At 36.8% G+C, this 144179-nt stretch overlaps 3 protein-coding genes across 24 annotated transcripts; 2 read left to right on the forward strand and 1 right to left on the reverse strand.

Moving 5' to 3' along the window:
• Positions 1-19152: 19152 nt before the first annotated feature.
• On the forward strand, positions 19153-48730 carry POLI (DNA polymerase iota). Of its 4 annotated transcripts, none has more exons than XM_003914393.5 (10): positions 19153-19394; positions 21078-21203; positions 23668-23832; positions 28224-28376; positions 31158-31394; positions 33331-33509; positions 34462-34553; positions 37811-37941; positions 42339-42544; positions 44152-48730. In XM_003914393.5, exons 1-10 carry the CDS (start codon positions 19289-19291, stop codon positions 44968-44970), a joined length of 2214 nt encoding a protein of 737 aa, XP_003914442.1. In that variant the 5' UTR covers positions 19153-19288; the 3' UTR covers positions 44971-48730. The 4 variants fall into 4 exon arrangements, with proteins under 4 accessions (XP_003914442.1, XP_009191025.1, XP_009191024.1 ...); XM_009192761.4 differs by having other exon boundaries at positions 19313-19760; positions 44152-45225; XM_009192760.3 differs by having other exon boundaries at positions 19313-19432; positions 44152-45225.
• A 7505-nt stretch (positions 48731-56235) lies between these two features.
• STARD6 (StAR related lipid transfer domain containing 6) lies at positions 56236-94677 on the reverse strand. 11 transcript variants are annotated; one of them, XM_017951768.3, is made up of 9 exons: positions 94269-94358; positions 93533-93555; positions 92539-92622; positions 90665-90758; positions 90231-90313; positions 69089-69215; positions 63772-63889; positions 61355-61448; positions 56236-56757 (listed from the first exon to the last, which is right to left on the reverse strand). In XM_017951768.3, exons 4-9 carry the CDS (start codon positions 90752-90754, stop codon positions 56574-56576), a joined length of 696 nt encoding a protein of 231 aa, XP_017807257.1. In that variant the 5' UTR covers positions 90755-90758; positions 92539-92622; positions 93533-93555; positions 94269-94358; the 3' UTR covers positions 56236-56573. The 11 variants fall into 11 exon arrangements, with proteins under 11 accessions (XP_017807257.1, XP_017807258.1, XP_031514699.1 ...); XM_017951769.3 differs by lacking the exon at positions 94269-94358 and adding an exon at positions 94021-94224; XM_031658839.1 differs by lacking the exon at positions 93533-93555 and having other exon boundaries at positions 90231-90280; positions 94269-94354.
• Positions 94375-118883, forward strand: C19H18orf54 (chromosome 19 C18orf54 homolog). 9 transcript variants are annotated; one of them, XM_009192762.3, is made up of 10 exons: positions 94375-94443; positions 95155-95345; positions 96209-96335; positions 97016-97344; positions 98135-98923; positions 99239-99389; positions 102214-102316; positions 109106-109237; positions 110940-111010; positions 115037-118883. In XM_009192762.3, the coding sequence occupies exons 4-10, from the start codon at positions 97062-97064 to the stop codon at positions 115107-115109; spliced, it is 1602 nt and encodes a 533-aa protein (XP_009191026.2). In that variant the 5' UTR covers positions 94375-94443; positions 95155-95345; positions 96209-96335; positions 97016-97061; the 3' UTR covers positions 115110-118883. The 9 variants fall into 9 exon arrangements, with proteins under 9 accessions (XP_009191026.2, XP_021785820.2, XP_009191027.2 ...); XM_021930128.2 differs by having other exon boundaries at positions 95155-95248; XM_017951765.3 differs by having other exon boundaries at positions 94410-94556.
• Positions 118884-144179: the final 25296 nt, after the last annotated feature.

Raw genomic sequence — 144179 nt, forward strand, 5'->3', positions numbered from 1 at the left:
CCCATCTCTACTAAAAATACAAAATTAGCCGGGTGTGGCGGCGGTTGCCTGTAGTCCTAGCTACAGGGGAGGCTGAGGCAGGACAATCGCTTGAACCCGGGAGCCGGAGGTTGCAGTGAGCAGAGATCGCACTACTGTGCTCCATCCTGGGTGATAGAGCAAGACTCCACCTCAAAAAAAAAAAAAAGCAAAAAAACCAAAAAAACAAAAACCAAAAAACCAACAAAAACAAAATTACCTATCTGGTAAAGAGCAGAACTGGAACATAAACTCAGATCCTGTCATTCCAGCAAATTTCTATATAGGCCACAAAAACACACACAACAGGAAGTATAACTGCTTGGAATCATTAGTTATATGCATGAATTACTTCTAAAGGAAGTGATACTTCCTTTAACTACTGAAACTACACTACACTTAAACTCAAAGTTAATAATAGAAATAAAAGTAATAAAATAACCAGTGCTTTATTGTAATATGAATGGGAGGCTAATTACAATGGTTTGGAAAATAACAGCTGAGCTCTGAGGGGTAGGTTTGAGGCTACAGTGTGGAGCACAGTTATGATTCAGTTATGGCTCCCCTCTTACCAGAAATGTACAGAAAATGTACAGATGTGTTTGGAGAAGCAAAGCTATGAGGAAAGAGGAAAAATTGGGAAACCCTTATTACATAGCTAGGTGAAAGTTAATGAGAAAACTAATGGCATAAAAACACTTGAAAAGCAATAGTATATGAGAAACATATCATGTACCATGTTGGATAAAAGTAAGACTAGGAAAGGATATCAACTTGATGGTTAGATTGCAGTAAAAACAAAGTTTGTGCCGACAGATTTACAGCTTTAAAAAGTGATAGGACACAAGAAGCACACACTGAAATACTAAGGAATAAAGGACATGATGTGCAAAATGAAATAGTTAAGAAAAAATAAGTAATTGTGTTTGTGTGTGCTTCTGTGTGTGTGTCTCAAAATGTTAAAGAGTGATAAATCTGGGTAAAGGATACATGATAGTTCTTCCCATTATTCTTAACATTTTTCTGTAGGTCTGAATCATTTCAAAATCAAATGTAAAAGATAAAAGCAGTGATAGGAGCACAGCCATTAAGCCATTCAGCAATGTCACAAGACTTTTAATAGAGTTGAGAAGAATTTCATGTAGTATTTCATACACAGATCAGTGGACTTGAATTCTGGTTCACATTTGTACTCTAAGTAGCTATGCAGTCTTTGACTATTCTTGGAAAAATTGGTTTTGGACTAGATCAGTGATTTAAAAACTCTTCTGTGGATTCTGGAAAAGTATTTTGGGCCCAAAACAGCAAAGCAGGAAGTATGCCAGGCGTGCCTTCTATCCCTGTCCCCGTTTAACCAGAGAAGCATTCCTTTTTTTTTTTAACTTACTTTTTTTTTTTTTTTTTTGACGCTCTCATTGGTTCAAAACTTTTTTTTTTTTTTTTAATCCCAAAGCCAGTGAACTAGATGACCTTTAAGGCTGATTTCAAGCATGAATTCACAGGCTTCAGTTGTCTGGGGGGGAACTGTGGTATATTAGACCCAAGGGCCAAATCCCCTAGCCATTGTCTCCTGTAGAAACTCTGAGCTAATAGTGGTTTTTAAATTGTTTAAATGGTGAGAAAGAAAAGAATACCTCGTGATTTGTGAAAATTCTATGAAATTCAAATTTTAGTGTCCATATGTTTGATTGAAACACACCCATTTGTTTACGTTTTGTCTCTATGGCTGCTTTCACTTACTACAGCAGAGTAGAATAGTTGTGATAAACATCAGAGACCTTATGCCCAAAAGGCGTAGATATTTAGTATCTGGCCCTTATAGAAAATGGTTGCCAATCTCTTTTGTAGAAGTAATAGCCATTAAAACCAATAACCATTATAAATTATCAATTTTAGGACACTCAGTGATTTCTGTGCCAAATATTTAGACCAAAAAGAAAATTATCCTTTTTTCTTTTTGAGACAATGTCTCACTCTGTCTCCCAGGCTGGTGTGCAGTGGCATGATCATGGCTCGACCCCTAGGCCCAAGTGATCCTCCCATCTCAGCTTCTCCAGTAGCTGGGACCACTTGTGTGTGCCATCACACTCAGCTAATTTTTGTATTCTTTTGTAGAGATAGGTTTTTGCCATGTTGCCCAGGCTGGTCTTGAACTCCTGGGCTTAAGGGATCCTCCCGCCTCGGTCTCCCAAAGTGCTGGAATTACAGGTGTGAGCCACCACACTTGGCCATGATAATCCATTGATTTTAGCAAAAGAAACTTCTTTCTTTATTTCCTCAATTTCAAGGCATGCCTCATTAATACTGCTGAATCTATGTTATTGAAAGAGGAGTATATATGCTTACCTCACCGTTTGCAATACTATGGTGACAGTGAATTCAAAGACCTACCACGTGGAATTCTAACATACCCAGCTTGGTGTGTCAGTTTTTCAATATACAGATCTTTTCTCCAAGAACTAACGAATCGTAAGTGAAAATACACCTTAAAACTTTATAAGACCCGTGGAAAATGCGAGAGGTGTGTTATGGTTGAAGTCAAGCTGTGGGCTTAGCTACAGACTATAGTGTAACCAGAAGCCTCTGAGGATAGGTGTTCACAGGTGTTAAAGGGAAAATAAAAAATAATATTCTTTTTTTTTTTTTCTTTCTGAGTCGGAGTTTCACTCTTGTTGCCCAGGCTGGAGTGCAATGGCGTGATCTCTGCTCACAGCAACCTCTGCCTCCCAGTTTTAAGTGACTCTCCTGCCTCCACCTCCTGAGTAGCTGGGATTATAGGCATGCACCACCAGACCTGGCTAATTTTGTATTTTTAGTGGAAACAGGGTTTCTCTATGTTGGTCAGGCTGGTCTCGAACTCCTGACCTCAGGTGAAGAATATTCTTATAAAGAATATATCAGTGATAGAACACTTACAAATACCAGATCTCAATAAATTCTGTTGGACAACAAATTCTTTAAGAAACACAAGGGCTGGGTGCAATGGCTCACACCTGTAATCCCAACACTTTGGAAGGCTGAGGCAGGCAGATCACTGAGGCCAGGGGTTTGAGACCAGCCTGGCCAACATGGTGAAACCCCCGTCTCTACTAAAAATACAAAAATTAGCCAGGCTTGGTGGCATATACCTGTAATTCCAGCTGCTCAGGAGGCTGAGGCAGGGCAGGAGAATCATTTGAGCCTGGGAGGCGGAGGTTGCAGTAAGCCAAAATCACACCACTGCATTCCAGCCTATGTGACACAGCAAGATCCTGTCTCAAAACAAAAAACAAAAAACAAAACAAAACAAAAAGAAAAAGAAAAAGAAAAAGAAGCTCAAGGCATTGGAGAAGACTTTCTATGGCTAAAATATTTGTAAATCTGAGAGTGAGTCTATTTATTTTAAAAGCAATATTAAATTCATGTGCCATTTTCATAAAATTATTCCAGCAAAAACATTAATTGCAACAGCAAGCCTTTCCCATTGTTCCCTCAGTGAACCCCCAAAATTCAAAATATAATCTTCATTTTCATTTGTCATACACTAACATGTGCCATACATCTTACAGGCAATTACTGAATATGTCTTTGATGCAGTAAGACAGGTTCTGCCTAATTCTCTGACTCCACAGGGTTCAATGATAAACTCTGAAAATGAAAAAAACTCAAAATCTTTTCATGAAGCCTTCCCCCAATTTGTATTCAAGCAGTAACAGGTTTAGTTATTAGCCGTAGGTCTCCCCTGCTACCAACAATTCTATGGTTACTGTAGGAAACTATCAGTGAAGCCCATATAAGAAGCTGTGAAACCAGGCTTAGAAAAGACTGAAAAATGAGTGTTGTCAGCTTCACGCCTGCAGCAGCGTGTGAGGGCAAAGGTCTGAGAGAGAAATCTTCAGTTACCTTTTGCAGTAGTCCGATTTCCAGTCCATGCATTTGTTTATTTATGAATGCCTTTCCCTCATGCAAGAGCTCAAAGTGTACCCGATGGACTTAAGTCAACAGTAAGTAGCGGCGATGACAGACACTGAGCCCCAGCTGAATCGAAATTTTGGTACAAGAAACATAATGAGAAGGAAATAATCTAGAATTTTCTGAACACTTAGTGACTAGGTCAGTGCCTCCCTTCGACTTTGATGTGCATGTCAATCATCTGGGGATTGTTTTAACAAGCATATTCTGATCCAGCAGGTCTGGGAAAAGACCTGAGATTCTGCAGATTTTTTTTTTTTTTTACAAGGTTTTAGCAACTGCTACCTGCTGGTTCCCAGGCCACACTTTATCACAAATCCAGATCCTTTATATTTAATACTTAACAATAAATTTGAGAGATAGATATTATCATCTTTTAAAACAGACATTAAAAGAGAGGTTAAAGAATTCATAATGGGGACACATGAGGGTTATCTAATAACAAAGTTCATATTCTTTCCAGTACCCTAATAACACGTCACAGGAGTGACTGATGCTTTATTGTATGTTACTGTTTTGAAATTTGAGACCAATGCCTCAAATATGTCTGATCACCAGTGACATTTGTCTAAAATTCAGATCTTCAAGGCCCTGCACAATCTATTTCATCATAATTTCTCAATGAGGTCCCTAAGATAACTTACTTTTAATGATAACTGGTGATTCTTGGGACCAGGAATGTTTGGGAAACTGATCACCTAGGTCACACTTTAGTTTTGAAAACTCCAGTAGGGAACATTGGTGTTCTGTGTTTATCAGAGAGCTTTGAAGGAACATTGTCTGCTCAGGCAAAGAGGATATCAGAACCACTTTAATGCACATCAGCTCCACTGAGAAGGGCTGCAGGGTCAGATGGTGTGAAACTTCTGATGTAAGGGATAGGTTTAAACCTGTATCTTATAACAGGGTGCTAAAGTATAGGATCTAATTATGTCACTTTTAATTGTAAGGTGAAAGCAACAATAGCCACAAAGTTTAATTGCCCTCTTTATCAGGTAAATGATCTTTGTCACTCAATCCAATTACAGATACGTATTAGAATAAAAGATTAACTAGAAAATATTTCCCATATCTGAAGTCCATAATTAAATATTTCATTAGAAACTTTCAATGAGATCAGAGTGAGGGTAATTATTTATTTCTGCTTTGAAAGGATACTTTTCAGCCAAGGAGATTACCCATAAATTTTTCACTACAGTTCTGATTGGTAAATATAGGGCCAAGGGAAGTAGACTTTTTTTTTCTTTTCTTTTTTTTTTGAAATGGAGTCTTGTTTTGTCACCCAGGCTGGAGTGCAGTGGTGTGATCTCGGCTCACTGCAACCTCCGCCTCCCGGGTTCAAGCAATTCTCCTGCCTCAGCCTCCTGAGTAGCTGGGACTACAGGTGCGCACCACCACACCTGGCTAATTTTTGTATTTTTAGTAGAGATAGGGTTTCACTATGTTGGTCAGGCTGGTCTCGAACTCTTGATCTCATGATCCACCAGCCTTGGCCTCCTAAAGTACTGGGATTACAGGTGTGAGCTACCGCCCAGGCCAAAGTAGACTTTTGAAAGTAAACATTAAGAGTTACTTCTTTCAGATCATTGATATTTTTTCTTGCTTAAACAAAATACATTTAGAGTACTACAGTTACACATTTTTCAAATGCGTTCTAGGATCTTGATACAATTAAGTCAGTGTACTTACAAAATATATAATTTTTAGCTTAATATATTCTGTTGTTAACAGAACCTAATAATTCAAATAATTACTAGAAGACTTTGGGTTTTCTTGACTTTCTATATTTTGAAGAAAATATAATTACCTATGACTATGTTCAAATGAAATATCATATTTTTTCTTAAAATTAACAAGGTATTTCAAGTAAGTCAGAAGACTTCTATATTGGAATCTTATTATGCCACAATTCACTAAGGGTAGAATTTGTTGCAGTGTAGGTCAACCAGTAAATAGACATATAGAGACAGTCCAGTCTGAGTTTGAAGCCTAGATCAGGCCAGTTATTTAACTTCTTTGAGCCTCCATTTCCTCATCTCTAAGGAAATGGGACATTTCATTGCTGGATTCTGTATTAGACTAGAGACAGTTTAATGGCATGCGGTAGATGATTAATGAATGGTCATTATTATGAAATAGTGTATAATTGCTGAGCTGCCAAAAGGGCCTCCTTTTAATGATTGTAATTTACAGGGTAATCTCAAAGAATGAATCTCCCATAATCAGTTTAGCAAAATTCCTAAATATTTACTTCCCCCATTGGATCACAGTAAAGTCACATGATACCTACGTTTAACATATTTAAATTCAACTATATGCATTTGATTAGGAAAAAAATAGAAGGAAAAAAATCCCTCAGTTTTAATTTATCTGGGAAAATCAGCCTAATATTCCTCTCAATGAGCAAATACTCTGACATAAATATGAGAAACGTGAACCTTTTTTTCAATGGCCTCTCAAAGTATCAACATCTCAGTGTACAGAGCATAATTCTAGTATTTAAAAATAGACACTTTCGTGCAACATACTACTAAAGCACAAGCCAACTGCACTTTATCTGCTGCTCAAGTGAAGAAACAACGTTCTGCCTCAAAGTTGGAGGAAAAACTCAATTAGAACATTGAGAAATACTATGCCTCTCTCTGAAGTAACAACTTCCTGAGGAATTTTCCAATGTATTTTAAAAATATTTTTATTTTGAAATAATTTTAGACTACAGAAGTTGCAAAATAGTTGTCCAAGTAGTTCAGAAAGTTGTTATCTACTCTCTACCCAGTTTCCCCTAAGGCTAACAACTTATATAACCATAGTATAATTATCAAAACTAGGAGATAAACATTGGAACAAAACTATTAACCTAAATAATGGACCTTATTCACATTTTGCCAGTTTTTCCCCTAATGTCCTTTTTCTGTCCTGGAATCTGATCCAGGATCTCACTTTTGATTTATTTATTATATTTACTTAGTCTCCTCCAAACTGGGACAATTTCTTACTCTTTGTCTTTCATGACTTTGATCTGTGGTTCCATGAAGGTAAAGAAATGTAAATCAAGTCAATAGTTTTTTCTTTAGTGTCTTAAGTATCAATTTTTCAGGCAATTCTTTATAAATCCAAAACCAGGATATTTTCTATAGTGGATTATTAATTAATTTGTCATTACACAAGTGAATGTAGCAAATGGCATTACCGAATTGAATTTAACTGCCCAAGTGACCAAAAAGAACAAACTTCGCCTATTCTTGCATAGTTGCTACCTTATAATAGGAACCATTTCAGACACTGGCAGAAGACTCCATGGCTAACATTCCATTTTTCTTATCCTCAGATGGATAGGAGATTCCTCGGCCTTCACATAATTTGTGAATTCTGACATCAGGTACTCATTACCATTTCTTTCTTTCTTTTTTTTTGACACAGAGTCTCACTCTGTCACCCAGGCTGGAATGCAGTGGCGCAAGTTTGACTCACTGCAACTCCGTCTCCTGGGTTCAAGCAATTCTCATGCCTCAGCCTCCTGAGTAGCTAGGATTATAAGCGTGTGCCACCATGCCTGGCTAATTTTTGTGTTTTTAGTAGAGATGGGGTTTCACCATGTTGGCCAGGCTAGTCTCGTACTCCTGGCCTCAAGTGATCTGCCCACCTTGGTCTCCCACAGTGCTAGGATTACAGACGTGAGCCACCGTGCCCGGCCTACCATTGATTTCTTAATAATTTTTCTGGCATTTATTTAAAAAAAAAAAAAAGCCAAAGCTTATAGACAAGTAACAATCATCTTATGTAGAAAGTTTTTAAAGAAGTGATTATTTCAACAGCAGTAATTGTCTGTTTGCTACCAATCTGTTCAAAAATATTCTTCAATTATAAACACTACATAGACATTAACTCTAATGATAGCATTGTTTAAAGATTTTAAAGCACGGTGACAGAAATGAAAAAGAATAATTGAGACCTAAGAGGTTTAAAAAAGTTTTAAGCAATTCAAAGGATAGTAGTTATCAAATATGTCTATATTAGTAACATTAAAAGGCAGGGTTTATATTACACTTTTGAGTACCCGTAGCAACATATAAGTATTTCTCTAGATAAATTTTTTTTTTTTTTTTTTTTTTGACAAGGTCTCACTCTATTGCCGAGGCTGGAGTGTAATGGTGCAATCTTGGCTCACTGTAGTCTTGACCTTCCCTAGCTCAGCTGAACCTCCCACCTCAGGACACCATCACCTCGACTGCCCACTCCCCATCCTACCTGCCTACCTGCTCATGCTTGAGAATACAAGCATGATCCAGGGCCACAGCATTTGGCCTCTAGAGAGACTTCCTATTTTAGTTTTTTCTTCTCTTATTTGTGAAGACTTGAAAAAACTATTGTGGTTTATTTAGATTCTGGTTTGTGATTTTTTTAAATAAACTTTTTATTTTGGAATAAATTTATGTTTACAGAATAGTTGCAAATATAATAAAGTGAGTTTTCATAAACCCCTCACCAGTTTCACCTGTTGTTAACATTTTACATCACCATGCTGTCGCTTTGGTCAAAACTAAGAAACTAACATTGCTGGATGCAGTGGTTCATGCCTATAATTCCAGGACTTGAGGTCAGGAGTTTGAGATCAGCCTGGCCAACTAACAAGGCCACATCTTTACAAAAATTATTTTAAAAAACAAAATTTAAGTAGAAACCAAAATTAACATATTTCTATAAACGTCAGATTTTATTTGTATTTCATCAGTTTTTTCCATTAATGTCCTCTTCCTGTTTCAGAATTTAATCCAAATGTCACATTGCTTTTAGTTGTCATGTTTCCCTAATGTCTTTCAATATGGGACAGTTCCTCAGCCACATCTTGTCTTTCACAACCTTGACACTTTTGATGAACATTGGTTTTGTAGAACGCCTCTCAATTTGGATGTTTTCTTATGATTTGATTGAGGTTATGCATTTTGGGCAAGAATTCCACAGAAGCAACACTGTGCCCTTCTGATTACCTTTTATAAGGGATATATCCATGTGGTTATTTGGTTAAGTTAGTGACTGCAGATTTCCCCACTATAAATTTACTATTCCTCTCCTTTTTTTTTTTTTTGAGACAGAGTCTTGCTCTATCACTCAGGTTGGAGTACAGTGGTGCGATCTCTGCTCCCTGCAACCTCCACCTCCCGGGTTCAAGTAATTCTTCTGCCTCAGCCTCCCAAGCAGTTGGGACTACACGTGCGCACCACTGTGCCCAGCTAATTTATTGTGTTTTTAGTACAGATGGGTTTTTGCCATGTTGACCAGGCAGGTTTCAAACTCCTGGCCTCAAGTGATCTACCTGCCTTGGCCTCCCAAAGTGGTGGGATCACAGGCGTGAGCCACTGCGGCTGGTCCTATTCCTCTCCTTTTGATTTTTTTGTTTTGAGATGGAGTTTTGCCCTTGTTGCCCAGGCTGGAGTGCAATGGCGCAATCTCGGCTCACTGCAACCTCCGCCTCCTGAGTTCAAGCGATTCTCCTGCCTCAGCCTCCCGAGTAGCTGGGATTACAGGCGTGTGCCACTACCCTGGCTAATTTTGTATTTTTAGTACAGACGGGGTTTCTCCATGTTGGTCAGGCTGGTCTTGAACTCCTGACCTCAGGTGATCCACCCGCCTTGGCCTCCCAAAGTGTTGGGATTACAGGCGTGAGCCACTGCACCCGGCATATTCTTCTCCTTCTATACTCTATTCTTCAGCAGCCAGTCACTATGTCTAGCCCACCAGCAAAAAAGGGGAGATTAGGAAAGGGGGAGATTAGCCTTCCCACAGGAGGGCTTATCTACATACGGTGTTTGGAATTTTTTGGTAAGGAAAATTTGTTTATAACAGACTTTAAAATCTGACATCTTCCAGGTGTCCAATTTTTCCACCAACGTTGAAATAATATTTGTTGGCCAGGTGGGATGGCTCACACCTGCAATCCCAGCACTTTGGGATGCCGAGGTGGGCAGATCACAAGGTCAGGAGTTCGAGACCAGCCAGGCCAGCATGGTGAAACTGGGTCTCTACTAAAAAAATACAAAAAATTAGCTGGGCATGGTAGTATGCGCCTGTAATCCGAGCTACTCGGGAGGCTGAGGTGGGAGAATTGCTTGTACCCAGGAGGCGGAGGTTGCAGTGAGCAGAGATCGTGCCACTGCACTCTGGCCTGGGCAACAGAGCGAGACTCCATCTCAAAAAAAAAAAAAAAACCAAGAAAGAAATAATATTTATTTACTGCAAGTATATTTTTGGTGGATTCTAATAAAGTACAAGGCATACAAATTTTCCACCCTAATACGTTGTAATAGAAGAGAGAGACATTAAAAACAAGTAAGCTGTAAATAAACAAGATAATTACATATTGGGATAACTGTTATAAATGAAACTCAGTAAGATATGAGAGAATGTGGTAACTCTGGGGGAGGCCGTCTGAGTCAGTGCAGTTTGGAAAGGTCAGTATGAGGTGTTGACATTTGAACAGAGAACTCAAAAAAGAGAACAAACCAGTTCTGTGAAAAACGTTCCAAACTTCAGGATGATTTGGAGGCAGAAAATTGTCCTGTGATGGTTAATTCATGTGTCAACTTGACTGGGTCATGGTGGACCCAGATATTTGGTTAAACATTATTCTGGGAGTATCTTCGAGGTGTTTGTAGATGAGATTAATATTTGAATCAGCAGACGGAGTAAAACAGTTTTCCCTCCCCACTGTGGATGGGCGTCATCCAATCCATTGAAAACCTGAACAGAACAAAAAGGTTGAGTAAGGGAGAATTTGCACCTTGTATCTGACTGTCTGAGCTGGGACATCAGTCTTCGCCTGACGATTTAGGCTTGGGCTGGAACTTACATCATCAGCTTTCCTGGTTCTCAGGCCTTCTGGTTCAGACTAAAACTATACCACTGGCTCTCCTGGCCTCTGGGTATCCAACCCATAACTAATATATGCACCCAGAATAGAAAAGGGTCTAGAGGCCGGGCGTGGTGACTCACGCCTGCAATCCTAGCACTTTGGGAGGCTGAGGCAGGCGGATCACCCGAGGTCAGGAGTTCGAGACCAGCCTGGCCAACATGGCAAAACCCTGTCTGTACTAAAAATACAAAAATTAGCCAAGCATAGTGGTGCATGCCTGTAATCCCAGCTACTCGGGAGGCTGAGGTAGGAGAATCACATGAACTCAGGTGGCAGAGGTTGCAGTGAACCGAGATGGTGCCACTGCACTCTAGCTAGGCTACAGAGCAAGACTCCGTCAAGAAAGAAAGAAAGAAAGAAAGAAGGAAAGAAGGAAAGAAAGAAGGAAAGAAGGAAGGAAAGAAGGAAGGAAAGAAGGAAGGAAAGAAGGAAGGAAAGAAAGAAAGAAAGAAAAAGAAAGAAAGAAGGAAAGAAGGAAGGAAGGAAGGAAGGAAGGAAGGAAGGAAGGAAGGAAAGAAAGAAAGAAAGAAAGAAAGAAAGAAAGAAAGAAAGAAAGAAAGAAAGAAAGAAAGAAAGAAGGAAAGAAAGAAGGAAAGAAAGAAGGAAGGAAAGAAAGAAAGAAAGAAAGAAAGAAAGAAAGAAAGAAAGAAAGAAAGAAAGAAAGAAAGAAAGAAAGAAAAGGGGCTAGAGCAGCCCAAGTGTGAGGAAAGGGTTTGATTTTTACCCTAGGTATTGTAGGAAGCCTTTGAAGGATTCTTTTGCAGGAAAAGGCAATTAGATATTACATTTTTAAAAGATTATTCTGGCTGTCCTAAGGCTCACAGATTGTAAGAAGCAGATATTAGGAGCCCAGCACAGTAGGCCAAGCCAGAGATAACTGTATGTATATAGATTGGGGGCAGGTGTGGGGGTAGTGTCAGTACAGACAAAGAGAAGTAGAGAGATTTGAGAGAACATTTGGAGGTAGACCCGACAGGCCTCATGTGTCATAATGCGCTTATAAATAAAGTCTGCAAGTTTTAGTCATTGAGAGAAAGGGAACTACTTGATGTCATATAGAAAGTGCAAGCAGATTAACATAGATCAGGCACACTGTGTTTAATTTATAGACATCTAACTTTAATGTAATTTTTTAAGTACCTCATTTTTTGTTTGTTTTTGAAAAACAGAATCTCCCTCTGTTGCCTAGTTTGGAGTGTAGTGGCATGATCATAGCTCACTGTAGTCTGAACCTCCTAGGCTTAAGCAATCCTCCCACCTCAGACTCTGAGGAGCTGGGACTATAGGCACACACCATCATGCTTGGCTAATTTTTAAAGTTTTGTAGAGATGGGATCTTGCTATGTTGCCTAGGCTGGCCTTGAACTCCCGCACTCAAGCAATCCTCCTTTCTTGCCCTCCCAAAATGCTGGGATTACAGGTGTGAGCCACTGCATCCAGCCAGTACCTCTTTTTTTTTATTATTATTATTGAAAAACTAATATATGATTATGATGGAGAATTTAGAAAATATAACATTATAGAATTTTAGGAGATTCCATCTGTCTTAGGGAAGGGTGGGATCAAACTCATAAAGAAGGACACAAAGATACATGTACAAGAATGTTCACTGCAGCATTACCAGTAACAGCAAAAAATCACAAATAAGTGTCCATGATTATGGAATTGGTAAAACAATGTAGCCATTAAAAAGAATGCAGTAAACTTTTGTGCACTGAAAGGAAATGATGTTCAAGGTATACTAGGCAAAAAAGTCTAATGCAAATAGTATATATAGTGTGATCACACTCATGTGAATTAGAATATTTTTCATTGTATCTTCCCTATATTAAGTATATTGTAAATAAAAGTATGAAATGTATCAAATTTTGTTAGCAATGGTCACCTCAAGGTGGAGTAGGGATTAGGAAGGATTTTAACTTTATGCCTTATACCTTTTTGTTTTAGTAGGATTTCTTAAACAATGGATAAAAAGAAAAAAAAAATTTTAAGTAGACACAAAAGCAGTAATTTTAGGATTAATAAGTACTTCAATGACGTATTTGAAGCAACAGTAAGAAAAAGTCCTATAAATAAAAGCATTACTTTTCTTTATAGTTTATATTAATCTCAAACCAGAAAAATGGAGATTATTAGGTTGAATTTATTAGCATTTCCAAGATGAAGTTGAGACTGTCTTTATTCATGTTCTTCAAATTAACATTAAAAACAAATAAATGGATTGAAGGTTTTCTGTGTCATTTATTTAGGCAATGCCTCTTATAGTGGTTTTTGTGGTTTGGTAAATAAATACACAAATTTATTTGTGGAAAATACAAAAAATTAGTGGGGCATGGTGGTGCACACCTGTAATCCCAGCTACTTGGGAGGCTGAGGCAGGAGAATTGCTTGAACCCAAGAGGTGAAGGTTGCAGTGAGCCGAGATCGTGCCACTGCACTCCAGCCTGGGCGACAGAGTGAGACTCTGTCTCGGAAAAAAAGAATAAAAAAACCTGCAACTTTCTTTTTGTCATGCTTTGTGAAAAAATGATTAAAGCATGGTTTTCTGAGCATCAAGATTATAGATTATTACAGACTATTTCCATTGTTTTCTTACGGCCTATGTTTTGCAAATTCTATATAATAATAATGAATTACTTTTGCAATCAGATAAAGAGGTACTTTACAAAATAAAGTTAAATATCTATAAATTTAAAACAGTATACCTGATCTCTACTGATCTGCTTGCACTTTCTACATGACACCATGTAGTTTCTTTCTTTCAATGGCTGAACCTTGCAGACTTTATTTACAAACTAGGACCAAATGACTTGTATTGTGATCACATTGGTCTGCATCTCTCTCCATCCAAAATGACAAGGCTAGGTCCATTGAGCACACCCTGGCAAACAACATTTAAAATATCATTACTGAAATGACTATGCAGGCTTTTCACCAGACTTCTATAGCACCACAAAGAAAAGTCAGAGCAAGAAGCTGACTGTTAGAAAAACCAGCCTCTTAAACCTTCTTTTAGCCCCAATCACATGGTGTGCAGCAGATACTCTTAGGTCACACAGAGTAAACCTGAAACTGCAAACTGCAGTTATGGTGTGCAATGTGATGGTGGAAAAAAAAAAAAAGGTTTCTTTGTGACAATTGAAATGTTTATGCTAAAGGTTTGAGACCCGTAGATGAAAGGTAAGTAAATACCGCAGGACATGTACATTGTACTACAGCCAGCATAGCATAATTATAGTTTGCTTTTAACCTTTTGAAGCCTGTTTTCTGGTTTCAGTCTCTTCGCCTTTCAAATTATTTCTGACTCATTAGCCTTTCACCCTAAGGGCAATTCATAAGCTCCATAAAAGTGTGGATAGTTTTTTCTCTTTCTTTTGTTTTTTTTTTTAGACAGAGTCTCTGTCACTCAGGCTGGAGTATAATGGCAGGATCTCTGCTCATTGCCAACTTCCATCTCCCAGGTTCAAGTGATTCTCCTGCCTCAGCCTCCTGAGTAGCTGGGATTAAGGGCCATGCTCAGCTAATTTTTAGATTTGTAGTAGAGACAGGGTTTCATTGTGTTGGCCAGGTTGGTCTTGAACTCCTGATCATACCACGTTGGCCTCCCAAAGTGCTGGGATTATAAGTGTGAGCCACCACGCCAAGCCGTGGATATTTTTCTTAAATTTCTTTTCTAGCAAATGCGTTCCATTTGTTTTTTAGTATCAGAATGTAAATTCCCACAGTGAAAAGCAACTAAATAATACTTATTTTCTTCTTTTATACACTCTTTTCTTTCCTTTTCTTTTGTGTGTGTGTGTGTGTGTGTGTTTGTTTTTCTTTTTTTTCTTTTTTTTTTTTTTTGAGACAGAGTCTCACTCTATTGCCCAGGCTTGAGTGCAGTGGTACAATCACAGCTCATTGAAGCCTCAACCTCCCAGGGTCAAGCATTCCTCCCACCTCAGCCTCCCTAGTAGCTGGGATTACAGCCATGTCCCACCAGGCCTGGTTACTTTTTTTTTTTTTTTATTACTTTTTTTTAGAGACGAAGTTTCACTATGCTCATCTCAAACTCCTGGGCTCAAGCCATCCTCCTGCCTTGGCCTCACAAAGTGTTGGGATTACAGGCATGAGTCACCAAACCTGGTCCTATTTATAATTAAAAGCACATAACTGAAGACCAGTTCTTCATTACAACTGGAGACCCTAATCTGAAGAGGCTAGTTGGGAGCAAGATGGGGTAGACACTACTGGTATCCCAACCACGGACGAATTGACACTTTGGGATGAATAATTCTTTGTCATAAAGGGTTGTCTTTGCACTGTAGGATGTTCAGCAATATCCCTGTCCTCTACCCATTAGATGCCAGTAGCACAGAGCTCCAACACCAGAGATGTGACCACCAAAAATATCTCCAGACACTGCCAAATATCCACTAGAGAACAAAATCATCTTGCTTGAGAACGATTGCATTAGGCCAAAGACCTCACAAAATCAAGTCCTTTGTGCCTTTGTCAATTCAAATTGCTCCTTTGACTCCATGGTCAATCTCTACCCACTTAGCCACCCACCAACATAAAATACAGACACTCACAAACACCCTCACATTCTTCATATGAAAGACCTTGAACATTGTCTAGAGTTCTTCCTCTGAGCCATATGTGGCCAATTTGGCTAACAGGAGAGAAGTAACCACTAATGCCTATTTCTTACCCTCCACTGACATGGGAGTTCATGCTTATCCTTTTAAATGTACTTAAGTTCACAATGTGCTGACTTTCTTTCTTGGTTTCTTTTTGAAGATGGAGTCTCACTCTGTTGCCCAGGCTGGAGTGCAGTTGCATAATAATATATGAATGAAGCTTCAAACTCCTGGCTTCAAGCAATCCTCCTTCCTCAGCCTCCTGAGTAGCTGGGATTACAGATGTGAGCCACTGTGCTGGCATGTCTTGACTTCTGAAGCTCTAAAATGCCTCCAGCTTCTTTATCCACTAGCCATGCTCTGCAAACCCATGCTCCTCCATGAATTTTGTTTGACCGTATTATTATTTAATTAATTATGTCTATTCTGCCTTCAAATTGTTTTCCTCATTTGGCACTTAAATATACAGTTATGACCCAAGCTCAAGATAGCTATTTCCTGAAGTTATTCTAGATTAGATCCTCTTAACTGGGAGTAGCGATTTATAGAATTAAACCCCAAAATCCTTTTTCCCAAAACATTCCACAACAAAGAGACACATGTTAGCTTATGTAAATTTTATTTTTGTGCCTCTTAATACGTTTGGGGGATGTTTATTCTCCCCACTGCAAGTTGTCTGGTGTTTGAAGCAGTGAGGAAAATGGTCAGACCTAATTGATTTCCTCTATAGAGAAAACATTGTTAATGAATTATTCGCTGTGGAAAATTCTGAAAAGTGAATCTGCCATTGCTAGATTCATAGCCTTGAGCAAGCATGTAAATCTCTCCTAGGCTGTTTCATCTTTGATAAAATGAAGATGCTGACACCTACCCTCTAGTGCTACTGTATTGAATGAAATGACCTGTTTCAAGCTTTTAGCCCTGTGCTTGACATACAGGTGTTTTATGAGTGTCCTTTTTAGTGCTACTTCTCTTCCTTGTTTCCAGCACTTGCTAAATAATTTCTGGGGTCCAGGGCAAAATGAAAATGTGGGGCTTCCTTGTTCAAAAATTAAGAATTTCAAGACAACAGCAGAATATGAAATCAAGTGTTGTGCCCTGTGTGACTGCCTACGTTACACACTCATAAAGCCAGCCCTGCTTGCTCCCCTAGGATTTCCAAGGGTCTACTTTTCTATCCTTCCACGAAATTAAAAGCCACTATTCAAATTAAACAACGGACAGGGAAATACATGCAATAACTAAAGAGGGCTTGATTATGTGCATTGTTTTTTTTTTTTTTTAACACTGTCTCACTTAAGCAACATGTTGAATGCTAGTGAATCTAGGGCTCTTCTAGAGAGACTGTTTTCATCTGCCATAGTATTTTAGTATTTATATCATTTTCTATCTGGAAGAATGAAAAGAAAAACAAACTTCGGTTGTCTATTAGTAATCAGACCCTTGAATGTTGTCCAAGAAGCACTTAGTGGAAAAAGAGACACTTAATTCAAAATCTCTCTATCTAGGCTGGGCTGCGGTGGCTCATGCCTGTAGTCCTAATACTTTCGGACGCCGAGGTGGGTAGATCACTTGAGGTCAGGAGTTCGAGACCAGCCTGGCCAACATGGCTAAACCCTGTCTCTACTGAAAATACAAACATTAGCTGGGTGTGGTGACACACACCTGTAATCCCAGCTACTCAGGTGGCTGAGGCAGGAGAATCGTTTGAACGCAGGAGGCAGAGGGTGCAGTGAGCCCAGATAGCACCACTGCACTCCAGCCTGGGAGACAGACTGAGATTCTGTCTCTAAATAAATAAATAAATAAAATGAAAAACCACCAAACAACTATCTAGATTTACCAAACGGCATTCACAAAGATAGCAGCATAGCTCTCTGAATAGCTAATTTATAACCTAGATATGAGACTGAAAGAACTGGTCTAGATGTTTAAGAATTAAATATGCAAAGAGGAACATTTCATTTCCAAACCACTGAGACCCAGCTCTGCTTGTTATTCCTTTTTCTTTATGGATGCATCAACATATCCTTTAAAGCGGGGGTCCCCAATCCCCAGGCCATGGACCAGAACCAGTCCCTCACCTGTTAAGAACCATGCCGCACAGCAGGAGGTGAGTAGCGGCCCGGGAGTGCAGCATCATCTGTATTTACAGCCACTCTCCATTGCCGGCATGACTGCCTGAGTGCGGCTTCTTGTTAGATCAGCAGCGGCATTAGATTCTCACAGGAGACCAAATACTGTTGTGAACTCGCATGTGAGGGATCTAGGTTGCATGATTCTTATGAGAATCGAATGCCTGATGATCTATCAGTCTCCCATCACCCCAGATGGGGCAGTCTAGTTGCAGGAAAACACGCTCAGGGCTCCCACTGATTCTACTTCGTTATTAAAATGTAATAATAATAGAAATAAAGTGCACAATAAATGTAATGCACTTGAATCATCCAAAACCATCCCCCTCCCTTCCATCTGTGAAAAAATTGTCTTCTATGAAACCGCCCCTGGTGCCAAAAAGGTTGGGAATGGCTGCTTTAAAGGGTTTCTCAAGGTTCTAAAATTTTATTTGATAAGAAGTAGAATCATACAAAAAACAAAATATGTGTGAATATGGGTATTTATACAGATATAGTATATATACTTACATACAGGCAGGGAGGAATTTCCAAATTTCATCTACTGTAAAATATACACACACCACACCAACACATGTGCACACATGGCATCCTAATAGAAGGCAAGGAGAATTGACATTTACTGAGCACTTCCTATGTGCCACATGTTTTATATATATTAGAATATTACAGTATATGGTAGCTTTTATCCATTGATTCAGTCTCAATACTTTTTTTTTTTTTTTAAAAACAGTAGAGCAACTGAGGCTCACAGCAGTTATGTAACCTGCCCAAAGTCACATAGCATGATGGAGAGTCTGGATTGGAGATTTTGTCTGACTGCAACACTCATGTATCAAATCCTATTCAGTTTTGATGTTAAAAATTCTGCGGTTGAATTCGTCACAGTGTATTTAAATAAAACAACAACAAACAAAACACAGCAAACCTTAACATAGTTGCTAATCATATGAGTCTTACAAGGCCACCTCTCTCTTACTATCATTTATACTCTTTCCCATCCCATCACATTAATCATCAGGTCTAGGGATTTGCAATTTTGCTAACAGCCGAACAGAACAAAGATAAAAAGTTAAAATTTGTGATGTTGGCCTCACTCCAAAGCCTTCAAGAAATAAAAAAAAAGTTAGGCCAGGGGCAGTGGCTCATGCCTGTGATCCCAGCACTTTGGGAGGCCTAGGCGGGTGGATCAGGAGTTCGAGATCAGCCTGACCAACATGGCAAAACCTCGTCTCTATTAAATACAAAAAATTAGCTGCGCGTGACGGCGCATGTCTGTTAATCTCAGCTACCTGGGAGGCTGAGGCTGGAGAATCGCTTGAATCCGGGGGGCAGAGGTTGCAGTGAACCGTTATTGCGTCATTACACTCCAGCCTGGACAACAAGAGCGAAACTCCGTCTCAAAAAAATAAAAATAAAACAAATAGTCACTTGTGCTTTCAATCTCTCCGCTTCCGGCCTCCACCCAGCGGGAAAAGCTCCTGCACGTGGACCTCTACGATTCCCTGGCATGCGCGTCACTCTGGGCAACAGGCTGGTCGACCACGACTGCGCAGGCGCGACGTACGGCGCGGCAGGAGACTGTCACCCCCGGTTTCCCTGGAGACCAGGCGGAAGCGGCCGGAAGTAGCACTGCGGTTGGCAGCGGCGGGATGGAGAAGGGGGTGGAGCCGGAGGAGGAAGGCGGCGGCGACGAGGGCGACACCGAGGCCTGGCCCATGGAACTGGCGGACGTGGGGGCGGCAGCCAGCTCGCAGGGTGCGCCGCAGCTAGAGGAGCCGGCGGCCTCCTTGGGTGTAAATAAGAAGGGTGGGGCTGGCGGACGCTCTGGGCGGCGGCCACTGGGGCGCGACCGTCCCCGCCCCGCTCGGCCCCTCTAAGAGAGGGCTGCCTCCTTCTGCCTGGTGTTACGCGGCGGGTACCTCTAGAGGAATGGCTTCACCCAGTAGGAGTAGGGTGGGGCGTGTCCACACTACAAATGCGTGTCGAGGGTGCATCTGCATCGTCCTCTGTGAGGGGCCAGGTGGGGCGGGAATCCCTCAGGCAGCCAGACGACAACTGCAGAGGCTTCTGGGCCTTTTAAGTTTGGAGAAGTTGAGGACCTTGTCGCTCATTTGGCAGAAGGTGGGACCCGGTTCTCAGTCTTGGCAGGAAGGGATGGCTTAGAACCTAGGCGGAGTCAGGTCCGCTGTGGTCACGTCTCCGGTGACCCACTTTCCGCTCTGGTCTTTACCTTGCACCGCCCACCTCAGGGCCTGGATGCGAAGGCACCGGTTCTCATTTCCTGCTGGTTTTCTTTCATTCATTAATTTAGAGACAAGGTCTCCTAGCAGCCTCAAACCCCTGGGCTCAAGTGATCCTCTGCCTCAGCCTCTCCCTCCCGAGTAGCTGGGACAACAGGCACGTGCCACCACACCTGGCTAATTTTCAAATTTTTTTTAGATCAGGTGTTGCTGTGTTGTCCAGGCTGGTTTCAAACTCCAGCCACAAGCGATCCTTCCACCTCAGCTTCGAAAGTGTTGGGATTACTCGTGTCTGGCCTTTTTAAGTTTTGAAACAGCTTTAGGTTTACTTGAAAGTTGCGGAGCTAGATCCCCCTAGTGTTGACATAAACTCAGTACATTTGTCAAAACTAGGAAATTAACATTGGTATAACACTGTTAACCGATCTACACGCTTTATTCAGATTTTACCAGTTTTTCTGCTAATGTTCATTTTCTGTTCCAGGATCCCAACAAGAATATTGTATTGTATTTTGCCTGTCTTGTTTTTAGCCAGTGTTGAGAGAAGGAGTCGCCTCTGTCATTCCCTCCCCCGCACATGACCTAACGACTTTTTAAAATCAAAGAACTATTCAGTCTTTCAATTTAGTGAATATTTATTGATGGTCTGTTATGTCCTAGACACTGTTTTAGGCACTGGCGATTTAGCATTAAACCAGGTAATCCTGCTGTCATGGGAGCTAAAAATAGCCCACACTGGTACCCACTGGTTGTCTTTTGCCATTTTGTATTTCAGTTTTTGTTGTTGTTGTTTTAAATGTAAGGGCATGCTGCTTAGAATGATTTTCAAGTTGTGTGAAAACCAATGTCATTTCAACTTTTCTGCCCCTTCTGGTTTACACTAAAAGCTACTATAAACTTCCAGGTGATAGTATCAGCTCTTGCATCATCCATTATTTATCACATTTTTTCCCCTCAAACTTTTTACTATCCTGAGAAAAATGCAGTGCACAAAGAAACAGTAATTAAGAGGACTGAAAACCCTACTCTAAGTAGAGTTTCATGTCTTTGTAATTTCAATGCTTTCACACATAATCCAGGAAAAAACTAACATCGCTCTGCATTCTTCCTTCACAGGTACCATGTTTTAAGGAACTGTGAGTTGCTCAGAGATAATAAGCATCCTGAATTTCTTTTTATTTCTTTGCATATTGTGCAGGAGTTCGTGATCAAATGTTGCCCACACGAAATTCTTCATCCAGAGTCATAGTACATGTGGATCTGGATTGCTTTTATGCACAAGTAGAAATGATCTCAAATCCAGAGCTAAAAGACAAACCTTTAGGTAATTGTACATTTATAATATTTTTATTGCATAGTGATTAGATTAGCAACTCATGCTCATTATATACTGATTTATTAACCTTATTAAGAAAGATTTTGGAAGCAGTTCTTACAGTGCTTTATAGCTGGTCATTTTTGCTTCACTACCAAGTGTAAATTTTACAAGCCTCATTTAATAAGTGGTGAATCTGAGAATAGTGTAGTTGGCAGAACAAATGAAGAGAAAGCAGAATAAATTTTACTTTTCTCTGCTGGTTAGTAGCTTAGTTTGCTGGGCAGATTTCTTTTTCTCAGTATTTGAAATTTTACAGGCTTTCCTCTCAAAAAACAACCTCTTATTACATTTTAGTGGAAGTGTTCATCTGTCCTTCCCTTTCTGAAATTAACTCTTAAATTGTGTAACGTCTAACAAACTAGTTGGATTTTGAACATAAACCTTAGTTTTACTAAGACAGCAAACTTTCCATAAAAACATAAGCAGCTTTTTAAATAAAAGCCAAAATAAATTTTATATTGGATATTGTTGATATACTGGCTTGTTTTATCATTTTTATTATTCATATTTTAAATTGAGAAAGATAAAGAGATTTTCATGCATGCAGGAAAGATTCTTCCTTTAGTATAAGCATAAAGAACAGTTTTGCTTCACTTGCTGCTACCCTCTTGTGCCCACTTTGGCTTAATAAATCCCAATCCAGCATAGCTGCTTTACTGAAGAACAAAGGGGTGACTAGTTTTTGCTATGCCAAGGTGAGTCTAGGATCTTAAAACCTTCCTAAAGGTTGCCAAGAAGTTAGAATCATGGGCCTTAAGTTTTTTCTCCTGAAGGCATTTCTAAGTAGTAGCACTGTGATATAAGATGTTCTGTGGATAATGCTTAATAAAAAAAAGTGTAATTAAGTACGAATGAATGATTATTGGGAAGTGAGGGATGTGAATGCTCCGCGTTTTTTGGGGAAAACTAAAGTAGTCTTTCATTTTTTGTTGTTGTTGTTGAGATGGGTTCTCACTCCAGCCCAAACTGGAATGCAGTCGTGCGATCTTGGCTCACTGCAGCCTTTGCCTCTGGGTCTCAGGTGATTGTCCTATCTCAGTCTTCCAAGTAGCTGGGACTAGAGGTGTGCGCCACCACACTCGGTTAATTTTTTCGTGTTTTCAGTAGAGACGGGGTTTTACCATGTTGCCCTGGGTGGTCTCGTACTCCTGAACTGAGGCAATCCACCTGCCTTGGCCTCCCAAAGCGCTGGGACTACAGGCGAGAGTCACCGTTCCCGACCAGTAGTCTTTCATTTATACTCAACAAATATATGACAAACTCAGGCTGGTGACATGCAGTGATGAGGCCATATAATGTAATGCTCTATTAAAAAACTCCTTTTTTAGTTAAGAAATCTACCAATCTGATTTTTTTAAATAGTTCACTGTGGAGTCTAAAATTACTACTACCTTTGGTTCCATGATTATATTTTGGGCATTACCTGATATATGAAAAAACTTTATATAAAAATAACATTTCTTTGCCTTGTTTATTACATCAAAATTTTAGAAACAATGTCTAACAGAGAAATGGACATAACCTTTTTTTCCTACATGTTTGTATTTTACATATTTTAGGTGAACATTACTCTTACAGTGGTAAGCAAGTAGTAAACTTGTATAAAAAGAGAAGAGCAAATAATTTTTAGCACTCTTGAGTCACCAATAAACTAGAACTTTTTATGCAGTCTGTAAATAAATGATTATTTAATCATTTTTGATAGAACAGTTCAATAAGTAGTAGGTAACTATTAGATCCCTAAAAATTGCTGTAGCCCGGCACTTGTTTTATATATTTTATGTACATATTATATTTTATATTGCTTTATATTAGCAAATTACCCAGAAGAGAAGTTGAGTTTTTCTAGCAGCAACCAGTATTTAGTTGTACCCGATTATTTTCATCTGGTTTTTTTTTTTGGTAGAACATGCCCTATTATATGGCAGTATAAATTAATCTGCTTTTATATTGTCTGGAAAAAAAATCCTAGAGAGATTTGGTTTGTATGTTATCACTGAAGATTCCATGGAATATATCGATTTAGGTTCATTTTTACTAAATTTGAGAATTATACACAGATTGCCTTTTGTATATGAATAATTGATCTAACTTGTAATTCTGTGTTATTCAGTGTTTTGTTATTTAATAATAACTTTCCTTCTTCAAGGAGACGAAACAACCAGAGATTAAAAGTGGGGTATGGAAAAATAATACATTGGTATATTATAATTCATAATTAGGAGATAGCTTGAAAACCTAATGTTTCTGCATTATAGAAATTTGATTTAAGGAGGCTGTGTTTTTTGAGACAGGGCTTTTGCTTCTTATCAAAACTGTCTTACAACTTAGACAAATGTAATATGGAATTAATAATGTCTTTAAATGTTTCTTCAATTGTGCTTGAGTTTCTCCTAAAATATTTTTATAGGGGTTCAACAGAAATATTTGGTGGTTACCTGCAACTATGAAGCTAGGAAACTTGGAGTTAAGAAACTTATGAACGTCAGAGATGCAAAAGAAAAGTGTCCACAGCTGGTATTAGTTAATGGAGAAGACCTGACCCGCTACAGAGAAATGTCTTATAAGGTTACAGGTACAAATGATAAGCAATATACTTTTAGCATTAATTTTTATGTAGGATTCCTGTTCATTACATGAATTTTTTAGTAAATGTAAAAATAACATAAGATGCTTTTTCCTAATAACTTCTTATTTTGGGTCTTGTCAACTTTAAAAATTATGTAAAAGGATAACTGTATGCTGTGAATAGTATTTTTAAGAAGATGTATAGTTGGAAGAAATTTTAACTCTGTTATGATTGATGTTTATATAACAGGGAAAAATGGAAAACAAAGTTTAAAAGTGAGAAAATGGGAAACTGTACTGTAAAAGATGCCAGGTCTTTAAAATTTTAAGTTTAAATGAATTATGAAGAAATAATGTTGTTTTCTAATGCATTCATGATAATTGAAAGAGGCTTCTGTAACTTTTGATCAGCATAATTAAAAATTGATTTATGAAATAGTAATAAAAATATTGGATATATTCATATTTTCTTAGGTTTTATATATATACTAAATATTACAATGTAGCTAAACTTTCCCATGCTAAGGTTTGGATTTAAATCTTAGTGTTATAGTAAATTACAGGAAAAATAAAAATGAGTGTGCACTGGCACATTGCAAATATAGTAGATTGGTGCAAAAGTAATTGTGGCTTTCACAATTACTTTTAATTGCAAAAACCTTAATTACTTAATATATAGTGTAAAAATGCATGATGATCAGCTTTGCAATTATTTGTCTTTTTTACTTTTTTTTGTTTTTCTTTTATCACAGCAATTTTCAGATGACTGGGTTAAATGTCTATAATATACAAAGAGCTCTTAGAAATTAACAGGAAAAAGAAACCTAATAAAAAAGGATGAAGAATATGAATAGGCAGTTGACAAGAAGAACTTAACCCAGTGTCTAACAATTATAAGGAAAAAATACTCAAATTCATTAGTGGCCAAGGAAATTTGAATTAGTAAGATATTTTATATCCATCATACTTACCCAAAATTAAAAGGAATGTGAGAAAAAGTATCAAGAACACTTACTGAGTTTAAAGATAAATGTTCTTCCATCCAGTGAGATCATTGCTGGGAGTTTATCAAATAGAAATAAAATCATGAGACTGGGCATTGTGACTCATACCTGTAATCCCAGCACTTTTGAATGCTGAGGTAGGAGGATTGCTTCAGCCCAGGAGCTCGAGGTTGCAGTGAGCCATGATTGTGTCACTGCATTCCAGCCTGCGTGTGCATGACAGAGTGAGACTCTTGTCTCTAAAAAAAGGAGAACCACAAGTACATAAAGACATATGTACAACAATATTTATCGTAGCATGGTTTATGATTGTCAAATATATGGAAAGAAAAATGTCCATCAAGAGGAATAGCCAAATAAACTAAGATATCTGTATGATGGATATTATATAGCCATTAAAAAGAATGCATTGGTGCAATACTATTTGACTGATGGAGATAGGCTTTGATGAGTGAATAAAAGGCAAGGTACAAAATGATGTATCATGTTTTTCCAAATGTGTAAAATAATGGCCTTAATGCCTCCTCTCATATATATGTGTATGTCTACATATGAACAAGAAGAGAAACATTAGAGGGTATATTACAGGTTTTAACGTTGGTTAACTTGTGGTGGGAAAGGCGTAGTGCTGAAATGGGAGGAAAGAAGAAGGGATAGTGAAGCAGAAAAGACAAGATTATACTCCCGGATATCACTGCTTTTATTATGCAAAATTGTGTCTAAATATTAAAACTTTAGTTTTTAGAACTTTCCCTGTAGAGAAAAAATAAAAACTTGAGTTTTAGTGTACACAGAAGTGATTATATAATACATACAATTCTGTAGCTTGCCTTTGAGCTTAATGATCTTCCGTGTCATTCACAGAGATCTTCCTCACTCTCTTTAATGCCTGCACAGTATTTCATTGTATTTAGTCCGTATTTATTTAACCAGTTCTTCAGTGATACGAAGACAGTACGTCCAACTTTATGCCTGTTGTTGCTACATGATTAGTAATTGCACCTTCTTTCACTAAAAAAAAGTCTTGTTTTGGATGGTAATTTATATGGTTTCCCTGCATAGTGATGGATTATTAGGCTGTTACCAGATTTTTGCTCTTAGACATTTTCGTATAGAAATGTTGGCATACTTTTAAGGGGATTTCCATAAGGTAAGTTCCTAGAAGTGAATTGTTGGATCAAACATGATTTGCATTTAAATGTTTGGATATGTTACATTTGAGATTGCCACAACATATTGCTAGTATATACGAGAGTGTTAGATTTAAAAATCTTTGCTTCATAGTCATTTACTCTTAGAAGTCATTTACTCTTCTACATAGAAGAAGAGTAAATCATTGTTTCGATTTGCAGTTTTCCATGAGTAAGGTTGAGCTTTTTTAAATATATTTTTGGTCATTTATGTATCTTTTCTGTTAACCTATTCACTTGCACCTGTTTTTTATTTGGGTTGTTCATCTTTTTCTAAGTACTTGGTACTTTTTGTGTCATTTTTTTTTGAAAAAAGTTTTTTTTTAAAAAAGTTATTTTATCAATTTTTCTCACAGTATTTTTCTGAGTTGAAGTAGGAACATAGCCAATGTAGGCCCTTACTGTATTTATCTCTGACCTGTTTATAATATATAACCTTATTATTTATTTCATATTTTTATGCTACTGCATATATACCTTTCTTCAAGGTAGTTTTTTTTCTTTAATTACAGACTCCTCTTTTGGGCCCTATATATGTTTAATAAATGTATCTTGCTTATGAAGTTGATACCAAGAAAGAGGTTACAATGGAGGCTGGGCATGGTGGCTTATACCTGTAATCCCAACACTTTGAGAGACTGTGGTGGGGGGATCATGTGAGGCCAGCATGGGCAGCATAACATAGCAAGACCCTGCCTCTACAAAAGTAAACAAACAAAAAAAAAGTTAGCTGGGTGGTTAGCGTGTGCCTGTAGTCCCAGAGGCTGAGGTAGGAGGATTGCTTGGGCCCAGGAAGTAAAGGCTGTAGTGAGCTATGGTGTGCTACTCCACTCCAGCATGGGCAACAGAGTGAGACCCTGTCTCATTAAAACTACAGCAACAACAAAAACCTTCAGGAATGGAATAATTAGGGATTTGTCCTGTGACCTAAAATCAGTCAGTATTTAGTGATCCGCCAGCTTCGTGCATGATTCTGTATTTAACTTGTTTTTCTATTTAGTACTTAAAAACTTATCCTTTATTTTTCTTATGTAGCATTCTTTTGATAAACTCTTTTGTTTTCTACAAGTTACTTTGCATATCAGGTATATACTTTAGAAAATAAATTGCAGAAATTGATGAAGGAAATGCAAAATAATGATTTTCTATGATCAGACATATTGTCCGTCTGTCCTGAAAGGAGGTAATAGTTTTCTCTAGGTAATAGTTTTCTCAGGAGTGATTTTTGGTGTTTACTGTGTCACGTTGTTATCTTTATTGGTTTCCCCTTACATTGTCAATGTTGATATCAACAAAAAAAAGCACTTTTGGTATTTGTGAAAAAACGTGATCTATGTGGAATGACATAGTCCTTTTATTTCTGAGCTTCAGATTATATGACCTTAAGAATCTATGCATTTTTGTATACTAAGAGACTTGCATTTGTTTTCTCTTATCCAGCTGGTGTCAGTAGAAGGTGATTCAGAGGGAAGTGAAAAACTTTCTCAATGATTTTTAACTTGTTAGTTTCAATGTTAATATATGAAAATTGATAGTTTTTTTGAATTTAATTTGAATATTGGTTTAGCTCAGTCTAGTAAACATTTGACCTAAGGACTAGATAATTGTGCTAGATGATGGGCATTTGAATACCTGTAAGTTGTGGTTCATCTCTGCCTCTCTGTCCTAAGGAATATGCTTGGGCTAATAAAAATACCGTGTTATAGTATATTTTGAAAGTTGACTGACTTTCTGTTTTCTTCAGTAATAACTGGAAATTTTTAATGTTATTTTGTTTTGCCTCTTTTAAACTCTTGGGGAAAATATAGCTAAAATATACCATTACTTGTTTTTAACTTTCCTGAGCAGCCTATAGTTTATTCTTTGACACACTTCTTCAAGGTCACCAATTTACTGTAAGCATTGATATTTAATGTACTACAGATACAAAAATTATAGGTGTAGAAGATTGAGCTAAATATATTGCCATGAATAACTGCCCTAGGAATGCCATTTTTAGACTTTTTGGAAACTATTGCCTCTACTCAAGATGTGGTACAGAAAAAAAGTCAGTTAACTGAGGGCTTTATTAAAGATATTATGGAACTATGAATGTATATAAAACCTTTAACAATAAATTTGATATAGTTTTAAGCACTAGATAGTTAAATTTATCCTAGTTATAACTTCATTTACATCTGTGCTCCAATATTATTTCAATTTAGAATTACTGGAAGAATTTAGTCCAGTTGTTGAGAGACTTGGATTTGATGAAAATTTTGTGGATCTAACAGAAATGGTTGAGAAGAGACTACAGCAGCTGCAAAGTGATGAACTTTCTGCGGTGACTGTGTCGGGTCATGTGTACAATAATCAGTGTGAGTGGGTTCTTATTGATTCTACCTACTAACTAAAAGTACATACATTTCTTAATGTTCAGTGAATTTGCTGTGTGATTCTGAAAGTTTCATGACTTTTGTTGGAGGTAGAGTTATATTTAGCCAGTACTCTGTCTAGAACAGCTAAAATTAGGTGTTGCTATTCCATAATAAGTATTAAGATTTTGATGACATGTAGCTCAATGCTCTGTGCACTTTTCATTTGCACAGACCTTTGTTCCTGTTCATCTGCACAGAGCATTCATCTGCGCAGAGTTTTCGTCTGACACAGTGCATCTGTTCCCATTTTAGAAAGCTATACCCAGCTGGGCACAGTGGATCGCCCCTGTAGTCCCAGCTGTTTGGGAGATTGAGCTGAGAGGATTGCTTGAACCCAGGAGTTTGAGTCCAGCCTGGGCAGCAGAGCAAGATCCCATCTCTTAAAGAAACAAAAAGCCATACCTCTTTAGGTCATTCTTAAGTTGCAAGAGTTGGCTTCTTAATATGCTTTTTGGAATAATTTTTTATTATTCTAAGACAGTCTCTAAGCAGAATTTTCAGGTAGGCTAGATTTGCCTTTGATGTGTCTTTTACATGTTCCCTTCGATTCCCCTGAGACCCTCATGTTGCTCTCTGACTTCCCAAGTTAGCACTTTTGGAATGTTGTCCAGGCTTATCTGCCATGTGCCAGAATCTTCTCTAAGCTCCTATTTAATCTGTTTATTTATAAATAATCTTTGTCAAAGTTAGCAAGAAAGCAGAATGGTTTGTCTCCTTCATGTATTAAGATATGAATGACTGATGGTGTTTCCAGGGATATTTACATTTGAAAATAAGCTGTAGTAAGCACCAGTGAATATCTAATTAGGCTTTCAGACATCTTATGACTCTGCTGGTGACTCCCTTATCATACCACATACAAGACAAGTTACTCTGCTGTTGTGTAAGACTTGTCTGACCCTTTTGCTCTTAAGCCTCCCCATGCATTTCCTCTTATCCTCTTTTTTGAGAACTAGACATCAGTCTACAGAATAGTTCTCCACAGAAGAAAAGCAGTAAAACTACAGTTTCTATAATACATGGAGCTTTTCATGTATCTTTTGTACTTGTGCTCATTTGTAACTTACAAGGGCTAAGTAGCAAGAGTATTTCAGATATATTTCTATATAATTTTTAAAGCAAACTTAGATTTTATTGGTTAGAGTACATTATAGAGAGCTAGGTTTTATATCCCAAAAAGGAAATGTGGAATTATTGATTAATTCTTCATCTTTCACACAGATTTTATTAAAATTTTTTTCAAACCTACAGGAAAGTTGACAGAATAGTACAACAAATACCCATTATGTCCTTTTTTTTTTTGAGACAGAGTCTCACTCCGTCGCCCAGGCCAGAGTGCAGTGGTACAATCTTGGCTCACTGCAACCTCCACCTCCTGGGTTCAAGCAGTTCTCCTGCCTCAGCCTCCCAACTAGCTGGGACTACAGGCACGTGCCACCACACTGGCTAATTTTTTAATTTGTAGTAGAGATGGAGTTTCACCATGTTGGCCAGGCTGGTCTTGAACTCCTAACCTCAGGTGATCTGCTTGCCTTGGCCTCCCAAACAAAGTGCTGGGATTACAGGCGTGAGCCACTGCGCCCAGCTCATTATGTCCTTTCTTGTAGATAAACTAGTTGTTATTTTGCCACATTTGCTTTCTCTTGTCCTCTCTATGGATCGCTTGGTTGGTTGATGAGCTATTTGGAAGCAAATGGCAGACATCCTGACATTTCATCTCTAAATACTTTTAGTGTGAATCTCTTTGAGGTTAGGATGGTTTCATGTAATTCCAACACTGTTTAACACCTAAAGCAAATTTATTTTTATATAATTTTCTTACACTTTTCATAAAAGAGCTCTAAAACTATGTACAGGTCAGAGATTGTTTTCAGCAGCATATATAGTTAGTGCATGGTTAAGATTTAGATCTTTAAAGCATAATGTTAGCTTTCTTGTTATATAATAGTACTTTATGCTTACTTACAGGTAAATATGAGTAAAAGTTTTGTTAATGTCAGTAGGAATGTTTTTATGAGATCAGTTTTCATAATGTGTTAATTATTAAGCACTCCCAGTATACAGTCACTATCACAGGCTGTTGGAATTTGCTTATTGAATTTGTTTACAGTATTCCTATGAAGCATGAAAGAGATTAGTCAAGTGGATAACAGGGTGGCAGTGGTCTCTTAGTCCATTTAGTGTTGCTTTAACAGAATACCTGAGACTCGGTAATTTACAAAGAAAAAAAGGTTCATTTGGTTCATGATTCTTGTGGCTGGAAAAGTCAAGATTAGGCCTCTGCATCTGGTGAGGGTCTCAGGCTGTTTCGCCTCATGGTGGAAGGCAAAGGGGAGCCAGTGTGTACAGAGATCACATGGTGAGAGAGGAAGCAAGGGCTGGGGGAGGTGCCAGGCTCTTTTAACAACCAGCTGTCTCTGGAGCTAATACAGTGAGAAACTTACTCATCCCTGAGGGAGGGCATTAATCTGTTCATGAGGGATCCACCCCTGTGATCCCAACACCTCCCATTTGACCCCACCTCCAACATTAGGGATCAAATTACAACATGAGGTTTGGAGGGGACAAACATTGCAACCATACCAGGTGGTGGTGGTGGTGGTGGTGGTGGTGGTGGTTGGATATAGACTAAGCCTTCTACCTTTTAAAAATTATTTTGTAAAAAACAAAATTTTAAAGTTTTTTTCTTGTGACTTTGAATGACATTTGTTGTTTTTAAAGCTATAAACCTGCATGACATCTTGCACATCAGACTACTTATTGGATCTCAGATTGCAGCAGAGATGCGGGAAGCCATGTATAATCACTTGGGGCTCACTGGCTGTGCTGGAGTGGCTTCTAATAAACTGTTGGCAAAATTAGTTTCTGGTGTCTTTAAACCAAATCAACAAACAGTCTTATTACCAGAAAGTTGTCAACATCTTATTCTTAGTTTGAATCACATAAAGGAAATACCTGGTAAGACAAATATCTTTGAAAAGTACATATATGTCTTATTATATTTCTTTAATTTTAAAATTATAGGTACAGTGTAATTAATTCTTAGGTAGAGGTGTATGTGAGTGTGTGCATGTATGTGTGTGTATACTTGGTTCCTGGAAAATAACAAAAACCATAATGTTTTCCGAAGCAAATTTGGATTAAGAAATATGTGAAAGTACTTTTCTTATTTTATCTACTTTGGATGGTTAGAATATGGTCATAAAAGTTATAGCCTAGAAACATATGGTCTTTATTTCCAGTCCCTGGGTCATACTCTTATACTGTACATTGCCTCTAGAGAGGGGAGTTTGTCTTTTACTAAGTCTCTTTTGGGATTATATATAAAATATTAAGGCTACAATGGACTTTCCAAAACATCTAGGCCAAGTTCCTCAGTTTAAAGATGAGGAAACTGATTTCCATGAGGAGTTTGGTGACCTATTTAGGTCATGGTGCAAGTTTGTTTCTTTGCAGATCAAATACCCAAGTTTTTATAGACCGTTGATAATGGATATGTTGAACTACATTTCTGTGGTATTGCTGGGGAATAAGATGTTATAAAAGAGTTCTGTGGAAGTGAATTTCTAATACCTCTGAAACTTAGATGTCAAACTTCACATTTTTAACTGATACTTGTGTGATTCCAAAATGTATTATACACTGCCTTGCCTTCCTTAGTATAGTATAACTATAATTTGAAATTTTGTGGATGACTTTGGTTCTGCCTTCTGAAGAACAATGTCAGGTTGTAATAAATTGAGGACTATATACTGGTGCAAAACATTATTACTTGGCTTTACTTTTGAGTTCTTGTATCTTTTTTTTTTTTTTTTTTTTAAGCAGGCTTTCTGCTTTCTCACTTATTTCCAAATTGCCAGCCGCCTTTTATTTTTGCGTGAAAAATCTGTCACTCTCATAATTCCCCCTACACAGCCATCTCCTCCAACTTAGGCTTTTCCTGTGCAAGAAAATCAGATAACTGTGGAATTATTATTTTTAAATGAAAAGAATAAGGAGACACTAAATGGCCTGAGTGTTTTCTCTTGTGGATAAAGTATGACTGAATTTTAGTGCAAGAACTTTGTGACAGTTTTGCTAGCAAGATTTTTTGTTTGTTTGCTTTCTGTCTCATAGCTGTATTCTGGATGGTAAATGTTAGATATGACTTATGGATAAATATATGGTGGTGCATATAGGAACCAGTTAGTTTACCTAATATGTACACTTAATTCATTTTAATTGCTCTAGTGGCAGCCTTTTTGTACATTAATAATAATCATGATTTCTGAATATTTCTGGAATTTTACATAACAGGTAGTGAAATTTTTGTTTTAGTAAGACAGCATTTGTTGACTGTCTCTGTATTCATTTTGTTTTACTGCATTTTGTGAGGACTTCAAAGAGATGCATATAATTCAGGAGCCCTGAGTGGAAGAACAGCAACCTAGTTTGCAATGGAGTTTGATCTTTGCAAAATACAGTAGTCCCCCATTATCTGCAGTTTCACTTTTCACAATTTCTGTTACCTGCAGTCAACTGTGGTTTGAAAATACTAAGATATTTTGAGAGAGGGAGGCAGAGACCACATTCACATAACTTGTATATAGTATATTGTTGTAGTTCTATTTTATTATTATTGTTAACCTCTTATTGTGCCTAATTTATAAATTAAACTTTATCATAGGTATATATGTAATGGAAAAAACAGTACTGTATATATATAGGGTTTGATACTGTCCATGGTTTCAGGTATCCACTGAAGGTCTTAGAATGTATCCCCTGTGGATAAGGGGGGACTACTGTGTAAATTATAGAATTTAAAGATATGATTGATAGATTTATAATATTTTAATTCGCTTTGTTTTAAGGAGAAAAGCTATTTTTAACTTTGTATGCACTTTTTTTTATTTAGGTATTGGCTATAAAACTGCCAAATGTCTTGAAGCACTGGGTATCAATAGTGTGCATGATCTCCAAACCTTTTCATCCAAAATTTTAGAAAAAGAATTAGGAATTTCACTTGCTCAGCGTATCCAGAAGCTCAGTTTTGGAGAGGATAACTCCCCTGTGATACCCTCAGGACCACCTCAGGTACACGATGATATTTATTTTAATTAAGTACTGGTTATCACATTATTTGAGATAAAGATTTCTAGTTACAGTACCATGTTCTTACTATTCTAGTTTGCTTAGTATGTGATCTCTTTCCTATTAGAAGGCTGATTTATTATTAATAGGTTGGATTAATAAGTATTCTTAAATTGAATCTTAAGCATTGATATTTTGATATCTTAAGTTAGCTACTATGATTGAAGACAGTGCAACTTAATAGCCTATAATGCATATATGAGGCAAAATATTTTAATCTTTTAAAAATCTTGTTTTCAGAGTAGTCCAGTGATTTAGCAAATGGGAAAGGTATAATCACCCAATTAACATTGACTGATTTTTTTACTATGGGACAAGCACTTTCCTGAGTGCTTGAAATACATTAGTCCATTTAATCTTCACAAGGAAGCATCAAGGTAGGTAGTACTGTTGTTTGTCCATTCTTTCTTACCTTTCTTCTTTCCTTCCTTCCTTCCATTCTCTCTCTCTCAAGATGAGGATACTGTACTTTAGAAAGGTTAAATAACTTGAGGACCATATACTGGTCCAAGGATATAGTCCAAGGATATAAGTCTAAGTTTGTCCAAGGATAAACTTAGATTCAAGTCCTAGGTGATTAAGAAGTCTTGCCATAATCATACAATAAAGCTTGGAGTTGGTACTAGAGCTTTAGAGTTTTCTTAATTTTGAATTATTTTTTATTAACTGTTTTATATTAACTGTTAATTTAGTAATATTTGATATTAACTTTCTAGTGAGTACAGTAGCTTGCAGATAAAAAACAGTTAATATAAAAGTGAACTAAATGGCTGAAACTAAGGACAAGAGGTAAGTTAGTAAAGAATGTATTGAATATTTATTTGACTATACACTGATAATAATTAGATATAATTCTTAGAGTTTGCACTAATCCTTATTTATGCTTCTTTGATAGTCCTTTAGTGAAGAAGATTCATTTAAAAAATGTTCATCCGAAGTTGAAGCTAAAAATAAGATTGAAGAACTACTTGCTAGTCTTTTAAACAGGTGATTTTCAATCCATTTTGCCAAGTCATCCTATATATTCATTCTGTATACGGTATATAGAAAGAATATTTGATGTTCCATCTTGGAACTGACAGATTATCTGGAGAGTAAACAATGTAAAAATAATTTATCATGTGATTTCTCTGCATTATAAACTATTGTAAAGATGGTAATAGGGGCTCTTACCTAAATTTAATTCATTGGTCTTAATTCTAGTAACAGTGTGGTTGTCCTATGGATGTAAAGCTGCAGATGGTTACCTAAAGGGGTTTTATGGATATTTCTAACATTCTTAGACTTACTCTAGTCTTCAGGTGAGAAGAAGAAGTTTTAATTTTTCCCTGTGGCAATTGCAAAGCCTTTGCCCTCAACCTAATAGTTACTTGAATTTCATTAAGTTAGTACCATGCTAAATACAAATACATGCGAAATACAAAACATGTGAAATTAACCATTTATCTCTGCTAATAGTTACTTGCATTTCATTAAGAAGAAAAAAATGCAAAGAGGAATAATACTGTCATAATTCTAAAACTCCTGATACAGGAACAGCTATATAAATTTGTGATTGTTGGGGATAGGAAATTATTAAAGTAACAGTGAAGGAAGAAGCAGAAGAACCCTTGTATCTCTTTTGCCTCAGACTGTAAAATAAAATAGAGTCGAAGGAAAGAATGGCTGGCTGGGGCTATGTGTGAGCAGGGTGAGTGACTGCAGGTGTGTGCAGGGTTTCTGATCTGTATGTGAAGAGTATCACCTGGGGTTATAAATATATGAGTAGCACAAGATAAACTGAAAAGGAAATTTAATTTTGTGGTGCTCCTTGTCATTATACATGTATTTCTCAATATTCCATATTCCACACACAAGTAGTATCTTTTCTTCCCATTCTTTGTTTCTGCTTTTCTTGTTAGAAATTTCTCAAATTGTGGTTTCAGGGCTCTAACAGTTTAGAGTAGGTGTGCTTCTCTAATGATTCTAGGAGGACTAACTGTATTTAGAGAAAATGGTTTTTGGATGGTTCTAAGTCTGAGAAAACTGATGAAGTGAAATTTCCTCCAACTTTGCTGTTGCATGCAACGTGGCGCTCAAATATCTTGAGCAGAGCCATGTAGCTCATTGTTGGCTGCATGCAGCTGGGGCTGGCTGTATGACTGGGCTTCAGTGATATGACTCAGGCTGGGCCTGCGCGTATGCTAGTGAAACTGGGTCATTTGCTTCAGCTAAATAGAAGACTACTCTGAAATGCCTAACATTTGGAGACAGTTCTTCACGTAGAAAAACCGCAAGAAGTATAAGTTTTACAGGTTCTCTTATTTGAAGAGTCAACCCAGAAGTGAGACCAGGTGCTCTAAACCTGTGAAATACAAAACCTGTGAAATTAACCATTTATCTGTATCTCTGCTTGCCAGCTCCTTTTCTCCCACACCATGGGCCCTTATTTCAGTGACTGAATTATAACACCATCTAAGTGACTTGCAAAAAAAAAAAAATTACAGGAGTGTGTGTGTGTATTTGTGTATAATTACTTTTGTTTTCTCTAGAGTATGTTATGATTAATACTATAGGTATGTAAGAAATGTAAAAACCATATTATTTTTAATCCATCCTCTAGGCACTAGTTTAATATTGCTTATGATTCAGCCTTTTTCTAATGTGTCTTAATTAGCATATCATACTCTTTGAATTGCATAATTAATAGAACACGTTTAACTGGAAGATATTTAAACTAGTAGCCATTTAAGGTATTTTATTATCCTAGTTAAGCAGCCATCGAGAAGTTTTGTCACAAAGCAATAAGAGATAGAAAAAATTTATTTAATACAGAACTATTTTATTTTTTATTTTTTTTGCGATAGGGTCTTGCTCTGTCACCCAGGCTGGAATGCAATAGTGCAATCATGGCTCACTGCAGCCTCAGCCTCCTGGGCTCAAGCCGTCCTCCCACCTCAGCCTCCAGAATAGCTGGGAAAGCACCTGCCATAAAGCCTAGCTAATTTTTAAATTTTTGTAGATGAGGTCTCGCTATGTTGCCCAGGCTGGTCTTGAACTCCTGGGCTCAAGTGATCCTCCTACCTGAACTTCCCAAAGTGTTGAGATTACAGGTATAAGCCACCGTGCCTGGCCCAAAACTGTTTTTTTCAGATCAGAATCTTCAAGTTGAGTGTGTTTAACAATATGCAATATTTGCATTTTATGTCTGAGATTTGGTTTTATATGCATTGCCATGTGTATAAAAGGGGAAATGTTATCCTTTAATGACTTTTTTTCCATTAATTAGGTTTTGTACTTCTTAAGTAAATTTGTCATATAATTAAAACCTTTGTTTCAATACCAAAACCAAGACAATTGGATGAAACCCTTTTTAAAAATGCATGTGCACATATTGTATATTAATTATATACTAAATATAGCATATGATCTTTGAAGATATTGCTCTAATAAGCTATCGTATAATGGTAATAGTGATTACTCTTTAACAAAAGTAATCTCATTTTGTAAAAAAAAAAAAATCTTTTTTTTGATAATCTCATAAGAAAAAAGTTTGAAAAAAGTTATTTTGTTATTTTTCACTTACTTGCTTTTGTTAGTGAATGATTCAGTTTCTTAAATTTCCTGCTGATTTTAATTTGCTGCCTTTTGGTTAGGTGTGGTGACTTACATCTGTAATCCCAGCATTTTGGGAGGCTGAGGTGGGGGATCGCCTGAGGTCAGGAGTTCGAGAGCAGCCTGGCCAACATGGCAAAACCACCTCTCTACTAAAAATACAAAAATTAGCCAGGTGTGGTCACACGTGCCTGTAGTCCCAGCTACTCAGGAGGTTGAGGCAGGAAAACTGCTTGAACCTGGGAAGTGGAGGTTGCAGTGAGCTGAGATTGTGCCACCACACTCCAGCCTGGGCAACAGAGCGAGACTCCATCTTGAAAAAAAAATTGGTTGCTTTTAGTTTTGTTTTGGATTTGTATTATAAAACAACTTGTTTTGATTATATCTTATATCTCTTCTATTTCTGACAGCACTCAATTCTGAGTGAGGCCTGAGAGCTTGACATCTAAACATTCAGAGTTTTAGTGCATAGACTTTGCGATGATTATTTGGATACTCAGGGACCTTTATTGCTTACTATTTTGTTATCTGCTATATGTATAATTGTTATATTTAACAAAATCTTGCACCTTTAGATAAATGAGGTGTTACATAATTTAAAAAGGTAATCCTTTTCTAATTCCTTATTTCCACTTTCTCTTTATTTTTAGAGTATGCCAAGATGGAAGGAAGCCTCATACAGTAAGATTAATAATCCGTCGGTATACCTCTGAGAAGCACTGTGGTCGTGAGAGTCGTCAGTGCCCTATTCCATCACATGTAATTCAGAAGTTAGGGACAGGTATGGACTAGTTTTCCAACAGTTTCATTAGCAGGTTGAACTCTTAAACAAGCCAACTTTGAACTAGAAATATGCTCCAAAAATGGAGGGTCTTCACAGGGAATTAGCAAGCAATTAAATGCTTTTATTCTATCAGGAATTTTCACCAGAAAACTTTGTTGTTTGTTTATTTATTTATTTATTTATTTTTTGAGACAGGGTCTTGCTCTGCACCAAGGCTGAAGTGCAGTGGTGCTGTGATAGCTCACGGCAGCCTTCGTCTCCCCGGCTCAAACAATTCTTCTACCCCAGCCTCCCAGGTAGCTGGGACCGTAGGTGCATGCTACCAGATCTGGCTAACTTTTTTTGACATTTAGGATAGACAAGGTCTCAAACTCCTGAGCTCAAGCAATCTTTCTGCCTCAGCTTCCCACAGTGCCGGGATTATGGGCATGAACCACTGCACCTGGCCTGGTTTTTAAATAGAACAGTAAAGAGTCATTTAAGAATGTTTTCCAAGTTCAAAGAGAACAAAACTGTGATAACTGATAGCATGAGTCTTTCTGGGCATTTAGATTGTTTCCATTTTGAAGAACATTTAAGTGCAAGTCATTGGATGGGCATATGCATATGTTTTCCTTTATCTTGGATAGATTTTAAGGAGTGGAATTGCTGGATCATATGGGAACATGAACTGTTTAAGAAACTGCCAACTTTTTCCAAAGTTCATGTAATAATTTACATTTTCATCAACAATATATGAAGGTTCCAGTTTTTCATATTTTTGCCAATATTTGTATTGTCAGTCTCTTCGATTATAGTTGTTCTAGCGGTATATAGTAGTGTGGTTTTTCTTTTGTGGATAGTGTTTTTGGTGTTATATGTAAAAATTCTTTGCCTAACTCAGAGGTCACATATTCTGTTTTCTGTTAGAAGTTTTATAGTTTTTAAGCTTTATGTTTATGTCCATTTTGAGTTAATTTTTTATGTGTGGTATATGGTAAGGGACTTAATTCTTTGCTTTGCATGTGGGTATCCAGTTGTTCCTGCATCATTTGTTGAAGATTTTTCTTCACCCACTGAATTACCATGGCATCTTTGTCAAAAATTAATTGACCATAAATGTAAGAGTTTATTTCCTGACTTTCTTGTTTCATTGGTCTATATGTTTATCCTTACACCGATTCCACCCTATGATGGTCTCTGCTGCTCTGTTTATTTTTCTGCAATCTTTTTTTTCTGTTCTTTCTTACAAAGTAGATAATCTGTATTGAGCTGCCTTTAAGGTCTCTGATTCATCTGTATCTCATAACTGCCATTGCCCCTGTAGTGATTTGTCGGTTTTGGTTACTGTACTTTTTAACTCTAGAATTTCTGTTTGTCTTTTGTTTTTATGTTTGGTTTTGTTTCTTTATTGAGATTCTCCTTTTTTTGTACTCATTATATTTTGCTTTAATTCTTTAAACATGGTTGTCTTTAATTCTTTGGACATATCTATAATAATGAATTTGAAGTCTTTGCTAAGTCCACCTCAAAGTCAATTTATGTTAACTGCTTTTTCCCCCAAATATGTATCACACTTTCCTGTTTCTTTGCATGTTTTGAACTATTTTATTGAAAACTAGACCTCATAGATAATGTATTGTAGCAACTGTGGATTTAAAATTTTTTCTTGTAGGGTTTTTTTTTCTTTCCTGTACTTTTTTTTAGGTAACTTGTCTGAACGTAATCTGCAGAATCTACCTCCCCTGGTTTCTGTAGCCACTGATTTCTCTGCTCAGTGTTCTTTCTTTTTTTTTTTTTTAATTCAAATTTTTATTTTAATATTGGCTTCTGGGAAGTTGCCCATGTCTGTATAGTTTCATGGTTAGCCAATGTTTGGCAAAGGTTCTGCTCAAACACTACAGTCTGGAAGCTGTCTGCCTCTGCCAGTGGATAAGTGTATGGGTTAGAAAGGACTTAAAATATTTAGGCCATTTTCCCATACTGCCCAAAGTAATTTATAGATTTAGTGCTATCCCCATCAAGCTACCACTGACTTTCTTCACAGAATTGGAAAAAAAATACTTTAAATTTCATATGGAACCAAAAAAGCCCACATAGCCAACACAATCCTAAGCAAAAAGAACAAAGCTGGAGGCATCACACTACCATACTTAAAATTATACTGCAAGGCTACAGTAACCAAAACAGCATGGTGCTGGTACCAAAACAGATGTATAGACCAATGGAACAGAACAGAGGCCTCAGAAATAACCACACATCTACAACTATCTGATGATCTTTGACAAACCTGACAAAAACAAGAAATGGGGAAAGGATTCCCTATATAATAAATGGTTCTGGGAAAACTGGCTAGCCTTATGTAGAAAGCTAAAACTGGATCCCTTCCTTACACCTTACACAAAATTTAACACAAGATGGATTAAAGACTTAAATGTTAGACCTGAAATCATAAAAACCCTAGAAGAAAACCTAGACAATACCATTCAGGACATAAGCATGGGCAAAGACCTCATTGACTAAAACACTGAAAGCAATGGCAGCAAAAGCCAAAATTGACAAATGGAATCTAATTAAACTAAAGAGCTTCTGCACAGCAAAAGAAACTATCAACAGAGTGAACAGGCAAACTACAGAATGGGAGAAAATTTTTGCAATCTATCCATCTGACAAAGGGCTAATATCCAGAATCTACAAAAAAGTTAAACAGATTTACAAAAAAAAAGCAAACAACCCCATCAACAAGTGGGCCAAGGATAGGAACAGACACTTCCCAAAAGAAGACATTTATGCAGCCAACAGACACATGAAAAAATGCTCATCATCACTGGTCATTAGAGAAATGCAAATCAAAACCACAATGAGATACCACCTCATGCCAGTTAGAATGCCGATCATTAAAAAGTCAGGAAATAACAGATGCTGGAGAAATAGGAATGCTTTTACACTGTCGGTGGGAGTGTAAATTAGTTCAACCATTGTGGAGGACAGTGTAGCGATTCCTCAAGGATCTAGAACTAGAAATTCCATTTGACCCAGCCATCCCATTACTGGGTATACACCCAAAGGATTATAAATCATGCTGCTATAAAGACACATGCACGTGTATGTTTATTGCAGCACTATTCACAATAGCAAAGGCTTGGAACCAACCCAAATATCCATCAGTAATAGACTGGATAAAGAAAATGTGGCACATACACACTATGGAATACTATGCAGCCGTAAGAAAGGATGAGTTCATGTTCTTTGCAGGGACGTGAATGAAGCTGGAAACCATCATTCTCAGAAAACTATCACAAGGATAGAAAACCAAACACCACATGTTCTCACTCATAAGTGGGAGTTGAACAATGAGGACACATGGACACAGGGAGGGGAACATCACACACCGGGGCCTACTGGGGGGTGGGGAGCTGAGGGAGGGATAGCATTAGGAGAAATACCTAATGTAAATGGTGAGTTGATAGGTGCAGCAAACCAACAGGGCACATGTATACCTATGTAACAAACCTACACATTGTGCACATGTACCCCAGAACTTAAAGTATAAAAGAAAAAAAATTAGGCCATTTTCAAGTTTTTCTTGAATTTTAATTTCTGCTAGGCCCTCTTTATCTCCCCGTGATGTGCATGTAGCCCTTTCAATGAATGTATGGGGTGCTTAGGCCCTCTGTGGCCTTCCGTTTATTTGCATGTAGCCTCCTAGTCAGCTAAGGTTGTGAGGGGAGCCTATGTAGTCCCTTTTTGGTTCTCTCATTTCCAAATCTCCTGGTGACATTTCTGGCTGGTCCACTGATCTGTCATTCACCCCAACCACAACTAAAGCCTCAGACTAGTAGAGCTGTGGGATCTTCCCATTCATTTCCTATCAAGTTTGCTCATTTTACTGGCAATGTTGCTAAGTGTGGGCTTTTGCCTTCTGCCTCAAATCAGGTCTGTCTCCTCTAGAAGTGAAACTGCTGACTTTTGCAGCCTTCACCCTGTACCAACTGAGGTATGTAAAGGGGCATTCGAACGGTCCCAGACAATGAAGTCCCAGACAAAGTCTCCTACTTTGTTAGCTAACATATAGCAGCTGTTCATAAATCAGTACTTCTTACTTTGTTTGCCTTTGGTTCATTTCCAGATTTCCACCAAAATGATTGTTTTTGACAATGTTCAGTTTTATAGTAGCTTTTTGAGAGCGGATTTTCTGACCATATCACTGTACTATAACCAGAAATACCATATTTCAAATCTTTTGAAAAATTTTAACCATTTGGTATTAATGTTGAAATGTCTTAATTTGTTATATAATGTCAAGATGCCCAGTGATACTTATTTAGGATTTTAATTTCTTAATCTCAGCAATATAAAATATATTATGCTCTTAATATTAATTATGTTTATTATCTTCTTAACATTTTATTTAGGAAATTATGATGTGATGACCCCAATGGTTGATATACTAATGAAACTTTTTCGAAATATGGTGAATGTGAAGATGCCATTTCACCTTACCCTTCTAAGTGTGTGCTTCTGCAACCTTAAAGCAGTAAATACTGCTAAGAGAGGGCTTATTGATTATTATTTAACGCCATCATTATCAACAACTTCATGCTCTGGCAAGCACAGTTTTGTAAGTATACTCTTTTTTGTTCAGTTTTCTAAGTATACCCTTATGGGATTTGTGTGGTTAAATTACAAATCTAAGTGCTTGTCTTTTTGATAGAGTTTAGAGATTCTTTTGGGTGATATTGTTTAGGTAATTAACTTGTTTATAATACCTATCTTATGGTTGCTGGCCTTAAATATACTGTGATCTAAGAAGAAAACATAAGCATCACTGGATAAAAGAGAGAACCGTTATGGAGGTTCTCTATTTTGGAATTGTTAACACATTTTATAAAAATATGTGCTCTATAAAAATATGGATTAGCTCATAAGTATTAAAATATTTTCAGGTATTAGAAGTCACATCTTTTTGTCTTTTAGCTGACACATGAGTTACCAGTACCTTTCCCACGATTCTTTTGTTAAAGTATTTACATTTTCTTGGTTTTGAAATAGTAGTGAATTTTGATAGCGATATTGATAGAATTGACTACTGATTTTACAGTTGTAAAGTTAACAGTGTGACAATAGAAAGGCAGAGGCCAGTCACATTTTCAGACGACTAAAACAAAACCCCTTTACTAATAGACCACTATTTAGTAAATGTGGGTTACCTTAAAAATAATTATTTTTTACTAAATTGTTCATGCCTATAATTAACTCAATTTAAAATACTTTTTTGTTTGTTTTGTCAGTATAATTTTAGTAACCTTTTCATTTTCATTTAAGTTTAAAGTGAGAACAGTATAGTGTATGCAAATAGTGAATTAATGGTGTCTTCAAATTACTTTTTTCTGTGACCCTTTTTATTCCGTCTATTAAATTTGAAAAAGTGTTTTCTGTTTACATTTTATTTGGTGAAATTGGAATTAAAAGTGCTCACTTATAGTGGCATTAGAGAAGTAAATATAAGTGAAAGTACCTTGTATATATTTGTCACACAGTAGGTATTCAATAAATGTAAGGGCCTGAATCTTTTCTACTCCTTTTACTTTTTTGGAGTTCATATTGTGTTGATGTTTACTGAGTTATATTTGACTATGTTTATATTTTTATGCTGCTTAAAACTAGAGGAGACATTTAAATGAAAAACTATAGGAAAATTACACAAGTTAGAGTTGAATATGTCTTTAAATTTTTATATAAATATAAACTAGTACTATATCTTGATGATGTTGGGTTTTTGTTATAGACTTTTTTATCTTTTTGTTAAAAGTTACCCTTTAGAATAATAATTTTTGGAAAACTAGCCCTTGATGCTGTATGTGTATGTTTTTCTGAAAAATACCCTTAGGTGAACTTGCGTTCTCTAGGCCACCATTCTTGTATTTATAGAATTGAAAGTTTGGCTGCATGATTGTTACACTCTTCCCAGGTCTCCAGATGCATGTTTACCTCTGTCTCGGTGCTATCTAGGAAGGAAACCTCTTCCTGGAATAGTGGGTAAAGATTCACACAATAGTGTGACTAATTGTGGTAGTAGATCTCTAGTTATTTGGAACAGACCACAAAGAGTTGAATTTGCTGAGTAGGTTAGAAACATGTCAGATAATAGCTACAGGCACATAGCAGCAGCAGGGATATTTAAAACATATCAGATATCTAAATTAATCTGTTATTCTTGTGTTCTAGAAAATGAAAGACACTCATATGGAAGATTTTCCCAAAGACAAAGAAACAAACCGGGATTTCTTACCAAGTGGAAGAATTGAAAGTACAAGAACTAGGGAGTATCCACTAGATACTACTAATTTTTCTAAAAGAAAAGATATTAATGAATTCCCACTCTGTTCACTTCCTGAAGGTGTTGATCAAGAAGTCTTTAAGCAGCTTCCAACAGATATTCAAGAAGAAATCCTTTCTGGAAAATCTAGGGAAAAATTTCAAGGGAAAGGAAGTGTGAATTGTCCATTACATGCCTCTAGAGGAGTATTATCTTTCTTTTCTAAAAAACAAATGCAAGATATTCCCATAAATCCTAGAGATCATTTATCCAGTCACAAACAGGTATCCTCTGTATCTCCTTGTGAACCAGGAACATCAGGCTTAAATAGCGGTAGTTCCTCTTATATGTCTAGCCAAAAGGATTATTCATATTATTTAGATAATAGATTAAAAGATGAACGAATGAGTCAAGGACCTAAAGAACCTCAAGGATTCCACTTTACAAATTCGAACCCTGCTGTGTCTGCTTTTCATTCATTTCCAAACTTGCAGAGTGAGCAACTTTTCTCCAAAAACCACACTACAGATAGCCATAAGCAAACAGTAGCAACAGACTCTCATGAAGGACTTACAGAAAATAGAGAGCCAGATTCTGTTGATGAGAAAATTACTTTCCCTTCTGACATTGATCCTCAAGTTTTCTATGAACTACCAGAAGTAGTACAAAAGGAACTGCTGGCAGAGTGGAAGAGAACAGGATCAGATTTCCACATTGGACATAAATAAGCATATTCAGCAAAAAAGTCTGAAAATCTAGGGAATACCATTATTTTCAGATTAGCGGTTTATTAAGCTCTTCTATATTAAACACTAATAGATATTCAATAATGGAGTAAACTTCGAGATAAAGCAAGAATAGTTGCAGGAAGTAAATTCTGGCACAAAGCATAAAAATATAACAGAAGAAATAATGTAAAATACTATCTTTTCTGTCTAAAGCTGTTTTATATTGCTTTTCAATAAAAAGAATATCATGGTCAACCTAGAATATTTTTCATGAATTGGTGGGGAGATGTATATGCTTGTATATAAAAAATAGCCAAATCGTTGCTATGGTAAAGGACACATTTTTTTTTCCTATGATATGTGGAATATCTGAAATGCAGCCTGTTAGGATATAACCAAATAGCAAATCCTACTGCCAACTAACCTATTAAAAATATAGACAGTTTTGACTAAAGTACATTACATTTAGTATGTTGACTTTTAAAATACCAAAGCAATTTATATTCAATTAATGCTTCTTCATACACCAATAATCTACCACAATACACAGCACACAAGGGCCATTCAATAAACATTGAATGAATGAATGAATGGTTTGGCTAGGGCCAGGGTGGGGAGTTGAAGTGAGAGAACAGTGTATGTTGTAGAGAACAGTGGTAGAAGGAACTCTCCATGCAAGTAAATTAAGGGAAAGATGGACACCAGAAATGCAAGGTGATGGGCCTATAAGCATACTGGATAATGGAAGAAGTCCATTTTTTTCCAGCTAGTTTGAAGGGCCTAAAAGCACTGAGTTACATGTTTTTGTATCTTGCCTACATTTGGAGATGATATTAGGTTGTCATAACAACCACAAATATAGACCATTACTAAATTGGTGGACGTCTTCTTTCTCCCATTGTTACTGTCTTCTCCTTTTGCCTGCTAAACTAAAAATTGGATATAAGATTGAGAATGTGTTATATAATTTGCAAGACATAGAGGATGTTTATAGAATATACTAAAGTATCCCCCAGCACCAATATGGGAGTATCGTGGTCTCAAGTTTATAATTTTTGCACATATAAAGAAGAGACTTTAAAAATAAAGTACACAAATATGAACCAAAGAGTAGCTTAAAAATACTTTCTTCTAGATCTGAAATTTTCTTTCCTTTTTTTTTTTTTTTCCCGGAGACAGAGCCTCACTCTGTCGCCCAGGGTGGAGTACAGTGGCGCGATCCCAGCTCACTGCAACCTCCATCTCCCAGGTTCAAGCAATTCTCCTGCCTCAGCTGGATTACAGGCATGCCCTACCACACCCAGCACATTTTTGTATTTTTATTTTGTATTTTTAGTAGAAACCACATTTCACCATATTGGCCAGGATGCTCTTGAACTCCTGATCTCAGGTGATCCCCCACCTTGGCCTCCCAAAGTGCTGGGATTACAGGTGTGAGCCATTGCGCCTGGCCCCAGGTCTGAAATTTTAACTTAGTTTTGGATTCCTTGGAATTTGAAAATATGCTAACACGGAAGATTTTAAATAGGTAGTTTGAGGTTATCAAGAAAAGTAACTTGGAGCAAGAACATCAGAAATTGTTCACCATGCAAATATTTAGTATTCTGAATCAAGGAACATAGTATTTTTTTACATGAAGTATTCCAGTAAGGTAATTAAACTTATGGAAGGGATATATAACTTTTTGTAAATAATTCATTAAAACATTTTATAATCCTTGTAATGATTTCAGGAACTTCCTAGAAGGGTCTTAAGAAAAGATGGCTAAGAAAACAAAGTGAATGGTTTTGTCCAGCTTAGAAAGAGAAGGTAAAATAGTTAAAAATACATTTCATAGATTGAGAATGTAGGGGCTGTGTCACAGTTATGCTACTTATTTTGTGGTTTTAAGTTAGTCTCAACATTTTTGGGTCTCAGAATCAACTTTTTATGGGATCTTTTTTCTCTGTTTTTAAGATTATCTCTTTTTGATGTTTTGCAAGTTTACTGTATTATTTGGAAGTGCGAATTTCTTTTTATTCTTAGCATATACTGGCTTCTTCCTGTATTTTTAAATTCATGTTCTGTAAAATTCTCAATCACTAGCTCTTCAAATATTTCTTCCCTGTTCTAGGACTGTATACAAATGATAGACTTTCTTACTGTATCCTTCATGTCTTTTAATTTCTCACATTTTTCATCCTCTTGTTTCTTTTTACTGCATTTTGGGTAATTTCATCAGCTGTATCTTTCTGTTTACAAGTTCATTTTTCAGTAGCATCTCACCTGCTGTTGAAAACAATGATGGTTTTAATTTCAATAAATATATTTTTCATTTGATTCTTTTTAACTTCCTATTTACTGATTACAGTCCCCTGTAAGTCTATTTCTAATTTTTAAAAGTCAAATATTTGATATTTTTGATAATTTCAATATTTTAAGTTTTTATAAGTTTACATTTAAGGTTATTATTTATTGCCTATATTGTGACTTATTTCCTTGAGTATGTGTTAATCCGTGAGAAGACAGAGGACCTAAGTTGTGTGTTTCCCTTCAGTATGATTTGAGTTCGTTGCTTCTCTGGGTGAGGTGGTACAAACTCCTTGGCATACTCTATTCACCTTTGAGGATCCTGATTGAATGCCAATGCCTTGTCTTAAGTTTAAGCTCCCTAACCCTTACTACTAGCTGAAGGTTTTGTCTCTGCAGGTCAATTGCAAACTAACAGGCCGAAGCTATCTGCCTTCAGGGATAAACCCCATCTTTCAAGCTGTCTTCTTGCTTGATGCTTCCTGCTGCTTTCTTGCTTTTGTTTCAGCTCAAGTTTTTTTTCTGTATCTGTCTTGAGTGTAGAGGGTATTTTTTTTTTTCTGTTTCTGTCTTGAGTGTATAATATAGAGGGAGTTTCTGTCTTGAGTGTAGGCCTGGAGATTTTCCTTATATGGTACAAACCAGCAATGAATTAAGAGGTCTGTTTTCTCCAAGATCTAGTGTTTTGTACTGGGAGAACACTTTTAAAAAGTGTCTATTCCATTGTAGTGCCAAAGTACAAATTTATTTGGATTTATTTTTTGTCATCTTATTTTTTACCATATTTCTTTTTCTATGTTATGCTTCTTTCTCACCTTTATCTCTCCTCCTGTCTCTTGGTATCAGCTGGATTTTCTATTTAATCATATATTTTTCCCTTTACTGATTTGGAATGTGAATGTTACAAGTACTTTTGATTATCCTTAAACATCTAAAAATGCTACCCTCTTTCCAAACAACACAAAGGTATTGAAATAACATTAATTCTAATTAAATTCCACAAGTTCTTTATTGAATCTCCAAATTGGATATTATTAGTATTTTATATAGTCAATGTTTGTTTAGATTTGCCCAAACATTTATCTTTTTTGATGGGACATGATGGGAGCTTACCTTTTTTCTTGTGTGTCAGATGTTCCTTCTAGGTAAAATTCTTTATACTTTCTGAAATTATGTCCTTAGAGCTTTAGATTTAGAACCGACATCTCTTGAGCTGTTCTAAGATAATATCTTTTCCTTTGGAGATGTGCAGTTTTTATTATATGTCTAGCTGTAGATTTATCATGGATTTAGGTTTATTCTGAATCTGCAGATTTGTGTCTTCCATCAAATCTGGATTGTTTTCAATATTAAAAAACTTCTATTTTAAAATCTGTATATAGAAAGGTACATAAGCATAAATGGACATGTTAATGAATAATAGTAACAACTGTGTAACTATCCAAGTCAAGAAATAAAACATATCAAGTAATCAGGAAGTCCAGTGTTTTCTCTGGGGTTTCATTACGTAGGCATGATTTATTAAAATCTTTACTGTGTGATTGAACTTAATCTCCAGCTTCCCTCCTCTACCTGGACATCAGGCTGGCTCAAAGTCTCAACACCCTAATCATGGTTATTTTTTTGACATGAGCTACCTCCATCCTAAATCATCTTGTTAGCATTAGCTGTCTAGGGCCCACTGTGGGTCACATCATTAGCATACACTTTCAGGGCTTACCATGAATAATGAAGGCACTCCTGTTGTTTAGGAAATTCCATGGGTTTTAGGAGCTCAGTGTCTAGGAACGCTGAACGAAGACCAGACCAATTGTACTACAGTATCTTTTTTTTTTTTGAGATGGAGTCTCACTCTGTTGCCCAGCCTGGAGTGCAATGGTGTGATCTTGACTCACCACGACCTCCATCTCCTGGGTTCAAGTGATTCTCCTGGCTCAGCCCCCTGAGTAGCTGGGATTACAGGCAGCTACCACCACGCCTAGGTAATTTTTGTATTTTTAGTAGAGATGGCATTTCACCATGTTGGTCAGGCTGATATTGAACTCCTGACCTCGTGATCTGCCCACCTCAGCCTCCCAAAGTGCTGAGATTACAGGCGTGAGTCACTGCCCCTGGCCCTACTATAGAATCTTTTAAAATGAGTTTTGAGATGTCTTATGGTCCCCAAAGTGATCTACTTTAGTAAATATATGTATGACTTGACTGACAATGTGGTTATGCTCAGATAAGGCCATTGTAAATTGAAAATATCATGAGTTAAATACATTTAATACATCTATGAAACATCATAGCTTAGCTAGGCCTACCTCAGACATGCTCAGAACAACTCACTTTGGCCTATAGTTGGGCAAAATCATCTAACACGAAGCCTGTTTACAGAGCCTGGACTGGGTGGGGTGGTTCATGCTTGTAATCCTAGCACTTTGGGAGGCCGAGGCGGGTGGATTGCCTGAGCTCAGGAGTTCGAGACCAACCTGGGCAACATGGTGAAACCCCATGTCTACTAAAATACAAAAAGTTGGCGTGGTGGCACATGCCTGTAATCCCACCTACTCAGGAGGCTGAGACAGGAGAATCGCCTGAACCTGGGAGGCAGAGGTTGCAGTGAACCAAGATCGCACCATTGCACTCCAGCCCGAGTGACAGAGCAAGACTCCATCTCAAATAAAACAAAACAAAAATAAAGCCTGTTTTATAATAAAATGTTGAATATCTCATGTATCATGCTGCATTTCAGTCACTGAATAGAATTAACAGCAGATAGTACTGGAGAAAAAATTAGTACACTTGAAGACAGAGCAATAAATTATTCAGAAGGAAACAGAAAAAAAATAAACAGAGCATCTGTGAGCTATGAGACAGCTTCAAGCAGGCTAATATATGTCTCCTCTTATCACTCCCGGGTTCAAGTGATACTCCTGCCTCAGCTTCCCGAGTAGCTGGAATTATAGGCATGCACCACCAGGCCCGGCTAATTTTTTGTATTTTTAGTAGAGAGAGGGTTTCTCCTTGTTAGTCAGGCTGGTCTCGAACTCCCGACCTCAGGTGATCCGTCCACCTTGGCCTCCCAAAGTGCTGGGATTACAGGTGTGCGCCACCACGCCTGGTCAATATATGTCTTATTCAAGTCCCCAAAGAAGAGTGTGGGAGATGTAAAAAATATTTGAAGAAACAATGGAGAAATTTTTCCAAATTTGAGGATAACTATAAACCCACAGGTCCAAAGAGCTTGGCAAATCCCAAGTACAATAAACATGAAGAAAACTATACCAAGGAATATCCTAATCAGAGCTCTTAAAACCAGTGATAAACACCATCCCTTCAAAAAGACATACTATTAGAGAAAAACAAGCAAAACCAACAATTTTGAAAACATTGGAAGCCAGAAGACAGTGGTCTAACATCCTCAAATGAAGTAAAGAAGTGGGGGGAAAGTCTGTTAACTTAGAATTCCAAACCCAGCAAAAATATCTTTTTTTAAAAAAGTAAAATAAGAACATAAGGCATACATATGAAAGAACTCATGCCCAGTAGACCTACAGTACCCATAAAATTAGAGGAAGTCCAACAGGCAGGAAGAGCACACCAGATGGAAATACAGATCTACATACAGAAATGAGGAGCACCAGAAATGTAGGTATATTTAAAAGCTTTTTTTGTTTCTTATTTCCAAGTGTCTTTTTAAAAGTTGGCTATATAAAACAAAAATAAAAATTATTAAAAATACATTGGAGGGTTACAATGTATATAGGAGTAAAAGGTAACAATAGTACAAAGGCCAGGAGGGGAAGTATATAATTTTAAGTATATAAATGGTAATATATTATTGTAAGGCCCTTAAACTAAACATGAAGTGGTGGGTTACAGCTTGAAGACAGACTGTGGTAAGTTAGAGATGTATAATATAAACCCTAAAATAACCACTGAAATAGCAAAATAAGTTTTAATAAATAAGATACTAAAGTCAAGCTGCATATTCTGTATTAGTAAAGCTTAATTAATTTTCTGAAAAAATAAATATAAATATAAATATAAGTTGTACTACTTTCTGCACTCTAGTGGAACTTCTTTGCTTCTTTTACTATAGATACTGGAATACCTTTCCAGATGCCTTTGCAGCCAGATGTGAACAGTGTTCCATTTCTGGCTAATGAGATGTAAGCATCTTTGTTGGGGTATGGGGGTTCCCAAGAAAGCTATGAAATAGGACTAAACTCAGCTAAAATATCTTTTGCCTTTCACTCTTTTTCTTCCTGCTTAGAGCACTGGTACAGTGCCACCAGAGAGACAAACGCTGTAAGCTAAGTATGGCAGAACTGAGTGCTGTAAAGAGCATTGGTCCCTAATGACAGTATTAGGCCATCATGTCAGATCTCTACTGCAGACTCCCAGACTTATTGTATGAGATCAATAAACCTCTCAACATTTATGTCCCCTATAAATCATATTTTTGTTGTTTGCAGCCAAACATTTTCTTAACTAATATAATAATGTCCCCCCCCCCTGCCATGGAATCTACTGTTCTGATTCATTAATATTATGTGTCCAAAATCATGGTAGAGAAGGGACATTGAAAAGGGACATGGGGCATAAATAGTCTTGATAATTTCTTGGTAAGACTATTTATGACTATATTTAGTTAAATATAAACATTTTTGTTTTGGTAAGTCCACTAATGTCTGAATATCTGAAAGTATTGGAGGAGTTATATGGTAAGAAAGATAAGATTTATAGAAAAATCTAAGTTCAGAATTGTTAAATTATTTTTATTTGTCATATTATTTGGATGCCAGTATTACTTACCTTTAAACCTTTCTGTTTTATGTGATAGTTATTATCATATATGGTACCTTCTGCAATACCTAGCTATTTAGAAGTAATCGAAGTGACAAAATGCCATAATATATGGAGATGATGACAGGGCAAGGAGAAGGAATCAAAGATACAGTACCTGGTATTATTTCCTTTTAATTTGTTTGCTATTATTATTTACATTTTACCTCAAATAGGAGACAGGTTAATTAAATATCCAATTTTCCTATCTGTAAGACAAAGAAAAAACTTATGTTTGGCTTTCTGATTTCAAGATTTTTATCTTTCTTGGGATATATATTTTATAAAATGTATAATTTGGTTATTTGTATGTTTAGGGGTGGCTAAAAGGCTCACATTCTTCTAAGAGTAAAGTCTAAATTGGAAAATAGTAAAAGTTGCATACTCACAAAATTAGGCATATTCTAAATCATAGTATAACTACAACTTTAATTATGTCTCCCGAACATTCAGTAGAAAAGGGAAAATAACACTCAGAATCCCAGTAGATTTAGGAAGAGAGTTGGGAACAGAAGACAGTCTCCCTTTAGTTATGCTGCTCTTTTAAATTGTAGTGGTTTTTTATATGCCTTCCAGCTTCTCCCCCACTGTGCCCTTCTTGTTCCCACAGGTCCCCAATCCCCAGATTTCTGTGCATCCTCTCTCATGCAAAGAAGGCTGGAAGACAAACTTCTGAAGCTAGAGGGTGATTACTAAAGGAGTTTGAAGTGAGTGCCATGAAAAGACCTAATTACTCTTAATGAGAATGGTATTTCTGTATGTTCCCACACTTGAATTTTGACCGCCTTTATTTAGATACCACCAGTTTTACATGCACTCATTTATGCGTGTTAATTCTATGCAGTTTTATTGCATGTATAGATTCATGTGACCACACCACAGTCAATGCACAGGGCAGGTTTATCACAAGGATCCCTCCTGCTACCCTTTCAAAGCGACAGCCACTTTCTTTCTTCTCCTCCCACTACCTCCCTAACCCCAGAAACCACTAATTCTGTTCATCTCTATCATTTTGTCATTTCAAAAATGTTAAATAAATGGAAGAATGCACTATTTAACCTTATGAGATTGGCTTTTTCATTCAGTATTATTCCCCTGAGATGATTCCAGTTGTTGTGTGCATCGATAGTTTGTTCTTTTTATTACTTAGTAGTATTCTGTGTATGGATTACCACAGTTTAACTCTTCACCCATGTGGGTTGTTTCAAGTTTTTGGCTATTTGGAATAAAGCTACTATCAACATTTGTGTACATGTTTTTGTGTAAATGCTTTCATTTCTATGGGATGAAGAGTACAATTGCTGCGTTGTACAGTAAGTATTTGATTTGCAAGCCACTGCCGCACTTTTCCAGAGAGGCAGTTACCGTTTCACATTTCCAGGTGCAATGTATGAGTGATCCATTTTCTCCAAATCCTTGCCACCACCTGATGTTATCACTATTAAAAAAAAACTTAGCTATTCTGGTAAGCTTGTACTGATATGTGCCTTTACCTAATGGCCAATGATGCCGAACATCTTTTGATATGGATATCTTAGTGAAATGTCCATGTCTTTGTCCCTAATTAGATTGTTTCTTATACAGTTGAGTTTTGAAAGCTCTTTATATATTTTAGTTACAAGTACTCTGTTGGAAATGTCTTGCAAATATTTTTTTTTCCAGTCTATCACTTATCTTTCCATCATCCTCTCAGGTCTTTCACGTAGTATACCTTTTTTTCTTTTTTAACTTTGATTAAGGTCAATTTGTCATTTTTTTCTGTTAAGAATCATGATTTGGTGTCAAGTGTAATATCTCTGCCTAGTTGTAGGTTCTGAAAATTTTATCCTGTGTTTTTCTTCTAAATATTTTATAGTTTTATATTGTGCATATAACTCCATATTCCATTTTAAGTAAATTTTCGTACTTAGCGTAAGGTTAGATCAAGGCCTATGAATGTCCAGCTGCTCCAACACCATTTGCTGAAAGGCTGTTCCACTGAATTGTTTTTAAACCTTTGTCACCCATCAAAGGTGATTTAATATACTCACGAGAACAGTTTATTTTTACCCATTCCAATGCTCTTTTCTTTCTGAAGACCTCTGGATCCTATTTAATCTTCATTTTTAGCAGGCAGTCCTGCTGTTCAGGTGTAGTATGAAGACTGGGTGGATGTGTTGGTTTAGCCTTCCATTGGGCCCTGCCATCACCACTCTGGCAAAAGTAGAGCACAGACTGCCTCTCATTGCAGATGGGTGAGGTGGCAGTTCAGCTCCCCTTCTGGCCCTGCTGACATCCTCCTGGCAAAGAGGGGCACTGATTTGCACATCCTTTTTGCTTCCCAGTGGGACTGGAAGCTTACCTCCCCAATGGAACCTGATGACACAGGGGAGGTGACAAGGAAATGGAGTGCTGCCTAGGCCCGTGTCCTACCTCTTTGTTTCACCTTGTTGATACCCAGGTGGGAATGGAGGCTCAGATCCCTGCTGAACCCTGCTAACACCAGAGAGGGTATATTAGTTTCCAATGGAAACTATAACAAATTTCCACAAATTTAGTGGCTTAAAAAAACAAATTTTTTGTCTCATAACTCTGGAGGCCAGAAGTCTGAAAGCAGGGCCACACTCCTTCTGAAAGCTCTAGGGGAGAATCCTTTTTCAATTCTTCCAGTTTCTGGTGGCTCCAAGTGTTCCTGGGCTGTGGCTGTAAAACTCCAGTCTCTACCTCTGTCTTCACATGGCTTTCTCCTCTTCTCCATGTCTCTATCCTCTATGTATCTCTTATAAGGACATTTGTTTTTGGATTTAGGGCCACCAGGATAATTCAGGGTGATCTCATCTTGAGATCTTTAATTATCTTTGCAAAGACCCTTTTTCCAAATTAGGTCACATTCACAAGTTCCAGGGATGTGACATGGACATTTGTTTTGGTGGGTCACTGTTCCCACTACACCCTGATGGAGGGTGGGGATGGAGGCTTAGCATCCTGCTGGGCCTTGGTGACTCCAGGGGTGGGAGTAGGGGTTGGAGAGGGTAGTGAAGCTCCCTGGTCACTAGTCTTTCTTTGCACTACCTAGTTACTATGGGTTGAATGTCCCTCTGCTTTTATGAATGGATTAATGTTACTATCACAGGAGTGGTTTTGTTATAAAAGTGAGGTCTCTCTTGCTCTTACTCTCATGCCATGTGATGCCCTCCACCATGTTATGATGTAGCAAGACGGCCCTCACCAGATGTCGGTACCAGGCTCTTGGACTTCTCAGTTTCCAGAATTGTGAACTAAATACACTTCTTTTCTTTATAATTATTCAACCTGTGGTATTCTGTTATAGCCACAGAACATGGACTAAGACATTGGTTAAGTCTCGTTGCTGCCAGTTGGGGGTGGAAGCTGTCTTTGTCACTGGACTTCACTCATACTACCTATATTACCTCCTGCTTCTGCTGAGTGGAAGACAGAAAATCAGCTCCCTGCTTGGTCAGTCTACATCACCTGGAAGGGCAATCAGTGCTGCCTACATCTGCCAGGTAGAAGATGGGAGATTAGCTCCCTGCTCAGCTTTGCAGACACCATAGGATAGGGGTGTGTCAGGGCACTCCCATCTGCTTCTGTGGGATGGGGGTGGGTAGGATGGAAAAGTATCTCCTTGCTCTGCCACACTGAAACCATGGGGGTGGCTTGTAGGTTGATGCTTGGCTGGTGTAGGGTGGGCATTACAAAAAAGGGTTTTTGTTCTGTTAGGCGCCTGGTCCTATGACTAGGAGGAGAAGGCTTTTCATGCATGCAGTTGTGTGTGTGTGTGTGTGTGTGTCTTTCCCACCTGGGATATGTGGGAGGCAATAAGGAAACCCAGAGAACTCACTGAATGTCATTCCTTAAGTCCCAACGTCCATAGATAGCTTGCTGCATTCTTTCCACTTATGCTTGAGTTTTCCTATGCTTGTTTGTTGTGTTATGTGCAGGGTCTTTAAGTTTTAAGAGGAAAGACTTGGGAGGAATGGGCTATTGCATCTTGGCCACACCAGAAATTGTTTGATGACTCATTCCATTTAAAATTCTAAATGTCATTAGTCATACATTGTAGTGGAATTCTTTTCAATTTTTATGTTCATTTTTCCTACAATTCTCAATTTAAGCAGTAAGTGAAAGAAAAACAATTTAAAGTATATTTTAACCTTTAGTTAATGCTGACCTCTGACTGTATCTGCTTTCTTATTGGTTCTTATACAGAGGATTTTACAGGGACAAAAGCAAAAGATGAAAATATGCTAATAACACTTGTTATTTAACGTCATTCTTATGTGAGATTAAAAACTGTATTTAATGCCATATTCTTGTACAACTATGAGTTCTTATTTTTATGAACTATCTTCAGCAATGTGTACAAGAATACTGTTTAGAATAGTTTAACAGTATTATTTATGCATGTTGACTTAGAAGTAAACTGCAATAACTACTACACATGATTTTATAGCAGAATGGCCTCATTTCTTCTTTTGGTATCATGAATGACTATTATGACGAAATCCACGTCCTGATGGAGTTTTGTGTGCCTTTATTCCATCTTTTGCATTGAGGATGAAGTTTACTAAGTTGGAAGGCATGGTTTTTTCAATTATTGATGGGGACAATTTTCCTCTCATTTCTGTCTGGACAAACATCACTAGTTTGGAATATGCTGGGTTTCTGTAAGCAAAAGAAGAGTTAAAAAAAAAGATAAGAAATTTTTAGATTTACCTACTGAATTTACAGGTTTTTGGAGAGCAGGATTCTTATTCACCATTGACATACTTAAAAATTGTACTTAAAAATATTAAGTGGCTAGAATATTTCTTAAAACCTTCAGTTTTAGGCACCCTTTTCTTTTTGTCATTTTACTGACTTTTAAAAATTCTAACAGTAATGTATGCTTATTATGAAAATTTAAACAATATAAATTTTTCATAATTAAAGAAAAATTTCCCTCCCTTATTTCCCTTATCCTGTTTCCCAGAGATAATCACTGTATATAATTTTAATTGTTATCTTTTCAGGTGACTGTCTATATAGATATGTGTGTATATATATATACACACACATATATACAAAGACAGCATACATCTGTACATAAATGAATATGTACCCCACATATATAAATAGAGTTTTATTTTTTTAATGGAGACATTTTTCTGCAACTAGTTTTATTTTTATCTTATGAACTTCCTTCTGTGTCTGTACATACAGATCTACTTAACTGTTTTTCATGGCTACAGACAGTATTTCTATTCTATTTAACAGTCCTTTTATTGACTATCATTTAGGTTGTTTCTCACTTTTGGCTACTGTAAGTAAAGCTGCAATAAAATATCTTTGTAATGTATCCATTTATGCTTTTTTTTTTTTTTTTTTTTTTGAGACACAGTCTTACTCTGTTGCCCAGGCTGGAGTGCAGGGACGTGATTATAGTTCACTGCAGCCTCGAACTCCTGAGTTTAAGCGATTCTCCAGCCTCAGCTTTCTGAGTGGCTGGGACTACAGGCATGCCCAATCATGCCTGGCTAGATTTAAAATTTTTTTTAAAGAGACAGGGTCTCATTATGTTGCCAAGGCTAGTCTCAAGCTCCTGGCCTCAAGCGATCCTCTCACTTCGGCCTCCCAAAATGCTGGGATTTCTGGTGTGACCCACTTCACCCAGCCCCATTTACACTTTTATAAATACTTATAATTTCTAGGTCAAAGGTTTGTGCATTAAGCTTTTTGACATGTTAATTCCAAACTGCACTCTAAGTGGTATTTTATATTCTAGCCCACCGATCTTCACACTGGGGTAGGAAAGGATGAATACTTTTAAGAGAATAAGTTTTCAAATCTCTAACTTCCATATGCATTTTTTCCTTAATCTGATGTGTAAATATGTCTCTGATGGAGATGTGGGCTTTTTCTTTCCTATCAGCCTGTTCAAAATCGCCCTTCTCTTGCTTTATACAACAAAGGCATACCTGTTATCCACACTAAATAGTACTATGGTGCTTTACCTTGGTATGTAAAAATCTTTGAGATGCTAAAGGGAAAATCTGAGTAGAAGCGGATTGAGAAAAAAAATCTTTTCCAAGTCATGCCATTTTTTTTTTTTTTTTTTTTTTTTTTTTCAGTAAAACTGAAGGATCTAATTGAGCTGTCAGCTGACAGGTCTTTTTTTTTTTCTTTTGAGACAGAGTCTTACGCTGTCACCCAGGCTGGAGTGCCATGGCATGATCTGGGATCACTGCAAGCTCAGTCTCCCGGGTTCAAACGATTCTCCTGCTTCAGCCTTTCGAGTAGCTGGGACTACAGGCATGCGCCACCATGCCTGGCTAATTTTTGTATTTTTGGTAGATACAGGGTTTCACCATGTTGACCAGGCTGATCTTGAACTCCTGACCTCAGGTGATCCACGGCACCTCAGCCTCCCAAAGTGCTGGGATTATAAGTGAGGGCCACCATGCCTGGCCAAGTCTTTTTTTAATGATAACTATTTTTTGATGATCGGTCACTACATAATTTATGGTATATAATTCATAAATTTTTATATAAAAATAAAATAAAAAATATTTTTATATAATTCTGAAATTTATTTTTATTAATTATTATTAAATCAGAAATTATTTAATTGACAGTGCTGGAATTATACTCTCCATTTTAACACATTTATTTATAAATGTGTTAAATTTTATAAATTTAACTGACTGAGCTTGCAGTGATCCCAGATCATGCCACGGCACTCCAGCCTGGGTGACAGCGTAAGACTCTGTCTCAAAAGAAAATGTTTAATAAATTTTCTTCAGTTTTCTTAAAATGAAAGCACCAGTAGACTTGATATTGAATGCTGTCTTATCAGTAATATACACCCACAGTTAAATGAAATGAGTGTAATGGTTAAAAGTGTGGACTCAGGAACTAGTCTGCCTTGGTTTGAAACTGAGCTTTGCTATTACCTATATATAACCTTCAGATAGTTAATCTCTTTGGGCTTCCACTTTCTTTCCTGCCCATTGGGCACAGTCATACTACCTACTTTATGGGGTTACTTTGAAGATCAAATGAGTCAATATATGCAAATTGTTTATAACAGTGCCTAGCACATAGTAAGTGCTATTTCAGTTTTGCTAATAATAAAATATATGTTTCTAATAACAGTTTGCACTATGTTTAATATTTATATATAAACATATTTTTAATTTTGATCAATATGTAATGATAACTTAATCCAGAAGGCATATATATATTTGTAGTTGTTAGACAGTAGAGTTATGGGAAGTAAAACAAATTTTAAAACTTTAAACACATGTCATTTTTGCAAAGAATTAGGATGACTATGAAATAATTCAAACCATAAAATATATTCTATTAGAATAAAATTATATGAGGGGAAAAATAAAAATGTGAGTTCAAGGAGGAAAGGAATGATGTAAATTTTCTGACTGTTAAAAGTTGTATTTATTTTAAAGTGAATAATTTAATGGTGGGTTTCAAGTTATGGTATTTATAATCTACTGGATATGTTTATAAGGATGATATAACCATTTTTTAAAAAAAGTCAATGTTTAGCACATGCTGGGAATTGTACTTTTCATCAATGTAATTTACTTTTCATCAATGTAATCCCTATGAAAAATTTTAATGTCAACTTAAAAATGTGCAAGGGAGAATATAGTTTTATAAAATTTTCAAGGAAGACAACCGTTCCAACAAATAGCGTGAGTGTCCATTTTCTTATACTTTTCTCCATGCAAGGTTTAGACTATTTTTACAGTGCCTCAAATGGCTAGATTGAGAACAGAGTAGTTCCCTCTTATCCTCTGTTTCACTTTCTGCAGTTTCATTTACCTAAGGTCAACCCATTCCAGAAATAAGAAAAATTCATAAGCCTTAAATTGCACATTGTTCTGAGTAGTGTGATGAAATCTTACATCATCCTGCTCTGTCCCACCCAGGATGTGAAATCATCCCTTTACCAGCGTATTTAGGCTGTATAGGCCACCCACCCATTAGTCACTTAGTAGCCTCCTTGATTATGAGATCAAAAAACCATGGTGTATACATAGGGTTTGGTACTATCCATGGGTTTAGACATTTTCTTGGGGTCATGGAACATATCTCTATGGATAAATGGGAACTGCTGTCCTTACTAGTAGTTTCTATGGTCTTAAATCTTTCTTTGTGTTTACAATGGCTTTACACACATAAGAAAGCCTTTCTAATATTTACTGGAGTGCACTTCTGCATTGACAAGGTGCAAGAAGGGGACTTGGCCAGTGAAGCATGCTTTAAGGTGTAAAATTTTCCAACTATAGTCCGTGCCAGTGGTTGATTACCTTGCTGAATTGGTGTAATTACCCTTCATTTGTTTTGTTTTCTCCTGCTATGGAGAATAAAATCTTGGCCATAGATTCAAAATTGACAAATGGGTAGAAAGACCATGCATTGTTATTATTATCTGTATCAACAATCCTGTACATTAACGTGAATAATTGTGAGGTTTTTTAGTTTTCCAATTCAGTAGAGGAAATGTTAAGGAATACAGGTCCAAAATTTAATTTCATTTGGGCTTCCTTCACATACATTTTTTTTCTTGTACTGAAACATTTATATCTAACCAATGCATCTGTTTTCATGTGCCAATATCTTTTACTCAATAAAAAATCATTTAGCAAACATTAAAACTTAAGGAACTTATGAAATGATATACATTGAATTAGAGTATATGCTTTTACAAAATATGTATATTTTATGCTGCCATTTTATCCCAAGGCCACCTTTAGGCAGTGACTCATCTCTGATTTCTTCAGCTTTTCTTTTATCTGAATGTACCTACTGGATCTCATTTTGCAGGTATCTGCTCTTAGTAAGTAGTCCATTGGGAAGAATTCATTCAAAGTAAAGCATTCATTACTGATAAATGTGTGTTATAATTCTAGGAAAGTTTATTTTTAATTCATAAAAGTTCCTTAATAATTTACAGAAATGACTCTAATGGAGAAATAGAAAATATCAAGGAAGCTTAACTGCTGGGAAATGTTTGTGTGTGTTTGATTGTTCTCAGAAACCTCAGATCATACTTTATAGGGAAGTATCCATTCTGATTATACTTAAAATGAAAATGATTATATGAAGTTATTTTAAAAATCATATTTAGGGGCAGTTTTTTTTCCTCCCCAACAGAATATGCTGGTACGTATTTCTACTGATGAGCCAGGAATCTTTAACTAAATCACAAGTTGAACTAAAAAACCTGTTAAAATAAATAAGTGCAAATAACACTTACTCTTTCATTGGTGAACATACAAAGCCACAAGGATGGTTATAACCACGGATATAATTTGAAGATGGAGGATATTCTGGAAAATCCACGCTTTTAGCTAAGAGATTTTAAAAAATTAAAATGAAACCTATTTCACAAAGAGGAAAAATTATTTCCAGCAGCATATTTTAAAAAATATATAATATAGCATTTAAGTTGGTTAATAGCATTAACATTAGTTTTATATATGTGAATGTTTATTTGCACATATGAAGCCAAAATTGAGAAAATACCAGTATCAGCACTATTGTCCTCTTAAATTTTTTCCTGCTAGTATTTCTAAAGATGCTATCAACTTCTGTATACAAGAAAAATGGTTAAAAGTATCATTGAACTATTTTCTGAGATTTGAAGCAAAAGATGGCTCAAATCTCAGAAAATAGTTAATGCCTATAACTAACTTAAATCTCACTGGGTTTGAGTGAAGACCGTTAACTGGCTTTGGGTGAAAACTATTCTACTAGGGTCCTGGGTTCATAGATTTTTTTGTTAATCATGTTTTTTTTTTTTTAAGTAAAATATTTGAAGTGGTTAGATGGTCTGTCAATAACGATATTTTAAAATGCTCCCTTCTGCAATTCCCTGGAACTAACTTCAAACTCTAACTGAAAATCAGTAGAGTTTATTTTAGAATTATGCAACATAGTATCTGTATTCTATGTGAATGCAGAGGGGGTTGGTTTATGATTTAATTTATGATAATATATATATACTCTTTCTAAAAATATTTTAAAACATATATGTGTTTATTCTGTGCAACTGAATCCTACTCTTATCAGAGAAGATGGATTTTCTGATATGATTTTAACATAAGCAAATCAATTCCATGGGAAATACAATGTAAAACACTAACTTGGAGACTAGAGTTGTTGAATAAATTTTCCATTTTTATGACTTATATCATTATCTTGACAGAGCCTATAATAGTACTGCCAGAAGTGATGTTATTATAAAAGATTTTTTCTCTGTTTGAAATATGGAAATTCTGCTTGTCTTCTTTAAAAAAAATCTGTTGTAGTCTACAAACAGGTATGGGTCTTTTATGAAGCATATGGTGTGGTAGTTAGCACTTATTTTGGAAAATCAGAAAGAACTGAGTTTTAATTCTGGGTTAGCTGCTTATTAGCTATGTAACTTAATTTCTTAACTGCTTAATTTCCATGAACTTCAGTTTCCTCACCAGTGAGATAATGCAAGCAAAATATTTAGCTTATAGCAAGGTACAGGGTAGGATAAAAAAAAGAAATGTTAAGAAAACTATGAGTACTGATCAAAAATTCATTCAATGGAAACTTTTAAAGCAAATTCAATAGTGATTTGTGCACCAAATCACTATCAACTAGAGGTTGATTACCTCTAGTTGTTGATTTTAATCTCTACTTCTTTTTTAGCTTCCCTCTGATCACTAATAATTATATAGAAATGGTCTGCTTTCAAAATATGGAAAATAACAGATGTATGATCTGTTTAGACAGACTATTTTATGTTGTAGGCCATGAATACATTATATGTGCCCTCATTTCAAAAATGAGACAACTAAACATATATGAACATTATGAACATCAGCCGTTAGTGGCATGCTGAAGAAAGAGCTAACTGGGTTTGAATGAGTGCTACGATGCAGTCTGGACTCTGAAAAGTAGAGTACTAAAGATATCTCGAAGGAACTGAAATCCTGCTGGGAAATAATAATTAACAAAATGTAATTGTCCTTGGTCCCAAGTAGGAATAGTGAAATTAATTCAAATTATAGAGAAAAACGGGCTCTATGCCACTGTGCTACCAAAGTTCCTTCACCATGAGTTATCTTAAGTTATCTGAGTCCATAGATCCTCATGGTATGGAATGGTATGTTTTGATCAATAATGCAAGTTAGAAAATTACACATATGCATTTTACAGAGTGACACATTTGGGAGTGGGGATAGGTATATATCAAAACCTGCAGTTTCTAAAAGAAATAAAAGCACATTTATGTAAAGAGCCATCTAGTGGAAATTTCTTTAACAGTTTTATCACTTACTGGATATGCTCATTATAAGCAATTCAAATATAAAATCATATCTAACAATTAATTTTGTTTCTTCGGATTTTAAAAACGTATACGTGAAGTTTTAGGCTACAAGTATCTATCTATATTCACTGCTACATGATATATGCTACAAAAGTCTAAGAGATGTTGTAAACATTGACCATTATATAAATGGCACCTTCGGAGTGTCACAGGCATATCTACATGATACGTGTACTTGTTGATCCTACTGAGTAAACTTAAAAAGGAAATAATTATAAATATAATTTATTTGAAGCTGTGAATAAAGGGAAAACATTTATTAATGGTTCATAGTAATTCCAAGATATGGGCAAAATGCTTCAACTTACAGCTGATAATGTTCATATTTCCTTCGTAGCGCTTGATGTACACTAAGTCGATAAAGTCTCGAGGGGAAATGGAGCCCATGGCAAAACTTTGTGTAATGGTATGACATATGAATGTGTCCTGCAACAAATCAAACCATAAAGTAAACAACCATTATTTAATATCTATTCTTTGTATTGTTTCCCTCCCAAATTTTATTGCATATGATTGGCCTCCATTTGGAAAAAGCAGGGCTTTGAAATTTTAAGACCTCATCACCAAATCAGCTTGGATTTTGAGTGTTAAAGGAGCATTAAATCTATGAGTGTAGAAAATTCAAGAAGCAATCTTGAGATCATCTACTCTTTCCATTTTTAGATGGAGAAATTGAAGCCTAACAGATTAAATCACATTCACAACTAGAGATAAGTAAAGAAATAGAACCCAGGTTTCCTGATTCCCCATATAGCACTATTTCTACTACTCCACATAGGTTAAGTAATATATTCTGAAAAATACATTGATTTAGCACCCTGTAGTGTAAGGTCTAAAATTAAAGACCAATGTTGGTCTTGAATGGCCTAACTACACATTCCTTTCCCTCTTCATTCCTGCAGATAAGATCCCCTAGCCAAACAATCCTCCTTCTTAACAGGACCAGCATGGTTACTATTTATCCCTGTTTAGTGGTCTCAGTTCCCTGCTGGCCCATGGAATCATTCAAACAAGACAATCACATTCCTCTGCAGGAACCAGGGCTCATTCTACCCTGTTGACACAAAGGCTGCCTCCCACAGCCCCTAGGTGTTCACTCTGTTCCTATGTTGCCCTGTGTTGCATAGTTTGTTCTCCCTTCTTGGTCTGTGATCAATGATTAATAAACTTCAATCTACCTCACTTGTCCATTGGTGGGTATTATGTGTTTGACCATCCCCATAACCCTAGAGTGGGACTCTCTCCCTCACCAGTAGGCTGAAGAGGAGGCAGTTAAGACACATCCTTGAACAGGCGTGGTGGCACATGCCTGTAATTCCAGCTACTTGGGAGGCTTAGGTAGGACGATCGCTTGAGCCCAGGAGTTTGAGGCTAGAGTGAGCTTTGATCACAACACTGCACACTAGCCTGGGCAACAGAGTGAGACCCTATCTCTAAAAAGAATAATAATTATAAAAATAAATAAGTAAATAAAACATACTCCTGGAGATGAATACTATAAATCTTTACAGAAAGGGAAAATAATTCTAATTTAGAATTAGGAGACCAGGTACAAGTCCTCGTTCTACCACATATTGGCTGCATTATCCTTGAGTAAGTCACAAAATCTCTCTGAATTTGTTTTCAGGTTTTTGGATGTCACGTCTAGTATTCTTTCTATTATACCATATGGCTTGAAACAACAATAGAAATACCTGAAGTGCTAATCGAACTGTATGATTAGTATTATAAAATGATGAATGAAATAGTTAAATTTTTGGATTTTCATTTGTGATGCCCAGTGGTTCTCAAATTGAATGTTCAAATCCCAAGAAGATCATGGACATGTGTTTTTTGTGGATAGGCACTTCCTCTCTACAAAATAAAACCGATTTACAAGATGAAGATCAAGGACTTTCTACAAGATGAAACAGATTTACCTTCATGGGCTTTTCTACAACTCTTCTCTCCTAGATTTTAAGATGAGTTTAATAAAAGTAGGTAAAATTACAAAGTTCTAAATAAATGATAATTTGATGGCAGATATGTGGGACATTTATTTATTTATTTATTTACTTATTTTTGTTTGATAAATGAAATACAGGTTGGAGACTTAAAGAACTAAAGGCCTAGTGATCTGAAATTTTACAAATGCAATCATTTGTGAAAATCATAAAAGTTAGTTTTATTCCATCATTCATGTTTCTCTTTTAAATAAAGCTACTATTAGCCAAAAATCTAGGACTCATTTTTAAAAACAGCTTATTGAGTATAATATACATACCATGAATTCACCTATTTTAAGTATATAGTTCAATTAATTTCCCAAAGGAAATTTATTTGTGCAATTTCACTACAGTCCAGTTTTGGAAGACTTATCTGATTCCTCTCTGCCTGCATCAGTAAGCCCTATTGACTCTATCTCTGTATCTTTGGGTTTCCTGACTTACCTCCCTCTCCATGTCTTCAACCCTAGCACAAGCCACCATGATGTCTCATTTAGATTACTCTCATAGCCTCATAACTGTTTGTGCTGATTTCATTCTTACCCCCTTATAATCCATGCTTCTTTCAGCAGCTGTCTCTTAAAAGTGTAAATCAAATCAGTCACTTCCCTGCTTAAAACACACCAATGGCTTCCCACTGAATGTATAGCAAAACTTCTCCCCCTGACCTTTGATACTTTTGCAGAATCTGATCCCAGCCTAACCTCTCACCTCTTAACCACTTTTCTCCTTGCTTTTTATGGTCAAACCCCACAGATCTTGTTTATCTTCTGATTAAACACTGCCAAACTCTTTCCACCTCAAGACCTCTGTATTTGCTTTCCCCTATGTCTGCTATTCTCTCCCAGATCTTTCCATGTCTTATCTCCCCAACCTCCATTTTGTTACCCAGGTTTCTAATGTCTCTCACTCAGACTGGCCTTTCCCAATTCTCTAGCTATAAATTAACTTCTCCTGGTTATTGCCTATACTATTATCATTCATAACACTTATTCTTACCAATCCTAGCCTTCATTATCCGATAAGTTTTAACAAATTGTTTATTTGTTTATTATGTGTCTTCTGGTGAGAATATAAGTTTTGTGAAAGCAGGGACAATTTCTCTCTTCTTCTCTTATCTGTCCCTAGTGAACTGAAACAGTATGGAGTTCACAGTAGCTGCTCAAAAAGTATTTGTGAAGTGTGAAGTATTTGTGAAGTATTTGTGAAGTGAATTAATTAGTCAAAAGAACATAAACATCAGTCTGGGAGAGTTTGGAACAAAGTCAGGATTCCCCCAGAAACAGGTTTCCTAAGACGGAGAAAACACAAACAACTGGAATGGACATATTACTGGAAGAGAGGAGAATCATCCCTCCATCCCTCCAGGTGGTTATTTATTTATTTGTTTATTTTTGAGACGGGGTTTCACTCTTGTTGCCCAAGTTGGAGTGTGATGGTATGATCTTGGCTCACTGCAATCTCCGCCTCCTGGGTTCAAGCGATTCTCCTGCCTCAGCCTCCCAAATAGCTGGGGTCACAGGCACATGTCACCACGCCTGGCTAATTTTTTGTATTTTTAGTAGAATCAGGGTCACCATGTTAGCTAGGCTGGTCTCGAACTCCTGACCTCAGGTGATCCATCCGCCTCTGCCTCCCAAAGTTCTGGGATTACAGGTGTTAGCCACTGTGCTCAGTCCCAGGTGGTTATTTTTACAATGGCCTTAATAAATAAATGAGATATCTATAGTGTGCTGGACCAAAGTTTGGAATCACTTATCCCACTTCTTCATCCTTGTTTCTACTTGTGATGTGGTTTGAATTTGTGTCCCTGCCCAAATACCATGTTGAATTAGAGGATCAGCCTGGTGGGAGGTAATTGGATCATGGGGCAGACTTCCCAATTGCTGTTCTCATGAGTGAGTGAGTTCTCATGAGATCTGATGGTTTAAAAGTGTGTGGTACCTCCCTCTTAGTTCCCTCTCTCTCCTATTTTGCCATGGTAACAGAAGAGTTACCTGTTACCTCATGCCAAGGTGTTCCCCTTCACCTTCTGCCATGATTGTAAATTTCCTGAGGCCTCCCAGTCATGCATGCTCCTGTGAAGCCTATAGAACTGTGGATCAGCCGGGCGCGGTGGCTCATGCCTGTAATCCCAGCACTTTGGGAGGCCGAGGCGGGTGGATCACGAGGTCAGGAGATCAAGACCATCCTGGCTAGCATGATTAAACTCCGTCTCTACTAAAAATACAAAAAAAAAAAAAAAAATTAGCCAGGTGTGGTGGCAGGCGCCTGTAGTCCCAGCTACTCGGGTGGCTGAGGCAGGAGAATGGCGTGAACCTGGGAGGCGGAGCTTGCAGTGCGACAAGACCCCCCTACTACACTCCAGCCTGGGCAACTGAGCAAGACTCCATCTCAGGAAAAAAAAAAAAAAAAAAAGAACTGAATCAAGTAAACCTTTTCTCTTCATAAATTACCCAGTCTCAGGTAGTTATTTATAGCAGTGTGAAAACAGACTAATGCAACCTCTTTTTGCCATGTATCATTATTCCTGTCATTTCATTCATTTTTTCTCCTCCTAAGCTTTCATTCTGCCCTTACCTCATACTGATCCTTTCTTCTGTCTCTCTCTAAACCATACTTTCCTCTCACATTCTCTCTTCTCTCAACTTTCTACTCCAGTTACCTTTATTTTCTCTTTGTTTTTATTCTCTTTGTATCTATTTAACTGAGATAATATATTTGAAAGTGTTCCTAAACTTCAACCTTCTATATAATGTTATTTCCTTACTTTATCTTTACTGATGTGGTTTGGTTCTGTGTCCCCAACCAAATCCCACCTTGAATTGTAATCCCCACATGTCAAGGGCGGGACCAGGTGGAGATAATTGGATCATAGGGGTGGTTTCCCTCCTGCTGCTCGGTGAAGAAGGTGCCTGCTTCTCCTTTGCCTTCTGTCATGATTGTAAGTTTCCTGAGGCCTCCCCAGCAATGTGGAACTGTGTGTCAATTAAACATATTTCCTTTATAAATTACCCGGTCTTGGGTATTTCTTCATAGCAGTATGAGAACGGACTCATACACCTACTCTTAAACATTATATGCCGTTTGTTCTTTAAGTCCTTATGGTATGTGTCTGCATTGTTCCTGTTCTCATGATAGTGAGTGAGTTCTCATGAAGTCTGATGGTTTAAAAATGTGTGGCATCTCCCCCTTTGCTCCCTCTCTCTCCTGCTCTGTCATGGTAAAATGTGCTTACTTTCCCTTCACCTTCTGCTATGATTGTAAGTATCCTAATATCTAATGTAATATGACTAAAATAAGTCTTACAGACTTCCCATCAATAAGACATACTTAGCTTTTGTTTTCCATGTAATGGAGGTGAATCCCTGAGTTCTGTTCCCTTATAACAAACGGCACACATTGCAAGAGAGGTTACCAGATTCAAAATGTAATAATGCATTTGCAAGCAGAATAAAGCTAATTGGAATTAAACTCTTGGAAAGTAGGGAAGTTTTAAAGCTTTTCTAAAGACTTCAAGTCAATTTGAAACTATAAAATACTGTGTCTACATAACATAGTTTTAATAAACTCAACTCACTAAGGTATAAGCTAAAAATATATTAATGTTCTAAAAGTCCAGTATTAAACAACAAATTACCGAATCAATCCTGTGTACCATATCGTACACTTGCAATGATTTATCCCATGTAACTCTCTCTCCAGTTTGGTAGAGGAAATCAGATAGTTTAGCTGCTGATTCTGGAATTATCCCTTCAACACGATATCTACATTAACAAAATCAAGAAAATCCAAAGCTTACAAAGTTTAGTCTAAGCTGAAAATATAATACTTTCAAAGCATAAAGGTAGGCTAATTTAGCAAACAGCAATGAAGAAAACTTGAAGGTACTATCAGCAATTCAATACATTAATATTCAATTGGAAGTAGCAAGGTTTATTTAAATATGCATTGCAATAAATACCTTATTTTAAAATTCATCTTTCTATAAGTAGGCTATTAGTTATTAAGTTTTTGGGGAGTCAAAATTTACAATGGGATTTTTGCACGGTGGGTTGGCACCCCTAACTCCCACATTGTTCAAGGGTCAACTATAATGCTTTATTGAAACACAGCCACACTCATTCATTTATATGTTAACTCTGGGTGCTCTTGTGCTATAATGACAGAGATGAGTAGTTGCAAGAGACCATTATGAGTTGCAAAGCCTAAAGTATTTACTCTCTGTCCCTCTACTGAAAAACTTTGCCAACCCCTGATTTAGGGTGTCCACTCAGTGGCTAATCTTTCATTTTCCAGTTACTTTGTAAAGGTAAGAAAAGTACAAATTACAGTTATATTATATGGCTGTAAGGCAGAAATTATTTTTTCGTTCATGAACAATTAGAAGGTTAATAGCTGCATAAAACTAATAGCAACAAAGAAACAAAGAGGACCAGCCAGAAGTTTAACAGAGAGAAGCAGAGAAGATACAGCTAAAGTGACCCACTAAGAGCACACTCATCCCTGGGGTCTGGATGGCTGTGTTTATGCACAGGCTCTCCTACTCAGTACCAATCAGGGCAAGATGTAATGCAGACTTGTAAGTATTCCCCAAGCCACATTCAGATTGATTAGCAAAGAGCTGATGCCTTACTGACTCAGGCACATAAGTATAGTACAACCTTTGATGCATCACTGATGGGAAAATAATCTATTCTATCCACTGTAAAATAAAATATACTCATAGCTGGGTCTAGAAGACTGTGTATGCTGAAGGCTGCACCGTCTGAGGAGAGACTGGTGACAAAACTTCCAAGCTACCAGTCTCTGGCTAAATCCAGAGCAAAACCACAAAACTCCCTGAATTACAAAAGCAGTCTTCAATCCACATACATATTTGACAGTAGAAGGTAAAAATTACCACAAAATGGCTTATGTTGACCAAGCAGTGATCCATGGGAAGCCAGGCTAAAAGATAACTGCAAGTAAAAAGTCAGAGCAGAGATATCAGAGGCTACAGGCTGTGGGGGAAACAGACTTCACAGAATTAGTCCAGTTAAATTACCAAACAGATAAACAAATTATCAAACTCATAACCACAAACCCAGGATGGGTGGATGGAGTCAGTATCCAGAGTTGCTACAATATTTTACCTAAAATGTTGTTTTCAACAAAAAACTGTGAGTCATGCAAAAAAACATGAAAAGTGTGACCTATACTTAGGAAAAACAGCAAGCAGGAGAAACTGCATTTTAGGGGGCCTTATCACATAAAGATGTTGGAATTATCATGTAAAAAATTTGGATGGGTGCGGTGGCTCACTCCTGTAATTCCAGCACTTTGGGAGGTCGAGGCAGGTGGATCATGAGGTCAAGAGATCGAGAGCATCCTGGCCAATATGGTGAAACCCTGTCTCTACTAAAAATACAAAAATTAGCTGGGTGTTCTGTCATGTTCCTGTAGTCTCAGCTACTTGAGAGGCTGAGGCAGAAGAATCGCTTGAACCCGGGAAGCAGAGGTTGCAGTGAGCTGAGATCACGCCACTGCACTCCAGCCTGGCGACAGAGTGAGACTCCGTCTAAAAAAAAAACCAAAAAACTAAAAGCAATGGTTGTAAATATGTTCAAAGAACTAAGGAAAGCAGGCAAAAAAAAAAAAAAAAAAAAAAAAGAAAAGAAAAATAAACAGTGCCTCAGAGAAATGTGATATGCCATTAAACACATCAACATACACATTTTGAGAGTACCAGAAGGAAAGAACAGACACTGCACTCCAGCCTGGATAAGAGAGTGAGACCCGTCGCTAAAAACAAGAGAGGATAGAGAAAAAGAAAAATATGCACAAAAATATAGAAATAAAATAATAACTAAAATTTCTACAAATTTGTAGGAAAACACTACATTCAAGAAGTTCATTGAATTCTAAGTAGTACAGGTGGAAAAACATCCACCTCCAGATATATCATAGTCAAAAACCTGAACATGAAAATAAAAATAAAGTCTTGAAAGCAGTTAAAAAAAAAAGGCATTACATAGAAGGGAACCATAATAAGACTGACAGCTGGCATGTCATTAGAAACAATGGAGGCCAGAAGCAAGTAAATGACATTTAAAGAGTTGAAGAAAAAAAGCTACCAAAAAAGAATTATATATCCAGCCAAGTTATCTTTCAAAAATAAAGGTTAAACAAAGACATTCTGAGATAAAGAAAAACTGAGAGAATTTATTGGTAGTAGTCCTGCCTTACAAAAAATACTAAAGGGAAGTTTTTCAGGTGAAAGGAAGAGACACAAAATAGTAATTCAAATCCTTACAAATAAAGAGTTACAGTAACAATAGTGTGTAGCTAATGTTACAAGACAGTATAATTAAATATTTCTTCCCCTTTCTTCTATTAACTGATTAAAGACAATTTCATAAAACAATATCGATAACATTTTATTGGGCTTATAACATATAGATATAATTAACAATAAACACAACAGAGGGGGATGGAAATAAAGCTATATTTGAATAAAAAAATAACAGCAGATAGTAAGTCAAATCCATAGAAACAAATGAAGAGAACCAGAAATGGTAAATAAGAAAGAACATATTTCTACAGCTATATTCCTATATAGATGTATTCTTACAGATATATATGTGTATTTAGAAGGGTAAGATAGAAATATCTTTAAGGATGTTTGTATTCTCCTATTAACTTCTTTAAAATATAATATATAAAGCAATAATTATAACAATATGGTATTTGTAACATATGTAGACATAATATGTACAACAAAAAAACAGCACAAAATGTTGGGGAAGGGGCTGGAACTATATAGAAGTAAAGCTTTTATATCTTAGTAGAATTAAGTTTGTATACATCTGCAGTAGATTCTGATGAGTTAAAATATATATTGTAGCTCCTAGAGTTATTACTGAGAAAATAACCAAAAAATGTAGTTCAAAAAATTATTAAAGGAATTAAAGATGTTACACTTGACAAAGCCTACTTAATACAAAAGAAGATAGTAAAAGAGCAGAGGAACAAAATAGTCATGAGACATACAGAAAACAAAATAAATGTTTGAAATACAGGAAAAATGACAGACATAAATACAACCATACAACAATAACATTAGGTACGACTGGATATGACACACATAAATACAACCACATAACAATAACATTAGGTGTGACTGGATTAAACAAGCCAATCAGAAGGTAGAGATTGTCGACAGTATTTCTTTTAACCCCAAACAAGTTCCAACCATATGCTTGCTGTCTACAAAAGATACTCTTTAAATTCAAAGATACATATAGGTGAATGTAAAAGGTTTTAAAAAGATACACCATGCAAATGGAACCATAGTGAGCTGAGGTGACTCTACTGGTATCAGATGAAGTAGACTTTAAGATAAAAACTATTAGCAGAGATAAAGAGAGATATATTATAATGATAAAAGGGTTAACCGGTTCGGAAGATGTAATAATTATAAACATATATTCATCTAATGACAGAGCCTAAATACATAAAGGGAAAATGGACATATCTCAAGGGAGAAATAGATAATTTCACAATAATAATTAGAGACCTCCATAGGTCATTTTCTTTTTTCTTTTTTGAGATGGAGTCTCCCTCCGTCGCCCAGGCTGGAATGCAGGGGCGCAATATCAGCTCACTGCAAGCTCCCCCTCCCAGGTTCAAGCCATTCTCCTGCCTCAGCCTCCCAAGTAGCTGGGACTACAGGCGCCCACCACCACGCCTGGCTAATTTTTTGTGTTTTTAGTAGAGACGGATTTCACCGTGTTAGCCAGGATGGTCTCGATCTCCGGACCTCATGATCCGCCCACCTCGGCCTCCCAAAGTGCTGGAATTACAGACGTGAGCCACCGCGCCAGGCCCAGGTCATGTTCAATAGTGAACGAAACAATCAGAAGAAAATCAGCAAGAATATCGAAGACTTGAACAACACTAGATCTAAGAGACACCTATGGAATACTCCTAAAAATAGCGGAATACATATTCTTCTCAAGTGCATCTGGTACATTCTCCAAGAGAGACCATCATTCAGGCAATGAAACAAGTCTCAAATTCAAGGATTGAAATTTTACACAGTATTTTTTTCCATCACAGTGGAATTAAATTTTAACAACAGAAATTTGGGAAATTCACAAATATGTAGAAATTAAACAAAACATTCTTAAATAACCAATAAGTCAAAGAAGAAAAATTAAGTCAAAGAAAAATTAGAGAATAATTTGAGATAAATAAAAATGAAAACCCAGCATGCCAAAACTTACAGGATGCTGCAAAAGCAGTACTTATAGGAAAATTTATAGTTGTAAATGTCTATTTTTTTTTTTTTTAAAAAAGAAGTTCTGAAATCAATAACCTAGCCTTTAATTTTAGGAAACTAGAAAAAGAAGAGCAACCTAAACCCAAAGCTAGCAGAAGGCAGGAAATAATAAGGATTACAGTAGAAAGTACTGAAATTGAGAATAGAAAAATAAGAAAATCAACAAAAACACAAGTTGTATCTCTGAAAAAGATAAACAGAATTGATAAATGTTTAGCTAGATGGACTAAGCAAAAAAAGAGAATAGAATCAACTAAAATCAAGACTGAAAGTGAGGACTACTGACCCTATACAAATAAAAAGGGTTGTAAGAGAATAATGATGTGTCAACAAATTAGATAGCTTAGATGAAAGGGACAACATCCTAGAAAAGCACAAATTACTGAAACTACTTTAAGAAGCAATAGAACATCTTAATTATCTATAACAAGACAGAGATTGAATTAGTAATCCAAATAATCCCCATAAAAAGAGCCCATGCTCAGATGGCTTCACCGATGAATCTGATCAAACATTTAAAGAAAAATTTTTACGTAAATTCTTCACAAACTATTCCAGAAAATAAAAGAGGAGGAAACATTTCCCAAGCAAATTTTAGCTTGATATCAAAACCAGATAAAGACATCATAAAAAAAAACTATACCCCAGTATCTCTTATGAATATATATGCAAAAACCTTCAACAAAGTACTAGCCAACCAAATCTAGCAATGTATAAAAAGGATTATAAACCATGACTAAATGGGATTTATCCTAGAATGCAAGGTTGGTTTACCCTATGAATTATCAATTATTATAATACACAATTTTAACAGGCTAAAAAACAAACCCACATCATTTCAATCGATATCCAACACCCATTCAGGATAAAGCATTCATAAAATGAGGGGTATAGGGAAATGTCCTCAACTTGATAAAGGGCATCTATGAAAAATCCACTGCTGCCGGGCGCGGTGGCTGAAGCCTGTAATCCCAGCATTTTGGGAGGCCGAGATGGGCGGATCACGAGGTCAGGAGATGAGACCATCCTGCCTAACACGGTGAAACCCCGTCTCTACTAAAAATACAAAAAATTAGCCAGGTGCAGTGGCCGGTGCCTGTAGTCCCAGCTACACCGGAGGCTGAGGCAGGAGAACAGCGTGAACCCGGGAGGCGGAGCTTGCAGTGAGCCAAGATTGCACCACTGCACTCCAGCCTGGGCGACAGAGCGAGACTCCGTCTCAAAAAAAAAAAAAAGAAAAAGAAAAAAGAAAAATCCACTACTACTAACATCATACTTAATGGTGAAAAATTAAATACTTTTCTATTAAGATCAGGAATAAGACAAGGATGTCCACTCTTGTCACTGCTATTAAACATTGTCCTGGAGGTACTAACCCAGGCAGTTAGGTTAGGAAAAGAAATAAAAGTTATCCAGATTGGAAAGGAAGAAGTCAAACTCTTCATGACATGATTTTTATATACAGAAAAAACAACAGAATTCACTAAAATAATACAACTAATAAGTCCAGTAATGCTTCAGGATACAAGATCAATATACAAAAATCAATTTTATTTCTATATACTAGGATTAAAAATTTTTTAAAAGTAATTCAGAAAACAATTCCATTTACAATAACATCGAAAAGATTAAAGCCTTGAAATAAATTTAACAAAAGTCATTGAATGGTGTTAGAGTAAAATAAAAAAAAAAAAAGAAAAAGTTTAAGACATATACTGAAACTTATAAAACATTTTGAAAGAAGTTAGAGAAGCTCAAAATAAACAGAGACATCCTATGTTCAGGTATTGGAAGACTCAATATTTTTAAAATGGCAATAACTCTCCAAATTGAACTACAGAGTCAAAGCATCTTTGTTAAAATCCCAGCTGACTTTTTTCTTGAGATGGAGTCGCTCTGTTGCCCAGGCTGGAGTGTCTAAAATTCATATGGAAATGCAAGGGAACCAGTATAGCCAAGACAGTCTTGAAAAAGAGAAAAGTTGGAGGACTCACACTTCTTAATTTCAAAACTTACTAAAAGGCTATAGTAATGAAGGTTGTGTGGTATTGACATAAGGATAGACATAGAGATCAATTGAATATAATTGAGCACCCAAAGGAAACTCCTAACGTATATAGTCAATTGATTTTTGACAAAGGAGCCTAAACAATGTAATGGGGAAAGAAGAATCTGCAACAAATAGTGCTGGGACAATTGGACATTTACATGCAAAGACATTGAATTGGATTCCTACCTCACACCATACAGAAAATTAACTCAAACTGATCACAACAGATCTTTATGTAAGAAATAAAACCATAGATTCCTAGGGATAAATCTTTGTGACTGTGGGTCAGACAATTAGTTCTTGGATTCAACACCAACAGAACAAATAACACAACAGAAGACTGATAAATTGAACTTCAACAAAATTTGTAAAAATTGTGCTTCAAAGGACACCATCAAGAAAGTGAGAAGACAACCTACAGAATGGGAGAAAATAGTTGCAAATCATATATGTGATACTAAAGTCATATCCAGAATGTATAAATAATTCTTCCAACTCAACAATAAAAAAAAACCCAGTTTTTTAAAAAAGAGTTTGGATAAATATTTATCTAAAGAAGATATATGAATGGTCAATATGCATGTAATAAGAAGCTTATGGTCACAAGTCATTAAGGACCTGCAAATCAAATCCACAATGAGATACCATTACATACCCAACTAGGATAGCTATAATCAAGAAGACAGATATGAAAAATGTTGCTGAAGAGGTGGAGAAATTGGAACCACTGCTGTTAGGAATATAAAATGGTGCGGCCACTCTCTAAAATGGTCTGGCAGTTCTTCAAAATATTAAACATAGAATTGCCATATGATCTAGCAATTCCAGTCCTAGATCTATAGCCAAGAGAAATAAAAATATATGTCCACACAAAAATGTGTACACAAATTTCATAACAGCATTATTTATAATACCTAAAAGATGGAAGCTAAATGTGTATTAACTGATGAATAGATAAACCAAATGTGGCATATCCGTACCATAGAACATTATTCTGCAATAAAAAGAAATGACGTACTGACACAAGCTGCAACATGGATGAACCTCAAAAACATGATAAAAGATTTTGTGAAAGAAGCAAGTCACAAAAGATCACATAGCATATGATCTCCTTTATGACATGTCCAGAATAGGCAAATATAAAAGGCAGAAACTGTCACCTAGTCACCTGGGGCTGGGGTGAATTGGATAATGGGAAGTAAATGCTAGTAGGTACAAGTTTCTTTCTGGGTGAGGAGAATGTTCTAAATGAAATTATGGTGATCCTGGTACAACTCTGTATATATACTAACAAACACAGAATTGTACACTTAAAGTAGGTGAAATTTAGGGTACATAAACTATCTCAATAAAATTGTTAAAAATGAATTAGTTCCACACGTTCTTTTTTCTGAATTAGAGAATGACACTAGATTTATTTCTCATCTAATCTATTGCATAAAAACAATTACAACAAAAATTCTTAATGTCTCTAGAGTAGGTAGAAAACCTATATTTTATCTAAATAACTTGCTCTAACCTGCAAACCAAAATAAGATGATTCAGTAATTTATAAACTAGTCATCAGTAATTATTTTGTTATCATATCTCTTAATTATCAATTTGTATTTATTCGTTATAAATATATTTCCCAATTTCCTGCTCTGCCCACACCCAGTATTAATTATAAACCAGCTGATGTTAATGGTGGAGTTATTGATGATACTGATGTTACTGATTTTTTATTTGTGAAATAGAGAATTGTGTGAAATGACCTAATATAAACCCCAAATTCTATTTTTAAAATAGTGCTACAATATTCATCATTGAACAACATAACTTTTTGTTCCTTAAGTTTTTCATAAAATGGAATGGCAGCAGAGTTTGAACAACACTTTCCAAATTATTATATTAATAATATCTGAATTATTTTTGTAGTTAAGAAAAATTTTAAGTTTGGGAAGATACTGAACCAGGTTTAAGAAGATATTAAACTGGGGGATTTTTCATTGTTCCTCCAAATATATCTACACATTATGTAGAACAGGATGAATCCTGAGCTGTTAGAACTCTTTATTTTGGTCACAGCAACTTTATTAATTACATTTGTTACTTTAAAAAATGTTTAACCTGTGATATGGTTTGGTTCTGTATCCCCACCCAAATCTCATCTTGAATTGTAGCTCTCATAATTCCCATGTGTTGTAGGGAGACCTGGTGGAAGATAATTGAATCACGGAGGCGGTTTCCCCCATACTGTTCTTGTGGTAGTGAATAAGTCTCATGAGAGCTGATGTTTTTTATAAGGGGTTTCCCCTTTCACTTGTCTCTCAATCCTCTCTTGTCTGCTGCCATGTAAGACATGACTTTCACCTTCTCCCATGATTATGAGACCTCCCCAACTACATGGAACTGTGAGTCCATTAAACCTCTTTCTTTGGTAAACTGCCCAGTCTTGGGTATGTCTTTATCAGTAGTGTGAAAATGAACTAATACAACCTGTTTAAACCTGAATGCTTTAATTTATAAAACTTACAAACTGTCTCACACATCTGCCTCAGAAGGTAGAATAGAGGATTAAATGTAGTAGTGGTAATGATGGTGGTAATAAGTAGTAATGATGGAGGAGAAAGTAGTACGCTAAACAAGCATGAAATGCATAAAGGCAGAAAACGTACATTCTGCTAGAATCCATCTCTGGAAACTCTGCCTTCATTATTCCACAGATACATCTGACAGTTTTGATGAGGTCAGAGAGAATTATGATTAAGAAAGTACAGCCTCTGAGGTAAAGTCTTGGTGTCTAAGTTTTTGTCTCACTAACACTAGCTAGGTGACTTGGAGATAGTAACTTACACAGGCCCTTATTCATTTGTAAAATGGGGAAAATAACAGTGCTTACATTGTGGGAAATATGAGAAATACATTTAGAAAATGAAAGAAAAGTATTTAGCATAGTGCCTGACATATAGTAAGACATTACTGTTCACTGCTTCTAACACTGAGAGAAATGTGTAGACCCGTGTGCTGGTAGGTCTATATTTCATCCCTTAAGAGCAGAAAGGAATGAAATTCCAACCAAAGAACTGCCCCTCTTTCAGGCAAATGCTTAAAGCTAACCACAAAAGGCCCTTTTTGAGTGGCAAATTATTAAGAAAAGGCATAAGTGTTGAAAAATTATCTTGAGTTTTTTTTGTACTGCAGTTATAAAATATATAACTTTCCATTTGGTAGCCAGTATAATATAACTAAAGTCCATAAATTCATTCAATAAATATTTATTGAGTGTCTTAGTGAGAGACACTGTTCTAGTGCTAGGGATACTGCAGTGAACACAAGTGATTTATCTCTAGTCTGGTGACTATTAAAGTTAGTATCCCCATCAAGTTTGTATTCTAATAAGAGAGACATATAATACATAAGAAAACAAAGAAAATAAATTTCATACAGTGAAAAGTGCTATGAAGAAGATAATAGCAGAACAGTGTAGTTAATAGAGGTTGAGTGTGTGTCTATTTGGAAACTTTGGCCATGTGGCTAGGGTCATTCTGAAGAGGAGACAATGAAACTGAAATCTTGAAAATAAACATGACATTAGCCTTGGAAACATTTTGGGGAATAGCTTGCCAGGCAAGAGAAGAGCAACTAAAAAGGCTCTGAGATGGGTTTAAGTTCAGTGCATTCAAACAACAGAAGTTCATTGTGGCTGTAACACAGGGACAATGAAGAGAAGTGGTCAGAAATGAGGTCAGAGAGGTTAGCAGGGCCCAGATAGTTACCTGCAGGTCATGATAAAATCTTTGGACTTATTTCAATAGGTTTTGGGGAAACAGGTGGTTTTTGGCTACATGGATAAATTCTTTGGTGGTAATTTCTTGAGATTTTGGTGCACCCATCACCTGAGCAGTGTACACGGTACCCAATGTGTAGTCTTTTATCCATCATCCTCCTCTCACCCTTTCCCTGGAGTCCCCAAAGTCCATTATATCATTCTTATGCCTTTGTGTTATCATAGCTTAGCTTTCATTTATAGGTGGGAAAATATGATGTTTGGTTTTCCATTCCTGAGTTACTTCACTTAGAATAATGGTCTCCAACTCCATTCAGGTTGCTCTGAATGTCATTATTTTGTTACTTTTTATAACTGAGTAGTGTTCCATGGTTTATATATACCACATTTTCTTTATCCACTAATTGGTTCCATATAATTGCAATTGCAAATTGTGCTGCTATAAGCATGTGTGTGCATGTGTCTTTTCCATATAATGAGTTATTTCCCTCCGCATACATACCCAGTAGTGGGGTTGCTGGATCAAATGGTAGTTCTACTCTTAGTTCTTCAAGGAATCTCCATACTGTTTTCTATAGTGGTTGTACTAATTTACATTCCCACCAGCAGTGTAAAAGTGTTCCCTTTTCACATCCATGCCAAAATGTATTATTGATTTTTAAATTATGGCCATTCTTGCAGGAGTAAGATGGTATCTCATTGTGGTTTTAATTTTCACTCCCTTGGTAATTAGTGACATTGAGCGTTTTTTTTTTATATGTTTGTTGGCCATTTGTATATCTTCTTTTGAGAATTGTCTATTCATGTCCTCTGACTACTTTTTGATGGGATTATTTGTTTCTAACTTGCTGATTTGTTTGAGTTCTTATAGATTCTGGATATTAATCTTTTGTTGGATGTATAGTTTGTGAATATTTTCCCCCATTCTGTGGGTTATCTGTTTACTCTGCTGATTATTTCTTTTGCTATGCAGAAGGCTTTTAGTTTAATTAGGTCCCATCTATTTATTTTTGGTTTTGTTGCATTTGCTTTTGAGTTCTTGGTGATGAAATTTTTGCCTAAGCCAATGTCTAGAAGAGTTTTTCCAGTATTATTTTCTAGAGTTTTCATGGTTTCAGGTCTTAAATTTAAGTCTTTGATCCATCTTGAGTACATTTTTGTAAATGATAAGGGATGAAGATCCAGTTTCATTCTTCTACATGTAGCTTGCCAATTATCCCAGCACCATTTGTTGAATAGGGTGTTCTTTCCCCACTTTATGTTTTTGTTTGCTTTGTTGTGGATCAGTTGGCTGTGAGTATTTGGCTTTATTTCTGTGTTCTCTATTCTGTTCCGTTGGTCTACGTGCCTGTTTTTATACTAGTCCCATGGTATTTGGCAACTAGAGCCTTGTAGAATAGTTTGAAGTTGGTTAATGTGGTGCCTCCAGATTTATTCTTTTTGCTAAGTTTTGCTTTGGCTATGTGGATTCTTTTTTGGTTCCATACGAATTTTAGGATTTTTTTTTCTAGTTCTACGAAGAATGATGATGGGACTTTGTTGGGAATTGCATTGAATCTGTGGACTGCTTTTGGCAGTAGGGTCATTTTCACAATACTGATTCTACTCATCCATGAGCATGGGATGTGTTTCCATTTGTTTGTGTAGTCAATGATTTCTTTCAGCAGTGTTCTGCAGTTTTCCTTGTAGAGATCTCCTACCCTCCTTGGTTAGATACATTTTTAAGTATTTCTTTTCTTGCAGTGACTGAAAAAGGGGTTGAATTCTTTATTTCATTCTCAGCTTGGTCATTGTTGCTGCATAGCAGTGCTACTGATTTGTGTATACTGACTTTGTATCCTGCAACTTTATTCAATTATGAGATCTAGGACCTTTTTGGATGAGTCATTAGGGTTTTATAGGTGTACAATCATATCATTGATCAACAGTGACAGTCTGTCTTCCTCTTTACCCATTTGCATGATTGCTCTGGCTAGGACTTCCAGTACTATGTTGAATAGAAGTGGTGAAAATGGGCATCCTTTTCTGTTCCAGTTTACAGGAGGAATGCTTTCAACTTTTCCCTGTTCAGTATAATGTTGACTGTGGGTTTATTATAGATGGCTTTTATTACTTTGAGGAAAGTTCCTTCTATGACTATTTTGTTGAAGATTTTAATCAAAAAGGGATGCTGAATTTTGTCCAGTGCTTTTTCTGCATCTATTGAGATGATCAAAATTTTTGTTTTTAATTTTGCTTATGTGACGTATCACATTTATTGACTTGGGTATGTTAAACCATCCCCGCATCCTGGGTATGAAACGCATTCGATCATGGTATATACCATCTTTTTGATATACTGTTGGATTTGGCTAGCTAGTATTTTCTTGAGGATTTTTGCATTTGTGTTAATCAGGAATATTGGTCTTTTTTTAAATGTCTTTTCCTGGTTTTGTTATTAGGGTGATACTGGCCTCATGGAAAGAAGGGAGGATTCCTTCTTCTCTATCTTTTGGAATAGTTTCAGTAAGATCATACCAATTTTCTTTGAATGTCTGATAAAATTCAGCTGTGAATCCATCTCATTTTGGACTTTTTTGTTGGCAATTAAAAAAATATTGTTTCAATCTTGCTACTTGTTATTGTTTTTTTTCTTTCAGATTTTCTATTTCTTCCTGATTTAATCTAGGATGGTTGTATTTTTTCCCAGAATTTATTGATCTCCTCTATTTTCTAGCTTGTGCCTGTAAAGGCATTCACAGGAGCCCTGAATGATCTTTTTGTATTTCTGTAGTATCGGCTGTAATATCTCCCATTTCATTTCTAATTGAGCTTATTTGGATCTTCTCTCTTCTTTTCTTGGTTAATCTTACCAATGGTCTGTCAATTTTTTCTTTTCAAAGAACTAGCTTTTTGTTTCATTTATCCTTTGTAATTTTTTTTGTCCCAATTTCATTGACTTATTTGATTTTTGTTATTTTTTTCTTCTGCTGTGTTTGGGTTTGGCTTATTCATGTTTCTCTAGTTCCTTGAGGTGTGAGCTTAGAGTGTCTATTTGTGCTCTTTCAGGCTTTCTAATGTAGGCATTTAATGCTATATACTTTCCTCTTAGCATCACCCAGAGGTTTTGATAAGTTGTGTCACTATTATTGTTCAGTTCAAATAATTTTAAAATTTCCATCTTGATTTCATTGGTGACTCAAAGATCGTTCAAGAGCAGATTATTTAATTTCTATGTATTTGCACAGTTTTAGGGTTCCTTTTGGAATTAATTTCCAGTTTTATACCACTATGGTGTGAGAGGATATTTGATGTAATTTTGATTTTCTTAAATTTATTGACACTTGTTTTATGACCTATCATATGGTCTATCTTAGAGAATGTTCCATGTGCTGATGAAAAGAACACATATTCTGCAGTTGTTGGGTAGAATTTTCTGTAAATAAGGCCAGGCGTGGTGGCTCACGCCTGTAATCCCAGCACTTTGGGAGGCCGAGGTGGGTGGATCACAAGGTCAGGAGATCGAGACCATCCTGGCTAAAACGGTGAAACCCCGGCTCTACTAAAAATACAAAAAAAATTAGCTGAGCGCGGTGGCGGGTGCCTGTAGTCCCAGCTACTCAGGAGGCTGAGGCAGGAGAATGGCAGGAACCCGGGAGGCAGAGCTTGCAGTAAGCCGAGATCGCGCCACTGCACTCCAGCCTGGGGGACAGAGCAAGACTCCATCTCAAAAAAAAAAAAAAAAAAAAAAAAAAAAGAATTTTCTGTAAATATCTGTTAAGTCCATTTGTTATATGCTACTAGTTTAAGCCCATTGTCTCCTTGTTGACTTTCTGTCTTGATGACCTATCTAGTGCTATCAGTGGAGTATTGAAATCTCCCACTATTATTGTGCTGCTGTCTATCTTGTATCTTAGGTCTAGTAGTAATTGTCTTATAAATGTGGGAGTTCCAGTGTTAGGTGTGTATATATTTAGGATTGTGATATTTTCCTATTAGACTAATCCTTTTATTATTATACAATGTCCCTCTTGGTATCTTAAAGCTGTTTTTGCTTTAAAGTCTGTTTTTTTCTGATATAAGAATAGCTATTCCTGCTGCTTTTGGTTTTCATTTGCATGGAATATCTTTTTCCACCCCTTTACCTTAATTTTATGTGAGACCTTATGTGTTAGGTCTCTTGAAGACAGCAGATACTTGGTTGATAAATTTTTGTCCTTTCTGAATTCTGTATTTTTTCAGTGAAACATTTGAGACATTTACATTCAATGTTAGTACTGAGATGTGAGGTAATGTTCTATTCATCATGCTAGTTATTGTTTTGATACCTTTTTTGGTGTGTGTGTGTATGTTATTGTTTTATAGGCCCTGTGAGATTTATGCTTTAAGGAAGTCCTATTTTGGTGTATTTCAAGGTTTTGTTTCAAGATTTAGAACTCCTTGTAGCATTTCTTGTAGTGCTGGCTTGGTAGTGGCAAATTCTCTCAGCATTTGTTTGTCTGAAAAAGACTTCAGCTCTCCTTCATTTATGAAGCTAACTTTTGCTGGATACAAAATTCTTGGCTGACAATTATTTTGTTTCAGGAGGCTAAAGATGGGACAACAATTCCTTCTGGCTTGGAAGGTTTCTGCTGAAATATCTGCTGTTAATCTGATAGGTTTTCCTTTATAAGTTATCTGATGCTTTTGTCTCACAGCTCTTAAGATTTTTTCCTTCATTTTGACTTTAGATAACCTAATGACTATGTGCTTAGGTGATGATCTTTTTGCAATGAATTTTCCAGGTGTTCTTTGAGCTTCTCATATTTGGATGTATAGATCTCTAGCAAGGCCAGGGAAGTTTTTCTCAATTATTCCCTCAAATAAGTTTTGCAAACTTTTAGATTTCTCTTCTTCCTCAGGAACACCAATTATTCTTAGGTTTGGCCATTTAACATAATTCCAAATACCTTGGAGGCTTTGTCCATTTTTTTTGTTTTTTGTTTCTTTGAGACAAGGTCTCACTCTGTCACCCAGGCTGGAGTGCAGTGGTGTGATCTTGGTTCACTGCAACCTCCACATTCCAAGCTCAAGTGATCCTCCCATCTCAGCTTCTCAAGCAGCTGGGACCACAGGCATCCACTACCATGCCCAGCTAGTATTCTGTATTTTTGCTAGAGATAGGTTTTGCCATGTTGCCCAGGCTGGTCTCAAACTCCTGAGTTCAGGTGATTCACCCACCTCAGCCTCCCAAAATGCTGGGATTATGGGTGTGAGCCACTGTGCCTGGTCCCAGCTTTTAAAAATTCTTTTTTTCTGTGTCTTTGTCTGATTGGGTTAATTTGAAAGGCTTGTCTTTGAGTTCTGAAGTTCTTTCTTCTACTTGTTCTAGTCTGTTGTTGAAACTTTCCAGTACATTTTGTATTTCTCTGTGTCTTTCATTTCCAGAAGTTGTGATTTTTTTTATGATATCTATTTCTCTGGAGATTTTTTCATCCATTTCCTGTATTTCTGAAAAAATTTCTTTAAGTTGCTTTTCATCTTTCTCTGGTATCTCCTTGAGTAGCTTAATAATCAACCTTCTGAATTCTTTATATGGCAACCCACAGATTTCTTCTTGGGTTGGATCCATTGCTATAGAACTGGTATGATCTTTTGGAGGTGTTATAGAACCCTGTTTTGTCAGATTACCAGAATTACTTTTTTTGTTTCTTCTTATTTGGGTCTACTATTTCAGTGGAATGCTCTGGAACTTAAAAGCCTGTTGTTCAGATTGTCTAGTCCCAAGAGGTGATCCCTTGATATGGTGATCTCCCCCTTACCCTAGGGATGGGGCTTCCTGAGAGCCAGATTGCAGTGATTGTTATTGCTTTTCTTGGTCTAGCCACCCAGCAGGGCTACAAGGCTCTGGGCTGTGGCTGGGGAATGTCTGTTAAGAAGCCTGTAATGTGATCAGTCTTCAGGTCTGCCAGCCATAGATACCACATCTTCTCTGGTGGAAGTGGCAGGGAAGTAAAGTAGACTTTGTGAGAGTCCTTGGTTGTAGATATGTTTCGGGTGCTGGCTTTCTCAAATGTTGGTTATGGTGCAGTGAAGTTGTCATGTGGATGCACTCAGGACCTCCGGTTAGACAGGATGTTCCAGGAACATCCTGGAACTAGCTCTTGTCTTCCCCTAGGATAAGGGTTATACTGTCATGAGTTGCTGTAATGGCCTTAGTTGGCCCCCAGCCAGGAGGTGTTGCTTTCAAGAGAGCACCAGTAGTAGGGGGATCTAAGCTTGCCCTAAGTTGGCCAGGGTATGTATTTTCGTTTCTCAGGCAATGGGCAGGGCCATAAAGCTCTCAAGAGTTTCTGTCTTTTGTGTTCGATTACCAGGGGGGAGGAATACCATAAGGTGGGGTCAGGATTAGGCAGATCTGGCCTCAGACTCTCCTTGGGAAGGGCTTGCTGTGGCCACTGTGGGGAATAGGGGGGTGGTCCTCAGCCAATGGGGTTATGTTATAGAGGCAACTGTGGCTGCCTTCTGCTGTGTCATATAGTTTGGCAGAGAAATAAGTGATAGCAGGTAGGAAGGGTCTCACCCAGCTCCCACGCAGTTGGTGAGGCCGGTCTTGCTCCCATAGTGCCCTACTCGGACTTTGCCCCAGGTCATGAGCTTCCCTGCTAAGAAGGTAAGCAAGGTTTTTGGAACTTGCCCCTCCCTGCCTGCCCACTCCGTTGGTGGTGACTCCCACATTTGTATCTGTAGCAGTTCCCATTTGCAGCACTCTGGGCGGCCCCAACCCCACTGATTCTGCTCAAGAAAATTTTTGCCTCATCAAAATTATTACTAATTTCAGTTGGGAGTTTCTTTCACCCTGTGACCCCTCCCTAATTCCACTGGCTGCCTTCTCTGAGGGCCCCTGTGACATATAGTCATGGATGGCTTCCCTGGGCTCAAGCTGGACACTGAGAGTGCCTGCAAAGCACTTCCTGCCACTGCTTTTGCTTTTATATTTCATTCAGCTTCTTAAATACATTTCATCTCTAGGTATGGTTATATCCCTCTCCCATGATCTGGATTTTCAGATTCCCCAGTGGGGATGTGTGTTTGGAGGCAGGTTTTCCCCCTCCCACACTTTGGGAACTCACAGTTTTTCACCTGTCTCATGGAATTTGCAGCGGCGTGCTGCTTCTTTCAAAGGTCTGTGTATTCCTTTGGTTTTCTTGGTATGTTCCTGCAGTAGTTCTTGGAGCACAAGTTCATGGCGTGAGACCCCACAGGCTGTTCTGTATGTCCAAGTGGGAGCTGCATATTAGCCCTGCCTCCTATCCACCATCTTATCCCAAAGTCTCAGTTTGCAGAATTCTTCTGGACTTTTAGATACAATGGGATACCTTTAGAAGATTTTAGGCAGCAAAGTGACACAATCTGAATGATAATTTTAAAAATATACTTTGGCCATTGTGTGAAGAGTGGGATGTAGTTGAATAAGAGTAGACACAAGGAGATTAGGAGGTTACTAAAATAATCCATTGAGAGATGATGGCAGCTTGCACTAGGATGGCAACAGAATAATAACGAAAATTAACCTCCTTTTCTCTGTACATATTTGGTCACTTAAAGCCTCTATCAGAATCCAAATCTGAGGTCAATCATCCTTTCTGTTGGCCAACGTTTTATAAGCACCTTCTTGGTTTAAAAAAAAAAAAAATTGGAAAAATTGGAAAAATTTGAATTGAAGTTAAACAAATTTTTTACTTCAGGACTTCTCTGAACCTTAGAGTGAATCTTTCCTGGCATGGTGGCCTACACCTGTAATCCCAGCACTTTGGGAGGATGGAATGGGAGGAGTGTTTGAGCTCAGGAGCTGAAGGTCAGCTTAGGCAATACAGTGAGACTTTATCTCTACTAAAAATAATAATAATAATTATCCAGGTGTGGTGGTGCACACCTGTAGTCCCAGCTACTTGGGAGGCTGAGGTGAGAGATAGAGGCTGCAGTGAGCTACGATGGCACCACTGTACTCCAGCTTGGGTGACAGAGCAAGACCCTATTTCAAAAAAAGAAAATAGAAAAATAAAAAGATAATATAGTATGAAGTGTTTTAGAAACTTATTTGACAGCGCAACCCACTTTTTTTCCAAAACGCATTTTAAGGTATTACATTTCTCTCAGATGCTAGTTTGGCAGACTGCACTGGACCTACCATATATCTCCAAAGTGTATAGTGTTTATATTTAGTTGCCCATTCTAAATTCATATGCACATATTTCTTGTTTCCTTTTTATTCCTGACTTTTAAAATAAAGCCATGAAGCCTTGTTTGAAGCACCAAAAAATTTTAAGGTTCCCTATCTTTCCTCCCTATTTGATAAAAATCTCACTTTCTTTTCACTTCTGGTTGGGGAAGGTAAACTTCAAATGAGCTAACATATTCTGCTTGATTTATTTTACAAGAACCTAAATACTTGCCATAGCTGATTTTGAAAAAAATACATATTGACAAATATAAACTACTTTCATTATACTCTCCTTACGTACATAAAAATGTACAAAATTAGGCTAGGCAGTGAGTCATGCTGGAGAAAATATGCATGTAAAATGGAGCTTCATGTACTTTTAAAATCAATGTTAAATTTAAAGCTGTTTGATACTTAATAGACTATAGCTCAAGTATAAAACAGAATCAAAAGACAGTTTTCCAAAACCATTGTGCAGTAGGCAGCCTCTAAAGTGATCCCCAATAAACCCCACCTCCTGGTACTGACATTCTGTGTAATCTCCTCCCTTTGTGTCAGGGCTGGATCTAGTGATTCACTTGTAATATAAGGAATATTGCAAAAGTGATGGATGTCACTTATGCAATTAGGCTGCAGAAAGACATTGGCTTCTGCCTTATTTGCTCTTTCTTGCTGTCTCCTAGCCCCCTCATTGTGAGGGAAGTAAACTGCTATGTTTTGAATAGCCCTATGGAGAGGCTATATGCCAAGGAACTAAGGAAGTTTCCAGCCAAGAGCCATCAAGGAACTGACGACCTTAGTCCAACAAGCCCGTGAGGGACTGAATCTTGCCAACAACAGTGTGGGTGAGTTTGGAGCATAGCCTCCTTCAATCAAGTCTTCAGATGAGACCTAAGCCCAGTTGACACCTTGATTACAGCCTTGTGGATTCCTTGAGGCAGAGGCACCTAGCAAAGCTGTTCCTGGATTCCTGATCCAGAGAAGCCATAAGATAATAAATGTTTAAGTAGCTAAGTTATGGGATAATTTGTTGTGCACCAATAAATACCTAGTACACAGTGCATATAAATTTCACTCAAACTGTAAGTGCAAAAAGTACCAACTGTTTAGTTTTGCATGTAAGAGTAAAATACCTCTGATGAAAATTTCCAATAAGGCTTTAGAACAGCTTAACAGAACCTATTCTTTGGCTCTAGGCATTTGTATAGCACCCTGTATATAAATACTCAATAATTACTTGTAGACTAAATGAATAACTTCCAAGTTTTTAAAAAATGCCAAGGTTGCTGTCTGCACTGGTCTGATCTGTAAGATACCAAAAAGCCATATTATCCAAAAGTTAATTCCCCTAGTGTACCTAGGCTTGACCATACCCACTCCTCCCTCAGTTTATTTTTGAAAGTGCCTCTATTGGAATCATTATTTCGATAAGGTAGGGATTATTTTCCTGATAATTGTTAAAGTGAGTGGGAGAAAGCATATCAGCTTTGTCCAATGGTAAAAAATTGAGTTGAAATATAATATAGGTAAATTTTAGTGAAATTTAAAAAAACCAAGAAACATAAAATGAGGTAGTTGAAAGAAGGAGTGGACACCAAAAGGAAAGGAACTGAATAAAATTTATGATGATCTGATGGCCCTGATGTACTATCATGAGCAATAAATGAACTCTGAAAGATTAAGCTAAAAAAAGTCAACAGACTTTCCCTTAGGGTACTGGTATTTGAAATAATTTGATCCTTAAAAGTATATTTAAAAGAAGCACAAAGAAAAAAATGCATATTTAAAATGAGGAAGTAGGCCGGGCACAGTGGCCCACACCTGTAATCCCAGCACTTTGGGAAGCCAAGACAGGCAGATCGCTTGAGCTTAGGAGTTCGAGACCAGCCTGGGCAACCCCATCTCTACAAAAACATATAAAAATTAGTTGGGCATGGTGGCGTGCACCTGTAGTCCCAGCTATTCAGGAGGCCAAGGTGGAAGGACTGCTTGAGCCGAGGAGACAGAGATAGCAGTGAGCCGAGATTATGCCACTGCACTCCAGTCTAGTGACAGCCAGACCTTGTCTCAAAAAAATAAAATAAAATGAAGAAATAAACTTTACTTGATAATGGTTCATTTAATGGACATATGAAGGGTTTAAAATTCCATAAAATATTACTGTTAGCAAGAAAATACCAATCTGCTCTTATAGTAATTATTTCTTGAAGTGAAAATTTCCTATTTTAGTGAATTAGTAATTATAAGAGATTTTTTATCTGATTGTCATCAGATTTGAAAATAGAAGATTAGATGGTATCTAATTGCTGTATTAATATCACATTTCAGCCTAGTGACAATAATTTCTATTTATTACTATAAAATAATTTATTATAGCTAATGAAGCAGCACTGAAATTCCAGATATATCAATGGCATTGAATTTAAAACAATAATTGCAAATAGAAGATTGTACTCACAGGTTTCCATGGAATTTTCTAGAAGCCTTACTGGAAACAGTTATCTTTTTCTCAAAGGGGAATAAAAATCCACAAATAATTAGCTGTCAAATGCAGGAAAAATGAAAATGAAAAACAAAAGTAAAAAAACTTTTTTTCTGGTTAGTAAAAGAAAAAAAAATATATATATATATATATATATTTCAGAGACAGGGTCTCACTATGTTGCCCAGTCTGTAGTGTAGTGGCTATTCACAGGCACAATCATAGTGCATGACAGCCTCAAACTCCTGTGCTCAAGCAGTCCTTCTGGCTCAGCCTCCTGAATAGTTGGTACTATAGGTGCACACCACTGCACCTGGCACAGAAAATACTTTTTTTAAAAAAGTCTTTACAATGAATTGTTTCTTACTTAAAAACAAACTCTTGAAACATATTTTAACTTATTTTCTTACTGAAATTTTAACCACTTTCCAGCCTGATGTATCTTGAGTATAACCTAAAACTTCTTGGACAGTTTTTTGGGCAATTGCCTTGTAGTCCATCTGTCTGCAAAGTTTTAAAAACAAACAACTGGTAAGAATATAATCATATAAAAACTTAAGAAGTGCTATCTTACATTTTAATATTATTTCTATAGTGCCTATCACATAGAAATGAACACAATTACTTGATGAATGCATGTATGCATGAACCCCTCTCTGCTTACAGTCTTTCAAACAAGAAACTGTGGTATAGTAGAAAAATCTAGACTTTGGAATCAGAAACCTGGGTCATATCTTGTCTCTGCCACCTATTAATTCTGTGAAGCATGTTACTTAGTATTTCTGTTTTTCCATTTTTCTCAAGGTATAAAATCAGGATAATATCTGTCTTGTAGAATTAGTGTGAGGATTAAATGAGATGATATGCTTAAGGTTCTATCCAGTGCCTGGCATACTATAGACATTCAAAAAATAATTTTAATTTCTAACAGTTTAAACATGCGTCCTTTCTCTTCTGAAGCATCTTGAGCTGTTGGTTATGTGTTCTTGAGGATTAATCTTTTTAAAGTGAGTAGCAGTGGCACTACATGATCTTGCCCCTGGCTTCCTCTTCAAATATACCTCCTACCGGGCTTCTTCTTGTTCACTTAGCTCCAATCATTTGATCTCCTGGCTGTTCCTCAAATACAATCAAGCAATTTCTGACTTCAGGTTCTTTGTACTTGCTGTTCTTTCTGCTTGTCACTTTCTTCTGCAATGTGTTCATATAACTCTTTCATAGATATCTTTGCTTAAATGTCACCTCCTCAGATAGGATCAAGTTTAAATCAACTGAATTTAAATGTACTAAACCCTACTTGAAGTTAGAAACTGCAATGGACTGAATGTTTATGTCTCCCTAAAATTCATATGTTGAAATCCTAACTCCCAGGGTGATATTAGGAGATGATTAGGTCATGAGGGCAAAGCCCTTATGAATGGGATTAGTGCCCTCACAAAAGAAGCCCCAGGGAGCTCACTGGCCCCTTCTGCCATGTGAGGACACTGCCAGAAGTGGTAGCAGTCTGCAACAAGAAGAGGGCCCTCATCAGAACCTAACCACTCTGGCACCCAGATTTCAGACTTCCAGGATCCAGAACGCTGAGAATTAAATTTATTGTTTACAAGTCATTCAGTCTTTGGTAATTTCTTATGGCAGCCCAAAAGGACTGAGACAGGCACCATGGTAGGTGTAGCAACAACAATTGAGTAAGATACTAGATACTATTTCTGCTGTGAATGAGTTCAGGAAGCTGCAGTCTCACTGGTCGTTTGGTTCATCACCCAGCTTTCAGTTAGGGGAAGCTGGCCGGTAAGTTGAAAGCAGAACTGGATTCAAATCCTGACTTTGTCACTTAGCACCAGCTATATTATTTTGGGTAAATTGCTTAATCTTTGAACTTCAATTTCCACATCTATAGAATGGGGATAATAATATCTATCTCACTGAATCATTATGAGAATTAATATATGTAAAAATGCTTGAAACAGTGTGGAGCCCTTTACTAGGTTATCAAAATGGTTAGTTTCTCTTTAAAAAATGGACACATGTAAATCCATCATTTAAAAAAGTCTCCAAAGATCTGCCTCCTTAAGCACTTAAATAAACCTTCTTAAAGTTTAATTATTAGAACATTTTTTCCTTAGCTCTCACCTAAAACTCTTTAGGTTGGACATAAATCTATTTTCTCTTATTTAATTCTCCAGCAAAGCACAACAAGTAGTTGATAGCCTCTATATTTGAAAAGTTTTAGTAAACCATTATTATAACCTCCTTTTTCCTAGCAGAGTCCTGGTTTCTTTACCTTTCCTCACAGATTTAATTCAGAATTTTAGTAACCACTGGGGCTCCTCTCCAAATCCCTGTGGAAATCTCCATATTTCTTAACCTGCGAGGAAACAAGGCAGAAGTAGAATTATTTAGATCCATGAATTAGGTAATGTATTTGATAATTTCCTTTATATCTTCTCAATGCCCTTTGTCTATACTTTGTCTTCACTAGGAAACATTTGCTATATATGCGCCCCAAGATGAAAGAAAAAGTTAGTACAAAAAACTTTAAAAGATAAAACTTAGAATCTTTAAGAAACTTTTTTTTTTTTTTTTTTTTTTTTTGAGACGAAGTCTCGCTCTGTGGCCCAGGCTGGAGTGCAGTGGCGCCATCTCGGTTCACTGCAAGCCCCGCCTCCCAGTTTCACGCCATTCTCCTGCCTCAGGCTCCCCAGCAGCTGGGACTATAGGCGCCCACCACCACGCCCGGCTAATATTTTCTATTTTTTAGTAGAGACGGGGTTTCACCATGTTAGCCAGGATGGTCTCGATCTCCTGACCTCGTGATCCACCCGCCTCCGCCTCCCAAAATGCTGGGATTACAGGCCTGAGCCACCGGCCGCGGCCAAGAAACCGTTTTAAAGAAACTCAGTTTAAAAAGACATTTAGGTGGAACGTGGATACCAAAATCTAACTTTTTAAGCTCATGTCATTAACAATCCTTGTTTAATCCCTGAACAGGGCTTGTCTTAGCATAAAACACCGTTCTTGATTTCCTATTAGAAACCTATTTGATATTAACTGATCCAGACACTTTGAAGATTATTGGGACATACCGCTAGGAGGGTATGTCTTATTTTCAAATCACCAACTATTACTGCCACAATAGACTTGTGTTTAACCACTAAACTGAACGTTATAGCTTCCGGGCTTTTTCATTTGTTAAGAAAAAAGGGAAGGTAAAATTTAGTAGGCCACAAAGAGTAAAAAAGAAGAAAGCACAAACAGTAAGACTACAGTTGTATTACCTGGTGATGGAACATCGGATGAGCTGGAACATATTCAGATGGAGTCATGGTCAAGGATATCTTCACTCATAGGGTCAGTGGAAAATAAACATAAACCAAGATTGGGATGGCCTCTTTTTTGTATACACCAATTGGTTGAAACTGGATTCTTTCCAGACTTGCAATCAGGTTTACACATGTTAGTGGGTCTTTACATCTGTTTGTATAATGTCCCTCTGTCTGGGCTGCCTGACTGGGTACCCAATCCGTGCTGGGTCACTGCTATTCTTCCCTGGGAATCAAGGTTCCCTAGGAGTTTGTTAAATCCCATCCCTGGCTAAACTCGGCTCTCCAATCTCCCATCTGCTTTGTGTGTGAGAGGCTCCGGGGTGTGATAGGAAAGGCACTGAAGAGGGAGTGAAAGAAGTGGTGAGGGAGGCTGCCTACTAGCTGAGATGATGTCTTATTTTTGGCGGGGGATGCTCTGAAAGCGGGGAGGCTGAGCTCACTTGGAAAAACTGAAGCTGTGGGGCCGACTCTCAGCAACCGGAACGACGACCGCCAGCGCCCTTAAGTCTCCCTCCCCATCCAGTCCCCTCCCGCAGACCCCGGGGCCGGCCGAAGGGAGATCAGCCAGTCCCCGCGCAAACTGGCCAAGACTAGCTGTGACCGAGGTTGGGAGGGCGTAGGGGGCAGCGACTTGGATGCAGCCCACATCCGCCCCCTCTCAGCCCCAGAAAGGAGGGAGAAACAGCACCTCCCAGCAGGGGTCGCGACCTAACGCTCCACAGCATCCTCTTCTCCGCTCTGGCCGCTTCCTCGCCTGCCCTAGCGCCCGGCGCCCCACTGCCGCGCGTGCGCACCGCAGGCCGGCGCCATGTTGGGGCGGTTTGAAAGCGAGCGCGGGCGTTGAGCTCTGCTGTGACGGCTGAGTAAGCTGCGAGTGAGGCGAGCCTTGAGGCGGGGCGGTGTCCGGGTTCGGGATGCTTTGCGGTGTCTCGCGTTGGGTAACAGGCCTGAGCTTTCGGCGGAGAGCTGTGGAAGTGTGCGGTTTTTTTTGTTTTGTTTTATTTTTATTTTGGGGCCTTAGAGGTGAGTTAGGCCGGGAAGGACGGTGTCTTTTCGAGGGTTGTCCCATCCTGTGACAGCCGAGAAAAGGCGAAAGGAGAGTGGCGAGGAAAGAGGAGGAGACGTTTCCTGAGGGAGGGCGCTTGTGGAGTCTCTGTGGAAGGAGGAACACTGTAGGGGGAGTGCCCCCCGGACGAGGCAGGGTCGCGGTACGCGGCGGAGGGGCCTGACACAGGCGTTTGGGGACCTGAGGCGGCGACGGGAAGGGGCTTGCGCTCTGGGTCTGTCGCTTCCGAACACTTCTCCTTCAGTCCATTGCGGCGCTCGCCCTGGTTGCTGAATAAATGGTTTCGGAGTGAAAAGCACCTCTTTGAAGACCTTGTCTGTGTCTGTGACTGCCGGGCGGTGGAACATCAAAGGGAGGGTGTCGCCTGATTGGGGCTGGAAAAGTTGGAATTCAGAGCGCCCGGTAGGGGAAAGATGGGCAGCGCGGGGTGCGGGCGACCTTCGCTGACCAGTCGTGGGTTCCTGGCTTTCTGCTGCTGAGTAAACAAACGTTCCCTTTCCTAACTTAGGAGTCACAGAGCTATTTCCAAGAGTTGTTCTTAATTTCCTGTGCGATATTCCCATTGGCTATTTGACACTGGACGTTCTGTTTTTGAATCAAAGGTAGTTGAAATTTCTTGTCAATAAGTTTAAAATTCTGTTTTTCTGCGTGATGGATTTTCTTTTGGAGATTCGAACTGAAGCCTGTACAGAGGAAATGGTAAGATATATGGGATTTGCGTGAGATATATGGGATTCAAAATAATCCTGTGGCTGAAGTGGGAAGAAGTGGGTGGGTCCATACCCACCTTCAGCCACAATTGGGATCTGTTCAGTGATTGTTGGAAGCAGGATAATGAGTGCATAGGGGTTTATTGAATGATTCTACTTTTGCATACACTTTTGGGGAAAAGTTGGAAAACTTTTCATAATAAAACTTAAATTGTGCATTTTCTTTTTGTCTGTCCTGTGTGTTGAAATAACTAGTAAATGTTATCATCCACTTACGGATACCAATACAACAGCTTTCTCTTTTAAGGTTTTGTAAAATAAAATCAGTAGCGTGTTCGGCATTCAAAGAGGGAAAACGTTTGGTCAGGCTTATCCAAACAAATTTATTTGAGTGAATTTAAACTTATTTAAATGAAAGGGATACGAAAAAGGTGAAGCTGGCTTAGTTTAGCCATTCGTCAGAGATAATACCAGTATTACAGCATTCAGAGAAATCAATGAGACGAAACAACTGTTACCTCCTTATGTTCTGCCATTTGCACTGACCACGGTCAGATCTCTTGTAATGGCCATTGTATGCTCTAACGCTGTGGTAGGATGATGTTTTACTTTGTCTCTTATTTAATTAGAAAACTTTCGATATTTTAAAGCCAAATTTAATAGTTACTAAGATTACAAGTTGTTATAACTTAAATATTTCTAAAATTATAGCCAAAAATTAAACATTATAACATCATAGCATATGTTAAGTCCTCAACAATACTTTTTTAGTATAGGAAATCAATTGCTTTAATTTTAAAAAGAATGTCATCATGGACTGAATTAGTGCCGGTTCGTTCTGTTATTTCGTAGGTTTTCAAATATACATCCTATTACTGTACTGAGGTGGACAGGGATTCCCTCAATTTTAATAACGGACAAACAGTAAGAAGAACACGTTGAGTTGATTTTCACATTATTTAAGCTTCCTTTAAAAGAGGTGAGCTGAATCCATTTAACATAAGAATTGAAAATAGGGAGGGTGGTAGCAAAAAACGAAGGTCAGGAAATGGTTATTAACTATGTTAGGAAACGTGCATATTGCTAGCTCATTCCAGAATAAGACCTACAGTTTATTTACAGTTAAATGTTGTAAATGTACTAGCATTTATAACATTGAAAGTAAATATTCTCCTTTGTTCCTTCTTCTTTTGAATACTTCATTTGATGGCTTTAAAAAATTATTGAGCACTATTATCTGCAGCACATGGTGGTAGGCTTATGATTTGAAAAATATTGTGTATAGGGGAATTTTACGTATTGTGATGTCATAGAATATATCACCATAAGGGAAAAGACTATTCGTAAGTAGTTTTTAGTACTTTTTAAGGAGTGAGTACTCTTTCCTTGGTCTTTTCCGTGTATAGTCTCAGATTTTTTTTGTATACATACTTCCAGGCACGTAGTAGGTACTCACAAAATGTTTTCTAAATCATTGATTAAGAAATTCACAATAATAAAGATAACAACAAATCTACAATTCCAAACAAGGAGTGTCTGTTATAGATAATGGATTTTATTCTTTAAAGAAAATTATGAAAGGTTTACATATTTAGTAATTTTGTTTGTATATGGTCACTATTTTAATTGGCACCTTAACATTTTGGTTTTGTATTACAGTTGTTTTTAAGGGAAATGAATAGAAATAATCCACTTTGAAGAAGCCATGGCAAAATCAAAGACAAAACATAGACTTTGTTCTCGAGAATCTTCAGTATCTTCGCTGCTGGCAAGCTGCAGCCTGAGTGATAGTAATTCCTCTAATTCTGATGGCTCTTATCACTATAAAGATAAGCTGTACAGATCTGCTTCTCAAGCTCTACAGGCTTATATTGATGATTTTGATCTAAGCCAAATGTATCCTGGTACCAGCACTGGAAAAATTAACATTGATGAGGATTTTACTAATATGCCACAGTTCTGCAACTATATTTACAAACCAAACAATGGTATGCTTTTATTTTTTATATTTTCTTTATGTTCATATGTTTTGAAGCATTTGAGAGATGTACTGTAGTATTGTAAAGTTTGACATTATTTTTGTTATTTTTTAGTAAAAATAACTTATTGAGATCTGGGTATTTTTATAAAATGATTATATAATTCTCTATGGAACAGTAATATTCACAAGATGTTAAGAGTTTGTCCATAATAAAGCTTCCTTGAAGACAGGTTTGGAAAATGCACTTGTTGATAAGTCAATTACTACTTTACTGAACACTTACAGAACGACCCTAGAATAGAAAAAGTTTGTGTTCAGTTCTTAGGGGTATGTGGTCAGTATATTCCAGAAGAAAAGAATGAGAAGAACTGTTCTCTATGTGTAATCCATGCCATTGCAGGGTTTGTAGGTGAGGAAACAAGTTATTTTTCCACCTAGTTTAATAGCATATTTTTTTCTAAGCTATAGCCAATATTGAGTGACCAGTGTTACTGTGATTGTATTAGTGTATCAAATATGTCTAGATGAAAAAAGTTGAAGAAACAGTAAATTCGAGAACACAGGAAAATTCAGGAGGTTGGAGAGAAACATGCAGAAATTAACACAGAATGAAGAATCATGTGAGAAAAAAAGTACATCCTATTTTATCAACCTATACCTTTTTATACTTTTAATCGAAGCTTTAGTGAGGATAAGGGGAAAGCAGCAAAATGACTCTTAAATTCTTAATTCTCATTTACTGTTGGATATTATAAAATATTTGTATGTAATAAACAGAACTGTTCTTTGTTTTTCAGCTTTTGAAAACCTTGATCATAAAAAGCACTCAAACTTCATCTCCTGTAGAAGACAGACTATTAATGACATAGACTCCATGAGCCTAACAACTGATGATCTATTAAGACTCCCAGCAGATGGATCATTTTCTTATACTTATGTTGGACCGAGTCACCGAACGAACAAGAAAAACAAGAAATGCCATGGAAGACTGGGTTCATCGGACGTTGAGAAGAATCCAAATTTTCAAGGACCCTCCACTCCCGTGTGCAAGGATAACTTTGTTACTCCTGTTGTATGCACAAATATAAATGGAAAGCAATGTGGTAGGCTAAAAAACCCAAAACTTATGAATAGGACTAATAATTGCATTTCTGAATCATCTTTGTCTTTTCCCAAGAAATCGTCTTTCAAGGACAGTTCAGAACACAGTCTTGAAAAGAATTATCCAAGGTGGCTCACTAGCCAGAAATCTGACCTTAATGTTTCAGGGATAACTAGTATACCTGATTTCAAATACCCAGTCTGGCTCCACAATCAAGACTTGCTACCTGATGCAAATAGTCAAAGGGTTTGTCAAATATTTAAAGATCATCAGTGTTCCCATAGACACAGTCATCAGGCACAAGGAACTTCTCAGCTTATGAATAAATTAGATTGTTTTGAATATGCTTTTGAACCCTCAAACTTTTCAAATTCCTTGAGTGATGATAAAGAATTAGTTAATGAATACAAATGTGATTTTGAACATAGTCAATGTGAATGTGAGAATCCACTTCTCCCAGGACAATCCACAAAGCCATTCAGTGGTAATACTTTGTTTATAGCTTATAGTTCTTTTTCTTTTTTTTTAAACCAAAAGAAATGCTGTAAGTTGATGTGATATCTGGGAGCTTTTATGTTTTGTTTTCATGTAATACATCTTTTTAAAATGCTTATAATCTTCACATACAGCATTTTGTACCTAGAATATGTCTTTTCTCCCATTTTTTTCTTTGCATAATTTGCTGTTATAGATGAATGTACATTCCAAATGATCAGAACTCTTGTTGACTTTGTGAGATCTTGCTATGCTTTACATTAATTTTTTTCTTTAAGGATTAATAGTCATCTTTTACAATTAGGTGACAAAATTGAATTGCTTATCTTGAAGGCCAAGAGAAATCTAGAGCAGTGTACTGAAGAATTACCAAAGTCCATGAAAAAGGATGACAGTCCTTGCTCATTAGATAAACTTGAAGCAGAAAGATCATGGGAAAATATTCCTGTTACTTTGTAAGTAAGTGACAATGGAAAAACTGTTTAGTTTTCCAAATGAAAAATGTCATATGAATATCTGATTTATATTTAAATGAATGGTGATTAATAATATTGTAATTCCATAGAACATAGCTTTGTGTTACTTGCTTTAAATTTCATTTTTCGTTTATTACCACAAGATGGTATGATGTTTCATTACCTTAGGTACTTTATATAACATCTGTCTTTGTTACGTGTTCATTTTGTTTCATTATAAAATATTGATAAGCATCTTAATATAAGGGATTAGAACCAGAAACAATTATTTTGCAGAGTAGGGTTATGAAATTCTTGTTATTTTCTTCTGACTTAAAGCTTTTCCTCTGTTCCTCTATATTCTCTCCATATAATGGAGTTACAAATTTCTTTTTCTTTTTTTTTTTTTTTTTTTGAGATGGAGTCTTGTTCTGTCACCCAGGCTGGAATGCAGTGGCACCATCTCGGCTCACTGCAACCTCTGCTTCCTGGGTTCAAGCCATTCTCCTGCCGTCCTGCCTCAGCCTCCCCAGTAGCTGGGATTACAGGCCTGCACCACCATGCCCAGCTAATGTTTGTATTTTTAGTAGAGACGGGGTTTCACCATGTTGGCCAGGCTGGTCTTGAACTCCTGACCTCGTGATCCGCCTGCCTTGGCCTCCCAAAGTGCTGGGATTACAGGCTTGAGCCACTGTGCCCGGCCTAGAGTTACAGATTTCTTATTGTTTACATTTTACTTTCCCATTTAGTTGTTGTTTTCCTTAAATGATGGTACATTTTTTATTATCAGAAATGCCTTATTGCTAACCCCATATCATGCCTTAGGCTTTGATAATTTATTATTTTTAGTTGTCTAAACTTTCATTCTGTTATAGACAGAGTCTATTACTTCCTGGATTCTTTTTTTTTTATTCTCAGTTGATTGTTTTCAGAATGTAGACATTGACTATAATTCCAATTTAGAAGCCTACCTATGCCATTTTCTTGCTGTATGGCCTTGTACAATTTACTTGACTTCTCTAAACTTTAAAGATGGAGAAATAATGTCTGCTTCAGGGTTATTGTGAGGATTAATTTGACTAGAAAATGAATATAAAGTTTCTGACCTAGAATGAGCTCTCTTATAAATTTTAGTAGTGATGATGATTATCTAGAATATTTTGTTTTCTCCTTTTAGCTTAATTTCTCCATATATATTTCATATATATCACATATATATCATATATTTCATATATATGTTGAGATATATATATATATTTAAACTTAGGTTGATAATGAGTTCATGTAATTCTTAACTTCTCTTATCCTTTTTGTTTCCTAGTTGCTTATTTTATCACTTGTTCTGTGTATTAATAAAGTATCATAGCTGCAATACTTTGATTTTAATTGGAACCAAAATGGGCAAGCAAGTAGTATCAGAGGTGCTTAAAATTTTTGAATGTACTTAATGTATTTTATAATTTGATAATGTAACTTCTAACTTGTATAATTAATACTATCAATAGTTTGGCTGAGTACCTTGCATATAACAATTCAATTTGGAAGACTGAATTTGTATTGTGATGGGAATGTTTGTAGATAAAACTAGTGATGAATTGCTGAGAAGGAATAGATCTCAGTTTGAGATTGACAAATTATTATCAACCTGTCATCAAAAACAAAATGGAATAGGAGTACTCAAGGTAGTATTTTAAGTGGTAGAGCAAAACCACAATCAGATCATTGCTTTTTTAAAACAGCTATTATGAAAAAGCTCAAATAAATTACAAAAGTAGAATAACATAAGGAACCTCTATGTACTCTTTACCCGTCTTCAACAGTGTGGTAAATGTTTTTTAATAACAGATGGGCAGATCTACAAAGTGTTAGTAAAGAATCGGGGAAAGGACTACCTGATAGTATGAAAGAGCTTGTGAATTAGAAATCAAATATGTCAATAAAGAAGCATGCTTATTAAGAAAAACACCAGCATTGTGTAAATGTTAAAAAAAGATTCTTAGATATCTGAGTTCTTGAGTTACAAACATACCTTATAGTGATGTAAGAATAAGAGAGAAATAGGTTGAATTCATTTTTGTGATTAATAGAATTGGATTCTTGGAACATTCTTATTTTTGCTGGGGATACCCTTTCCTCTACTACCCCGTGAATATCAGGAAAAAAATGGGTATTTATTAAATGTACTAGGTACATAGAAAATTAATTCAGTTTATGCAATATATCTGTGAGATAGATGGGACTACAAATGTTGAAACTGAAATTCAGATAAATTACCTAAGGTCATACAGTGAGTGGGACTGAGATTGCATGCAGGAATGTTAATTTCAGAATTCTTTTTCCATAATAATCTGTCCTTTATGTTAATACCAGTTATAAAGGGGAAGTCTGTTCTGTTGCCTTCAAGTAGGAGAACATTTAACTGCCATTCTAGTAAAAACTTTTAACAGTTCATGGGGTTGTTGATTATTATCTGGTAACAATGTTTAATTGGAAAAATGTACTGTTTATTTCAAACAAGGTGAACTTGTGGAGCATAGTCTATAGTTCAGGCCTTGTTTAGCTGAATGTTGATATCTTCAGTTTCTTCATAGTGTTTTCTTAAAACTTGAAAAGAAAAGCAGGGAGATAAGAAGGGGTTGGATTCTGGTATCAGTTTAGGGAGAAGATAAGGGAATTACCATACAACATTAATATGGATCATATCCATGATGATTATTTCTTGGTGATTACTTGTATTTAAATGAGAATTCTTAAATCATGTACTGTTTACTTTTTAGAAATTGGGAACGTAATTACTATCTTGCATCCTTTAAATCCTGTTTAGCAAATCTCCTATTCCTGTTAACTCTGATGATAGTCCTCAACAAACTTCAAGGGCAAAGAGTGCTACAGGGGTTCTTGAAGACTTTCTAAATAATGATAATCAGGTAGGTGAAATTAAAAGCTTTAAAACTTATTAAAAAATTTATGAATAATATGTAGATACTAATTTTTAAGTTACTTAGATAATTTAAAGTAAAAAAGACTCAAATCTCCTTTCAAATACGCATAATTCCTTCCAGAATTATTGATTATATTATTTTTTATAATATTTAAGATTTTAAAATTAACACATAATGATCATACGTATCTGGGATACATGGTGATGTGATACACCATGAATATATAGTGATCAAATCAGGGTAATTTGCATACCATCAGCGCAAATATTTATCATTTCTTTGTGTTGGGAACTTTCAAAAATCCTCTCTTTAATGTATTTGGAAATATATAATAATTTATTGTTAGTTATAGTTAGCTGATACTGCTTTAGAACACTAGGACTTATTTTTTCTATCTAGCTATAATTTTTTTATCCTTTAAGCAATCTCTCTCTATTCCTTACCTCCCTCCTACCTTTCCCAGTCTCCAGTAACCACTGTTCTACTCTTTACTTCTATGAGATAAGCTAGTAAGCTTTCCCATATAAATGGGAACTATGATATTTATCTTTCTGCTCCTAGCTTATTTTACCTAACATAATGTCCTCCAGAGTGATACATTTTGTCACGAATGACAGGATTTCTTTCTTTTTGAAGACTGAACTATATATATATATATATATATATATATATATTTTTTTTTTTTTTTTTTTTTTTTTTTTTTGAGACAGAGTCTTGCTCTGTCACCCAGGTGGAGAGAAGCAGTGGTGCACTGCTCACTGTACCCCGGCCTCGGTTAATGCCATTCTCCTGCTTCAGCCTCCTGAGTAGCTGGGACTACAGGCTTCCACCACCACGCCTGGCTGGATTTTTTTTTTGTATTTTTAGTAGAGACGGGTTTCACTGCACAAGCCACAGGATGGTCTTGATCTCCTGACCTTGTGATCCGCCCGCCTTGGCCTCCCAAAGTGCCGGGTTTACAGGCTTGAGCCGCTGCGCCTGGCCCGGCTGAACAATATTCTGTTGTATATATATGTCACATTTTCTTTACCCTTCTATCTGTTGATGGATACTTAAGTTGAGTCTGTATCCTGACTATTGTGAATAATGCTGCAGTAATGGATAATACTAATTTATATTCCACAAGTGATTCTTTCTTAAAGGTAAGTTGTAATGGGAAATCTTAAACCATAATAATGACCTTCTTTGTCTCTTTCTACAATTGTTGACTTAGTCTGATTTGTCTTATATAAGTAAAGCTATTCCTACTTGCTTTTGGTTACCACTTGTGTGGAATATCTTTCTCCATTCTTTCACTTTAAGTCTATGTGTATCTTTAAAGGTGAATGGAGTTTCTTGTAGGCAACATATAGTTGGACAATGTTATTTTTATCTACTCAGGAAGTCCATTTCAAATTTTAACTGGGGAATTCAATTTGTTCACATTCAAGGTTAATATTGATAAGTGAGGACATATTCCTGTCATTTTGTTTACTGTACTCTGGTCATTTTATATGTTCTTTCTTCCTTTTTTCCCCTCATATTATCATTATGGTTTGGTGGTTTTCTGTAGTAGTGTTTTATTCTTTTCACTCTGCTAGTAAGTTTTATATTTCCATGTGTTTTCATGATAGTGGTTATCTTTTTGCTTCCAGATGTAGAATTCCCCTGAGCATTTCTTGTAAGGCAGGTCTAGTAGTGGTGAATTCTGTTGGTTTTGGTTACGTAAGAAAGAGTTTATTTCTCTTTCATTTCTGAAGGAAGGCTTGGCTGGACATAGTATCTTGGCTTGTGATATTTTTTTCGACCCTTTTAATATATCATCCCATCCTCTCCTGGCCTTTAAGGTTTCTGCAGAGATATCCACTGTCGGTCTAATGGGAACTTCCTTACATGTGACTTGATGGTTTTCTCTTGCTGTTTTTAGAATTGCCTTTGCGGTGTAACCATAATGTGCCTCTGGGAGGCTGTTTTTAGCTTAAATCTACTGGGGGCCATTGAGCTTACTGGATTTGAATGTCCATATCTCTTCCCAGATGTGGGAAATTTTCAGCTATGATTTCATTAAATAGGTTTTCTGTGCCTTTTGACTTCCCTTCTCCTTGTGGAATTCCCATGGTAAGACATTTGTTCATTTTATAGTACCCTTCAAGTCTTGTAGGCTTTCTTACTCTTTTTCCTTCTCTGATGGGGTAATTTCAAGTGACTTATCCTCAAGTTCAGAGATTCCTTGTCTATTTGATCAAGTCTATTAAGCTCTCTATTGTATTTTAAAATTTCATTCATTGAATTCTTCACTGCATATTTTCTGTTTGGTTCTTTTTTATGATTTCTGTTTGTTGACTTTGTTGCTCATATTGTGAATCGTTTTCCTGATTTGGTCAAATTATCTCTCTGTGTTTTTTTTGTATCATTGATTTAAAAAAAAAAAAAAAAGATTTTGAATTCTTTTCCTACCAATCTGCTGATTTCCTTTTCATTGGAGTCTGTTACTAGAGTTATTATATTCCTTTGGTGGTGTCATATTTTCTTGGTTTTTCATGTTTCTTGTGTTTGTTTGTTGGTATCTGTGCATCTTTCTGAATTATTTTCTGTGTGTTTTGTTGATGTTTGCTGTGTTTTCTTAGAACAGCTATTTTGAATTCTTTGTTTGCCAGATCATCTGCAGGTCTGTAGGATCAGTCACTTGTTTTGTAGAGGTTTTCTGTTTGGATTTGTCTGAAGTTTTCTCATGATTAGAATGAGGTTATGCATTTTTGGCAAGAATGCTGAAGAAGTGATGTGCTGTTCTCACTGCATCATGCTTATTATATATTTATATCATTAATGTATTGATAAGTTAATGCAATAATAGTAATATGTAATAAAGATAGAATATGTAAAAACTGGTTGTATTAAGTTTGAACATTTAGTTAAGGTGATCTTTATCCTTAGTAAAGATACTGATTCTACTTGTAATTATTAAATATCTTAGAAAGAACTTTGAGACTTTGCAGATATCCTGTTTCTCCTCAAACTTTCGTCTACTAATTTTAGTATCCATTTGTGAATCCTGTCTTGTTTCTATATTAACTGAAAACCTTGTATAATGAAAAACTATCTTTTCCTTTATATTTGTTTAGTAAATTATATTATACAGAATCACTAATTTATTTTATTCTTGGTTTAGAGTACGGTATTATTAGTTATGCTGTTGTTGAAATTGTTTCAGGTTAGGCCATTAGGAGTTCCTTCATGTTGGCTCCTGTGTCCTTTTTACATGTCTCCATTCTTTTTTGAGCAGTTCTTTGAGGACCCATGGTTCTTTGTGTTGGAAAACGGCATTTAGAAACTAGGATCTAGGCATTAGTTGTGCTGAGTGCTACTAGGGTGTTGTTCATTATAAACTATGTCAGCAGGAAGATCTAGGAAACAAGTTTACCAACCCACACATACTCACATATGTACATTTTTTTATCTGTTGATCTGTGTACATATATTTGTATATGTGTGTGTACCTATAAATAAACACATATATGTATAAAATCATGAGTTCGTATTGATACCTCTGATTCCAGTCTAATACCATGGTTTGTTTTAGCTTTTCCCATTCCCTATTTGTAACTTTCCCCTCCTATGAGAATCCTTTCATTATCTACAGTAAGTTTGTTTGTTCAGTCTTATTATACATGCAAAGTAGTTTTAGAATTGCTAACCCATATTCCTGTAATTAACGAATTTACTAAATAGATTACATTATTTGTCTATTGCTTTTTTTTTTTTTTTTTTGAGACAGAGTCTCACTCTGTCTCCCAGGCTAGAGCACAGTGGCACAATCTCTGCTCACTGCAGCCTTTGCTCCCAGGTTCAAGCAATTCTCCTGCCTTAGCCTCCCGAGTAGCTGGAATTACAGGCACCCACCATACCCGCCTAATTTTTATATTTTTAGTAGAGGCAGGGTTTCACCATATTGGCCAGGCTGGTCTTGAACTCCTGACCTCAAGTGATCCACCTGCCTCAACCTCCCAAAGTGTTGGGATTACATGCGTGAGCCACCACACCCAGCTAAATATTGCTCTTTTGATCTTTAGCCTTATAACATCATATCAAAATACTGTTTTCCAGAGTTACTTAGGTTAATTATTTTCTTCCCAACTCCCTTTGGTGTGGTTGTGCTGTTTATTTATAATACTGTTATTTGGTTCATTTGTCTTTGTATACGGTTAGTCCTCTGTATGTGTGGGTTCCACATCCATAGATTCAACCAACTGCAAATTGAAAATTTGGAGAATAATAATAAACATAACAATACAACAGTAAAACATAATTTAAAACACAGTATGCAAGTATTTATGTACTGTTGACGTTGTGTATTATTTATTAAAAGCAATCTAGAGATGATTTAAAGTTTACAGGAAGATATGCATAGGTTATATACAAATACTGTGCCCTTTTATAATCAGGGACTTGAACTTCCTTGAACTTTTTTTTTTTTTTTTTTTTTTTTTTGAGACGGAGTCTCACTCTGCTGCCCAGGCTGGAGTGCAGTGGCACGATTTCGGCTCACTGCAAGCTCCACTTCCCGGGTTCTGGCCATTCTCCTGCCTCAGCCCCCTGAGTAGCTGAGACTATGGGCGTCCACCACCACGCCTGGCTAATTTTTTTTGTATTTTCAGTAGAGATGGGGTTTCACCATGTTAGCCAGGATGGTCTCGATCTCCTGACCTCGTGATCCGCCCACCTTGGCCTCCCAAAGTGCTGGGATTACAGGCGTGAGCCACCGCACCCGGCCTTCCTTGAACTTTTATATTCACACAGGGTCCTGGAAACAGTCTCCCAAGAAGCCAGCGATGACTGTATATTGGGTTCTCCTCTTGTTCTGTTTGGTTTAAATAATTTGTTTTTTGAATGTATGAAATGTCACTATGGTTCTAAGAGTCAGAGATATACAGAGACGTACCCAGAGACATTTACTAGCAGGTGTCAATGACAAGTCTCAGAACAAATTGTATTATCCATACAATATTTTTAAAACATTCATTAACAGTAGCACAAACAGTTCGTATGTTTTCTAGTTTTCTGTCTTCTTTTGATACTGTGACCACTACTTTGCATGAAAATCACTCAGCTCAGGCATAAATTCCAGAGGCAGCCTTTTGTAACTATTATGGTTGGCATAAGGCAGCCGAAGTTCTAAAATAAGATAGTGGCTGGATGCAGAACATTTGGAGATTATGCCTCAGATGCTGTCTCCCAGGGTGTAGGAGTATATCCTAACTGGATCCTTTTACCTTGTTTTTTTTTTTTTTTTTAATGTTTTTATATTGTTGTGGTAAAATATACATAACATAGAATTTACCATTTTAATCATTTTTAAGTGTACAGTTCTGTGGCATTAAGTACCTTCACATTGTGTGTAGCTATCAACATTGTCCATCACCAGAACTTTATCTTCTCAAACTGAAACTTTGTACTCATTAAAACTCTAACTCCCTATTTCCCCCTCTCCCCAGCCCCTGGTAAGTAGCTTTTTACTTTCTGTCCCTATGGACTTGGTACTGTAGGAACCTTGTATAAGAATAATCATTATATATGTATCTTGTTGTGACTGGCTTATTTTGATTAGCATAATGTCTTTAAGGATCATGTATGTTGTAGCATTTGTCAAAATTTCCTTTCTTTTTTAGATTGAACAATTTTCCATTGTTATGTATGTGCCGCATTTTGTTTATTCATTTACCTGTTGTTGGACTCTTGGGTTGCCTCCATCTTTTGGCTATTGTGAATAATTTTGCTGTGAACATGGGTATACAAATATCTACCCAAGTCCCTGCTTTCACTTCTTTTGGATATATACCTAGGAGGGAAATTGCAAGATCATTCAGTAATTCTATGTTTAATTTCTTGTGGAATTCCTGTACTGTTTTCCACAATGGCTATGGCATTTTACCTTTTCACTCCCTGTTTCTTATATCCTGTTCTGTAACTGTGGAAATGTTGTTAAAATCTTTTTAGCCATACTGCTTACTTTGAGTATCTTATGCTAATCAACAACTTTCTATAGAATTGAAGTTTAAGTAGTACTTATGGTGCACAGTCTATGCTAAAATATATTAAATTACAGACATCTGTAGAGTCCTATTTGCTACTTGGTAGATAGCTATTAGGACACAGAAACTCATTTGAAAGATGTAAACTAATAGACTGATAAGACTTTTAAAAAGAAATTTTAAAATATCCCTCACCAATTATCTTAAAAGAATCCTGACCATCTTATGTGTCTGAAGCACTGCTGCATTCTTTGAACACAAATAAGGTCAGTGGTAATCGAGCTGTGAGTGTTATTTAGGTAGAAGGAATGTATGGCCCATGAAGAGGTGAAAAGCTAGCATTCTGTTATAAAAACATGTTTTAAAGTGTGCAGAGAATACTGTATTTGAAATTTTGGTCCTTGATCAGCTGAAAAGAACATGTTGGCTTACCTGTCCTCTGAAGACCTTTCATTTCATTTAAAATTTGTGATTTTGAATGTGCTAAATTAATTTGTCATAAATATAAATGTGCATTATTTATTTTAAAAAAGCAGTGACTAGAAAGGATATGCCAAACTGTTAATCATGATTGTCTCTAAGTAACTTCACCTGGGGCTTCAGAATAGGGAAGTGGTGAGTTACAATTTTGATTTTTTAAAATATTGACATATATTGTTTGGATTTTTACATTGGTTTTCTATTAGGGGAAATTAATACAAAATAAAACTCTTCTTTCCCTGAGTTTGGATGGTTAACCTTATACTATCATCTGTTTTAACCTTAGAGCTGTACTCTTTCTGGAGGCAAACATCATGGTCCTGTTGAAGCCCTGAAACAAATGTTATTTAACCTTCAAGCAGTACAAGAACGTTTTAATCAAAATAAGACCACAGAGCCAAAAGAAGAGATTAAACAAGTAAGCACAAACATGATTTATGAATTGAGATTTGTGAATTTGTATAAAGATTTTTTTCTACATTTTTTAATAGACCTACTTATAGTTTCATGTTAGTAAGCATGCCATATACACATGTTGTAAGTGGCAGTAGTATTCTTTTTTGTTAGGAAGTAATGTACTCAACATTTAATTCTGTTTGATTTCTGTAGGTGTTTATCTCTAAACAGATTGTTCTATTTAACTTATGGTTATAAATCCAACATCTTATTTAGTTATGATGATGTTACAACTATAGTATCAAAGGGTTTTAAGAGTTGTTTTGTAATGCTCTACAAAATTAATCTATATGGCCCATCTTCTGGTAGTTATATTCGGGGAGACCTGGAAAACTTTTTCAACATTAGATTCCTCCACACACCTTTGTCATTTAAAATTTAATTTTGTTGCTGTGTGTTTATTGGCTGTTATGAATACAGTCATATCAAGTTTTATTTTAAAGCCATTTTATTTTTTCAATTTGTGTATTTCCCGGGAATTTGAAAATCTGTTTCTGTTTTGGACTGCCATTCTACATGATGAATTTTTTCCCGCAAAGGTATAGTGTTTAAGAACATAGAGTTTCTGTTTTCCCAAATGTGATAGTGAGTTATAATTCTGTCACTTACTAGCAAGTGCAATATTTGTGCAAATCATTTAACCTCTTTAGTTTCAGTTTCCTATTTAAAAAATTATTGATTTTTAATTGACTATATATATATTTTTTGGATGTACAACATGATGTTTTGAAACATCATGGAATGGCTAGGGGAGCTAATTACCTCACGTACTTTTTGTGGGGAACATGTAAAATCTACTCCATTAGTAATTTTCAAGTATACGATATGTTGTTTTTAATTTTAGTCACCATGTTGTAGAATAGATCTCTTGACCTTATTCTTCTCACCTAACTGAAATGTTGTATCCTTTGACAAACATCTCTGCAACTCCCCTGTCCCCACACCCAGATTCTACCTAGAAGTGAGATTATTATTTAGTGTCTGTCTTTCTATGCTGGGCTTATTTTATTGATCAATTTCTTTTTCTGTACAGTGAGGATGTTGAGAAGATATATATATATATAAAAATATATATATATATATAGATATATGTGTATATATATAGTTTGTTGAGACAAACTATATAAAGTACTTAGTATAGTGCTTGGTACATGGTAAATACTCAATAAATGATGGCTGTTTTTATTGTCATTGTTTTATTGTTATTCAGTAGATATATGAAATTCAGTTTTCATTACAAATGAGTGGATCAGCTTTTGAGAACCTTCGTAGTCTGCTCATTTGAGTTGTATTTCTTAATTTCTGTCCTTACATTCTAATAATCATAACGTTAATATGTAATCTATCCTTCTTTCCCCTCTTGTTTTAAACGTCATTGAGATACAAACCTGTTCAGTAAAGTCATAATTTTAAGCCAAGGCTTGATTTTTAATGGACACATGTGTAGAAGTATACTTTAGGACAGTTGAAAAATGGCTGTTAGTTGGAATGTTTTTACAATAAATGAAAAATAAAAATATTTAATGTTCTTTTGAAAATTATTAGAATTCTTTGGAAATGTAGAAAATATTTTTTAATGTTTTAATCACATTGTAAATACCATTTAATTTTATAGTTATATAATATTTTTAATATTTTTTAATATTTGGTGTTTTTAATAATAGGTTTCAGAAGATGATTTCTCTAAATTACAGTTGAAGGAAAGTATGATTCCTATTACCAGGTCACTTCAGAAGTAAGTATTCTTTACTAATATGGATGCGAATCCATCTTAGCCATTCCTCTGACTCAAATCAAAGTTACAGGGTAGAAATAAGTAGTTTTAAGAGTAGCACTAGTAGGCATATTTAAGCTTCTTGGAGCACACTGTTTAATTACACTAAAAAACATTGTTTTCTTTTAAACTTGTGCTTTTTCCTATTCAAAATGTCCTAAGGACCTAATGAGATAGCCTTAGACCTCTAAAATATAATGGATATGAATGACTCATTTTTGAGTAGTAATAGCAACAATTTATGATAGTATTTTTGTGAGTATCCTATAACAGGAACTTGTATGAAATGTGTTTTCATATATTCTCTCTAGAATAAATTTAATAATAAATGGATCATTATTTGGAACATCACTACAGAAATCTAAAGTAGATATAATGACCTGGATATAAAGATAGGTCTAATTTTCTTAGTTACATTATCTTAAATAATAAAATGGAGAAAAATACAAGTTGTTTCTATAGTCATAATATTGACAGAAGAGAATGGTATTTATTTTGGAGTTTTTGTGTGACTATAAAGTGTCGTCAGAAGATGGAATACTGAGCTTAGGAAATACTGAGATTAAAAGTTTCTGCTCTAATCACACCGTTTCACGTGGCTACCTTTTAAACTTTGAGAATTTGCTTAGGCTTCTGTGATCTAAGGAAATGGTGGAAAAATAAAACACTAGACATGTAAACTTATGAATCTAATTGTCACAAATGTGTATATAGTTTTCATAGTTAAAATATATCATGTAAGATAATTTTTTTCTCTCTACTTAATTTATTATCTTTAGGGTATAAATAATGCACCTTTGTTTGTAGCTTGCCATAGTACTGGGGTATAATGTTCCATACCTAATAGAATTCAGTGAATAATGATAATAGTAGCTAACATTGAATGTTTACCAAACGTCAGTATTCTAAGTGTTACTGAATATAATTCATGTGATCTTCACAACCTTATGTGGTAAGTACTATTATTATTTTCATAATACAGATCAGAGAATAGGTATGGAGTAGTAAAGTAACTTGTCCAGTGTTGCATAGCTAGTAAGAGGAAGAAGGGTGATTCAGACTAGGTAGTCTGATTTGAAAGTCTGTATTTTTAACACTCCTTTCATTAATAATAGTGATGAATTATTCATTGAGACTAAGTACAGGGCCTCAGTTGATCATCTAGTATGAAGACTTCATTCTGCTTTAAAATTTGAGGTGAATGACCATACGTTTTCCATTGCTCTTTAAAGCATTGATACTGAACTTGTCACAGACCTAAATGTGTTTTCTGAGGTAATGTACATATCCTAGATGTTTTTCCTGGTGAAAACAAACACTGGATTGCAAGTCATTAAATCACCACAAAAATCAATACTGATCTATAAGTGCTTTTACCATTTGCTAGAATTTTTTTAATAGTAACTTTTTTTCTACTATAAGCAATCAAGTCTTACCTGTATATGGAGTTTCATTTTTAGAGAGAGTAAGTTTTATGTTTTGTTACATGGCCTTTAGTTATTAATTCTGTTGTATTAATTGGAGCAGTCTTAATTTGTCTTTACATTCAGAAGTATTATCAGTAAGACGTTTGTACTGTAATGAAGTAAGCTTACACTTAGAAAAGTTATTTTCAGTCTGTAGATTAACTGTTTTAAGGACAATTTAAATTTAATTCTTTCTCAGAATTCCTTTTTCTGGCTGCAAAATATTCTGGTTAGCTATATGGTCATCTTTTCATACTTCAGATATTTCAAATGTATTTCAAAATTTCTAAAATATTTCCAAAATCTTTCAAAAGTTACTGGTTATACTTTGTAGGCTTTATTGGCCTTTCCTAAGCTAAAAGTCCTATTATGGCTCTTTACATTCCTCAAATAACAGTTTTTGTTTTTAATAATTTGGGCGGCTTCATAGGTGGGAATTGAATAATGAGATCACTTGGACACAGGAAGGGGAACATCACACACCGGGGCCTGTTGTGGGGAGGGGGGAGGGGGAAGGGACAGCATTAGGAGATATACCTAATGTAAATGATGAGTTAATGGGTGCAGCACACCAACATGGCACATGTGTACATATGTAACAAACCTGCACGTTGTGCACATGTACCCTAGAACTTAAAGTATAATAATAATAATATAATAATAATAATTTGGGTGGCTAACCAGTTTTAAGATATCTTTCATTACCCATAGGGAACTGTAAGCTAGTAGTCTGGCCTTTGTTTAGTCCCTTAAGTACTCAGTTTTCTTATATTCTTCAAGTGGAAACATGTGCTCTCTAGGAAGACTCATTGGAGCTGGGATTACAGGCGCATGCCACCACGCCCAGCTAATTTTTGTATTTTTAGTAGAGATGGGGTTTCGCCATGTTGGCCAGGCTGGTCTTGAACTTCTGACCTAGGGTGATCCACCCACCTCGGCCTCCCAAAGTGCTGAGATTACAGGACTGGCCACCACCTCCAGCCGAATGTTTTAAAATTTTAGTTATTTTGCCTCTGATTGGTTAGTAGCTTTGGGTGAATTATTGTCACTTAGTCAATGAAGGTGGGAATCTCAAAAATTAACTGAAGTTGCCAAAAAAGGTGGGAGAATTGAGAGTCTTCTTATTACATTTGAGTAAAAGTGTCCAAGAAGTATAGAGTACAGGGAAATAGATATACATGCAGTAATTAATGCTACTAGTTTCCTTCCATCTCCTTGTCCTGGATAAAGTGGAAGATGCAGTTTATTATACATTTATTGAACAACTTCTATGTGTTAGAGACTATAGAATAGAGTGTTGTAGTCATTACCTTTCTGCTCACCATAAGTGGAAATTACTGACATTGGAGGTTATTACACTGCTTATGTTTTTTTTCTTTTTTACATTTAATTGTGTTTTTTTTTTTTAGATGGAGTTTCGCTTTTGTTGCCCAGGCTGGAGGCTGGAGTGCAGTGGCACGATCTTGGCTCACTGCAATCTCCACCTCCTGGGTTCAAGCGATTCTCCTGCGTCAGCCTCCTGAGTAGCTGGGATTACAGACGCCTGCCACCACGCCTGGCTAATTGTCTTTTGTATTTTTAATAGAGATGGGGTTTCACCATGTTGGCCAGGTTGGTCTCAGACTCCTGACCTCAGGTGATCTGCCCATCCCAGTCTCCCAAAGTGCATGGATTACAGGTGTGAGCCACTGCTTCTGGCCCTTCCTGCACATCTTAATTACTATATTGTCACTTTGTTTTTCCTTAATATCTTTTGTATTTATCAAAGATCTGAAATATGACTAATTAACTGACGTTTTCTGAGTGGTCCTCCAGGAACTGAAAGATAGGGGAGAGAAAAACTGAAAAAATATAAGTAGAGAAGGCTTGGAAAGTTAAGGGCCTCTTTTCTTGGTTTGAGGAATGATTGAGTTTTCTCCACTGAGACCTGCAATACAGTCTTGGCATTATTTTAGAGAAAAATCTAGGTTGTTGGTATAACACCATATTATATAGGCTTGTTGGAGTAGTTAGCAGCTTCTCCTACACTCAATAAAAATGAGTTTTGTTTAGATCTGTAACTAATCCTTAAATGCTGTTTAAAAAATAGCTATCTTGAATATAAATGTTAAAAATAATTTCTGTATTTTACTTCTTAACTAATACACAGGATACCAAAAGCAAAGGTGTCATTTCACAGAGCTCTAGTGAAAATTACTTGAAAAAAGTGTATTTGTTAAGTGTGATACAACTGATACCTATTGTTTCTTGTTAGGGCACTTGGCAGACTATCTTAAAAAAAGTTAATGTCAAAAAATGTAATTGTTAAAGTAAATGTTTATAGAACTTTAAATTATTTTAACCCTCAGTTACTCACATCTCAAGGTTTTATAAGAAATAAGTCTCAACGTTTATATAAATTTACTTCTCATACCAATTTTGAAGTTAATAATCAACTTTATTTTATTTTATTTTGCTGTCTGCATTGGCTATTCAGTTCTTAATAATTGGTTTACAATGTGTTTTATACTTTTTAATGAAGGGCTTTGCACCATTTATCTCGCCTGAGAGACCTGGTTGATGATACCAATGGAGAACAGTCACCGAAAATGTGAAGAGGAAAATGAAACTGTCGCTACAATATCACCACAGAACAAATAGGCATTTTTTCTGTTACTTAAACTGACAAAGTAAATATAAGCCATACATTATTTTTTGATTGGTTCAAGGATTATGTATTTCTAAAACACTAAACTTGAAAATACCCATAGGTTTTAGGACCTGTCTTCATTTTGTGCCAACATACTAGAATGTGAACTGCAAGGATCCACAATATATCCTAAAGTCTTTCTTTCATCTTCTCGCCAGCAAATGTCTCATATTTAAAGATGGATGACTTCTATTCTTGAAGCCTACCTGGATTTAACCTTCTTCAGCATCCTCAACATTTTATTATCTGGTTCAGGATCATTAAGACACTTACTGGTTTTTATCCAAAATCTTTTATGTGAAATAGACTTTTTTTTAGATATAGTTAGCATCACTTAAACAGCTTAAAGGAATATCAAAATCGTTATTGTGTATGTCATCTATGCAGAAGTCTGTTACTTTGAAATTTTCATAAATTTAATATTTAAGATACATTGTATTTGAAAATTGCATTAATAGTGGAGTGATGCTGTGTTAAAAGGAATGTTGTATTGTGACATTCAAGAGAACCTCCTCATTTAATTAGTACTTTGATTCTGTGTAAGATACTATTGATAATGCTTGACAGTTTCCAAACATTTTTTTGGAGGGATATTTAAGAATTTAATATTTCAATATTAGGTTGTTTCCCAGATTTTAATTTTGGGGTTAGCTCAAACTGGTGAAAACTATGACTCAATGGCCAATTGCTTTATGAAATTTGATAATTAAAACTTAAAATGAATATGGAAAATCAGAAAGCAACTCTGTATTTTAGAGCAATTTTGTAAGAGTTGTATTTTCTTTAACACAATCTCTAGTCTTAAGTTTGTCTCTAGCTGGAACCGAACAAAGCTCTGTAATTTTTACCAAGCACTTATTATTGATACTTCTTATAAGTAGTAAGCATCTTTATTAACACAACTGAGAATTAAGTCATAAAACATAACTAATACAGCACATTACAGCCTGATGACATTAAAGAATGTGTATATATAACTACCACAGATTAACACTTCACCCAAATGATAGCGTTTTTCCTCAGTAGATTTATTGTCAAATAGGAATTTCTAAGCACATTGAGTCAAAGCATTTTTTCCAAGTTAATAAAACATCATTTAACATCTTTGTTAGAGGTGACACGTCAAACACTACAGTGAGCTCTGTGGGTTTTTTTTGTTTGTTTGTTTGTTTGTTTTTTTGCCAGTGAGTTTTTTACCATGCTGCTCTGACCAGTTTGAGAGGCAATCACCAATGGATTTGTTTTCTTTATTCTGTGGAGATGTTTTTGCCACTGACACTGTTTTCTGATTATAGTCTGCTTCATAGAAAATAGCCTGCATAAACAAACAAGGAATTACTTTGAAATTAAAGTATGCCTGACTATTAAAAATGCAGAGTTTAGGTGGGTAAACATCAGGTAGGTCTGGGTGGGTCATATTCTAGGCCTAGAAAAATCCACTGTTAGACAAGTTCTAAAGAAGGCAAGGAGATAAAGGCATCAGGTGGTAACTTCTAATTGAATATTATATGTTGATCATACATAATATATACTATGCCTGGAAATTGTAATGACTGAAAAGCACCTATTTGGTTAGTGTTCCTATTCATGAAACTGTATCTCCAATACTAAATGAGATAAGCCTGTTCTAAAATCTTATAGCCAGTATTTTAAGAAACTTGATTATACTTACCAAAGGAACATTGTTTTCCCTTGTTTTAAATATGGAGAGGTTTAATCCTTTACCTAACAAAGGAATTAATTTTAGCAAAATGATTCATTCCAACCTTCTTATAAGAAATCTCTAGGAGAGTCAACTAAGAAAAATAACGAATCTAAGTGATAAACATTCAAGAAATACTCTAAGTAAGAGATTTAATTACAATTTTAATATCTCAGGATTCTTTTTAGGTTTCCAGGGGAAAAGAGCAGGATAATAGTGTGGAGACTGCTAAGTTGAGAATTTAAAAGAAATGAGAACATAAAATTTTTAAAATTGCATTGTGAATGTAAAATTTTTATCTTTTGCTCTCTTTTAGATGTGTTGAGAAAATGTTAAATAGAAAAAAGTAAGAAATTTTAATAAGATGTTTCAGATCTTTGAGTATGAAAAATATAACAAAAAAGCCTAATTTCAAAAGACTATTTGAGATCAAGGGACAATGGTGTGACCAGTATGAAGGGTCAAGACTGAAATATATTGTCTTTACTATCAAGAACTCTACTTTCAGCTTTTTCTCACAGTTAATTTCAGCTTCATAGAGTTTTCTGACCAAATTAAAAAACACTGTTTTCTTGGGTTTGTTTTGGGTATATGTCATTATAGTTATGTTATTTCTTGTTGAAATTTATAATTGTGGGTTTTGTTTATTGTTTTAATATTTAATGGTATATAATGTGTTATTAAATTATATGTAGTTATACCAAAATGTTGCCTGAAGATAAATCATGACAAGGTCCCATGTTTATCTCTATGTTATAGATACCTGGAATTGATCTTGTAGATTTGAATTTTTGTTTCATTTTTTTCTGTCCCACCCTTCGCTCTGTATATCTCAGAACATTTTTGGTAGAAGTGCTATCCAGAAGTGAACTTGTCAAAAGGCAAGTAGCATGAAAGGAGACAGAAGAAGCAAAAGGCCAATACAGAGGATAATTTCTGAGCACTTGAAGTTTCTTCAAATGTGCAAGACTGTGTGTCTTCCTATTAGATGTATGAACTGGATATTTCATGCCTAATTAAATGTGTTGGATTGCGGTGCCTATCATACAGCGATTGGAGTAAATTGAGGCCTAATCCTGAACATATTGTAGAGCATATTGTTAGATATTTTTCCTGTGATATTTGAAGTTATTATTTTCCCATTTCCTTTTTCTTTTTTTCTTTGTAATCATATGTCCCTAAGATTGTTTTCCTTTTTTGGACCAAAAACAAAAACAAAAACTTAGCTTTTTATCCTCCCAGTGTATTCTGCATTGTCCTTACCCTAGATCAGCCCCTTCTGTGTAACAGTTTTTCTCACAATGTAGCAACTTTTATCTACCCTTCAGTACCTTCACTGGGACTAGTTCATTCATTTTCAAATAGCTATTTCAACCTTTAACCTCTCCTGTCTTTGTCTTTTACACAGAAGCCAGAGTGACTGGTCTTGGCAAGACTCTGTTGTGTATCACCACTGTAACCTTAATGATTTGTTTCAGCAAATTTGCTGTAGTTCAGTTGCTTTACTCAGATTCCCCCAAACTTTATACGTGTATTCTCACCTTTGTGTATATTATTTCTCATGCATGAAATACTCAATTTTTATTCTTTTATCTAAAGCTTACGCTACATTTCTTTAAAGCTCTGACCAAGTATTTTATTTTGTCCCTAAACATTCTAACTATCCACCAAACTGTGGTAAGTTGGCTTTTCTTTTTCCTTCCCCTGTCATTTATTTACCTGTTATATTTCATTTTAATATTTTGGATGGTACCTCTTATACTATGTTGTATTCCTAGACAAGGAAATGTATATCAAAATATGTTAGATGATTGATTGTTTTATCTCCGCGATGATAGAACTTTTTATACTGCTTTACAGAATCAAGAAAAAGTAAAGTGTATTTTACATAGTGGTTTTAAGTATTGACTGATTGATATTCTAAACCTGGTTTCCTGTATAAAGTTGTAAGTTCAAGATAAAGAGACCACATTCTTATTTGAGGTTCTGGAAATCCTTTATTTCTTTTTTTAAAACATTTTGATAACTTTTTGAAAAATTTAAACCTTTTTAAGAGCAATTTGAGGCTCACAGCAAAATGAAGAGGAAAATAATCTGCACAGAGATTTCCCATATACCTCCTGCTCCTGCATATGCACGACCTCCCCTTTTCATTGTCTGCCACCAGAGTGGTGAACAATTGATAAACCCACACTGAATCATCATAATCACCGAGAGTCCATAGTTCACGTCAGGGTTCACTCTTGATGTACATTCTGTGAGTTTGGACAGACGTATAATAAACTGTGGCTCCACCCCAGTGTGCAGTCCTCTCAGTGTACAGGCCAGTTGGATTCTGGGGACCCCTTCCCACCTGGCTGTCTCATTCCCCTCTAAAGTACATCTAACTGCCGTTAGAAGGATAAGGATAAGGACGAAGACCCATCTTAACCGCTTCCTCCTGACAGGGGGTGCTGTTTTGGGAAAACGGCAGTCAGAGATTCCTCATAGGCCTGTCTTAGGGTTCCCAGCAGAAGGGGCCCCGGTTGCATGGCCATTTGGAGTTTGATGGCCTAAAGGCAAGAACAGACAAACCGGGTTATTAAAAAGTATACGTCAAAACGAAACAAAGGGAGAGGTAAGGACAGCTCAAAGATCCCAAGGCCTTTTACCAGTCTGCACAGGGATAGAGAGGTCAAAAGCCTGACATAATAAACACTTTTATGTTTTTACCAGCATGTTGGGTTTCTGGATTCCCTTCCCCTGAGCCCAGTCCTAAGCCAAACAGTTTAAGGTTTGGGAAATTAACTTTTCCCACTGTGAAGGGTGCATCTGAGGGGAGTGTCTTGTAGTTTGGAGATACAATTACCTCTCTGTGAAGAGAGGACAAAGGAGGGAAAAAGAAAAAGCCTCTTTTCAAAGGAGTCCTAGGAGTTCAGGATGCATTTGAAAGGGGTACAAACTGAAGAAGAAAGACCATCCATCTACAAAGAGGGGAGCAGGCATCCCTAGTTCTCTTTTTAGCAGATACCCAGGGTACGTGAGAGAGAAGGAAGAGCATTCTCTTGTCCTTGTATCCCTGAGTCCCGGCAACCTTGGCAGGTACCGCCACGGATGTTAAAGCGGCTTTCACTCATGTTAACAGGGTACCTAGGAGGTGGGAATTATCCACTCTTCCCTCGTATGTTGTTTCCCCTGCTGTCCATAGCCTTGAATTCCCGAGACCTCATTTATGCCATGGATACTAGCATGGCCTTTATCTATGAAATGGGAAGTGTGGCTTAATTGACAGCAATCAGCCACTTTCACCTGTGTTGTATCTTTTCCATTATCATCTGCCTCTGGATCCCTCAGATCCAGTTTTCCTTCCTAGGGCTTTGACCTGAAGCTTGGAATTGAGTTTGGGACAGAAATATGTCTCGGGGATTTGCATGGACTTCTTATAAACCAAATGCTAAGGTGAAGCTGTGGAGTTGAGTCCTCCTCCAACAAGGGAGAGAAAAGGATGTCTTGTGATACATCCAGATAACTGGTGGCTATAGTTATGCTGCTAAGATTTGGGTGCATTGTGCTTGGCTTTGGTTAGCTCCCTTGGTCTTACTTTCCCATAAAGGAAACCTCCAAGTGATGGGCATCCTATTTATTCCCATCAACTGGCAGGATTTGCAGGATAACTGCTCAGAACTAGAGTATTGATCCAGATTTTTACGTTACCCATTCCTCTGTTCTTTCTGAGCTGCAGCTGGAGATTGCTGGTTGGTTCACAGGAACAAGTAGGGTTATTCTAAAATGTAGGTGAAAACTTAAAAACAACTAATGAGTTGAGAATTTAATAACAAATGTATGATAATTTTTGAAACCTAATTTCTCTGTCACCAGTCCTCATTTTTCTTTAAAAAACATAAATCATCGTAGGACTAAGTGCTTTCCAAAATGAACTTTAGTCTTATAATTGGCCTGATTATTTGCATAAGGTGCAGCAAGAGTAATTATTTGTACATAGTCCTTTTGAATTGGCTTTGATGGAACTGTGTTCCACAAGGAATCTCAGTTAAGACCTTTTAAAGCTGAGCCCAGCCATGGGTTTGTATCCTCAAATACCTGTGAGTTGGGTGATTCTCTCCTTTTAAGGTCCTAAGATAAACTTGGAGCTCCTAGGCCTGTTACAAAGTGACATTGTTTACTGATCACAGGTCAGGAACCCTGTACAGGGACTGTGTAGGCAAGGGTATGAGGCCAGTTCTTCCTACGGGGCTTTTAGCAGCTCTGCAAGTCAAGATTGACTCCTTAAAGGGAAGCATACCCTTCCAGTCAATGCCTTAGTAAAATAACCAGTTTCTCCAATTGCATCCTGTTGCAAAAGAAAAGTGGATCCTTATTGCACTGATCCAAATAACTATATTGCCATAAGTTAAGAATACTCACAGATAGTTTCCAAATTCTAGAGGAACCAGGCAGAGAGAAACAAACATACTCCAAATTTTTGTTCACAGGAGTGTAATTTAATTAAAGGCCATAGTAGTGCAAAATAAATTTCCTTGACTTTGAAAAACAAAACATGGATCAGCAATGTTCGAAGCAAAAATCAAAAAGATTTGCTTGTTTCCTGAGTTCAGTCCATTTAGTGAACTCTTGTTTTGCCTGATATTCATGAACACTTCAGCTCTTTGAGTCCTGTACATTTTTCCTTAATTCCAATGTCACGATCTCCAAAGTTATCAGAAACCTGTACTTGAGAGCACCTGTCAGAGTCCTATGGCTTATAATAAACCATCTTTTGAAAAGGATTAAAACAAGGTAATAATTGTCACTAGCAAAATGTCCAGGATGGTTAGAAACACAATTGACAAGTTTATCTCTGTGGTTTACAACCTTAATTATGTTTGATAGCATATACTTAGACATTAGAATTTTAGAAGTCCCATATAATTTTGGAATATGTAATAGTATTATTCACCAAAATATAACCTAAAGAAGATCGAACATCATCTTGGCAATCCCATGTAACTAAATATGTCAAATAACCATGTTTACCTCTTTTGTGCATGTTTCAGGGGCCCTCTGATCCATCCAAAAAGCCAGGCATCAGGAAAGACAATTTTGAAACTGAAGTTTGATTTTGGGGAAGCCTATTAAGTATGTTAGAAGTTCAAAGCACTTGGTATTATGAAATAGAATTTCAGATTACCATAAGTTATTTATTTTGCCAAAATGATGACTCCAAAATTTTAAAGAAACAAAAACCTTTTATAACCCTTCATGAATTTTGCTAAAGAGCAGATTAGCACCTTAAGAATACCTTGTTGTGCTTTTATTTTAATGCTCAATTTATAGAAAAAACATATAATACCTTTTTAAAATTTAGTCAATATGTTCAAACAGAGAACCTCTTCTGCAAGATTAATTCTTAAAATCCTTTTGCCACTTGTTTGACCCTTCAGCTTTATCTTATCTAATTTAAAACAATCCTTTATCCATAGGCAAAAACTTACATTTCCATGCCTTCTCATAACCTTTTACTAAAAAACACATTTTACTGTTCTTACACATCTTGCATATAAATATATTTCTAGTAGTTTCAGTTACATGTTATAATGGTAACTCCTAGCAATTTTAACTTTAATGTAAAACCTGGTAAGTTGTTTTAATTTTATGCCAGGTACAACCAAGATTTGACTCCTTCAAGCATAATAGAAGGGGTAGTTAGTTCCATATGTCCCCAGGCCTTAACAGTTGTGGACCAGGCAAGTCAGATAGTTCTCAAAACCCAAAAAGCAGCTTATAACCTCAAAACACTTAGCAAACCTTACATCTAACTTGCATAATTTAGTCCACCTATTTACATTTTGATAGCATGTGCTTTTAACCAATAATCTTTAGGGCTATTTTATTGTTTCCTCAAAGATTAAAGTCATGTGAACTGAGAGGTACCACAGCTTTTATCTTCCCTTTAAAAAATATTTGATCTAAGCGCTGTATTTCTTTAGGTCAAATTAGAGCTCTTTTTACAGACATCATCCACACAACACATGTAGCTACATAGACAGGCAGGAGAAAACTGAATCCCCTGGTGGAGCCCTGTAAGAGACCAGGCTAGGAAAACATGCAGATATCAAACCAGAAAGGACTTCTTCCCTAAGGCAGGATTGCTAAACAAAGCCTTGCCACACCCCCAGGATGTAAAACAAGATGGAGGCCTGCAGCTAAGTTTGCTACTAACCATACACACGTGCAAAGCACACCAGATTGGCTACAGCTTAAGACCAGCCTCACAAATCCTTTTTCACAAAACTTTACAGAGAATATAAACAGTGATCCTTATCATTCCTAGCCTAGTAAAACATCTTCTAAAAGGAAAAATCTTGCTTAAAAGTTAACTGCTGGTGGGGTGGAGAAGGGGAAGAAAAGAAACAGTTTAAAAATGCCTGAGGAAGAGCATCTTATTCTTATACAACTGGTTCCTCCACCAGGAAGAAAAGCTTAATTACTATCTGTTGGAGTTGAACCCCTTGGCAGGGGAAGGGGAAGATCTCATGGCATTCCCCAGCCCCAGCCAGTGAGAGACAGGACTAGCTGGATTTCCTAGGCTGACTAAGAATCCCTAAGCCTAGCTGGGAAGGTGACCTCAACCACCTTTAAACACAGGGCTTGCAACTTAGCTCACACCTGACCAATCAGGTAATAAAGAGAGCTCACTAGAATTCTAATTAGGCAAAAACAGGAGATAAAGAAATAGCCAAGCATCTATCACCTGAGAGCACAGCAGGAGGGACAGTGATTGGGATATAAACCCAGGCAACGGCTACCCTCTTTAGGTCCCCTCCCTTTGTATGGGAGCTCTGTTTTCACCCTATTAAATCTTGCAACTGCACTCTCTTCTGGTCAGTGTTTGTTAGGGCTCCAGCTGAACTTTTGCTCACCGTCCACCACTGCTGTTTGCCGCAGTCGCAGACCCGCCGCTGACTTCCATCCCTCCGGATCCAGCAGGGTGTCCACTGTGCTCCTGATCCAGCAAGGCGCCCATTGCTGCTCCTAATCAGACTAAAGGTTTGCCATTGTTCCCGCACAGCTAAGTGCCCAGGTTTGTCCTAATCCAGCTGAACACTAGTCACTGGGTTCCACATTCTCTTCCATGACCCACAACTTCTAATAGAGCTATTTCACTCACCGCATCGCCCAAGATTCCATTCCTTGGAATCCCTGAGGCCAAGAACCCCAGGTCAGAGAACAGGAGGCTTGCCACCATCTTGGAAGCGGCCCACCACCATCTTGGGAGCTCTAGGAGCAAGGACCCCCTGGTAATACCAGGAGGGGAGGAGGAGTGAGAAGGCCTGCTTGCTTGTCTATCCCAAAACAGAAAGGAAAAGACCATGAAAATGCCCCCGACCCCTGGGAGTGACAGGGGTATGAGTACAGTTTCCCCTACCCTTAGAAGTCCCACGATGAAAAGGCTTAGGACAGTGAGAGGCTTTGAGTCCCTATTTCATTCACTTCTTCTTAAGCCTCACAGGGGGCACCAAAGCTGTTGTAGGACTTACTCCTTAGTTCAGCAAAGAGCTGGGTCCTTGTGACACAGCCATGAAATATTAGGCTTGCAGACACTTTGAAGGGTGAGAATAATGGAATTTATCGGGCAAAAAGGAAAAAAGGGAAACAGGGACTCTCTGAAAAACCAGAGTCCCTACTAGTGTGCTTCCTGTTTTGCAGATAGAATTCCAGGTTTCACCCAGGAAGAGGAGGGGCCAGGCTTTTCCCTGCTGCAAATGGCATGGACTTCTGTGGCTCCACCCCAGTGCACACTCATCCCCATGCACAGGCCTGTTGGAGTTTCTCTGGGGACCCATTCCCACCTGGCTGTCTCAGTATAGACTATTTTCATTGCCCTGAAAATCCTCTGTGCTCCACCTATTGGTCCCAACTCCAACTGCCTGAAAATCCACCTAAAATGAGGTAAATTAAATCTATTTTGGAGGAGCTATTTCTTTTTTTGATGTTGCTACTCCTATTCATTAAATAGGAGCAACAGTTGTGTATTTTGGATGACATAGCTGTAGCCTTCTGACCTCTTGAGTCCTCAAAACTGAGATTTTTGAGTTTTTAAGTGTTTTCCATTTCATCAGTTATATATTCAATTTTACAGCTTTAGGACTAAATCTAGGAAAATTCAGTCTGTTATAAAGAGTCAAGTCCATTTATGTTGCTACAGCCAAATGCCTGAGACTGGGTAATTTATAGAGAACATAAATATATTTCTCACAGTTCTGGAGGCAGGGAAGTCCAAGGTGCTGGCAGATGTTTGGCTGTCTGGTGATAGCTGCTGTCTGCTTCTAAAATGATACCTTAATGCTGCATTCTCTGGAGAGGAGGAACTTTGTGTCATTACAGGATGGAAGGGACAGAAAGCAAAAGGACCCACCAGCTTCCTTCACCAAGCTCTTTTATAATGACATTGATTCTACTCATGACTTAAATACCTTCCAAAAGTCTCCAGCTTCCAATACTGTTGCATTGGGGATTAAGTTTCCAACACATGAATTTACGGAACACATGCAGACCACAGCACTGGTTTTGCATTGTGTTGCTTTTTCAAGCCTGGCTCGTTGGTCACTATCAGTTTGGGTGTAATCTAGAAGCAAACCAAATCGTGATTTTAAACAAGGGAAGTTTAATATATAAGTTTTAAACTAGCTGAGGGAGAGTACCCAAGAAAGGGCAGACTTGGAAGAGGGAGCCCAAAGTCTGGATTCAGACCTTATTGAAAAAAGGGTAACTGTGGCCCACTGGATTGCAGTGAAAGTTATGGTTTGCTCAGACCGTTGCTGGCGTTTAGTTACCAGGCCAGCAGGAAGCCACACTGGTGACTCAGTGTGTGCGAATGCAGAAGGAGTTGGGGGAAGGGCACTGGTGCTGGCAGGACATCTGGAGCATGAGGTGTCTGTTTTGGGAGGGTGGCAGAAGGTGATCACCAGCCCAGATGAGGTCTGTAAAGTCACTAAGAATAATACATTTCCGAAGCGTGGCTAGGGCAGAGCTGCCCCAGATGTCTTCACACCCACACTTCTTACTGATGGTGTAGCTGCCAGAAAGCAGCAGGAGAGTCCCTTCGGGGTGAATTTGAAGCTGAGAGACCATACATTGATGACTAGTGCAGAAGTTGATCAGGCTGTAGGAAGGTTTTGATGAGAGAGATCATCACAAAGTAAATATAAAATGTCTCACTCATCCTCCTTTGCCCTCCTTGTTTTGCAACATATTGCATAGCCTGTCCAAGAAATGTGGGCATACGGGTAAGGTAGTGAAAATATCAGGTCATTTAGAAAACTGAGGAACCGTGAAAAACCTTGAGCCAATATTTTCAAAATCTAATGAATTTGATAACTTCATAATGTAGTTCATGAACTAGAAATCGAGACTACTATATATATTCTGGAGTTACATGAATGGCACCCTCAATATAGCAGGAGCATAGAGCATTCCTTTCATTACTTTTCATCAAGATGGTCATATAGTTTTATATAAGCAATTCTGGAAGTGGAAAATTCTCTGCAGTCGGAATGCTTTGTTTCTTAGCATATACTTGCTTCAGTTAAGTCATGATTTACATTTCTGTCTTCACATTTTACTCTTAATTTTGCCTCTTAAGACAATTTCATATACATATTTCAGTCTTCCCTTCTGTTGAAATCAACAGAAGTAATGTTCCATCCTTTAGGCTCAATGTTTCTAAATTATTTCTGTGGTAAAAGTTTTATTTCTTTATTATTGTTTCACCTTTCTAGATGCTTTCCAGCTTTTAATTTTTTTTTTTTAATGTGGCACCAGATGTCCAGAATTCATAGAGTAGAATATGGGGACTCTATGTTTAATAGTTTATTACAGTACTTTATTTGACTAGTATTTATTTGGCTCCTGGCACTGTTCTAGGGTGTGTGTGTGGTGGGGGTTGAGGTGGGGGGTTGATCACAAATAAGGCATCACTCTATCATGAGGAACTCAGTGGAGGAAATATATAAATGGAGAAATGTATACTATAACCAGGTAAGTATTGCTTCAGAGAAATGAAGCTAGAACAACTGATAAAGAATTGCACAGAACATGGATCAGCTAAGTGGCCTGGGGAAAACTGGGAAAGATTTCACTCAGGAGAGGATACTTGAGCTGATACAGAAAAATGAACAGAAGTTTGCCATCAAAGAAATTAGGTAGAAGGTGTTTTATTTGTTTGTTTGTTTGCTGTTGTTTTTTGAGACACAGTTTCACTCTTGTTGCCCAGGCTGGAGTGCAATGGCACGATCTCGGCTCACTGCAACCTCCACCTCCCGGGTTCAAGAGATTCTCCTGCCTCATCCTCCCGAGTAGCTGGGATTACAGGCGCTTGCCACCATGCCCGCTAATTTTTCTATTTTCAGTAGAGACAGGGTTTCACCATGTTGGCCAGGCTGGTCTTGAACTCCTGACCTCGGGTGATCCACCCGCCTTAGCCTCCCAAAGTGCTGGGATTACAAATGTGAGCCACCGTGCCCAGCTTGAAGGGTGTTTTTTCTAGCCAAGAGATAATATGTGTGCAAAGATTGAGTAGTGAAAAGCCTGCTACAGAATTTGTTGGATCAGAATAGTGTGTGCTGTAAAAGAAGTCTGGCTTCAGAAACAGCAGATTTATGATTCCACTATTTTATTAGCTCTTCACTGTGGACTAGTGTCCTGACCTAGCCCAGGCCTTTTTTGTTTTCCGTCTCTTTTTTCATATCTACTTTGCAGTTTTGTTTTGAGCATTAAATGAGAAAATGTATGTCTGGCACATATGAGCTCAGAAAATACTAATTGCCAAGGGGGTAATACATTTAGTTGAGGGAGACACTACGAATAAGACATAAAGCTGCTTTTGCCTCTAAGGCAATAAAATGCCCTCTCCATTCTGTTCTCCACATTACAGCAAGAGGAATCTTTTACAAACATGTCATGTGATGTTGTATCTCTTCTTAAAATTTCCAGTGCCTTCCTTTCAGAGTAAAACGGAAATTCCTGCCATAGTCTAAAAAGCTCTATGGTATGCCAATATCTTTCAGTCCCCTCACCTAACAAAACCAGTGCATTTTCTACCATTCCATTTGCTGTATAATTCAGCCACATTGGTCTTGCTGTTCTCAATTACTATGAACATGAGTGTCTGCTTTCAGACCTTTGCGCTGTTTCCTCCACCTGGACAGTCTTTCCTCAAATAGTCCGTGATTCACTTCCTCACTTCAGGTGTATGCTCAAACATCATTTACAAGAGGCCGACCCTGACCACCACCATTGCTCATACCATTACTCTTTGCCCCTTTCCTCCTTTATTTTTCTTTAATTAATATTGAGGTTAGGGCCTTTGTTTCATTCACTGCTGTATCCCTAACAATTGGAAGAGCGCTTAGCAGTTATGTAAAAAGCTCCCAAAATACTTGTTCTCTGAATGAATGAGGCTGAGAAGGTGACTTGGGGGCCCATCTGAGGCACTTGATATACTCAGCCAAGAATTTTGGATTTATTCTGTGGGCAAAAGGAAGGGGATTAGCATTTTTGATGCAACCTAAAATGCATATTAATTTTTTGTTAGTCCCTATATTGATTTGTGCTTGCAGTAAGTGGAACTTTTTTTCAGATACTAAAACCATTTTTTTTTCTTTCCAGTAGCCAGTCCTTAAAACCTGATGCCATGGCAATAACACATTATATTAATTTCTTTAGATAGTAATGAAAGGTAGAATGAAGGCTTATTGTTTTTGTTCAGAGATAGAGCTACTCTTCGTGAGGTTTCTGTGATGTTTTAGTGTAAAATAAGTTCCCAGAATATAGTATTTTAATAACGATGTTAAGAGGGCTATTCATTTATTTTAGGTTGTAGTAGTAGATAATATTTAATTTATTGAACAATTTACTTTTTGGGGGGTGGGGGACACAAGTAAAAGAAAACAGAAATGAACACAAAGAAGTTTCTTTTGGCAGGTGATCCAGAAGCACTGGTGACAGTGAGGAATAATATCGTGCATGACCTGGCTCAAGATGGTGCCCCTAACAATTAAAAAGTCAATGCCGCTTTAAATCACAAGTATTCAATAATTTTTTAAAGAGAAACCTGGGGAAACATAGAATTTTATTCAGAAACAGATTTGCTCATTCCAAGCCAAAGCAGAATAGATATTCTATTAAAAGTGAGCAAAGCAACATCCATCATACTTTAATAAAATGATTTTTAAAAAGATAGAAGAAAAAATTAGCAGAGTAGCAGATATTTCAAAACTTTAGTTCTTGTTCTCTCTCTTTCTCTCTCTCTCTGTCTCTGTCTCTCTCTCTGTGTGTGCACGTGCGTAGGTTTATGAGGCAGATTTCTTAGGAGGGTTTAACATTTAAATGTAATCTTTTCCTTCTCTTATTAGCTAGAGTACCTTAGGCAAATTAAACCTCTGATCTTCAATTTCTTAAGTGGAGCTATGGTATCTATCTCATACAGTTGTGAAGATTAAGTGAGGTAATGCTTGTAAAGTGCTTACTTACTTAGCATAGTTCCCGGAATATAATAAGTGACCTATGTTAGTTGTTGCTGGTAAAAAGAATTATGCCAGTACACGGTGTCAGAATTTCAGCCAGTAATGACTACCTGTAGACACCGAAGTGTTAATACTAAGAGCTGTTACGCTTTTTTATTCCACTAGAGGGCACCTTTCTCCTTCTGTAAACCTGATGGCAGCCATAAAGCATTATGACTCTGGCCCCAACTCACTCCCCTTCCCTTTAGCATCCTCAGCCCTATGATTTCTGTTAGACCACTAATAACCTCACATTGTGCCAGGTCTCTCCCTGATTATCCTCCCCACACCCACGTAATGGAAGGATGTTTTAGCCTTGGCACATGCTTTTGCCAGTCTAAAGGGCGGTCCTTTATTACATGTAAAACATGTAATAATAATTGGCTTTGGGTGTTCAGCAAGACACAGGTTTGATATAGTGAGCTAGGAGTAGGGATTCAAAGGAAACATCCTTATTACTTCTTACCTGAGCATTCTCCCTCCCATATGCATGATTAAACCAAGTCTACCTAGTGGACTGAACCAGTGGGGTAGCCTCCCCAACATCTCTCCTATTTTAAGTCAGGGAAAAAACCAGAAAATGTGGGATGGGGAAAGAGGCAGGCAGAGACAGGGGGAAAAAGGATGAGATACAAACTTTGAGAACATCACTATTTATAAATGACAGATCTTGAATTGTACCTGGGAGATGCAGTCCCTGCCCTAGTTTCTGGAAAGCCACATTCTCTATGACCTGTGATCTTAGGTTCAAATGAAAAAGTGTAAACATAGCACCAACTGTGTACTAGGGGTTCCTTGGCTATTGGAAGTCCTCGCTTGTTAAGAATGTGCCAAATCCTTCCACAGGCCTCCTTATCTGGGAGACACAAGTAAATCAAGGATCTGGTTCAATAATTTGAACAGCATCTTCTCAGGACCACACATCTCACCTTGAACAAAAAGAGGGCAAGTTAGGAATGATTTTGATGTCGACAGATTTGTAATAAAGGTCAAAATTGAGACATGACTAGAGGCTTTCCAAAAGGTAATTAAAAATGGTCAATCACTGGTTCTGCTGGAACTAGATTATTAGCAATCTAGTAGAAATAATCATCCTTTTAATAAAGCAGGATCTACCCTGCCTGGAAGAGGAGCCTAACAATGCTGATTAACTGGTTCTGATCATGCACCTTTCTAGATCATCATAGGTCCTGAACCAGGAAGTGGGGAGAAGTAAGGTCAAATCAGGGGTAAGTAAACTACAGTCTGACTCTAGCCTACTACCAGTTTTTATATGGCCTGCCAGCTAAGAATGGTTTCTACATTTTGAAATAGTTGGATAAAAATTAAAAGATGTGTCATATTTTATGACAAAATAAATTTCAACTTTAGTGTTCATAAAGTTTTATTGGTTTAGTGTTCATAAAGTTTTATTGGAACATAATCACAGTTAATCATTTATGTATTTTCTCTTCTTTCAGACAAGGTGTTGCTCTGTGCCCAGGCTGGAGTGCGATGGTGCGATCACAGCTCACTGCAGCCTTGAACTCGAGGCTCACAGGATCCTCCCATATTAACCTCCAGAGTAGAAGGGACTACAGGCACATGCCACCATGCCTGGCTAATTTTTTATTTTTTGTAGAGATGGGATTTTTTCCATATTGACAGGATGATCTCGAATTCCTGGGCTCAAGCTGTCATCCCTCCTTGGCTCCCAGTGATGGGATTACAGGTGTGAGTGTCTGGCCGTCCTTCTTTCCTTCCTTTCTTTCTCTCTCTTTCTTTCTTTCTTTCTTTCCTTTCTTCTTCTTTCTTCTTTTCTTTCCTTCCTTCCTTCCTTCCTTCCTTTCCTTTCCTTCCTTCCTCCCTTCCTTCCTTCCTTCCTTCCGTCAAATCATTCCTTCCTTCCTTCCTTCCTTCCTTCCTTCCTTCCTTCCTTCCTTCCTTCCTTCCTTCCTTCCTTCCTTCCTTCCTTCCTCTGTCCCTCCCTCCCTCCCTCCTCTTTCACCCCTCCCTCGCTCCCTTCCTTTCTTTCTTTCTGAGACAGTTTCACTCTGTCACCCAGGCTGAAGTACAGTGGTGCGATGTCTGCTCACTGCAATTTCTGCCTCCCAGCTCCAAGCGGTTTTCTTGCCTCAGCCTCCCGAACAGTTCAGAGTACAGGTGTGCACCACCACACCTGGCTAATTTGTGTATTTTTAGTAGAGACGGGGTTTTACCATGTTGGCCAGGCTGGTCTTGAACTCCTGACCTCAAGTGATTCACCTGCCTCGGCCTCCCAAAGTGCTGGGATTACAGGCCACCTTTTGTACTACCGGTAGTACAGATCAGTTGCAACAGAGACCATATATGGTATTTTCATCACTGCACTGCTGCTCCATGCACTACGAATTAAAGTGACATAGTTATCACTTGACAGCGTTTTGAATTCTGTCCATATAACTGTACCATAGTGTTCCCAGAACCAAGCCGGCTCTGGCTGCATTTTCTTGAGGCCCAATAATGAGAAGCAGACAAACTAGGAAAGAAGGGAATTTATTGTTGTAACTGGATACAGGGAGAAGGTCAGAGATAATTCCATCAGACCAACTCACTCAAAGTGTTACAATTTTCTTAGTGCTTATATAGGTTGAGGTTATGCGCCTATATGCAGTATAGCATTCACCTAAGTCTATTAGTAACTAATTTTATTTCAACTACAAGGTCAGAGGCAAAAAATGCTTGCTAAGTCTGTTTAAAAGGACCCCAGTACTTTTAGGCCTGTCTATGGTGGTACTGGAGTGATTATTTCTATCTTACCTCCTTTATAGCTTGGTCTGGAGAGCTGCCTTGCACTCTCCAATGAATTTATTCAAACAGCTGCCTCTGTTACCTTGACTCTCAGACAGATCTCTGGCACTAAGAATTTAATATTGCCTCTATTATTTTGACTTGCTCCAGGTTAGGGAGAAGCCCATGCAAAGCTCCTAGTGACCATATGTTTCATTTCTAGCTTTGATGTCTGGGCACCGGTTTCCCTAGATTTAACTATTTGCTCAATGTTAAGGCAGTGCGGTGGGAATCTGTCTGTGTAACTGAAGTGCTGTGCAGACCTGTCTGTGTGATTGTTGGGGAGAATTGGCCTGCCACAATAACATTTTATTTATTTGTTATTGCCAGTGCATACCCATCATGTCAAAACAAGATGGGAAAAGTGAACTTCAAATGTCATATTTTTAGGCAGGGTGGCATGTAGATTATTTTGTTATTAAATTAGATGGCAAATCATTGTGTTTGTTATGCACTGACACTGCAGTTGTACTAAAAGAATACAAATATACATTAACATTACTAGGCTGAAGATCTATCACAGTATTTTTTTTTTTTTTTTTTTTGAGATGGAGTCTCGCTCTATTGCCCAGGCTGGAGTGCAGTGGTACTACCTTGGCTCACTGCAAGTTCTGCCTCCTGAGTTCATGCCATTCTCCTGCCGCAGCCTCCTGAGTAGCTGGGACTACAGGCGCCTGCCACTATGCCCGGCTAAGTTTTTGTAATTTTAGTAGAGACGGGATTTCACTGTGTTAACCAGGATGGTCTCGATCTCCTGACCTCGTGATCTGCCCGCCTCAGCCTCCCAAAGTGCTGGGATTACAGGCGTGAGCCTCCGCACCTGGCCCGGTCTGTCACGGTATTTCCAACTCACGGGAAAGCAACCGTGAGATAAACTAGAACATTTAATAGAATCACTGTTGAATTTCTTTACAAAAATAAAAAATTGAAATGAGGCCACTAAGTTTTGAGTGGCTCATTTGTGGGTCAAGTAAGGAAATCTGTTTATCAGTGCTAGGTTATTTAAACTGAGTTTGACTGCAGCAACTGAAGGAATGTGTGCAGAGAAAATACTCGTGTTTAAGACTATTAGCCGGTTGGGGAGAATAGTTGTTCAAAGAGTTGAAGACATTGAAAGCAACATCAATAGTCAAATAAAAGGCAGAGAAAAATTCATTTTAATGGTTTTGCTTGTTTCTTGATGAGTCAGTGATGTTACTGATACTGCTTAGTTGTTTTTTATTTAAGGAGTCAATCCCAAGTTTGAAGTGTCTAAAGAATTAGTCTCTATGAATAGTCTGCAAGTTGCAAGTTCAGGGGGAGTATATTCAAAGAAGTTGAGAAAAACTAACCAGGAAACTTGAAATGGAATTTGCTAAGATTTATCACAATTCATTGTGGTAAAAATATGTGTGAAGCAGGAAAAAAGTTTAGTTGGACAAATTTACAAATCATATCAAAATGTAGGATGTTGAAGTCCTATTCATGGCATTATTCATTAGCATTCTTTGGAGAAAATATTTAGATCTACCGTATGTTACTGAACCAATAGTATCAACAGTGAACTTCATTTACTCTTGTAGATTTAACCATCATCAGTTCTGTATTTTTGGGGGGTCAGAAATAGGAGTTTAATCTTCTCTCTTGCCCTACTACACAGCAGTTTGATAACTTAGTAGTTGTCAAGTTTTGTGTGATACTTTTGTGTTTAGGGGAAAATTAAAATTTTTCAGAATGAGAAAAATTAGCTTCAACTATTAAGGAACACTATATGGCTTTGAAATTAACACTTGAGGTAGACTTCATAATGTTTCTTAATGAATTCAACTTAAAATTACAAGGTAAAACATCACATACAAGCAAATATTATACTGTGGTAAAGTTGTTTTGATGACAGTTAACATTTGAATCACAAGTAATGTCATCAGTTCTCATGTTTCCAAATGGTAAAACAAGAAGTGAAATCTCCACTCCTACACAGACTTGCAGTGGATGTAATTTCCAAGATCAAATTATAGTTTCAGCAGCACTTTTGGACCTCAATTCAAATGCAAAGGGACTTTCCATATTTAAGCATTCATTTAATTGTGCAATTGAGGAACTTTCACCTTACCTTCAATCAGAGGTTATTAATGTAATGACATGCCGAAAAGCAAATATCAAGAGAAGAATCTAATAGAATTCATAAATGCTTTCTAATCATGAATATGTTCAACTAAAATAATATGTTTATAGACTGACATTAGTATTGGGCAGTACCTATCTGTGTACAAAAACATTTTCAAAGATGAAATTGCAACTGTTCATCATTAACGGATGAACATTTATGACAAGGAGCACTAACTTTGAACCCCAATTAAGCAAAATGTTATCTCCTAAAGAAGAGAAAGAAGAGTTCAATTTTTCTCATTCGTAGACTTTTATTACAAAAAATTATACTCCATTGTTATTATATTTTAAATTTTATCTATAAAGTTGTTTTGAAATTAATGTTCTCTCTTGGCATGTAAGTACCTACATAGTATCTTTGATTTTAGTTCTTGGACAACAAAGCCTAAACCTCTGCTCTGGCAGAATATTCTTAGAATATAGGTTTGAAGTAACCTTTTAAGTCATGGCAGAAATGTATATGAATACTTATATTCTTGTGGGGACTCAATTGCAACCTAAGGCCTGAAGTTTTCTATATATTTTAAATTCTTATTAATAGGTCTTTTGTCCCAGAGACCTTTGAACATGGAAAGCAACACCAACCACTATGTGGTTTGATGATGAATTATTAAATACATAAAATTTAAAAATCCAACCTTTCCAAGCATTTAAACAACAATTGCAAGTTGATTAATTCCCTGAAGCAATTTAGATTATACTCAAACTAGTATATCTGATTCTTTTAACAGGGGATAAACTATACACAAACACAATCATTTCAAAACTATTTCTAAAGTTATGCTTAAACCTAAAACATCAGCACCATGATTTTAATTCATACTCGTGTATTAGATTTTATATTTTCCAAGTGTTATACTTACTTTGAGAGCTTCCTAGGGTTTTATTATTTTAATTTTTTTTCTCCAGGGATTTTGTAATTTCATGTGATGTTATAGGAACTGAATATCAAGTTAATTATTAGTTGAGATATTGGACCTGCTTATAGGAACATTAGATGGAGTTCCTTTTCTTTTAATAGTGAAGTTTTATGTATTGTATCATAAGACTCTTAAGTACTTCTTGTTCATACTGATTTTAACTTTTAAATGGTGTTTATCACAAAAACAATTTAGTCTTTAGATTTCCCATAGCCAGCAGTACCTGAACCATTGTCCTGTTACTATATTTTAATTCCTGGGTATGTTGGCATTATGAAAACATATTCATTCTTTAAAGAATTTTAGTATAATTAGTAAGATCATCCAGAAGATTATTTTCTCCTAGGAGATGAGGATTGGCTCTGTAATTATCCTCTCTATTTAGAAATTTAGCAAATCCATCAGTTTTCATACACAGTCAAATCTTTCTTTTACTTGGTAATTGCGCACGACCACAGGTGCTGATAAAATGTTGAACACCCTTTCTTCCCAGTAACTGTATGTGGTCATTGGTGATCTCAGTCCTCCCTATCTTGGGTACTATATCTGCTTTTCCCAGTATGACTCAGTTCACTCACTGTCCCCTTCCCTATGTTTACTGTTGTGCCTACATGAAGAAAATATATTTATAATTTTTAAAGAAATATATCATTAATAGAAGAAACAAAGGGTATTATATATTAATACCCTTCTATTCATTAAAATATAGCATATATTCTATTACTTTATCCTTTTATATTACAACTACCTTTATCAACACCCTCTATTACCCTTTATGCTTAGAGTATCACTATGAACATAGAACCTTTCACAGGTTTAATATATTCCAATTAACCACAATATAACTATTACATATTTGAAGCTCAGATTGTCACAGTCTGGCTTTGTGTGAGCCCTTGAAAGCCTCCTATTGTGTTGACATTCTTGAAAGCATCATTGCTGTCTGGCAACAACAGAACGTTCCAGACTCTGCTGATTTTTCCTGCCTTAGGTATAGACACAACCTCCTTCCAAGGAAACAAGAGTTCTTGCTCCTCATAGTAAAGAATAGTATAAGGTACCATAGTCTGAATACTACCAAAACATATGAGAGTGAACATAGGGCAAAAGTACAGCTTCTGCAGCTGTTGTTGGACTGTTTTTGGTAGTAATAGAGCTAAAAAATAACATGAATTCACATTGATATTTCTTATTTAGCATCTCGTACTGCTATACCATTTCTCTGTGTTTTAAAACCACACTGTATATGGTTTCATTGACCACTTAAATTTTCTCCTATGCTAACAGCACTCTTAGAAGGGAAAGAGAAGGCGAGAATGTCGAAGGCTGGATGCATTGGTCACTTCTTGTTAGTGGTTTAGGGTAAGAAATGTGGTTGTACTGAATTATAAGTATCACATAAGAGTCAATTATTTATTCATTTAAGCTTACTAAGTGCCAGGCTTTATGCTAAGCTTTAATGATGGTATTTCTGTTATATGCAATCTATAATCTGGCAGTGGAGGCATTCATGTAGCTAATAATTCTACAATTATTAACTGAAAGGAACACTTTGAATGAAACATTCAGGGTGTGTTGAGAATGTATTACAGGAGCACTTAACCTAGTTCTGAGGATATTAGAGAGTTTTGATAGATGAGTGCAAGGAAAGGAAATGGCATTTAGCTCGTTGGTGGTAAAAACAGTGAACCATGCTCAGAAGGAAATTGCTGTATTTGGAGGCATTAAGTGGCCCACCCAGAAATGAAATTGTAACCATTGAAGGTTTGTTATTTTTTAAGAAATAATTTCTTTTGCTTCCAAAGCTTTGTGAATTTACAAAAGAAGTCCATGTTTACAGACAGTGTTCATTCATACTAGGAACGCAAAAGAAGTGAGAATCTGTGCCACCATGAGTGGTAGCCATAACGTCAGTGTTTGTCAGCAAATACACACAGAACATTATTCAAAATGAGTTCCTCTAAACTTGTATGATTGCCTCAGGGATCCTGCAGTCATTACCCATGATCTCACATTGTATACTTGGGTCATTGGTATGACCACTGGGCACTGGAATGATACAGAGGTTTCTCTGCAGTGTGTTTATTTTTTCTGGAGGGTAGCTTCTATGAAAAGGAAAATTGCAGCTTACTTTTTGAGGGTAGAGATCGCGGTTTATGTTTTTTTGGCATTCTCAGCTCTTCAGCACGCTGTCTCTATAGAACAAACCCTTGATGCATGTCAACGATCTGTTAGTGCTGTGATGGCTTTGACAAAGGGTGCCCTTTAATTGGTTGCTTCATTCTTAGGACCATACTTGGTGTTTCTTTGGTTTTTCCATTCTTAAAACTCAGGTTTTTCCGTTGTATGTTTAAAAATTCATCTGTGGTATGCAAGTTCAGGAGATGATGTCAGAGGAAGAGACTGTTCCAGGTTTGTGAAGCCCAGTGAAGTGTCAATAAAGTATGGAAAGTAACCGGGCTTCCAGTGGATTGATCATCTGTTAGAAGAAATACCTAAAATCTCTAAGTTTTAACTAGAAGGAGTTCATTAATGGATAGATCTTATCCCATCTCTCTGCAGTGGGTCCATAGCAAATATGGCAGGTGAAGATTTGAAGGAAGAGTGATGTGGAAGCATTGCCAGGAGTGTGAGAAATCTAAATGTATATTTATTTCTCCCTGAATGGGAGAAGAAGAGACAACTGCTAATCCTTTCCATTTTATGGTGAGTTAAAATTTTTCTAAAATACTGTCTCCTATCTCTCTTTGGATTTTTATCATAACCTTCTGAAGTGGTTCCCTCCTCTATGTTTACTGTTGTGCCTAAACAGAAAAAGTATATATTCATAATTTATAAAGATGTATATTATTAATAGAAGAAACAAAGTTCTTATAGTAATACTCTTTTACTTATTAAAATGTAGCATATAGGCCAGGCGCAGTGGCTCACATCTGTAATCCCAGTACTTGGGGAGGCCGAGGCAGGTGGATCACCTGAGGTCAGGAGTTTGAGACCAGCCTGTCCAACATGGTAAATCCCCGTCTCTACTAAAAATACAAAAATTAGCCGGACATGGTGACCTGAGCCTGTAATCCCAGCTACTTGGGAGGCTGAGGCAGGAGAATTGCTTCAATCTGGGAGGCGGAGGTTGCAGTGAGCTGAGATTGCGCCACTGCACTCCAACCTGGGTGACAGAGCAAGAGTCCATCTCAAAATAAATAAATAAATAAATAAAAATAAAATAAGATAAATAAATATGTAAATAAAATAAAATATAGCATATATTCTATTACTTTATCCTTTTATATTATGACTACCTTTCTCAATACCCTATATAACCTTTTAACCTTAGAGTATCACTATGAACATAGGATCTTTCATAGGTTTAATATATTCCAATTAACCACAGTATAACTATTACATATTTGAAGCTCAGATTGTCACAGTCTGGCTTTGTGTGAGTTCTTGAAAGCCTCTATTGTGTTGACATTCTTGAAAGCATCATTGCTCTCTGTCAACAACAGAATGTTCTGGATTCTATTGATTTTTTTTATTCCTATCCTAGATGTAGACACAGTCTTCTTCCAAGGAAACAAGAGTTCTTACTCCTGAAGTGGGTTGTTGGCAAGGAGTGGGGTTTATGACTTTATCCATTTATCTGAAGAGTGAATAAGGCACAGGACTTTATATTCTTTGCCTAAGGGCACATAGTGTATCACCAATAAAACTGAGACTAGCATAGAACTCTATGCTAAACTCCAGACAAGGCTTATATGATCGTCTTATTAAAATGACTCCTTCTGACATTCCACCCTCCGGTCTTCCTCTGTTTAATTTTTTTCTCATAGTACTTTCACTTTTTAATTAATTAATTTTTTATTAATTAATTAATTCTGACTCTCCTACTAGAATGTAAGCAGCATAAGGGCAGGGAATTTTTGTCTGTTTTGTCTACCAGTAAAACTGAAGCATCTAGAACAGTGTCCTGGACATAGTGAGTCCTCAGTCAATATTTGTTGAGTGAATGCACATGAGCTATAACAAAAGTTTTTTGGAGCTGGACTCATCTGGTCTTGTCCATATGATCACTCAGTAGCCATCCTGAAGTTTGAGTTTTCTTCTATTATGCCATTAGATTGGCATTATAAATTATATATGGAGTACTTATTTGGGGAAACGAATTGCTCGAATGTTGAGTATCTTTTTTATTTGAGACAGTCTCACTCCTTCACCTAGGTTGGAGGGCAGTGGCACAATCTTGGCTCACTGCAGCCTCCTCCTCCCAGGTTCAAGTGATTTTCATGCCTCAGCCTCCCGAGTAGCTGGAATTACAGGCATGCGCCACCACGCCTGGCTAATTTTTGTACTTTAAGTGGAGACGGGGTTTTGCCATGTTGCTCAGGCTGGTCTTGAACTCCTGTGCTCAAGTGATCTGACCACCTCGGCCTCCCAAAGTCCTGGGATTACAGGCATGAGCCACGGTGCCAGGCCTGAATATATTTATTATTATGTCCAATGGAATCTTAAAAAATGAGAGTGCTGGGAAGCTAGCAGTTTGATGTTATTTCTCAAAATAATTATATCAACAACTCAAGTGGCAGAGCTAGACAGTCATTTAATCCAGTCATAATTGTATACAGATGAGGAAACTGACCTAGCACGGTTAAAGAACTAGACTAAAGTCATATTGCTATGTAGAGTAGAGCTGAATGAATACAACATTTTCATTTTTTTTTAACTTCACAAGGTTAGGGGTCCATCCCAGCATTCTCTGATGCCTGTATTAGAAGCCAATACCCACCGAATGCCTGCAGGGTTAAGGTTCTCCTGAGAACAAGGGTGTTTCTGGAATGGGTAATGGTGGGGGTGGGAGCAGCGGGGATTTGTATTGAGCCTCTCCCACAAAGGAATTTAAATGTATGGCATTGATTTTGAGGTGATAAAATATTTAAAGTACTTATTTAAGTTTTATCAATAGGACCAGGAAGGTGATTTTCCCATCTTGTTCTCAGGTTACCATAAAACACATTTTTTTCCTGTTTAATTTTCCTTGTATATTTGTTAGCTGGAATGAATCATACATTGTAAAATCTTTGAGGCAAGGATCTGTGTCTTCTAAATTTACTAACTCTTCACAGTGTCTGTTATATAGTACATTCTCATACATCTCTGATAATCTAGTGGTCATATGAAAGTTGAACAATAGACAAGAAACATTTGCATAATGAGAATATTGATCAGTCCTGTTAATAGTAGACATTTCAAAGTGAGTAATTAGAAAGAATTGCCCAACATTGTCTTATCAGCCTTTTCCACCCGAATGATTATGAAGGTAGATTAACATAGAGATGGGGAAAATTTCTTACTGGAACTTAGTAGTATTGCTTTTTCTCCTTTACCAGTATGATATAAAGAAGAATCTACTTGGCTCAGTTTTTCTGAAGAAAACAATATTCTTTTGTGATTGGATATATTCCAGGAAAATAAACTCAAGTCATATAATGAAGAGTTATATCTTATATATTCAGTTTCTCCCTTTGACAGATACTGCAATCAGCAGCTCTTTGTACTTGCCAAATTTATTATTAGTTATGTCTAGCCCTTGTGATGGAGATAAACAGTTCAAATAATAAAACTTGTAGCATACCCTAGTGAGAAATAAGAGCTCAAAAAGTTATAAATATGTTTTCATTTTAGTTTGTGGTAAAAAATAGACCTACCAAATGTATAATGGTAGAATACAACAGAACTTTATTGCTTGTATATGCAAGAGTTTGAGATGGGTGTTTTTCCCTGGTCTGGTGGGTTTTCTTTACAGTGACCTGGGGACCCAGGCTCCTTCCATCTAATGGATCTGCTCTTCCCACCAGGGCATCATTACACCCACCTGCTGAAAGTGTGAGGAGAAACAGTGGAGGAATTACCTTTTTTTTTTTTTAAAGTCTGAGCCTGGAAATGACACACAGCATTTCTGCTCATAGTCTGTTGATTAAAACTCAGCCACATGGCAAAACCTGACTGTGGGAAACATAGAATAGTCATGTGCCCAGGGGAAAGATGTCATGGATATTTTTCATGATTTTTCCTTCCTTCTTCCTCTTTTCTTTCTTTTTAATTTTTGTTTTGAGATAATTTTAGACTTTAGACTTTAGAGTCGCAAAGATATTCCCTGAATAACTTGCTTTCAGCTTATCCTTATGTTGACATCCACATAACGATAAAAGAATTTTCAAAACCTGGCACAATACTATAAACTATAAACTTTACTCAGATTTCACTAGTTTTTCCTGTAATGTCATTTTTACATTCCAGGATCCAGTTCATGTAATTGTCACATTTCCTTAGTCTCCTCCAATCTGTAATAGTTCTTATCTTTCTGTTTTATATAATCCTGTCACTTTTGAAGAGTCAGTAATTACTGTTCAGTAGTTTGGTAAAATATCACTCAATTTAGGTTTGTTTGATGTTTTCTCATGATTAAATTGGAATTAAGCCTTCTAGGGAAGGCTACCGTAGACTGGAGGCGATCTGCCCTTCTCAGTGCATCAAATCGTGGGTATGTGATGTCGATGTGTATTATAGGTGGTTAACCTTGATCACTTGGCTAAGGTGGTGTCTACCAGAATCCTCCACTATAAAATCACTATTTTCCAGACAGGTGCAGTGGCTCACCAGAAGTGCCAGGTGTGGCGACACTAAAGTGCCTGGAATCCCAGCACTTTGGGAGGCCAAGGTGAGAAGATCACTTGAGCCCAGGAGTTCAAGATCAGCCCAGGAAATATGGCAAGATCCTGTTTCTACAAAAAACTTTTAAAAATAAAATAAAATTACTATTTTCCCTTGGCAATTATCAAATATTTGGGAGAGATACTTCAAGAATATGCAAATATTGTTTATGGTTTACCTTTCAATCAGTAATTTTAGCACCCATCAAGGGATCTTGCTGCAGCAATTTTTACTGTGATATTCTAATGATAATTTTCTGTTTCCTTCACTAAAAAATAAAGTTTTGGTGGATATCTGATGGTTACAGAGATATTAAGGATCCTTGCCCTCCTCTCCATGCCCCACATTTTGGAGATTAAAGTGACTATGGTTTAAATGATGTCAAGTCATCATTTAAAGATGACGAAAGGGTTAAAGGATAAGGGACACTGCCACAGCTCTGCAGTGCTTAGATGTGGTCCAAATGGCAAGCTTCCTGGAATGGTAGTAAGAAAACTGGGGTTTTGGTTACAATTCTTCTATTAGCTAAATGTAAGGAGCTGTTTTTACTCTAATTTTCTAATTTGTAAAATAAGAATAATTCTATACATTGTCCAAAGTAATGTGTAAGGATGTACTACTTTGAATTACTAGGAAGGGTAATATCTGTTTTATGAATTTGGAGCGTCCTTATTATGCCAATTAAAATATAGGTATTATCAAAGTGGAGCAAGCCTACTTGTGCTTATTTAAAAGGAACAAGGCTAACATTTATTGTACATTTACTATATGCAGGACCAAGCTTTGAATCTATTAACCAGTTTAATCCTCTCAGAGTTTTGTGAGAGCAATGTTATTAGCCCCATCATATAGATGAATAACTTGAGGCCCAGAGAGGCTAAATAACTTGCCCCAGGCCACACAGTAAATAAATGGTGGGGTTAGGAATTGAACCGTGGTGGCTCAGCTCCAGAGTTTGGACTCTTCACCACTTCACTATGCACTTGTGCCCTGGTTGCAGAATGGATATTCATCTAGTACACACTAGTGTGGCCATACCAGCTAACTGCTTCTGTTCTTAAGTATTTAGGTTCTTAAATATTTAAGTAAATATTTTGTTAAAAATTTATATTTAACAAGGTTGTTAAATAGGTTGTTAAATATTTTGAGCATAAGCCTGGGCACTGTTAAGTAAAAATATTTGTATGTCCTAGTTTTGTTTGAATTGAGCATGTATTCCATTTGAAAGTATAAGTGAACCTCAGAAAATATTTTTGGTGTTTATGATTGGAAGCACAATAATTTAAACATTGAAGTGAAAGCAGGAGTATTGGACATGTATTTGTTAATTATTCTTCCCAGTTTTGAGCCATTAGTCCACATTTGTCCATAGCCACAACATATAAGTAGTATGGCTCTTGTTTAAAGGTACTTATTAGGTGAGTGATTGAATATGTTAGAAGGACATCTCAGTAGGGTCACCAGTTTTCTATTCTTTCTATACATCTGGCACTTGATTGGTGATTTGGCTCCTATTGTAGAATCTGGTTCAGTTTACAGTTCTGCCTATTTTCTTCCCAGCCTGCCAAGCATTTATGAGTGGTCTAAAGAACTCACTGCATTTCTGAGGTTTATATGAAAAACTGGTGTCCCCTTTGTTGGTGGGGTGCGAGAGTCCTCTGTACTACACCATAGAATTACCTTCGTGTGCATTAAAATGATTTTAAAAATATTCCTGCTTTCAGCTGTATGGCTTCAATTCACCATGAACCATTTACATGTATATCAAAGGCATGAAGTTCTCCTGTAGCAAATAGAAATTGTAGGGAAAGCTCTGACTGACAGTGGGAAAGCTGGGCTTTTGTTTTGGCTCTGCCAGTGACTTACTCTGTTACCTCTGGAAAAATCCTTAGCCTCTTTGGGCTCTTTATCTGCAAAGATCAGCTGGGCGCAGTGGTTCACATCTGTAATTCCAGCACTGTGGAAGCTGAGGCGGGCGGATCACAAGGTCAAGAGATCAAGACCATCCTGGCCAACATGGTGAAACCCCGTCTCTACTAAAAATACAAAAATTATCTGGGCATGGTGGCACGCCTGTGTAGTCCCAACTACTCAGGAGGCAGAGGCAGGAGAATTGCTTGAACCTGGGAGGCGGAGGTTGCAGTGAG

The sequence above is a fragment of the Papio anubis genome, chromosome 19 (genome assembly GCF_008728515.1).
Source record: "Papio anubis isolate 15944 chromosome 19, Panubis1.0, whole genome shotgun sequence".
Classification (NCBI taxonomy): Eukaryota; Metazoa; Chordata; class Mammalia; order Primates; family Cercopithecidae; genus Papio; species Papio anubis.

Excerpts from the sequence above, each read along its gene's own strand:
- C19H18orf54 (XM_009192762.3), top strand. The coding sequence starts at position 97,062 with ATGGCAAAATCAAAGACAAAACATAGACTTTGTTCTCGAGAATCTTCA. Across the intron at positions 99,390-102,213 it reads GAAAATATTCCTGTTACTTT|CAAATCTCCTATTCCTGTTA; the intron begins GTAAGTAAGTGA and ends AATCCTGTTTAG. Across the intron at positions 111,011-115,036 it reads ATTACCAGGTCACTTCAGAA|GGCTTTGCACCATTTATCTC; the intron begins GTAAGTATTCTT and ends TTTTTAATGAAG.
- STARD6 (XM_021930129.2), bottom strand. The coding sequence starts at position 94,649 with ATGGGACAACCCTCGAAAAGACACCGTCCTTCCCGGCCTAACTCACCT. Across the intron at positions 90,314-94,268 it reads GTCGCGACCCCTGCTGGGAG|CTAATTATTTGTGGATTTTT; the intron begins GTGCTGTTTCTC and ends TGCATTTGACAG. Across the intron at positions 61,449-63,771 it reads AAATATGAACATTATCAGCT|CTAAAAGCGTGGATTTTCCA; the intron begins GTAAGTTGAAGC and ends AAAATCTCTTAG.
- POLI (XM_003914393.5), top strand. The coding sequence starts at position 19,289 with ATGGAGAAGGGGGTGGAGCCGGAGGAGGAAGGCGGCGGCGACGAGGGC. Across the intron at positions 21,204-23,667 it reads GCTAAAAGACAAACCTTTAG|GGGTTCAACAGAAATATTTG; the intron begins GTAATTGTACAT and ends ATATTTTTATAG. Across the intron at positions 37,942-42,338 it reads AATTCAGAAGTTAGGGACAG|GAAATTATGATGTGATGACC; the intron begins GTATGGACTAGT and ends CATTTTATTTAG.